This window comes from Condylostylus longicornis, unplaced genomic scaffold (genome assembly GCF_029603195.1).
Source record: "Condylostylus longicornis isolate FDR11 unplaced genomic scaffold, ASM2960319v2 ptg000031l, whole genome shotgun sequence".
NCBI lineage: Eukaryota > Metazoa > Arthropoda > Insecta > Diptera > Dolichopodidae > Condylostylus > Condylostylus longicornis.
The window spans coordinates 204,530-326,425 of NW_026578000.1; the positions used below are offsets into that span (position 1 = coordinate 204,530).

Consider the following 121,896-nt stretch of genomic DNA (forward strand, 5'->3'; position numbering starts at 1 on the left):
ATTGAGCGTTCCTTTAACAATTTGAATTCCACTATATTATATGTTCGTACATAGACTTAATTTATTTTGTCATTGCCAACAAAAATAAAACTGGTGCCCGAGCATACCTTCCAAATTTAATCTATGCTCAGGTGGCTTCATTTATTTATTTATCTTTGCAATTCGATCAGTGTTCATCTAACAAAAAGTTGAAATATTCTTATTTAAAATAAAAAATTAAATGAATAATTACCTTCCTTGTTTAAATTTTGTATTATTATTGTAAATTATAATTATATACAGACTTAAAAAAAAAAAATTCTTTTGAATGTTGTGCGGTACAAATAATTTGAAAAGCAAATATTTTAATTATAAAAGATGTAATTTCGAGTGAAAATTTAACAAAATTTAACAAAAATAATAAAATGTTTTTGACATTTATGCTCTTTTATATAATTTATATTCAGTGCTGTAGTGGAGGGTATACGGGGGGTATACGCCGTATACCCTATGCTTTTAAAATTTAGATAGCGTATACCTAGTGGTTTTACTTAAAAATAGCGTATACCCTATGATTTTGTTCAAATTTTTTAATAAACATTTAATTATTTTCTTTCTTTGTAATAGTAAAAAAAAAATGATGATAAAAATTGTACTAAAAATTGCAAAAAATTTTCAAATTAACAATTCACACAAAATATTTCATTCATTTAGTAAAAATTTCTTGGGAAAAATATATCAACTATATTCAAATTAATAATCAAACAAGCCTCCTTTAACGAAAAACGGAAAACGAATATAACCGAACCTTTAATTTTTGAAAATGGTAATTTTGTTTAAAACCACAATGAAATGAAAACTTTAAACTTTCCTAATATTTAAAAATTATTATGTTTGCTTAATAGAAAATATGTTAAAAAATTAAAGTTTAAATAAAAATAAAGTTATATTTTCTGATGTTAAAATCATTTACAAAAAAAAGTAAAAACGACTTCTTCAAGATAGATGTTCTCTTATTACCAATGCTGTATTTATCCAGCAGTGATGTAAACTAATACATAAACAATTTGGTTTTCGATTTAAAACGATTCTCTTCCAATTCTATACAATTGAAAATATATTTGAATTTTATCAAATACTCTTCTTTAACTAAAGTTGCTATGGTAACCATGCTAAACTACGTTATTGTGGACGTTAATTTTGCATATTCTTTAGTTTATTTGAAGTTAGCAAAAGCTGTTGACAAAATAACACTGATTTTCAAAAAAATATAATTTTGAAAACATCTTTAAGTAAGTTTATTGATACTGGCTTAAAAGCTTATTTAAATTGTTTTTAATTGTTGATGAAAAGTGGGTGTTTGTTTTTTAATAAAAATATAATTAAAAATAACCTTGTTTATTTTTACCAAAAATTTATATTCTCAAGCGTATACCCTATGCTAATTTTACGACTACAGCACTGTTTATATTGAAAACCTCAAAATTTATTTTTCATTTCAACTTTATCATAATTATTTTAGCTTTGGTAATTGAAAAAAAAAATTAAATAAACAATTAAAGGGCTCTGAATTGAAACTAAATGCAAATAAAACTCATTTTCAATTATTAAATTTCAAATAAAAATTTTGTATCAGTTTAATTATTAAATAAAATATTGATACGAAATTTTTCAAATGTTTTTCTTTTATTTTTTTATAATTTAAAATAAACAAATTACCAATAAAATGTTTGTACATACTTATAAAATAAAGTAATCAATTTCATTAAACACGGCGGAAATTTTTAATTTTTTTTTTTTTTGTTTTATAATATCAAATAATATTTGTGTAGGATTGCAAATGAAATAATTTAATACCAAAAATAATATACGGAAAAGATTTATTGAATTTGAAGAATTTTTATTTAATTTTTCAATTAAATTATTGAAAAAAATAAAGTTAATTAAAAATTATTTCCTTATATAATTTTATAATCGTAAATTTATTTCAATTAATTTAATCTAATTTGTTGTTGTTTTTTTATTTGTATGTTTCTTTTGTATTAATTACCTTTTATTTGCATATTCTATATTTAATTCGACAATATTTAATTAAATGAATTTATTTTAGTTTACTATAAATCATACAAAACATAAAAATTGACGATGTCTTGAGCAGAAACTCTACCCAATAAGAAGTCTGGAAGTGATTATGGTTATATACAATAATTAAATGTGGAATTATTTGCAATTTGGAATAGTGTACTTTGTTGCCAATACTGTCAATAACATTAATACGTTCTTGCATTCTGTTTACAATTGCATTGCTGGAAAAAATAAAGAAAAAGGTAAAATATTTTTTTTTTGCTTCGTTAACTGAAAAAAAAAATTAAATTTTAATTTTAGGTTACATATGTAATTAACAATGAAACACAGTTGATGGCATTTAACTAACGTTCTCATATTGCCAGAATTATCTGTTTTTCAGTTTTTAAAAGTTTTGCTAAATAGACCAGATTTCTAATGAAAAATGCCAACTTAAGCTTTAATTTTGCACGTGGCAATCGACAACGGGTTACCATTTACCATTATTATTACAATGAGATTACAAATATTGTGAATGTAGCTGGACGCGGTTATAAGATTAGTGATCTCGAACTGAAAGTGATCTTTTATGCCGACAAGGAAGATAATTTACAATGACTATTGTAATCGTTTGAAAAAACAATATGGTGATATCTACTGATAAAACAAAATCAAAGACAATATTCAAATATATTTTTAGAGTCAAACTTGTAATGAACAATAAGAGCATCGAACAAATGACAGAGTTTAACTATCTCGACTCTTTAATAATATCAGTGAAAGATGTGAGGAAAAACATTAAAATACAATGTGTTAAAGCGTCCTCTATATCAGGAAAACTTTGAGATATTATTTGAAAGAATAATTTTGTGCGAGTCAACAGTGAAGTCCAAATTTACAAGGGTTGTGTGAAATGACCTAAAACATAGAAACCTGACCAGATACTAACAAGACAGAAAATAAAAAAAAAATCAAAGAAATGCAATCGTTAAGGGCTGTCGCTAGCTTCACAAGTTATGAATGACAAATGGAGAAATAAGAGGATTATGTAACATTTAGATTATTAACAAACGGCGGAAATGTAGATGTAAAGAATGTTAGCACGTCAAAATCTGAAATATTTTCCGCAATTTTTAGTACAAATCATACAAAAAATATTATTAAAATTCCATAATCCTAAAGATATGCAATATTTACTTATAACAAAATTTATTTTACATTTAATTTTTTTGTTTAATCAAATTCATTTCAAAATTTTTTTTGTAAATATTTCTTAAAAATTTTCTTGCTTATCTAGTATAGCAATATGCAATACAAAATTCTTCTTTAAATTTTCTATTTAATATTTATAGAGAAAATCAAGATAATTGAAAGTTTATCAAATAAAAATAATAATGATTGGTTATTCATTTTTTATTCATGTTTTGTATATAAAATAAAAAAATATTAAAATATGATAAAAATGATAACAATATATTAAAAAATTCTTAACATAGAATTTTTTTTTTTCAAAAAAAAAAAAAACAAATAATGAAATCAAATGTAAATTATATTGAAATAAAATTAAATTGAATTTGTTTGCCATATTACATCTACATATTATGTACTAAGATAAGGAGTTATAAAAACATATATTTATCTACATGTATATTGTATTTGTATAAAAATTATTATTTTGTTTATTGTTTATTAAATTCAAAATACATACACAATTTACTTAATGTATAAAGTACGGTATATAAGCAAAATTTAAAGAAGAATGTATTCTGAATATTTTTTTTTCTTTATTTCCTATACTTTCTATATTTACCGATCATTCCATAAGGTAAACATATGAATGTCATAAATATATTTAAATATTTTATTATAATATTTTTAAATAAAAAAATAAAATCAAAAAAATTATAATATAAATATGAAAATTTTATAGAAAATATAAAATGGTTTATGTTTACAATAGGGTATATAACAATAAATATAAAAATTCTGTACATTGGATTTTCTCAATTGAATGTATCTAAAACTTAAATCATTTAAGTTTCAAATTAACATTGAATAGTCTAATTCATCCTATAGTGAATATTTGCACGTTTAGGCGTATTTGAAATCCCTAATTGATAATCGGTTTAGGAAATCACAAAACGATAACCAAAACATACATATGTTAGAGTATAAAACATTTAAATTTCCATAAAATTTTTATATTGTAATTTTGTATAGGAAAATATTGTTATTCAATTAAATTTATCTTTCTATCGAACACATTTATGTCATTATACAGAAGTTTTATATGATGTGGTCAATAAGTACATTGGTTATTGTACTGATAGGTTCGTTGTTACCCACCTAGGTAAATCCAATAAAGCAAGAAATTGGTTCATAGTTGTCTATGTTGTCCGATACAATAAACCATTCCTATACACATCTGAGGAGCGAAATTACGAGTATATAATATAGAAGAATTCCAAATGAAAAATTGATATTCGCTGCAAAATTGATATTATATGTGCAGTATTCATTACATCAACATTCAAATAATCAACTGATCGCTTTTAATTTTTTAAAATCAAAAAAATAAAATTCGAAATTTAAATAAATAATATGTACGTATGTATATGTGCATATATACATAAAATCATACTTTTTTTTAAAATTAATATTTTCATTAATATAATACTTAAAAAAATAACAGGATATGAACGCAAACATGTGGTTATTTTAAAATTATTGAAAATTTATAAATATTTTCACATTCAATAAATTAATTTACAAATAAATTTTCAATAAAATAAATTTTTATGGTTAAAACAGAATCAGCTCTAGCTATTAATTTTCAAACAAGAACTTTTTTTTTTTCTTTTTTTGATTTTTCAAAGTTTAATTACATGTTTACTGAAATTATTTATTTTAATTGAAATAAAATTCTATGTGTACTTTGAAATCATATTTGTAAACAAATTACATATTATCAGTGTTATACATAGTCAGTGGTAATCATAGTAATAGAATATTATTAAGCACATCATCTAGTTTTACATTTAATACAAAATATCAAATTATATATGATTAAAACAAAATATGAGTAAATCGTATAATTTTATACTAATAGATGGTAAACAATACTTGGAAAATAATTTATTTTTTTTTTAAATACATAGGTGATAATTAATTTTAATAAAATACAAAATTTTAGTAATTTCAAATTAAGAATTTTTAGGAAAAACATTGATTTTTTTAATTAAATATAAAATGTATAGACTTATAGAACAATTTTGTTTTATAAATACTTTATGATATCTACAATATGTACGTATGCAATAATTTTTCATAATATTCAAATATTTTATTTTCAAACCCCAATTGTTTGTAATGTAAAAACTAGCCATATAAATTTATGAATAGATTTGAATATTGTTTTAAATTTGAAAATTAATCTCAATATTAAAGAGTGCTAACATAATGAAATGCATTGAAGAAGTTCAATATAAGAAAGTGTTTACATAACATGCAAAGTTTGACAATTTTATTTAATTGGATTTATTTTAAATTTGATGAAATTTTGATGTGTAAATGTCCAATTTGTCTAATTCTTATCAAACTATTTTGATAGAAATAAAAAAATAAAACGGCGGGATTAAATTTTTCTTAATATGCGCGCTTTGATTAGTTCTTTTTTGTGATTTTAATAATTATTTTTTATAAAATTAAAAATTTTGAAAAAATAATGCTTATGTGATATTAAATATTAAAATTATAAAAATGTTTATAAAAAACAAAAAGCATATAAGGAGTTGAAGAAGGAATTTGGAATAATAAATGAAGAAGTAAAGAAGAAAATTAATGAATTAAAGACTAATTTATTAATAGATTAAGAGTGGATCAAGGTAAGGAGTAATAATTATAAATAATTATGTATGTATTTGTAAATATTCTTTGATACTATATATAATAATGACTCACTCATACGTAATACTTGTAGATAGTAAGTAACTATTTGATACCACATTTTATCAAATAAAGTTTTAGAAATATTTCCGAGTTTACTCTCGAAATGAATTAAACTTAAAACTTAAAAAAATATGAATTATAAACTTAAAACTTTAAATCAGTTTTATTCTATAATAGAATTAATCTGTATCTCACAGTTCAGACTCAATCAGAAAAAACTTTCTGAATTTATAGTTTTAATAATCTATTTAATTTACAATTATTAATTATGATTTACATTAAATGCTATGTGACACATTTTTTTTCAAGATTCATAAAGATACATTTTAAAGGATGTAGTCGCACCTGACAACGTGTAATATTTACCGCAAGAAAGGGTAAAAATATATATTCAAATTTTGAATTCTGTTATTTATGGAACATCAATTTCTGATGATCTCTTCCAGATTTAAATTTTATCGCAAAATTTTAAACAATATATGTATATCTACATAATATATGTACATAAAAAAAATGGTAATAGTAAAAAAGAAAACAAAAAAAAAAGAAATAAAAAGAAAAATATTTTCCAATTGACTTAGGAATTTACCGTTATTGTCCCCGAAAGGGTTGTTTGTTTAATAAAGAGAATAAGGAAAACAAAATAAAAATAAAAATTGGAATCAAATTGACAACAGAAAAAAAAATTTTTTTTTTTATTTTTCTATTCTTTTTTTCCTTTTATTTTTTTTTCTTTTGTTATTACAACAATTCAAATAATCACAAATTTTTTAAAGGCAAATAATTTCGAAATATAACTTACATACATTCATACTATTTGTTTACCTTTGGTTAACCCAGATATTAAATTTTTTTTTTTTTGTAATCATCGAGAAAATTATTAAAATAATTTTTTTTTTAAATGATTTTTGTATTAATTTATATTAAATATTAATATTTATTGTGGATAGGTCTGTAAAATATTTTTTGAATTCTAATCAAATTTCTGTTAGATTTTATGTACTGTTAAAAAATACCCTTTAAGACCTCAACTGAATATGATGTTCTTAGTGAACCAATTGAAAAAACCAATTAAATCATTAAACTTATGAAGTTGACGTTCATAATGTCAGTTTTTTGACAAGCAAAATTCTAATATACTAAATTTTTTTTTTCAACGACGTAAATCAAAAACGGAAGTGCCGTATATTACAAATGAGTAACAAAAATTTCACCGGCATATATATATATCAAAACGAAATATATAAGGTTAACGTATGTCGAGGGGCAACTGTATATATACACTTATGTATTTAAAAATATTCTTACACCTTAACTCACTTCTTTACAATTCTTATAAAATAAGTTTTTTTTTTTTCAAATTTATGGCAATAAAACTTGTAGTCCTTTTACATTTATTTTAACAACTATATTTTAACAAGGTGATATTTATTCTATTTATTACTATATACTATGCATATATACATATACATAGATATAAATGTCATCATAAATATTACAAACAACCTTAATATGTTATAATATGCATACATATGTATTTTATATTTTCTTTTTCATTATTCTATTATTTTTCGTTTGTAATTTACAAAAATAAAAAATATTATTCACCTTCTCTATACTCTAGTAAATCAACAGTAAAATTATTATCCTAAATGTATGCAACATTTTATTGCTATTAAAATTATTATACGTTGTTATATATTTTATACTGTTATAATCAACAATACATACTATAATTTTTTGTTAAAACAACTTTTCTGTCACAACAGTTTAGTAATAATTCTTTTACACAAGTTCTATAACACACTTTACTGTCACACCAATAATAATAATAATACTGAACACTTTTATTTCTCTTTGTTTTCAAAGTTGAAAAAAATTTTTTTTTTTCTGCTATTTCAACAATAATAAAGTTTTCATCCTAAATCACTGAGGAAATTATTTTATTATTAATGAATTATTTTGAAATTTATCATAGTACCCATATGTTATTATATAACCCAAGTTTTTAGTATATGTAAATATGTATATATATATATATATATAATACAAGTAGCAGTATAGTGCATACTTGTTAAAACAATTGTATATTATATAAAATAGGTACGTACTATAAATGTCACTTAGAATCCTTTAATGTACAAACAATTTTTTACTTTTCTATATATTTTTTTTAAATTTTTTTTCGGATTATTATCCTTTGGGTATAGTTATATAATAATTTTAAGAAGACACAAAAAAGAAATACTTGTGTACAGAATGCTTATATTTTTTGTTTTTTTAGATTTGAACACATTATACTTTGTATACGTTTGTATGTAACTATATATAAAGATTATAGAATATTAGAATCAACATTATGTATACATAATAAAGAAGAAATGTACTTTTTAACTTGCAAAAAAAAATTGAATAGATATTAGAGGGATATTATGAAATATAATCCATGTTATGTTGTTACATGTTAAATGGTACATTAGATTTTCTAAAATACGTAAAAAATAAAACTATTTAGAATAATTTCAATTTTTGTTCAAAATTTTAGAGTGATTTCACTGTATTATAGGGATTTATAGCTTTCTATTAAAGCTGAGGTGTAAAAATAAATTAAATAACAATGACAGAATAATAACACTAATAATATATGATAAAATAATTGATATAATGTTAAAAATAATCTGGAATTTAATATTTTTTAAAAAGATTGTAGGCGTGTATGGATGTTAAAATCACGATCTTCTATATTTCAGTATTTAAAAACTAATTTTCTCTTCCTTTTATCTGCAATACTTTGCTGTGAAAATTTTTGTTATTATATCGTTTTCCATAATGTCTCGATTTCGTGCTGATATTACATAATTATTAACATTCACAAATTATAAATAGTTTTTCATACTGAATCCGAAATGAATATTTTGGAAGAAAAATAGAAAATTCTTGTTATATTTTTAATATAATATATACAATATTTATGAAAAATTAAGATTAATATTAAATATAAGTAATATTGTTGCCCTTTGTTTCGGATATGTGCGATGAAAATCTCGTTGTAAATATAGTCATTGTATATCAAAATCTTTCATTTGTTAAAAAAATCTGGCTAAAATCCTGATAATAATTTTAGATATCAATTATCTAACCACATACGTTCATACATGTCATAAATTTTAAATAATCTAAAATTTTAATCTTACAAAATTATTGTGAATTCCTTGCTTTTTACTTCTGAAACGAAACTATTTCAAACGGATCAGAAAAATTACAAGTGTACACATCAATTTCAACAAAATTTATATAGGATGATATTCTGGAATAACAATACTATGGTTTTCCTGGAAAGTAAATTTAAATTTACTTGTAACCATATAGTTTAACTTTTCTTTTTTTAGAATGCATACTATAGACACGATTTAAATGAAACTATAAAATGAGCATCATAAAATTCATCATTTATTTCTTATTCAACCATTTATCTGTTTATGATATACTCTAAGTATATTGTTGATTATATATGCAAGGGAATTGTATGAAGAGATCTATTTTGCACCCCAGTTTAGTTTTTTTAATTTTCTCAAAACAAAAGAATAAAAAACTTGTGTCCCTTTAAGTTTTCCACTTTAGAATGAAAATAAAAAAAGTGAAAGTTTAAATGTTTTTGTCCAGAAAATTTATTTTAAAAAAAAAAATTTCTTTATAGCGTATACACTCACACAAGTACATACTTTTTTTTTTATTTTATGTGCGATGTGTGCACAGTTGGACTCGAAATTGTAACAATTAAAAAAAAAATTTTTTATGAAAGATTCTTAAAATGTTACATCTGTCATTTATGTGACAGCACATCTGAGGAATTAATTTCAAAGTTATTTTAAAGAAAAACAATAAAAAAAAAAGAAAACAAGCAAACTATAAAATAATCATATTTTTACTATAGCTATTGTAAGATACTTAATTTTTTTTTTTGTAAATTTTTACATAAATAAAGTTGGGTCAAACCAATGTTTCGTAATGTAGCACTTTTCTCTTTAATAAGAGAAAATACTGCTGTCAAAAATAATCTATTCACTACATTAATAAAATTACTGTTATTTATATATCAAAATATTTAAAAGATTGCATATATTTAGGATGAGGAAAGAAAAAAAAATTTAAAGATGCTCGAATAGTATACGAGTAGTAGAGTAACAAAATGTGTGAGTTAAGAAAAATAGTTTAATGGCATAACATTTACAATTAGCTTTCTGCGTTTATTGAAATTTGAGAGCACTTGCAGTTTCGAGAATATATGACGCCAAAAATTAAAGGTGGGGGTAGAATGAAAAAAATTTATTTCTAACGAAATGAATTATTTTACAGATTCCTACAACCTGGGGTCTAGAAGAAAAACGATATTAAATATGTGCATAAAATGGATTTTAGATAACGGTAAATATTAACGGCCATTTTGTTTTTTTAAAGTTCAAATATGATATGTTACGGTAGAAGAAGAATCCTAGTACTACTTACATATTTGTGTTTGCAAAATTTGAAAATGCTTATGGTTTCGCTACGATAAATATTAAAAAAAAATGGCATGTTTAGAGTTTTAGGAGATATAAGTTTAAAGGATTGGGAAACGGGGCAGGGAGATACGTAAAATTTTTTTTTTACGGAAAAAAGTTTCTTGTAAACGATGTATGTTCAAGGATGTAGAAGTTTTGTAAATATTTCCAAAGATGAACGGATGGACAGAGTGAATCTAATAAGCGCTTTTTTAAAAATTTCTTTTTTTTATAAAATATATTTTACAAGCTCTCATATGGAAACTGACATAAAATATGTGAAGTGTAAACCCTCTTTTGTGTAACACCAATTTGAAATATTTTAATGTCAATTTTGTTTATTTTTTTTTTGCATCTAATTCTTTTTGATTTTACAAAAAAGGATAATAGAAGAGCTTAAAATGAAAAAAAAATTTACAATATAAAAATAATCAAAGCTTTCTTCTCCATTTTTGGTTTTTTTTTGTGCCTTGTTAAATGCTTATAGGGATACCACAAACTCACTAATATTGTTGTGTGTCATCGGCTTCATTTGCTTTTGAATTTATAAATTCAGTAATAATGCAATTTGAAAGGGATTATGAAAGTTTTTTAATTGGTAGAAAATTTTACAAAACGAAAATTCAAATTTTTTTTTTTCGTAAAATAAATTGCAAATTTTAAATTTATTTTGTAAAAATTTATATTCTTCAGGTAAGAATGTGTGCATATTCAATTTTTTATGTTTTATTAGAATTCCTATACATTATTAATTAAATATGTATACAAGATGTTTAATTTCTCTTACCTTTATTTTGCTGTTCGGAAAGTTTTTTTTTCCTTACTGTACTTGGGAGCATAATGGCACGTTCCACTTGACTTCAAAAGTCTAACATCAGTTTTACAGGCTATTGCAGAATTAATTATGTAGGCAGTGACCAGTCTGCTGTGTTTTCTCGTCATACAAAATGTCATTTGTGTCTTCCTTCAAAATTTTTACAATGAGTACCGGAATAAATAATAGCAAAAATTATTCACAAATAAAAATCGTTCCTCATCCAGGATTAGATTTAAGAAGTTGTTGATATAGCAAATGATATATGAATGTCGATTGATTTTCATATAAACGATTTAAATTGGAAAGTAATATATTTATTCGCTAATCACTACTATATATATATTTCCTGTTACAGCAACGCATAATACTTCACTGATGTTCGGAATAAAACTACAAAATCTTCAATGAAAATTTTACTTTTATAATAATTATTGTTAACATATATGTGTGTATGTAAATCATATTTTTGAAAATTCAAACATTTATACATAAACTTCAAATTTAACACTTTACGATCTCAATATTGTTATATAAGAATTTGCATTTCATATACAAAAAGGTGAAAATTTTCAATTTCTTACATTGTTTTTCATTCTAGATTTGAAATGTTGAAATGAAAATATTAAATCTTATTCCTTGCATAATATCGTCTGCCTTTGTTATGCACACACACACTCTAAAGCATTGTAATCAAAGAGTTTCTTTTTTTTTGAGTTAAAAATTTTAATTTTACTTTTTATTAAAAACCATTCTTAAAAACTGTAACGCTTTTATTCTTACTTCAAAACATTGTTATTCGCAATTTCAAAAACAAAAACGGGAAAGAAAAAAAGAGGAAAACAAATACAAATAAACAAGGATTAGAAAATTGTAGAAATCACATAAATTTTTTTCTTAAACGCAAATCTGGAATTATTAAAATGGATAAAGAGAAAGAGAACGGGAGTGAGCGGGAGAGAGACAAAGAAAACTCTAATTCTTAATGACGATTATTGAGCGTAATCTATTCTTTCCATTTATAAAAACAGAAGAATAGAAAAAAAAAAATATTTTCTCATTTTCTTTTAAACACCATTTACGTTTATATTATTATTATTATTATTATAAAATATGTATAAGTGAAAATTTTCATTTTAAAAATTTTAAATTTAAATAAAATATTGATATATTATGCAAATTTCTTAAATTAAATTTCACTATCGTTGTACCTACATATACTTTTATAATACTTACTGCTGTGCTGGATGCGGTATTTGATATATACACAAAGGTACAATCACTTAAAAATATTTACTTAAAAACTTTTATACAGAGTATATCGCATAAGGTCGCAGGATTATTCTCTGATTAATTTCCAAAAAAAAAAAATTGTGGGGAGGGAAGGAGGCAGATATATTCTTTTTCGAGCTACAGCTTGTTGAAAGAAAATGATACCAGATTTTTCCTGTATTTCAATAAATGCTTACAACTTCGGAATAAATATGACTTGGAGTAGCTATCGGAGGGTTTGTTTTACAGGTAATTGATTGCTTTTTATTTTTGGTATTACAATCAATTTCATTGGAGCCATAATAGTTTTCGAGATAAAGCTGGTCAAAATCAGAATTTTTGTTTTCGCAATTTCTCGAGAATTTGTGTTATTGAATTTCATCGAATAATTTCACCCAAAATTGGGGCTTACGAAGTTATAAGTATTTACTTATGTATAGGAAAAGCTGATACTTTTTTTTTTGTTGCCAACAGGCTGTAGCTCGAAAATATATTAATCTTCATTGCCATTCGTATACAATTATTTTGAATATTTTCTGGAAATTTATCGAAAAATCTTCTCTGAAATTATTTGCCAAATTACGTGAAACACCTTGTACATACATATTATATATAGTAATATTTATGTATATATATAAATATATACAATTATTTGAATATATTTAAATGTAAAGTGTAAAGGTGGAAAACTTTTTTAACGCGATTAATCTGTTATACTTAAAAAAAAAAAAAAACATTTTTTTTTATATAAAGTAATATAATACTGTTGAAAATGTTATCACTTCATGAAAATGCTTTCAATGAAAATAAAAAAATTTGGTTGATTATAAACAATATATATATATATACGTAGGTATATAATAATGTAAATATTATAATAAGTATATATAGATATAGGGAAGCAGTGATACTTTATTATAATGTTAATTAAAATGTAAATCATAAATTTATCTTAGTTGTATATATACAATATCTTATACGAGTATTCATTTCTTATATATTAAATCTTTGAAAAGGATATCAATATAATAATATTTTTAGAATATATATCTATGTATATATGATTAAAATATTATATAAAGAAAGTAAATTAAGTGCTTACGTAAAACTTATGTATATGCTCAGATTATTTATAGAGTGAAAATTGTACAGGAAATGTATACATATATAATTTCAATATAACAAAATTAAAAGAAGTTTTGAAAGTAATTCCAACAAAATAATAATCCATGTAATTTAAGCTCAATATTCTATATCCTATGTATTGTAAGAAGTTTATATTATGATAAGTGGGTTGTGGTGTTTTCTTTCTTAAAAAAATTTAAACATTTAAGAATATTGAACATTTTTCATTAGTTTACGTTATTTCCAAAAATTTACTATCAGGGTAGATAACCAATTAAAAGCGACTTGTCTTGGATAAAATTCAATTGACATTTTTTGTCGGCAAAATATTATTTTAAATGTATCTCTATATTATATCTCTATTTATATTGTCCTCAATATTAATTTGAGTCAACTCCCAACAAATTCACTCTGAACATTTTTTTTTACAAACCTTGTATCGTACCTCATCAAACTCAATTTTGAATATAGAAAGAGAAAAGCAGCTCCAAATAACGGTCTATTTCAGTGATTATAAAACAATGTTGTAATGGAAGTTCGTTTCGACGTCTTCAATCCATATTGCGTTTCATTTTTTAAATAGCATGTATTTTAGCTCTCTACTTAGGTAAATATATGAAAATAAGTTTTTTTTTCACAATCTTAAAACGAAAATGTATGGTCATGATTTCAAAGGTCTGGAGTGTTCCTAATTGAGCGGAATATCTGTTTTCTTATTGTCTTTGTACTCATGTACCTGACAGACAATTTGAAAAGTTCTTAGTTTTTATGACAATGCATAACAATAAATCGGCAATTAAAAATTCACAATTATTTATATGAAATTTAAAATTAAAATAATTTTAAAATTCTTATGATAAAATTTGTATTTATTTACTTTATTTTAACCTCTTTTTATTATTTTTTTTTTTTTTCTTAAATATCTTCTCTGATTCTGAACTATAAATAATTACTAAATGTACGTATAAATATTTACACAATTACCCACAATTAAATTTGAAGTTCAAAAAAAAAAAAATTAAAAAATTATTTATTTATTTTTTTTTTTTTTACTTTTTTTTCTCTCTTATATATTAATAAAATCATAAAATATATAATAGTTATTAAATTATTAAAAAAAAAAGAAAGAACCTAATTTAATTTTTTCTTATTTAAAATACTAGACCAGCTATACAACGAAAAAGTACATATGCTATACCAGTATAAAATAATATTCTAATAAGTCGATCAGCAAACACCAAAGTTTGATATTTTAATAATCCTTTCTTTGAACATTTTTCGGGTTCCTTTAATAAATTCACTTTTACTCCAGTTATACAATTCTTCATATAACTATGTAAATCAAATATCATATGATCGTAACATCCGAATTCATCACTAAAAATATTAATTAAAAACAAAATGGTGAATTTTAATTAGTGTGGTGAATATAATTTAGTATGGTGAATATAAATTATTTATCATAAAGCATTGAATACAAATAAATATGATGAATACAAATTAATATGGTGATAATAAATGAGTGTGGTGAATATGATTTAGAATGGTGAATAAAATTTAAAAAACAAAATTAAGCTTACATTTCCTTTCTAGGTATCAATGAATCCAAATGTCTTACATTATCAGAACTAACATTCCATTGTGTTTGAAGAAATGGTGCCATAAAACTAAATGATTTGTAAACTCTTTTTTGTAATTTATATAAGCTATAGGACAAAATTATCAAAATTTTAGTATCAATCAACATAGTTTAATTAAAATAATTATTCAACTTACAATGGCTTTTGTCTAAATGTTAATAACATTATATCAACAATTATTGCTGGTATCATTTGAAATAAAAAGAACTGAAATAAAAATTTTTTAAAACAATTACTTAAATTAATAAATTTACTATTAAAGTTCAAAATATTTACCCTAAGATGAAAATAAAATGGAGATGATGTCATTGTATTATCTGGTGCCCATAATGTTTTTTCCATTGGATTTTCTTTAAGTACCTCGAGTCCAACTGATGTAACCTGATAATTTTTATATGGTCTAGAACAGTTATATACTGGAATGTCATCAGATACTCTTTAAATATTTAAAAAAAAAAAATCATCATTATTATCAATGCTGCTGTACAAGGGCACTTGGATATTTTGAAATACATATATTAAAAGAACATATAAAATTAACGCCCAATTTTTTTCCAAATGTTGAACTTTACCTTGCTTGATTAGTACCCATAGCATAAGCTGCTACAATCATACACCGTGCTGAACTATCGACTGGTGTGTATTCAGAATAAATAGATGGATCTGCATAAAATGTACGAACGATTCCAGAACCGATTCCAGCACTGAAGAGAAAATAAATAAATTAAAAATATTTAAAATAGATAATAAAATAAAATTGTTGTCATAGAATTGCATTAAAAATTCAATATAATTACCATATACCAATTGGTCCATTCCAATTATCAACCCAACCAGGTAATGGATCTGTTAAAACTGGTATTACAATTGCTGGTCTAAATATCAAAACTGGTAATATATCTTTATAATCATTGGCACATTGTTCGGCTAAATGTTTACTTATTGTATATGTATTATGTTTATATTTTGTGTTGCTAAAAACGAAATCAAACATATGCAAATTAAAATTCAAACAATTCATTTTTTTTTGGCTTAAAATTAATTTTAGAAATTTGTATTGTATTATTTAGAATGGACCATGGATAAGGATAGAAACCGTTTTTAGTGAGAATAATAAACAATTTCATTAAAAAAAAAAAGAATTTCTTACAGTATTGGAGATAAAAAGTTAAATGTAAAATACACCGACAGAACCAGTAACACTTTATAAGGTAGAAACCTCTGCCAAAATATCGGTGCGATGGAATTACTCTTATCAAGGGTCAACCTGTAATTAACTTTGTTGCAAAAAATTTTATATTCACCTTGAAAACAAATTTTTTAGGGCTTTTTCGTCGTTATCTAAAGCAGCTTTAATCATATCTTTCCAATCAGCATATGGTGAATAAACCTACAAATTTGTATAGAAATTTCATATCAATAAATTAAATAGTTTTTAAAGTATGTGCGTTTGAGCATATCAAACTCTAAATAGTATTAAAAGCTTTGAAATTTATACCTTTTCTTCTAAATACAATCTGTCCAAATTGCAATATGTGGTCGATACATGTACTATTGCTTTAACATATGATAATTTTTGGGCAAATTTCATAACTTCATGGGTTCCTTTTGTATTGATTAAAATCGATTGTCTCATAGTTTCGTTAAATCTGTAAAAGAATAATATGTATGAAAGAGTTTTTGTGAACGCATGAATTTTTCATTTATAATTATAAAAAAATAAAAATTACCTAACAGTTGCGGCAGAATGAAAAATTATTGAAACATTTGACATTAACATTAAATCACTTTCATTTAATCCAAGATCATCTGATGCCACATCACCATTAACTGCTATCACTTTCTTCAATCTATCAGGATATTTATTGCGTAAAATATCAAATAAATTTGTTGAGAGTGTTTCATTTAAACGACATTGTGCTGCTTTATTCTTTTTGGCCCGTACCAATACAAATATTCTATTTAGATCACCACATGAACGCAATAATTTTTCAATCAGAACTTTACCAAGAAATCCTGCAAAAAAAAAAAAAAAGAAAAATGTTATAAAATAAAAATAACAATAATCTTTGTTTATTGTGATAAATTACTTAAAAGATACATTATATATATAGTTCAAGACTTCTGCGAGAACTTGACATATCATGGACTTATTTTAAAGCTTATCGACGATCTTCTTTTGAACCTAGAATGACAAAGATTCAATTTATAAAAAAACTTAACGAGTGAAACCCCAAAAGCTTTTCCATGTTTTCAAACAATATATCGTATTCGGTCCCAGTCAACAATGGGCGGACTACATTTGCTGAACTTACTGTTCGGACTTTAATTGCAAGCCTCTTAAATTTTTCTAACGGTGTTACTTGTTTTTGTAAGCTGATTTTACCCATTTGCAATACTGATTTACTTGCAGTATAAAATTAAGTTCTTATACCTACAATACTAAGTTTCAAATCTCTCGTTTTATTCTTAGATATGCATTTGAATAAGTGTCAGTCAATTAACATAATTAATTTGAAATTAATCTGAACAAGAACTTTGACATAATTTATTGGTCAATTACTGCCAGACTATTTAATAAAAAACTGAATACGCACAATAGCACCTACACCTTTTATACACATTCGTAGATTCTAAGATTCGTAGATTCTAAGGGAACCGAGTGGGACAGGAGTAACCCCCCAAGCCACCGCAGCCATTTTTGACTTATTGTAGCCACCCCACTCTCCCGTCTATAATATCCCCGTCCCAATCACAAAGCCGGAGATATCCCTAAGGGAGTTGGACAACAGTTCCCGAACACTTACGGACCCATGTCCAAGACAATTGCGGCGCAGAACAGCCAGTGCCGGACAGTCGCAGAGAATGTGCACGGCGGTCTCATCGCCACCCCCACAAAATCTGCACAGGGGGGAACCCGACTTCCCCAGCCTATGCAGGTGGTACTTCACTGGGCAGTACAGCGTGAAGAAATTCGCAATAGTGCGAACCCGCCTATTGCTCATCCCCAGCAACTCTGCGGTAAATCCGCTGGAGTACGCCGAAAGATATACACATACATACATGTATAATATTCGTCCGCTAGAAGGCTGATAACTACACTTTTATAAGATATTCATTGATTTTCATAAACAAACTTCTAAATACACACACTTACATCATTATGTACAACACAATATAAATATGTATGTATATACATATATACATACATTTTCATTAATTTGAATAAACAGTTATGTCTTGATACAAATCCAAAAAAAAAATTATTAATGTATACCAACAAATAATATAAGTGCGTATAACAGTAAGTGCATTTTTATCGTAATATCAAACGTCACTTTACATAATTCGATATATACTCGTTATTATATCGTGACAAATTTTTTTTGTTTTTTTTTACGTAATATTAAAGTTTCGGAAGTGATTGCACTGGAAAGTAAATATAATGTTATGTATTAAAATTTTAATATATAATTTTGTATGTATGTACTCTAACAAAGAAGTGTTAATATTTTAGTAAAACTTAACACTAAAACATATTGCAGAATTTAAAAATAAAAATTCCATAAATAAAATTAAAACTAAAAACTTGATTAAAACAAAAGAAGGAAATTAATTCATAATCGTATACATGTGTTAATAGAAGCTAATGAAAAAAAAAGACTTTCCCTTAAGTAGTTATTTTTGTTTTAAACCCAAAACAAATACATACCTACATACATATACAATTTAAAATATTGGCTGATTGACAATATGAACATAAGTATATACACACATATTGGTTATAATTTTCGTAACCGCATATGAAAACGTTAACATAATATTAACATAAAAAATTAAGTAGGCTTTTACAAAGCAATATACTAAAAAAATTAAAACAAATATCAAAAACAATTATTTATTTATGTATACTTTGTTACTTCACGCAAAATTCCAAAATATTTATGTACCTACATAATGTACATAAGAGAAAATACAATAATAGTAAGTTGATTAGTAAATAATAGTAACGAAACACTGTACATTAAATTTAACTGAGGCAGAAGAAAAATATTTTTTAATTATAAGTGAACAGCTGAAACTATTTTGAAATAAGCCTTTGAACTGAAGGTTAATAATGAATCAAACTGATGGAATATAAGTATATGCTGACAAAATATTAAAATAATACCGAAGAATAGCTGGAATCTTCAGAAAAACGGCGGTTTGCATACCAAACAAACTAAAACTATCAATTTTCTATAAATTTTTTCATTCCAATATAACGTATGGTTTACTATTACGGCGAATTTGATCAAAGTCAAAATCTATTCGACATAAGAACACCAATAGAATTCTTATTTACTAATTAAAACATCCAAACAATACAAAATGCCTAAACAGTTCATTAGGGACACTATAAAACACAAAATTAACATAAGGAAGAATGTTACACCAAACATATAGAACAAGAAATGTAAAATTTCTATAGAAAATTGGAACTTAGTGTTTTATCATGCGATTCGGCATTATAATAAATTATCGGAAACTCTTGATAATGGTGATAATGAAAAATTCAAAAATATTATTATTAATACAGAATTAATTCTCTTTTCATAAAATAAGACTAGCTTATTTGAATTTGTGATGCAAAGTTTTTTTTTGTAATATTATGTACATTATTTTATTATTGTCGCTCTATTATTATCTAGTATTTTAATTATTTTTATTGATTATCATTGTATACTGTACTATATTTTTCGTAATACCTTGTTTTTCTATACGAAAATCATCGGCTTTTATTTCTTATATTTTAGAATTTTTTTAAGACCTAATTTCAATTATTATTTTTTAAATAAGCTACATATTACAAATTTCATTTTACATTTTCAAAAAATTTTCGTTATCTAAATGTGAAAATATACACGCTGTACGAGCTATCGTTGTGTTTGATCTTTTGAAATAAATGAATAAAATAGAAGAAGAAAATAAATTATAGCGTGCTTGGTGTTACCTTTATAATATTTAAACATTACACATATTGTAATTATGTATAAAGTATAGAAAAAAATATTAACAGTATTTAAATGCATTATATATTTATAATACATATTTATTTGTAATTAAATACATAAAAATCAGTTAAATTATTTTCAAAGTCCTAATAATTAATATGGATATTGACATATAATCTGTTAAATGACATACATATCTACAATTTCAATTGAATTCAATGCCTTAGTACTGGAAGTATTTATATAAAATTTTATAATATTGCAAATCGAATTTTCTGTCACGAATGATCAAATTATGAATGTGCGACATCCATCCGAATTCATTGCCTGAATTATATTCAAATATCACATATATAGGAAGAAGACGTAATAATATACACATTATATTATAATACATACTCGACTCAGTATTGCACAAATTATAGGAAAGTAATATAAACTAGGTATATAACAAAACCGTTACACCCAATCTTTTAAATACTGCCCCTAGAAATATATACGATTACACCCAATCGGAATAAAACCTTTTCACGAGGTCTTGTACAGTGAATTTATATTTAAGTTTTGAGATTTTCATGGGTATCTTTTCAATGTGGAAGATATAAGGGTATATATAAATATTGTATCAGCACTGCATTAACTACAGCATAATTTTTTTTGTATTAATTATTGCATTAGATCTATTTATTTCATTTATATTCACTCATTCTTACATATTATACATATGTATAAGATTTTTTATTGTTTTAAGAATGATTCAACGAAAATTAGTATTTGAATTTTAATTAGAAGAAGATAATCTTGTAAATATACATTAATCGTTTTAGCTATACGAGTACTTTTATGTTATACTCGTAAGCACAAAAACAAATTTAGTTCAATTTATTATTTTATCTACTTATTTAAATTTTAAATAGAAATCTCAATTATATTTACAATTTTATAGAAATTATATAAAAATCAAATTTTTTACATCTATAAAAAGATTTCTCTAAATACGGGCTTATAGTTTTTGAATTCTGAATCATTAAATACAAAAATAGTGAAAATTTCTCGTTAACAAACGTAATTTTTTTCTTTGTATATGATTTCATGAATGGTATAAATATTCATTTAATACAAATAATTGCATAATATTAAAATCATATAACATTGGAACGGCTATGAAATTAATTTCAGTTCATGTCATAGCCCGATTTCATTCAAAACCTGAGCACATTTACTATTAAATTCAATTGCAATCCTACTTATATATAGTATTTATGTTTATTTTTTATACCTTATAATTATTATAACTTAAATATACACTTATTCTTAAATTCATGTATACCATATTATAATATCATAATTAACAAAATTTAAATTAAATAAATTACAAAAAACTTTTTGCTAGATTTCTTAAAATGAAAACATTCTTCTACTTTTCTTTTTGACCTTGCATTTAAAAATCTATACAGTGACAGATGAAAATTTACTATAACAAAAATACAGTAGTGATACAAATGTATATGTAGTGTATATATATTGACGTATGTTATGTTAAATTTTATAATATGTGCATAATATAATGAAAACAATCTAGTCATGTTGCATTTTAAACCGGTGTCAAACTTCAATGCCAACAATAAAATTTTTACTAGTGCAAACACAATACTTGTATATATGTAAGTATTAATAGTATAAAAATACGTAATGCACGTACAGATTTATGCACATATATATTATGTATGTAAGTACATGGAAAATTTTTTAAGCATTTTAATATTTAGTCCAATAATATTTGTTTTTTTTTTTTTTTTGTACTCTTAAATTCTTCAAAAAAAAAATATTCTGAACTTTTCTAGTAACAATAATGAAGGTCATATTTTAGTAAATTCCAAGGCTATTGATTATTCTTATTTTCTATATATATATATATATATATATATATATATATGTATATATATATATATATACATATACATATATATGAATGGCTAATGTTATTCATATTATTTACCTTAAGAATTTTCCATTGAAATTTATAAATCTTTGTAAAATTTTTGTTTATTTGTGTACATAATATTTTGTTTTTCTAAATAATTCAAGATTTTTATGTCAATTGCAGAAATTAATATTCGGATATCTAGGTCATGAAATTAATAAATGCATAATAATTATTATATTTGTCATAACAAGAATATAGTTCATATAGTAGTATAATAAATATATCGATTAATTCATAATACTTATATGATAGTAGTAATACAAAAATTATATACATATATGTATATATATATACGAGTATATATCTATATGCGTTCTTAATTTGATTATTAGCTAGTTAAAGTATGCCTACTGAATGAAGTAGCGCTTTTTTCTTTTCCGAAAGATGAACACAAAGTAGACAGATCAAAGTTATGATCTTGACTAAATGCATTAAGAACGTCAAATTTTAAGATATATTTTCAGTTACAGCCGGCCGTACGTAAGAAATGGCAAAAAAAAATTAAGGTTGGCCTTTAAGCCGTCTAACATCGCTTTTTAAATCAAGCGATCCATGTGAGAGATGTAAAAAAATTCTAAAAAAATTAAAATATGTGAAATCGTATACAGTTCATACATTATTATGACAATCAACTTCTTGTTCTCGAAATCACTTTACCGTTAAATATTTCTCTTCCGCATTACTTATAATGGGTATGATAACGTTTTCCTTTAGTCATAAACAAGCGCCGGTCGAAGAATCAAGCTCACCAAATGGTTTGCTTTATACATTGTAAAGGTTATTTTAGAGCACTTATCGGGTTAGTAATTACTCCTTATGAGACTACTTTGTTTATTAACAAATCAAAGACTGCAAAGTTTTAGGGTCAATAAATATTTTTTTCTCTCCTTCTTTTATACCCGGTGGGAACATAGGGCTTTAAAAAAATCCTCTAAATTGAACTCTGTTTTGAGCTAGGTACTTAATTACTGACCAGCATTTTACGGGGTCTAAGCACCTTCTTTCCCCTATGCGGATTTCAATTTAATACCTGGCATTACGCGTGCGCAGCCATCTTTATTTTCTTTCTCTTGTAACCACATTTATGAGCTTCTGATTCGTAATCGCCCATAGTTCTTTGTTTGTTTTCGGCCAGAGTATATATAGAATGTAAAAAATAATTAAATTTCCTAAAATTTTATTAAAATATTCAACTGTAACTATACGATATGCACCTTAAAAAAATAATAGTATAAAATAAAAAATATAACATCATAATTGTTTTAACACATAAATTTTCATATTCACTCAGTTTTATATCCTATGATTGGTTTGGCTAATGCTCAACCTAACATAAATATTATCTTGTTAAGTAATAAATTTATACGAGTTAGTAATGAACTTTGATTTTTCTGCAATAATTTTTTAGATATACATATATGTACAATAAGTAGCATTTATTTCTGCATTTTGTATAATAAAATTTCAATAAAGCACCTTTTTATATGCTTTATAAATTTTGTAAAATTAATTGGTATATTAATATAAAATTTCTAACAACATTAATAATAAATTATGTATTTATGTATAGGTATTTATTTTAGATAAAGTATGTTTTCAGGTTGATTAATAAATCATATTATTTATTATATTTGCATACATATTGCACTAGATAATTAAATTATACATTGTATATATTATTGTTACAATAATTAATTACATAATTTAAATTTAATTGTGATTTAATTATTCATATAATTTAACAATATGATATTAAAATTTAAGGAAATTTAATTGAAGATATTTTGGAATATAATAAAGTTAAATTTGTAAATACAGGGTGTTTTTCATAAGGCAAATAACTCCAGGGTTGATTTATTCATCAATTTCCAGAAAAAAAATTGAAGGGGGCGGAAGGTTGTGGTGCAGATACGCTCGTCTTCGAACTGGTTAAGAAAAAAGATACGAGATTTTTCCGGCATATAAATAAATACTTATAATTTCGGAGCCATGTAATATAGAATTACCATTGATGGCTGTTTTACAGGTAATTAAATACGTTTTAATTTTGGGCTTACACTCAATTTGATCTGTGCCACAGTTTTCCAGATAGAACTCGTCAAAGTTAGAATTTTTGCTTTTTTTTGTGTTATTTTTTTTTTTTTTCGCCACAATGAGATCTAAAAGTTACCCCATATAATCATGATAGCTATCTTCTATATCTTTGCCGGTTAAAAAAAGTTAAATGTGCTTAAGAACATGCAAAAAATGTATGTTTCATACATTTGCCAATCACTCTCTATAATATATTAGGATATACAAAATACGAACGTATATATAGAGATATTACGAAAGAAACCTGAAAATTTAAGTTTATTATATTTATTTTGATATATACTTTAAAAGTAAATGAATAATCGTCACATTATTTAGTTTTCGAGATAAATTTTTTCAATTCATATTCTATTTTGCAATTTATTTAATAAATTTCAGTCAATTATTACCCAAATATTGCAAAATATAAGCATATGTATGTAATATATTATGTAATATTGAAAAATGTATCAGGAAATACATTTTTCAATATTACATACTAAGAAAGAACTTATTATTTGCATCAAACACGAGGACATCTTGATTAATATATAAAGCATAATATTCATATTATTTAATTACAATTAAAATTCTGATTAAATTACAAGCAAAATATTGTTGATTTTACAAATTTATGTCCAAAATTCAATTATAAATAATCTTTAAATATAAAATATGTTTAACATTTATAAAAATAAAAAATAATTTGATCTTAATCCGATTAATTAAATAAATATACAGTGGAACCGTTCTAAGTTGACCAATGATGGTTCTAAGCAAAAGTGATCAACATATATGCATATGTATTGAAATATGAAAATATATGAATTTTATATGGAAATATTTTCGTGCAACTAAGTTTCGGTCAACTTAGTTGAGTGATCTACTTAGAAGGGTGGTCAACTTGATAGGTTTCACTGTAATTGGTAAATGATTGTTAAATATATGGGTAAAATTCTCGATTTAAAAAGATAAAATTTCAATTTAATAAATAAATTTGTTGTCCTTCAATTTAATTATACACCCTACAACACACCATCATCCTAAATCGCCAAAGAATATGAATACATTTCATATTAATTTCAAACATATTTTTTAATTTATTCTTTTTTATTAATAGGAATTCAGCATTAATACAAAATTAATACATAAAAATTAGTCAACCAGAAGTTGCAAGTTGTATTTTGTCAATAGATGTCTCAGGATAATATAATATATTATAAGCAGAGAAAACTTCTGGATAATAATAAGCTAGGAACTTATCGGTAGACAAAATTAAGAAGAAGAAAATGGAAATAGATCGGACACACTCTTAGAAAATTCTCAAATAATACTATTAATAAATAATATCAAACAACTTAAGAAAATTTGGTGAAGATCTGTTAAAGTCACAACTAGAAAAATTAGATTTAACATGGGGTGAATTAAAGCAAATAGCAAAAAACAAAATAGGACGAGTTGGAGATGTTGAGTAGTTTTTCTTTTCTCTTATGCTCCCAAGAGGAATATGCAATTTAATATGGATTATTATGTTAATTCTATGAATATCTAAAGGTAAATACATATATGTATTATTAATTTAATTATAATTTTAAATTTTAATTCATTTTTAGCCGCCGAAGTGAAAAAATTTGTGGAATAGAAGAAGAAGCTTAACAATTTACTTCTTCTGTTTACAATATGATTCAAATTCTGGATATTATTCTACACTCAATTTAGAAGTATATTGGGTATACAACAATAAAGTATTCTTTTATACGAGTACAAAGAAAGCATTTTTGATAAATTACTAAACAATTTATTTCAGAATTAAGCTACATTAATTTAATTTAATTAAATAACTATCATATTATACATTAAGGTTTGATTTAGAGATCTGACTTAAAGCTTTTTACACAATTCAAAACATATGTAGTTTGCAAAAAAAAAAAAAAAAATAGGAACATAACCATTATTCAAGATTATATTATATGAAAAAACAAAAAAACAAACGTAATACAAATAAGATAAGGTCATTAGATTTATTATTAATTAGAAATAATGAAATAATTAAGTATGGAACGATAAAAATCCAAAACTAAAATTTAAAATAATTTACAAGGATTATATAAAATTCAGTAACATCAATAATTTAGTATATGTACGAGTATAACAAAATTTCCGTATAACAAACAAAAACATATATGAAATTTACTTGAAAATCATTAAAAAATATTATTGTTACAAAAATGTAATTGGTTTCACTTAAATCATATTAAAATTAATTAATGCTTTATTATTTAATGTTAATATAAATTAAATTAATTAAAAATTTAATTAGCTTTATTAAAATTTTGATTATATGTTTAACAAAAAAGAAAAAAAAAGAAATATTTTAATATTCAAAGTAATTTAATTATATCAATTTAAAATAGATCTATCTCTATAATTGTCTTATTAATTTATTTTGTATATATATAAAAATTTTTCCATTAATTTCAACGTCATGTATATAGTACGTAAATTTACAAGTTATAATATGTATATTGTGCTATATGTATAACATTATCAATATAAAATCAGGGAATTTATATAAAATATCTATTTCTTTAATGTTTTAATAATAAACTCACAATATTAATTATCGAGATTCCCTGTATACTATAATTATTACGTGTTTCAAATATAACAGATTCTATATTATATGACATATTATTTTGTAATAATTTTAAATAAAAATTAGTGTGAATTAATTAATTTTTTAATTCTAATTCTATGTTTCAATTTTCAATAGTTTTTTTCATTATTCACTATAATATTATTAAATAATATAAAGTATTGAAAAAATATTTAATTTCCTATATAAATAGCTACATATCATATAACATTTTATAATTATTGTTAAATTCAGAAGCATTTTTATATTTCATATATGGAATCATTTATATATGCATTTTATAATTAATTAATTAAAAATTTTATTCAAAAAACTAAAAGCATCTATATTTTCTTATGAAAACATTAAACCGGATAAAAGCGATTATCACGAATTTTTGTGATTTGAAATTTAATTGATTTTGATATATATTATGTATAATGCAAAATTTTTTAAAATAGATTCATTGTATAAAATTTAAAATTACGTCAAAGAATTGCATAAATTTCTTGAATTATTTCGTGCCAAATTTTTAATATTTTAATGTATAATTAGCTATTTACAAAAAAAAAAAAATAAATGTATTTTTTATAAAACTTTTCAGTTTAAGCTTGTTAAAACAATAATAATGGCACAAAGATGCTAAATGTTTATTATATAGTATATTATAATAATATGTAACGTAATTATAATGATATGTAACTGTCCTATTTTGATTGATTAAAACAGTCAATATTGTACAATAAATAGCAAAAATTCTTAGAAAATATTATAGGGGATGTTTCAATAATTTTTAGAAATACTTGTCTAATATAATGCTTAATTCGATATTTAACACCATTCCTGAAATATATTCATTATTGTATTTGTTCGTATACGGTACTAGACTAAATTGATATAATTATAAAGGTGTTAGATTTTTGCATAAAATATACAAATAAATTACATTTCTTGCATTATTTTTTGATTTGACGTAATACAAATAAATGAATTAATAATAAATAAATATTTATACACACATAATTCAGATTGACATAATATACGACTGTCATTTATATAAACCACATAATTTAAAGTTATATTAAAAATAGCTTTTATACAAACTTTAATTATTTCGAATATATACAAAATTCTTAACATTGAAATAATATGTTGTTTGTTATACAGGAAAAATTTCACCTAATTAATTTAAAAAAATCTTTGAAAAAAAGAAAACAATTAAATTAAATTTAAACTTTAAATTTTTAATTAAAATAATTAAAGTGAACAAAATAATTTTATATATGACTTACACTTTTAAGATCAATTGATTTTTTCTAATATAATTTCAATTAAATCATATATGTATAATTTAATTAGTGTGCAATTTCTAAATTTAGAATGTAATTTATATATTTAACTTCCTATTATATTGCGTGCCATCATAAAGCATATGGAACACAGCATAATATTATTTATGATTTATTAAACATTTATGCGATAGATACCTACATATATTCATTTATGAGCATCAAAATTTTTATATACTTTTACATACATGTATAACATATGTACATATATATTTTTAGAAAGTAACAATATTGTATAGTAAATTAATCATTCAAGAGAGCTCTAATTAATATTATACAATTTCTTTACAAATATACACATATATGTACATACATACATTATGTAATGTAATAAATTTTTTGATTTTTTAGACATATTAAATTAAAAAAACGATTTAATTAAAAATTGATGTCAAATGCCAAACTATTATTGTAAATTATAAATTTAGAAAGTTATTTAAAATGACATTAGAAGATCAATATCATAAATTTGTTTTTTATTTAGCTAATGTGTTATAATTATAGTACAATATTAAAATGTATTTTAAAATATATCAATAAAACTGATATATAATGTGCACAATATCAAAAACTATTTATGTATGTAATCGTATTTAAAATTTTATTGCAAAATTTATTTATTTTAAATTAAATATATTGTATGTACATAAATATATATGTATAGATTATATATAAATTTAGAAATATGTAAAATTTTACATAAGTACATATACATTATTTAAAGTTAAAATTATGTGTAATAGCTAATGACGGCATGTATGTACTTATAATAATAATATTATGAAAGTAATTTTGAGCATAATAATTGGAAAAGTAAACATAGAAATTAGAATTTCGTTTTAAAGAAGATTCTATTTTTTACGCATTATTTTTGTTTACAAATTGGCATTTGTTTTTTTCTTGTAAATGCTTTACCCTGTTTAACGTGTCATTAAATTTCTTTTAACACCAGTTTTTCCATATATATACTTTTTTACTATATCATTTCAAATTTATTGGAAAAAGCCTATTTTTATAATATGAATGAAGTGTATATAATAGAACACTTGTGCCCTAATATAAAAAACAGAATAACTCGTTATTATCAATATTCCTAAATTAGATTCTAATTAAAAAAAGGTCGATGTGATCGATATATAACGGATCACATTGTGTATTGTTTAGTTTACCAAATGTGTTGCAAATATTTCTTTCCAATTTTAAGGAAGTTAGTAAGCTTTAACTTAAGATATCTACAAAAATGTAAATTTTACTTTTAGTAGAGTTTTGTTTCGTGCCATCAGAATTCTCTGAAAACTGTGCCAGTTAGTTTCGATAACAACCAGAATTCAAATATTAAATTTCAAGGAAGTTGGTTGATTATTTCTTTACACACAATAACAGATAAATCGATAGAAACAGTTTATTTATGCTTCCCTACCATGGAAATGTTTGTTTACACCGAAAATTCGACATCCGAAATTTGGTGACATCACGTAACCTCCTTAATTGTATGCGATCGGTAAAAATTACTATTCACGAAATAAAAAATTGTCGATACACCTAAATTTTAACTAAAATTCAAAATATTAAGCACGTGTTTTTGATTATATAAACGTACAAATTAGGAAATGTTCCATATATGTATATAGTGTACATTTTTATATAAGAGGGTTTTATTCAAGTTTTATTCAAATTGTTAGATAAACGTAGTATCTATATTTGTTATATCAGTTCGTTTGTATTTTATTACTATATATACATATATATTTCTAACAAATTCACATAGAAATCTGTACTGAAAAGCTGGAAGAACAAGTTAAATTGAGTATAAATTTTAAATTTTACAACAAAAAAATAAAGAGTTACCATATTTATACAAAACTCACTATATAATCTCACTATATAAACTCACTATCCTTTAGTTTATTAATATTTTAACAAAGAATAAAATTTATATATAGTAACCCTCTTAATTCTCAATTTTTTTTTAAATATCAAAAGACATATTATTTTAGAATATGATATAAATTATACAACTTAATATAAGACAAAGTATTGAACATGACTTAAATATTAATTACAAAATCTATAAAATTATGTATATACATAAGTATATCTACCTCAATATAACCAAATTTTATGGATATAGAAGAAAAGCTACATACTTAATAGACAATAAAAAATTGAAAAAGAAAAAAAACATAATTTTTTTTATGGCAATACAAAATTAATGATTCAAAACAGAAATATTTTAATTTAAAATACATTTAACTATATTGTATACAATTTTATTTATAATATATTTGAAATTATTTAGAAAAATCACTTGAACTGTTATAAAAAAAAAAAGGTTATTAAAATATTTACAAGATGATCAATTAATTTTATACCAAAAAAATAAAAAAATAATTTTGTACTTTGTATGGGTATCTAGTTGGTTGAAAAATATGACATAATTTTTATATAAACTTGTATATTATATAACAAAATTTTTAGTGATAATGGTTAGAACTTTTTAAAAAATTTTAAAAAATTTACCCTATTTAAATTAAATTTTTGTAATATAAATAATATTTTCATAATAATTTATTGAAAAATTATTAAACTATAATTATTACAAAATAAGGATTGGAACAAAAGAACCAAATTTATTATTTAATTCTCAATTTATATTAAATTTTCATTTTAAATATTGTTATTTTTAATATTTATAAATATTTGATCATATATTTAGCATATATTTAATTATATTTAATAATAATTTATTTAAATTATAATAAACAGAAAAAGGGCAAGTGTTACTGGAAAAATAATGCAATCAAGTATTAACAATAATAATAATTAATAAAATATATTATTGATTGTTAAAAAAAAATCAAGACGAAATTATTACTAAATCAAATCAAAAGGCTTCTAGAAGAGATCAAAAAATTAATTAAAAATTAAATAATAAAATCAAATATAAATCACTAAGAAGGCAACATTAGCAAATTAAGCAAAAATGTATGAGTTTAGTTTGAAACGATTAATATTTTAAATATTTTTGATTTGTTGATTGTTTACATATAAAAATTTTCGACTATATTTGGTAAGCTAATTTTTCTTTTTAAAAAACAATAATAAAAAAATAACTTAAGTGATAAAAAAATCGACTAATCAAATTTGATTTGCAAACACTGTCTACAAGAATTCAATAAAATCATAACGAACAATTCTTTAGAAATATATATCACACATTTGCTTTTAACAATGTTAATATTTGAAAATTAATAGAAATATAATATAACTAATAAAACTTATAAAAGATAAGAAAACTTGAAAAATTCGCAACAGATCAAATATACATGTTTATATGTACTCGTATTTTGTAAGTTATTTAGATGTTCCATAAAACTCTCATTTGTAAAAATTTTACGAAAAATTTCATAGGAACTGTAAATAACTTATTATATACATATTTACAATATCAAATATTTTACTTGATAATGTTCTACTTAAATTAATTATATCTTGCCTATATATAATGTATATATATGTTATAATTTTTATTATTTTTCAATAATAACTTTAAATTTTAATAATATGCGGTAACACTTAAATTAATTTTATATTTCGTCCCTAAATTTAATGCAATTGCTAATTTATTATATAATTATAAAATTTCCTTTAAATAACTGTATCTATGTATGACTATTTATTTTTTGTTAAACTTTTATTTTATTTAAATAATATTTTTCCAAATTAACACTGTTATACTAATTTATTTAAATTTATATTGATATTATTGTTATATAAATGCAATATTTTCTATGAATCTCATTGAAATAATGGCAATTGTAAAAGTATAAAACATATACAAACTTACAAATCCTAAATAATTCTAGTATATAAGCAAAATAACAATGATAAAAACAATAAAATTTTCATAATTGTTTTAATACAAACCTAAGCCACCAGTTATAAAAACGTCCCTTCCTTTATAAAATTCTTTAATTTCAATTTTATCCATTTCTTCTAAAATTTTATTTTAAATTTTCCTTTTTTTTAAATATAAATGACAATTCTAAATCTTTAAAGTTTTTTGCTGTTTTTTTCACTTTATTTATTATTTGCAAATATTTTTATTAAGAATTAAATACTAAAAAATTTAAGAATTTTTTTTTTTCAGAAAAATGTTTAATAATTTTATTTTTTATTTTAACACAATTAATTTTTAAAATTTTTTATTTAAACTTTGATTTTGATTCGAAATCGTGCATTTAACTTAATTAAAAAGAATATTTTCCAATAATTTATTTTTTTTTTAATTTAGAATTTAGAATTCTTTATTGTACACTAAAAAATTTCCCTCTCTTATTTTTTTAATTAATTTTTTTTTTTTTAATTTTTTCTTTATTAAATTAATTAATTTAATTTATTAAACTTAACCCGACTGTTTCTGATCATAAACTGAATGAAAAAATATGATACTTTTTCCGAAATAGATCTAATTGAATCCCCGCATTTTACTTTAAAAAAAAAAAGAGAAACAAAACAATAAAAGAAAATAAATCCAAAATAAAAGAAAAAATGTGTAAATAAATAAAAAGTTCGATCATATGTTCATACATATATAAATGTAAAAATTCTCATTATATACACATGCACATGGATATTTTTATTAAAAACATACATATACTTAATATGTTAAACAAAAAATAGTTAAAAAAATAAAAAGAAAATAGCTTATACACATATTATTAATAGTACAAGTAAAATATAAAAAATTACGATATTAAATGCATTACGATAACAATATTAAAAATATAAACTTAAATATTAATACTATAATGTTAATATATTTTGTATTTATGTCATGACAATAACTAAGAATGTATTAAATTTAAATATTTTCATTTTGTGACAATATAACAATTTAAAATAATTTGTTGAAAAGTATATAGAAAGAGAAAGAGAAAATGAAACAGTATCGTCTCATATTTACGAGAGTTACTATTTTAATAGTAATATAGTTGAGAAAAACGTACGATGGTTTAGAATAATTTAAAAAAAAAATGTTATTTTATTACTTGCTACTATTATAAATGTATTTGAACTACACAAGTGTTGCCATAGTATAAAAAATAAAACAAAGGGTATTAATCAAATTTTATAACATAATTATTTCATTTATTTTAAATTTTATAATAAATTTTAAATAATTTTAAATAGTGTTTATTAACTTTAAAATCCAAATTTTTAACGTTCTACGTGCCAATGAATGACCTCTCTCTAATGCAGTTCTTATTACAATTCCATTTTGACATGACATATTAATCATAAACCTTGTTTGGAAAACAAAGCTCTTGATCAATATTTGAACGTTTATACACCAAATTTTTATTTTAATTAAATAGAATCTCCATAATCGCAATATATAATTTTGTTAGCACTTTGCCTACCATTTTAAACTTGCAATTTAATTTAAATAAAATAATTTTATTTTAACTCGTTATAAAATGGTATATTTAAAATTTTTTGAAGACAAGTATTTTTCCATTAGTGGCAATACCGTGTCGATCAGTTGTTATCTATTCTCATATCAATTTTTGTATACATTATTTTATACATATATTGCTTTTTTTTCATAAATATAAAGATTTACTAACTTGTACTAGTTACATAGCCCTAGGTGTTAATATAATATTTTATTTTTAATTTTTTGACATTTCTGTTACAACAGTAATTGTTATAAAATACCACATACTGTCCAAGAGTGTCTTAATCAGAATAATAATACTTATTGTTGTAAAAAAAAATATTAGAATTTTTACGATATTATTACTTACAAATGGCAATAACTGTCGAAACAATAATTACTTGTACGTACATATCTAACATTCTTTGTTTTAAAATTTATTGTTTAATGTTATCAAACTGTGCACATATTACATGGTAAAATGTTTTTTTTTTGGAAATAAATATAACAGGAAACAATCATATATAAAATATTTGAATCAACTATAAGGTATTTGGGTAGAGGATTTAATGTTATACAATGTATAAATAACTTTATATGCTCTTATTTATTTTCGTACGAAATTAGTTAAACACCAAAGCGGTGAGCGGCAACGACGGACGATTTCCTTTTTAAACCCAGAACAAGAACTGAACGGCAAAATCAATTGCCGACGGTGAAATTTCGCGATGGTAATTTCGCTTAATTCTGCGCAGTCCCGTTTAAGCATGTGTTTTCTATATGAATTCTTACATTTCGCCGCGAAAACTCACTCTTGTTCTGTTTTCAACTTAAGTAGTTTTAATCAATATCAAATCAAATCTTATCGAAAATATTTGAATGAAAAGGTTAGCTTTTACTTTTATAGATCTGAACTTTTTCAGTCACTTCTCAGTTGAAATATTATGATTAGCTTAGTTGTAAAAGTACCATAATCTGTCATACAATTTACTCCTTGCAGAAAACATTCTGAAAGGCAAAATGTCATTTGGAACTTAAGAATTTTTCTATAAAATAAATTTTCCTAAAACGGTTTATCCAAAAATTTTCGAGAAAAATTTCTCATTTCTCATAAAAATTGATTCTTTGCTTCGGATTAGTTTTAAAAAATTATATGTTATCTCGGCTTTCCGATGCATTGACACGCAATTAAACCTTATAGCCTAAAATAATATTTTTTTATCAACATTACAAATGGAAATTTTATTTAGAATGCATTTCAAAATAATTTCCTAGAAATCAACGAAGAGAAGCACTTTTTTTTTTATTTTTTATTTTATTTTAACACATTGGAATTTTAAAGCCTCGGGTATGTTACATATTCAAATAAATATTTACTTACGTAGTTATTGTGGTATAATAAATAACATATTATTGTGATTTATGCTTAAAGAAGTTATTGATTCATCAGATTTCGATTTTTGAATTTTTCTATTACGTATTTTTCATAATTATATGCATTTTTTATAAATAGCTATTGTGAGGAAAAGTTTGAAATTTAATTTTTCGTTTACAATTGGTAATTTTATGCTAAGAGATTTATTTTCTCTAAGATTTTTTACTTGGTTTTTTAGCGTATTTAACAAAATATATTTTTGCGTTAGAGAAAATTTCCTGTTTTCGAAATTTATTCAAAAATTATGGCTGGTAAAATTTAGTTTAATATATAAAAATATCGTTAAACTTTTAAATCTAATTTTAATAATTAAATAAGATGCTTTAAACCCCAAAAATTTGTGCACGATATACATGGCGTATACAAGTATTCGATAAAAATTACGATGCAGATTGTAGTAGATTTAGATTTGTGTAAGCGAGGTAACAATGCAGTGCAACACAGTTAGAAAGTTTAATACCCCTTAACTCTACCGTCGTTAGAGCAAAGTATGCCCCCCCTTTTTCCATTCTTTTGCAAGCTTGAGCATCATATTTAAAAAAGCATAAAAATTACGATATATGAAAATTAATTATAATTTTGAATGTTTAGTTTTTAATAAAACACATTTAAATACTTATTTGTAAATAAATTAAAGAAACCTATGATTAATTGAATCAACAATAATTTTAATAAAATATCTGTAGTCAAATTAAGTGTAACTATTGTAATAACAATTTGTAATTATGTATTTATTTAGAAAAACTAATTACTGTAATGATGTATGTACGTTATAATATTATACAATTTTATTATTTGTGGAAATAAACGTTAAATACATGTATATACATATATGAATAGCGTCGTGTATGTAAATTTCAAATTTCGACTATACGTTGAGTATAACATTCATAAAGTTGAAACGAGTTCAAAAAATTTGTCATACAATTAAAATGTCTAGAAGACAATTTTATTAATTTGGTATATTTATATATATATATATGTGTATAAAATTCTTTTACGCAATAAAAAAAACCTATCTAAACAAAATATACATAAGTTTTTCCTTAGTTTTTGACTGTTAGTTCACTGTCATTACTACTGTTATTATTTTGGCGTAATTATCAAACTCGTTATGGTTATATATAAACCTGGAGTGTATATGTACATAAATTATACTATTCTATCCATAATTTATACAAGTTTTAATGTATGTATGTACATAGTATACCTAAAATATTGATATTCAATTGATGACATCATTTTATTTTATTATGAAATGACATTATTACAACAATTATGGTTTTTGACGCATAAATTTTAAGGCTGTTTTAATAGTGGGTTTTAATTTTGCTATTTTGTGATTTTGTAGTAAGTATTTTGTAATTGTTTTTTTTTTTTTTTTTTTCGGAAGATGCTAATTACTGTCATGCTTTAAGTACTTGTTATGCATTCAAATGTTGTATTTTTAATGAGTTTTGGTTTTTGTTTTTTGTTTTACACTTCGCATTTTTATATAACAGATATATAGGCAAGTTTTATACCTCACCTTACAATATTGTAATTCTGACAACTTTTAAAATACGTGTAGGTTACAATATACACATTGATAATTTCAATATACTACCTATAAGGCAAATTTTATTTGTTTATGTCAAATTTCTATAACAAAAATATAATTATGATTGTTTTGTAAATGTGTTGATGAACGTACGTAAGAATAATGCATTTAAAATTCAAATAAGCAAATACAAGTATTATTGACAATCTGATATTAGAATATAAAAACATTAAATTTAAAATGGACCGATATCTACTTGATAAGTTTTATTGAAAAAGTTTGAATTCAATCAATTTTTAAAATATTTAACATAAATGAGCAAATATGTATGTATATATGTAAGTAAAAGTAAAAATTAAAATTTTTATAAATTCATTTAAAAGGTGGCAAGTTTTCGATAAATTAAGTATGGGGAACTTTCGTTAATTCAAAGAAAATCTTAAATGTAAAGTGTACAACGAGCACTTTCCGAACGATCTATGTATATGTTGTGTAATTTCAGTGTATGCGTACAATTTTCGTATAATTAAGGAAAGTTTTCGAACGTGTTTCTTCACTTGTTAAGAATTATCGAAGATTTTAAAATCGAAAAAAATTTAGTAGTTTTGATTTATCGAACATGCGTTACATCTAAGTTAGAACTGAATTTTTGGAAAATCCCACTACTTTTTTGCTCTGAATTTTTTATTTTTTTATGAATATTTTCAAATACATTCTCATAGTTATTTCCCACAGTTTCAATGCATTTTCAATAAAATTTTTAAGTTAAAGTTTATTTGAAGAAGCAATCTCTTTGCAAATTATTAAACGTTTAAATGTCTCTTATGTCTAATGAATAGTTAGTGTTGATTATAATATTTTCAAAAAAATTTTTTTTAAATCTATTTGAATTTACATGTGTATGTACCTATTTATGTATGTATCCTTTATTAAATTCATGTTAATTCTTAATTTTTGTAAAATCCTAATCTAAATAAGAATGTATTGCTGCTTTATGCATTTGCGATTTAGGGATTGATCGTGCATTTCGTTATTTTACTTGATAAGTGAGTGGAAAATAAGTAACTATCACATATTTGTATACCGTAATTTTCAACTGAGAAGGATTATTCGGTATTGTATTTCTTATTTTATTCTAAAATGTATACAAAATTTCAATCGATATTTTAAGAAAAAATTCAAAAATCCAATTAAAAAAATGAGTAATCTTATAGGAAAAATTAAATATTAAATTAAAAAGTGAGTAAAAAAGCGAGATACACGATTAGCCTCTTATAAAATTCTTTTTATTTTAAGATAAATATCATTAATTCTTATAAGAATATCTTTGTAGCTCTGTAATTAGCAGAGATGATCAGGCCCTAAATATAATAATTGTTGTGTAGCTGCACATCATTTTGTTTATACTTAAAATAATAGCGGAAATTTTGTAATAAAATTTTGCAAAACTTTTCTTATGTAATAAAAATTTATCAATATTTTCTTAATTTTTGCTATTTTCTATTTAAATAAATTAATAAACTCATAATGCAAATATTGGAAAGAAATATCAATAATAAAAATTTTTGATACTTAATTCTTATTATGTTTTTTTTTTTGTAAAGTTTCTCTCATTAGTATGTTATCGTCATATTTTCAACATTTATTATCAGAATGCATTTAATTTGAAAAAAAAGCTTTATACTTTACTCGGAAATATAATCTTAAAATAATATTTGATTTTCATTTAACAAATTTGTAAGTTATTTGAATAATTTTAATAGTAAATATCAAAAAAATATTAAATAATACATCAAAGATATTCTCAATATGGGTATAGACAATACTATGATTATGAAACTCTTTTAAATTTTTAATTGATTATTAAATTTATTTACATTGATTACATATTATACTTATTGATTATAGCTTTAAAGAAAAGAAAAATCTAAAAACTATTGCTTAAGTTTTTCGTTTTTCAATTTTATATACATATGTATGTATACGTAAATATTAACTATTTATTTAAATAAATTTAAAATTTGTTAAGTTGTTTTTTTTTTAATTTTGTTGCAATTCTTAATTCTGAAGATGATGTTTAAGTTCAAGATGTCATACATACATATTTCCGACTAATTACAATTGAAAATTTATAAAAAATATTCTTATTAGTTTATTTACAATTTTAAAGTTCAAGTATTTTTTCCGAAACACTCATTTTTATGCATAGGTACTCGTAAATGAATTTCAATTTTGTATTTAGATAAAATATTTTATATCGTTTCTTATATACAAAGTTCAATCACATTTACATATATCAAGGGTACATTTAGATTTTACGTAATTTTTTATTTTACCTTTAAATTTGCCTTCTTCCTTCAGTTTTCAATTTTTTATTTGCTGTATTTCCGCCTTTCCATGATTTTCTTAATTTTGTTTATATCTTAAAATCTTCATAGCAGTACCTGCATTCAAAATCTCTCCACATTTTGTTAGAATTAAGAACGTTTCTCCACAGTTAAGAACGTTTGAATAACAACCTGTTGCTGCACCGCTGTGCAAGTCCAAGTTCTCAAGACCTGGATTAGTCCCTTGTAATATGAAGTAGTTTTAATTGATTTTTCAAACAATTTTAGCATCCATCTTGCAAAAAGATTTATAATATATGTATGTAAAAGTGGCTGTTCCTATTATGTAGTTTTGTTGATTTGTAAGCTGTCTCCTGTTGTTCGGCTCCTGCCCGGAATTATTTTTATTTACATTTTTGGAAATACATAGGTAATTGCAAATAGAGTGAACAAGAAATATTTGTACTAAATATTATTGATTAAGTTATTTTACAATCTAAAAAAAAATAATTTAAAAGCATATTTTTAATCAGTTATTTACTAGATTTTATACAGCTTAATAAAAGAATTAAAATAAATACCGTTCACAATGTACATGCATATGTTTTTGGAAATGTCCAAATAATTGTTACCATACTCGATAGATTTTAATTTAAAGTTCGTCTTTTCAATGCCAGAAAAAATCCCGTATAAGAAAATTTAGTTACATAAGGAACCATAATTTCCTACTTTAAATTTTCAAAAAACAAAACAAAAAAACAAACGATATTTTATTACAAATGTTAAATAATTAAACCACAGCGACAATTACAGGGACATATTAATTTAACATAAAATTACAAAAAAAAAAAATTTCAAAAACTTTTTTGATTTATTTCCAGTTTAAAAAGAATATAATTTTATATTGTCTCCAAAAAAAAAATTAAAATACATAAATAAATAAATCTTTTTTCAACCCATACAAATTAATAATGAATCAATGCTCACACATGTACGAAATGTACATTCATGTGATATACAAATAACACATTATTCATATATGTATAGTGTACAATAAAAACATTTTCATGCAATAATTTAAAAACTTTTCCAAGTTGAAAGTTGAAATCTACATTTTAATTTTTTTTTTTTTTGAAGTGCAGAAAAATTTTTTGACATTTTAATGAATTATTACTTTTATTATTGTGAATAAATAATTATTGTTTCTGTTATTTGCTTACATTTTTGACATACGCAAATTAAATTATAAGTTTTTACTTTACACAAAAAAAATATTTTAAGATTTATAAAAGTTCTTTTTATTTCATTTATTAATTAATTACACTTTAATTTCTAATTCCAAACTTATTAACTTTATTTTTAAATCTTTATTTTCTAAACGGCAAAACGATTTAATAACTAACGAGCTACTGAATTACCAACCAAGCAAAGTTGCTATTGAATTTACTCTATTTATAAGAAATAACTGTTTAGTAAGCAAAAAATTGTTTAGAATAATTCTCATGGGAAAGTTTTAATATTGTAATTTGAATATTTGGAACTTTGCTTTAGTTTTGTCTGTAAAAGTTCAATCACGTTGCAATTAAATGATTTCATATAGGAGTTTAATTGCAACGTTGAATTTTAATTTTAATTTAAAATAAATATTTTGTTTTTGTCAAATCACGTTGCGATTAAATGATTTAGAATAGGTTTAAGTAATAAAGTATGGAAATTTGATCGCAACGTTCGATTTAATTTTAGTTATAGTTAAATTTTATTTTTTGGTGTTCCGGGCGTAAGCGAATATATAACTCCCCCCTCGTTAAGCTGGAAGCTCTCCTGAGCTCCAGAGATTATATTTCCTTTACTATTATTTTCATTTGTATCGTTTGGCCGTTTTTTACATTTATAAAATTTTTTCATATAGTATTTTGTAATAAAAATTATTAAAAGCAATATAATAGAGATATTTGACAGTATTAAAATATAATGGTTTTTAATTTCAAATTTTACAAATTCTATTTCATTGTAATTTTCAATTTGCTTCAAATTAATATTTTCTAAATTTGGTATATAACTAACATTATAAGGTTCTAAATAGTTTGGTATTATTATGTGGTTGTTAATTTTTTCTCTATGTTTTTGAATATTACGTCATCTATTTTTATAGTGCAATTATAATATGTAATTAAGTTAGTTTTAATTAGTTTGTATTGTATGTTATTACAAGTATTTTCTAACATTACATTATTTGCATTTTTTACTAAGATAATATTAGATGAAACTTCCACAATCTCAAAATTAATATTTTTTCTTTTTGTACAATTCTTAAAATTATTATTCATTAAATTTTTTATACAACCATTTATTACTTTTAGTTTATTTTCACAATTCTGTTTATTATTAAAGTAAATTTCATTTTTAAATTTCAATATATTAGTAGATTCAATGTTTATTTCCTCGAAATTTTTGTTAGGTACTGGAATAATTTTATATCCAACTGCAAGTTCCTTTGCAATGTTAGGAATCAAAATGGCAAAAATAATATTATTATCTAGACTAATAAGTGAACTTTTTATTTCTTTATATTTAAAAACATCGATTTCAAATTCATCAATTTCTTCATTGGATAAAATGGAGTGAGTCATGATACCGTGTTTAGCGAAAAGAATGTTTTGTTGGACTTTGTCTATTTCTGAATTTAGTAAGTTAATATTTGTGTAACTAGAAAGAAACTGTAAACTTTTTATGCTTTTGCTAAAGGTGTTGTTTTGTTCTCTCAGTGTAATATTTAAAATTTCTTGGTTTTCGTTAATTCGTTTCTGTAGAATATTTAGGTTTTTCTGAAATTGGTCGTTTATTTTAATCTGTTTATTTATGGTCTGAATGGAGTTGTAATTTCCCTGTTCAATAAGTTTTATGTTTTCTACAATTTCAGTTTTGTCATCATCGTCTAAGTTTCCAAATAACCATTTTAAAATTTTGCCACCTAAATTAATGAGTCCTCGTTTTTGTCTGTGTGGTAGTAATGTTTTAATGTTATGTCGAGTTTTTTCGATTTGAATTTGTAATTGTTTTAATGTGGTATTGTCTTGGTTAAAAGTGTTGTAAATATTATTTTCAATTTGTGCTAAAGTATTTTCTAGTTCGCTAATATTTATAAAGTAAAGAATTTTAGAATAGTTTTGAATTATAGGAATTTCTTCCCGTTTGATTAGTTGGAATCCACCCTGATTTTCCAATACCCGAACGTCAATATTTGCAGAACAAGTATTTGAAGTGAGGAGTAAAATTAGTAGTGCTAATTCAAGTTTGTTGTGGTAGTGGTTGAGTGGAGTTTGTTTCTGGGTTACCTGAGGAAAATTTAAAATTTCTTTTTAATCTACTTGGGTGAATATTTCTATTCTGGTTATCTTTTAATTTACCGTTAATTAATTTAGATTTAATATACGTATATTTCTTTTTATGTTTATATCTTAGAGCTTCGGGATTTTTTACAAGAACTTTGTCTCCTTCTTTATAGTCAGGGTCTATCCTATCTTTGTTTAGTTTTTCAATCGTTTTAAGTTTATTTTCATCAATTAATTTTCTAATTTTTTCAATATCGGTTATTTCGTTATTTACAAAGTTTATAGGCTTAACTTTAGTTACAGAGTGAATGGAATTATTATATTTTTCGACTGCGAATAATATTTTTTCATACGGTGTTAAATGTGATTTTTGTGTATCTAAGATACGAAGGTGTTCGCTTAAAGTTCCGTGAGCTCGTTCGATTGTAGAATTTCCGGTATGGCTTCTGGGTGACGTAAAGTGAGCGTTTATATTTTCTGTTCTAAAGAAGTTTTTGATATTAAGACTATCGAACTCATTGTCGACAACGATTTTATCTGGCCTACCGAATAGTGCAAACCTGTTGCGAAGTGCTTGTATAATAGTAGTTGCATTTCGGTCATTGAGACGTTGGACCATTAAATGCTTTGAGAATTTGTCAATTATTGTAAGAAATATTTCCTTATAACAGAAAAATAAATCGACGTGTATTATTTTATTAGGAGAGCTCGGGGTTTCGGAAATTTCGAATCTATATTTATTTGGTTTGCGATCATATTTTGATTGATTACATATGTCGCAATTGTTTATATACTTATGAAATAGTTCCTTAAGTTTAGGGAAGAAAAACTCATCTTTCACTTCTGTATAATTTTCAACGATACCTCGATGGTTTGATTCTTTATGAATTTTTTCTATTAATTTTAAGGCCTCTTCTTCATTTTCTATGTCTATTGCTTTTTTAGTACATTTTATGAATTTCATTTTATTATTATTAGAAAAGAGTTCCGTGAGTTTCTGTTTTACTATATCAAATTTTTCATCATTTAATTCGGAATAGATAGCAGTTATTCCATTTCTAATGAATCGTCTAAGTATGTCATTTAAATAATGGCTATTATTGATTTCATTTTCACTAATAAAGATTTGTCTAAATTTTTTATATTTTATAATTATTTCCCTTTCTTTTTCTTTTGTCAAATAAAGCTGCGTCAAATATTTATTAATTATTATATCGGATGTTGGGAATTGATTTTCATGGCGACTATGGTTTGTTGTTATAACTGAATTATTAGAAGGTGTTTCGTTAGGGTCATCTATATGATTAATTTCATTATTTGTAGAATCCATTCTACTTAAAAAATCAGCAACACGATTTTCTTTTCCTTTTACATAGTCTATTTCGAAGTCGTATTCGTTTAATCTGATTCGCCATCTTTGTAGTTTGGCGTTTGGTTCTTTTAGTGAATGCAACCATTTTAAGGGTTGGTGGTCTGTTCTTATTAAAAATTTTGTACCATATAAGTATGGCCGAAAATATTTAGTGGCCCATACTATGGCAAGAAGTTCCTTCTCTATAGTAGAGTAATTGCATTCATGATTATTAAGGGTTCTGCTAGCGAAGCAGACCGGGTGGTTTTCTTGTGATAGGACTGCTCCAATTGCAAAGTTGGACGCGTCCGTTGTTAATACAAATTTCTTTTTAAAATCAGGGTAACGAAGTATAGGATAAGTTGTAATCAATTCTTTTAATTTTTGAAAGGAGTCTTTATATTGTATATCATTTTCATTGATTTTATTTCCCTTTTTCAAATATTTAGTCATAGGCTGAGCTACTTTCGCATAGTCCTTGATGAATTTGCGATAGTACCCCGTAATGCCTAGGAAACTTTTTATCTGCTTGGGAGTCTTAGGCAGTTTGATTTGTTTAATTACATTAATTTTATCTTCGTTTGGCTTTATTCCCTCTGGTGTTAATATGTGTCCTAAATACTCTGTCTCTTTAGAGAAAAATTTGCACTTATCCACTTGGATTTTTAGATTGAACTCTCTTAATTTTGAAAATATTTTATTAATAGCTGAGAGGTGTTCTTGTAGTGATGTAGAGAAAATAAGGATGTCATCTAGATAGACAACGCAAATTCGCCCGATAAAGTCCTTTAAAACGTAATTGATCATCCTTTGAAAAGTTGCCGGAGCATTCTTTAGTCCGAATGGCATCCGTACAAACTCAAAGTGACCTTGCGGTGTAGAAAACGCGGTCTTTAGACGATCTTTTTCATCCACTAATATCTGGTGAAACCCCTTTGCGAGGTCCAGAGTGGTGAAATATTGAGCGCGACCCAATTTATCAAATATAGAATCTATATTCGGTATCGGGAATTTGTCATCAACCGTAATTTCATTTAATTTACGGTAGTCGATGACAATGCGCCATTTTTGTTTCCCTGAGTAGTCCAATTTTTTGGGTACTACCCATATAGGGCTATTATAAGGGCTACTGGATGGTTGAATAATATTTTGCTCTAACATTTCCTGAACTTGCTTATTTACTTCCTCTTCATGTATTTTTGGAAACCGATACATTTTACTATAAATCGGTTGGGAAGTAGTTGTAATTATTTGATGTTTTACACTTTTGACACATGTTAATCGATCTCCTTCTTTATAGAAAAGATCCTTATTAGAGTTTAAAATATATTTTAATGATTTAGTTTCTTCTCTATTCATATTTTTATTTAATAATTTTTCAAATAATTCATTATGGTTGATTTGTAAAGGTTCTATTTGACGAGTGTTTTCAAAAGGACAAGCTGAATTAAATTTAATATTACGGTTGTTAATTTCTAACCGCTCCTTTGAAAGGTTAATATTTGCTCCTATTGGTCTTAAAATATTTTGGCCTAAGAGAGCGTCAAAGTTTTTATTGCTAAGATCCATTACTTTCCAGGACATAGTTGAATTTTCATTGAACTCGTCAGGTACTTTTGTAGTTATTTCGTATTTAATGGCTTGGTTTCCTGCGAGTGTTTTTAATTGAATTGGATTTTCTAATTTGTTTTGTTTAGATCGATCAAAAATATTGCCGTTTATAATTGAAGTAACTGATCCTGTGTCGATCAGACAGGTCAGCTTTTTGCCTTCTATTGTTAAGTCTACTAAGGGTAATGTCGGATAGGGGGACCACAGTGAAAATTTTCTGTGGAACCTGAATCTACATCCATTGGAACTGGACTTGACCGATTTTCGTTATAAGATGGTCCTGGTAGATTATTACCTGTACCACCAAATTGTTGGTTGGGCCTAAAATTCCTAAACTTTTCGTTAGTAGTGTAGTTTCTGTCCATTGGTCTATTTGTGTAAGTGTTTCTTATGTTGTTATTGTAATTGTTATTGTTGAAAGTTCTATTTGCGTTTCTATAGTTATTTCTGGAATTTGTATTATTACTACTATGTCTAGAATTTATGTTATGGTTATTTCTGTAATTTGTATGATTATTGTTCCTATACTGAGAGTTGGTGTTTGGAACCTTGCTGTCGGATATATTGGTTTCTAATAAGCTTCTATAAGCGTCTTCTAATGTTGTTACATTTTTAGTTCTAAGGTACATTGAGTCTACTCTATTTAATTTATTCAAAAATTTTTCTAATATTGAATTTTCATTATTAATTGGATTAAATTCTGAAGATTTATTGTCATCCAAATCATATTTTAAATTTAACAAATTTAATATGGAATTTAATTTAACATAAAGATCACTTACATTTCTAAAAATTATACAGTCTGCTTCTTCTTTTAATTTCAAATAAGATTTCTGTACTCCGAAGGTAGCTTTCAGTTGTTGTTTTACTTCGTCCCAAGTTTTTTCCTGAATTCTCCGGATTGCTGCCGCTGCAGGACCCTGGATCTTGCTGTACAAAATTCTGTATAGATAGTTTTTTGCATCGGCATCCGCTGCTAAGGCAATTAAACTTTCGACTTCTTCGATGAAGGATTTTAGACTGTAGGCGTCTTGTCCAGTAAAAATTGGTACTGAACGAGCTTCGCCTATCAAGTCTTTTAATGTAATTGCAGCAAGTGACATGTTAAAATTTTTTTGTATATTTTTTAGATTATCAAAGTATTTTTCTTTTTCACTTTTCTTCATAAATGTTAAAAAAAAAATATTTTGGTTTTTTTTTTTTCTCTTTTTATAATTTTTGTTTTATCAATTTAATTAGTTGTAAAATTTGATTTGATTAAAGATCTTTTAATAGATATTTTATTTGTGTTTTACTTATAATTTTTGTTCGTTTATTTACCGAATTAACTTTTTGAAAAAAGTTCTCCGCCTTTACACAACTAAACTTTTATCACTCAGTTCACCACAAAATTTTTTTTTTATTATTATTATTTAATTTTGCTTAATGGTTTGAGCATTACACTATTTTATTTTCTAGTTTTTTGTTCATTTAAATTGACTTAAGAAAAATATTAGTGTTTTCTTTTTTTTTTGTTTAGATTTTTTTTTTTTGTTTTTATAGACGGAGTCGGTATCCTACCGACTGCGCCAATTAAATTATAAGTTTTTACTTTACACAAAAAAAATATTTTAAGATTTATAAAAGTTCTTTTTATTTCATTTATTAATTAATTACACTTTAATTTCTAATTCCAAACTTATTAACTTTATTTTTAAATCTTTATTTTCTAAACGGCAAAACGATTTAATAACTAACGAGCTACTGAATTACCAACCAAGCAAAGTTGCTATTGAATTTACTCTATTTATAAGAAATAACTGTTTAGTAAGCAAAAAATTGTTTAGAATAATTCTCATGGGAAAGTTTTAATATTGTAATTTGAATATTTGGAACTTTGCTTTAGTTTTGTCTGTAAAAGTTCAATCACGTTGCAATTAAATGATTTCATATAGGAGTTTAATTGCAACGTTGAATTTTAATTTTAATTTAAAATAAATATTTTGTTTTTGTCAAATCACGTTGCGATTAAATGATTTAGAATAGGTTTAAGTAATAAAGTATGGAAATTTGATCGCAACGTTCGATTTAATTTTAGTTATAGTTAAATTTTATTTTTTGGTGTTCCGGGCGTAAGCGAATATATAACTCGCATACATTTTCTTTCATAAATTTTATTTTAATTAAACTTTTATATGAAAATGTTTTATCTACAGCATATTGTTTTAATAAAAATAAATATAAATTAATTAAGAAATAATTTGTTTTAAGTTCAAAGTTTGAATCTATTGATTAGATTTATACTAATTCACGAATTTTAAAATTTATAAAGCATCCAGATTTGAATTAACGATGAAATTGTTAACACTGTGACAATAAAAATTTTCAGTGTTAAATTTTTGTGAAAATCTGGCATATTGGCTGAAATATGATGCTTAAAAACAGGAAAATCAATACCTTTATTTTCTGAAACCTATTGTGAATGCGAAATTTCCAAAATATGTAAAACTTATGTATGTTTGTATTTGATAAATTCGCTGCCCTCTTTATTATTTTTTTCAAAATTTTTGCCATCAGATCGAAAAGCATGAAAAAATTTTAAAATTTTTATAATTTATTTAGGTATTGTTATGTTTTATTTGTTCTTCATGATTTCTTCATTATTTTTGTACTAAAAAAAACAATATCCTAATTTTTAATATTTCAAAAATTTATTTAAATTTCTTTCACGAATTTATTATTCCATTTTTAGGAATTTTCCAATTCTATTCTTGAAAATCGTTCCTGTAAATTCCCATACAAGGGTAAATTTTCGTGGAGTTTTTTCCAGGTGAGTATTGTTGCCTCAAAAAATTATGACATCATTACTTTTTAGAAAAGAAATCAATACTTGAAAATCGCCTTGTGTCTTTTTTTCACATATTATTTTTTTTATTATTACACCCTGCAAAATTTAACAAAGATATTATTTTGTATTATATATTGTAAGTGTATATTCAGATGTATTTACATATATAAATAATAAATTTGTTATAAATTTGTTAAAAACTGAATAAACCGCCAAATAAGAAGCTAAAACATACCCTACTACTATAAATAGTAGATGATATTATATATGAATGTATACTGACCTGGAACAATGACTGTGTCATTCTTCATCCAATAGTTAATCGATTTGGGATTTGCTTTTGATTCACATTCTAATGTTATTGTTTGACCAACAGCAGCTTCAACTAATTGATTTTGTATTCAAATCATTGGTGGAACTTTTCAAATTGAGAAAAAAAAAGAGAATTAAATTGAATATTTTTTTTGATTTAGTTTTATTGTTACATATAGGTATTAGTATATATTAGAAAATATAATGTAAAAATAAGTAATAGTAATTTGCTTTATTCAAGATTATTGTAAGAAAAGATTATGCAATGTATTCCAAGTATATATATGTATATACATATACATATATAATTAATGCGATTCTATTTACTTGTTCTTGTTTGTATTAACCGAAATGCTAAAAAAAAGTAATCGATTATTTTCACAGATACAATATTAATCAATAATACCGATACAAAATTTATAATTAAAAAAAAAAATCGAAAAAAAAAAATATTGGATTTAAATTAGTTTGATAATAGAATGTAATAGAAATTATTTACATTTCATACTTGTACACGCACATAAAACATACAGGAATTGTTAGTGTACATGTTCATACGAGTACATGTTGTTAAATATTATTATTAATGCTTATTTTAATTTTCGATTCAGTCTTTTTTTTTTTGATATTGTTGTGCATAAATTGATCAAAATGATTGAACCATAACAAAAAAAAAAATCAAACATATGTATATAAATTTTGATAGCTTTTCAATTGATTCCTTCCAATGAAATATTTTAAAAGAAGATTAAAGGTATTGAAGTTCGTGAGAATTCCATTTTCAGAATAGAATACATTCATTCATTTTTAGATTCAATGAAATTTGTAATTTTTTCAAATACGGGTACAATGTAAAAAAAATTTTCAAATAAATATGTATGTATTTAAAAAAATTTAAGAAATAATTGGAATAATACTTACATACTATCATTACATAGAAATCGCACAGCGGATCTGATTCCTCTCCCTCGTGGTAACATCGAAGCTGTGATAGAGGTTACCTATCACGCTCCGGACACTGTTCGATTGGTTGATAGGGGCTACCTATTGTTATAACTGGATATACTGTTTGATTTGCGAGCAAGTCAGAAGGATGAGACGACTCGCAAACGATTTCTGTGAGACGAGAGTTGCTGTAACGGGCAGAAGGAGGAAACGGTAAATCACCCTCTGTACTCATGTTCTCTTTTCGTTCGGGAAAGAAAGAGGTTTCCAGGGTTGCATTTCTTTCTACATGCATACAGATTTGGCATACATATGTACATATAAAAAAAATAAATTAATGTCACTATAGCAAGTAATACATCCCTATAAAGTCAAATATATAATATAGATTAAGATTAAAGTTGCATTAAATCAATCATTTTTCTGCTATTAAAAATAAAATCTGCCATTGTAATCCTAAAAAAAGATTCGTCCACAATTTTAAACAAACTTTTATAAAAATAATAATTTTTTTTTTTGACTAGTAAAAAAAACTTCTCTTCCTAGTATAGGAAGTATAGGAAATTGGAATTAGATACATATTCTATTGTGCGCGTAAAAATATGATCAATCAATTAGCATACTAAGGAATTAATCAGTTAATTTCTAATTATGATTACATATAATTTTAATTCAACTCTTCATGAAAATATAAACTTTATAGATTCTTAATTGAGCAAATTCTCGCTGATGTTATGTAATCAAAGTATTCGAGTATAAAAAACAAAAATATTTCTTATAAAATGTTAGGCGTCTATGTTGTAAATTGAATAAAGTTTATCTTCACAAAATCTTCTGCGAAATTTAATATTTTATTTTCCTATATAATCCATCAGAGGGTGTATTAAACAATTTCAAAGTCACATGAAGTAAATAAGCACATATGTATAAGCTTATACATATGTGTGTGTATATTAAAATTTTTTAAAAAATTTTTGATAAATGTACTTTTTACTAAAATTTCGAACGATATTTAAAATTTCAGATATACATACATATATTGTTACATTGGAACAAAATATTAATAGATTGATACTTTCTTTCATGAGTACTGGAAATTTAATCTACGTGACAAATATTTCATCGGGAATTGAATGAGGAATTGGTGATTATTAAATCAAGAGTTCAAAATCTCATATCAGTAATATTTTTTACATAATTTAATTATCTATGGAAAATCGAAGGTATAAAATATTAATCATAACGTGATTATAAAAACTAAAAATTTATTCTAGAACAAAAAGAATTTTAGGTATTATCAATCAATTTGAAATTTTTAAATATGATTAAAATTCCAACTTTTGTATATAGGTACATTCCAATGATGAAAGAAGTAAAAACCAATGATTTAAATACAAAACACGTAAAAATGTCGTTTGCTTTGTTTGCGTTTAATTTTTGTATTTTTTTTTTGCCAAACAAAACAAAAAATCTAAAGAACTTTCAATTTTTTTTATTTTAATTTTTTATTTTGTTTTTGTATTTTTTTGTTTTTTAATTCATCAAAAGAGGAAAAATACGCATTTAGAGCGCTCTAATCGTGTTTAGCATTTTTAATTGCATTATTTTATAAATATAATTGTCGAAAAACTAAAGAAAACAAAAGAAAAAAAACAATTTTATACTTTGTACACTTTTTATCTTGTAATAATATCGAAAAAGAAATCTGATGTGATCAGCACATAACCGAACATAGTATGTATTGTTAACTTTACGGTAAATGTAGCACAAAAATTTCCTTTAAACATTTCTTTCAACTTTTAGCATACATACCCCAGAAAATAGTAAATTATAAGCGTCTAGTAGAAGTTCCCTTTAGGCTGTCTGAATTCTTTATAATGTTCGTCAGCTTCTTCCGATAGCAAACAGAATAATCGACTGAATTCAAATATTAACTTTAAAGCAAATTTGATGGTTATAGTTTCCTTTACATTCGCAAAAGTTCGGCCTGTAGTAAAAGTTCATATGCTGGCACTTGATTTCTTTCAAAAATGATGTGGTTTTTCGTATACTGCCAAAATAAAACTTAAGTATAAATTTTCGAGAAAATTCGCTGATTGTTTTCTGATCAGCAGTTTCCAAGATCTGACATATAACAAAAGTTTAACAATCCACGACATACAAAAAATAAACTCATATATGTATATGTATATAAGTTTTCATCAAAATCTGTTTGGTCCAACTTGGGATACACGTATATGCAGACATAGACCGACAGCCCAATATCTCACCAAAAATAGTGTATTTATACTTTCTTACCATAGAGAAGTTCGTTTCAACTGAAAGCTCAATATGCTAAATTTGGAGCCATCACTTAACCTTCCATATATTGAAATGCGGTCGGTAAAAATATCTATACATATAAGTAGATTGTACGTATGTATGTGCATAAAACATTAGTATACAGGGTGTTTGCTTTCTGAAGGATTTGTTGTAATACATGTACATATACTCTCTTTAAGAGATCTTCAGCATGGGGAAAATATTCACAACTCAACAGTTTTTCATAAACACATATTTATGTGAATGTTTTTTGTACTTTTTAAAATTTTATGTACATATATCATTAACTTTTTTATGCCAGATAGAGGTACATGATAAAATACAATTTAGAAAGCTTTTATTCAGAGCTTATATAACTAGGTTGAAGTTCGAAAAATCATAATTTTTAATATTATATTTTTAAAAGGCATTAGTTGTTGTTTTAAAACTCTGCCTAACAAGGCTTCTTTGTATAACTTTAGCACATCTGACTTGCATATTTGATCTGACTTTGCACAGCTGACTTAAAACACTTATCTCCATACTATAAGGTTATATCTACCACCTTTACTCATGAAAGTTTTGAGGTAATAGGATACCCATACTGAGAAAACGAAAACCCTGTTTATAGTTATTCTATATAATACAAGCATAAGTACATGAACATTTCTATTTTATCTGGAAAATATTTATAAGACCCTAGAAACAAATAAATAATGAAAATATTTAAAAAATTTTTGCTTTAAATATCTGAAGATATGATAAAATATGAAAGGAATGAAATATTAAAATCTAAATACAACTTTGAACGTGATGAGTTTACATATTAAAATCTCAATATAACAGAATAGAAATAAGGTTATAAAAATTATTATAATATAAAAATCTCATAAATAATATTATTGTCATAATTAAATATAATATGGACTTATTAAATATTTGTAATTGATTATTTAAATAATATAAATGAAGTGATATATATGTATGTATGTATATATATATATGTATGTACATATAACAATTATAATTTTTTTGTTACTAAGTCCGTATGATTCAAAAATCATTTAAAGATTTATTGCCGCTTAAATTTTTTTTTTTTATTAATTTTCATTATTAGAGGTAATATATTAATTAATAAGATATGAAATTATTGAAGCAAAAAATAAAATAATTTCATTAATTATAATAATTACAATGTTGTAATAAATATTTTTTTTTTTGAAATTTAAGTTTAATTGTTTTTATTTTGAAAATATTTAATGCAATCATATTAAATTCTTTTTAAGGTCAAATGTCAACAGCAAAAAAAAAAAAATTAAAAGTAATCGTTTATTAAAGAGGGTTACCCGATATTATAAAGTGTCACATGTCATACCATCCATATGTACATATGTGAATGCAGATAAAGTCATTCGACATTTCAACTTTTAAAATATTTTATTATAAATTTAAACTGTTTGAAATTTATATTATTTAATTTATTTTATTTCTATATTTTTTTAAAACAAAATTACGGTTTTAATTTTGCATTCTATCTTACAGGTTCCCGCGGCTCATGAATGGGTGGCCTTTATGATATTCCATTTTTAATATAACAGAAGCGTCAGTCAAATCAATCAGAATTCCACCAAAACAGGTTAGCTTTTATAACTAACTCAAAAAATCTTTAGCTTTTATATATAACTAAGTCCGGCAATAGAACGAGATCCAAAAGACAACCTATTTTCAAGGTAATCACTTCCTTCTCTCTTCTTTATCGTCACAGCAGCTACAGCAAAATTCAATTACACGTGACTTATTTTCTTATACGAGTACCAATATCCGTCCTATACTTTAAAAAATATACCAAATTCTCGAAACATGCACAACTACAATTGTTTTGTCGTATTGGTACCTTGAGTATGGGAAATATTATTAGGCATATCACTTAGTTTAACTTTACAACAGTACAGAATTTTGAAGACAGTACATAAATTTGAAGGGAGTGTATAGTATAATAAAATGTTATTACTAGAATTTACACACGCATTTCCAATACAAAATATTCAACCACTTTAAATTTGCAGTGATGGTGGATACACACAAAAACACCTTACAAGTTGTACAACATCGTTGTACAGGCTGTAAACCATATATGTTTTATTTTTTAAACGAGAAAAAAACACAAATTTTGTATACTTTCCACTTAGCTTTCGAGTTCAAATTTAGATTTTGAGTTCAGTTATCCATCAAATTTTGACAATAAATTTTTTGGCATCTCAAATTCTCTGCTGTAGATTCCCAACTCTATATTGTGAGGTTTTCTAAATAAAACCCAACCTATCTGAATTTTAATAAATCGATATATATATAGTGCAAATAGTAAATTAGAACAATATGGCAACATTGATTATATGCCATATTAAAAAGTTTATGTAAAAAATATTATGTTATTTGATTCTTTATTTTTATACTTTAATAAATAATTTTAAAAAGTATTTTTAATTGTGTTTGCGATTTTAGTGTAATACTTGTCGACGAAAGGGAAAAGTGCAATCAAAAAATGCAAGGTAAAAGTATTAAAAGTAACAAGTCTATGAACTTTAATTTTATCAGATTTCATAATTCTTTTTTTTCGATTTTAATTTTCATTTAAAATTTTAAACTTTTATTAATGATATTATATTGGTTGCTTGATAATTTTGAAACATAAAAATACTTATAATATTATAATTAAGTTAATAACTACTGTTATAATTTCTTGATATACATGTATACTACATGTAAAAATGTAATTTAATTATAATTTTTTATGTTCGCAATTTTTTTTTCAAGGTATAGTATTACCTTCGAGATATTATGAAATCAGAAAAAGAAAAGAACTAATAATTGTTATATTTATTATTATTACCTATAAACACATGTAGATTAATGCTACCAGTATAGATGATGTATATTAACTCCATTCATATTCCATAATTATTCTATTTATAATATGATTTATGATTTTTTACATACCGGCTGTTAATTTTGCGGTAGTTTGTTACTGAAAAAAGTTCTGATAAAAAATTGTTTAATTACAAATGCAAGTTAATTATGGTCATTAATATAACAGATTCAGTACAAAATTTAAGATGAATTTTTGGAAAGTTAAAACATGTTCTTTTTTAATTTAAGAAAAATTAATTTAATAATGAATTTAAAATTGTTCTTTGTTGCATGTGTTTGTTCCAATTGCATAGATTTCTCGCTAATTTTTATAAATATGCATAATTATTATTAATAAATATAATAAATAAATAAAAATAAAATTTAATAATATTTAATAATTATTGATTCATGTAAAGTAAACTTTTAAAAAATTAAAATTTTTATTACAATAGTATATTGTCATAAATAAATATACACTCTACGTTTCATAACCAAAATGTAAATATGTACTTATTATACTTATAACTTATTGTATTGGGAGGTTATGTGATTCCAATAAAATTCGGATGTCGAATTTTCGTTTGGAACGCGTTTCTTCGTAGTAGTGAAGTGTAAATAAGCTGTTGTTAGAGGGATGCCGGTCTGTGGATTTTCGGTCCGTTTGTCTGTCAGTCGATGTATGCATGCGTATATCTCAAGGTTTACTGAAACGATTTTGTTGAAATTTTATGTATGAGTTAATTTCGGCTATGTGTATTGATCTACTTTTTTTTTGCGTGCCAATTTTACATTTTTGCACATATAAAGAAAAATAATCAATCGATTCCCTTAAAATTGATTATTTAAATTGGGAACTGGTTTTATATTTTCTACCATATCTATACGGAACAAATTGATAGAATTTTTCGACAGATTGAATTTACTGACAGATGACAGGTGACTGGCGATAGGCGACAGATGACAGGTGACAGATGACAGGTGACAGATGACAGGTGACAGGGGATAGGTGACAGGGGATAGGTGACTAGTGACAGATAATTAAACAATTTTGCAATTAAATTTGCATTTAATTGCAATTAAACAATATTGCAATTCTGATAGTTACTAAAACTAACTGGCGAAATGAGTCCAGGAATTGAAATAGCACAAAGCAAAACTTTACTAACAACTATTATTGACTAAAAACTTACCTTGAAATCAGAAAGACGATAAGATGCCAAAATTACATCAAAGACATTTAAAAAGCTTTTTCTTAATTTTTTGTAACACTTTCATTAAACTAGACAATATAGAAATTGCGGTCGGTTATATGCTGATCACATCAGATTTTTCTTTTTTTGTTATTTCCCTCTTAAATATTTACTTTTAAAAAAATTAATAACTTTTATACAAATATTCAATCATTTTACAAAAAAAATTAAAATAAATTAAACAATTCATTTAGAATTAATGGTAAAATTAATAGTGAATGTAAATATAAAACAAATGAAAAATATTACTATGATGAAGTCAGATGTGTGCTAAGTAACAAATTTTCCAAAATGAGCTTTCTTTTTATACACCAATACTAAATTGGGACGGTCCTCTTTTTGTGATATGGATTTCATTGCTGTACCTGTTGCGAGATTGGTGTAGTTGAAATAGATTAAGTTCAAAGTTGAAGTAGCAAAAAAAAAGTGCTTATTTAGGACGTTTATATTACAAAAACTGATATATTGATAAAACACAAAGATGCTAAGCATATCAGTAATTTTTGACATTATTATAGCCATTTTATTCTAAATATGCACGATTTTTTGTACAAAAACTCAAATTTTATTGAAAAAACGTAGCGCTTGTGTCAAAAACAAAATTTGCAATCTTCATCGCCGCACTCCCCTGTAAAATTTTAAATTTTCTACTTAGCATATTTGTGTGCTTCACCATCGAATTACAATTAAATGCACTGTTTAGGTATACATATGCATACAAGAAAAATGTATGTAAATATAATATATACATTACATACTGCACATTATAGCTAATTAAATTAAAATAAAATATATACATTTTTTTTTGCATACACTATAAATAATTAACACTTTAAAGTCAAATAAGTCAAATATATAAGTATATGTGAATATAGTAACAATCAAATATGTAATTGAAAAATGCTTTTACATCATATGTACATTATATATACACATATATAATATATATTTTAAATACCAACTTAACATTAATCTAGTAAAACAACATCTAATTTTATAAATAAGTACAAATTTTAACTATTATAATAGTACTGTTATAATATTGTACATTTATGATATAAAAAAATATTTGTGACTTCAAGTTCAACAGGAAAAAATTTCAACATATCTACGAGTACTAGCTTTTGAATAATACTTTCTATGTATACATAAATACGTATGTACCGGCATAATATTGTGAAAATGAATAGAATTGTTATTTAAACAATATTTTTTTGTGTTCTAATCCCATTCAAAATGCATATTATTACATATATAGGTACCAACTTTTATAAAATGTAGGTTGAATCAAAATTTTCTAGAATTTCTAATATATACAAGCATACGCACTTGCTATAATATGTACACAATTGCACTGTGTACATATTATATAGAAAATTGGAAACTAATTTAAAAATTTTTATGAAAATTCAAATTATGTTAATCAAATAGGCATACGTTCGGTTATACAATATTATGCTATAATGTACTATTCTACGTTTGCTGTATGTATTTGCAAGTGATTCACATTTTACTTTCTATATTTTAAATTTATTTAAATATGTACATATACAGATCATTATTTAATCTTTCAAACAAGAACTATATATAGGTTGTTTCGCATAAAGTGGCAAATATTTTCAGGCATGATTCTTTGATCAATTTCCAGCAAAAAATTAAATGATAGTCAGGGGAAAGGGGGGGGGGGGGGGTTGCAGAAATACTTGTTTTTAGCCACTGTTATCAGATTTCAAAAAATGTTATTAATTTTTTCTGTATATAAATTATTTAAGAACCATACGACCATAGAGTAACCATCCGAGAATTGTTGTACAGGTGATTGATTGTTCTTTACTTTTGGCCCTTATTTAATTTGAATAGAGCCATAGTTTTCGAGATGGACCTAGTCAAAGTCAGAATTTTCATTTTTTTTAAAATTTTTTTTTTTTTTTACAAAACTCAAATTTCTCCAAAGAACAATCAATTTTATATTTTAAAATCTCAAATCTTCAACCAAATTTGTTGGCATAAATGGAATTCAAATTATGTAGCTATAATAAAAGCCAGGAACCAGTAGCAATTTCGGTTAAATTTCGATAAATTAGCATAATTATTAGCTGCTTGCAAGTAATTAAACGTATTAGTAAAAGAACAGAAGTAAGTTGTTTCAAATAATTTGGTTACATTCACGTTTATATTATATTAATATTACTTTTACAATATCCTTTCAAATATATATATATGTAATATATATGTATAGCAAAACATTTTATATACGCTATATATTATAATAAAAAATATTATTGCAATAAGAAACAAGTTACGTATAATATGTCATTTAATGGTGCAATATACACAAGTACACATTATAATTTGAATTTCATATTTGTAAATAAAATTGTAATTATACAATCAAGGTTTTCTTGCGGAAACATTGTTCTGTTATATGTTGTATAATAAATGTTGTATATCTATATATACAAATATAACTTTCCCTTTAGCAAAAAATCATAATATAATTAGTATATTTCCGAAATTATTACAAATCTATGTATTTTAATTTTAAAACTTGTAAATGTGAATAATTATAGATATTATATACAATATTGTTGTTATAATATTATTTAACAAATAAAAAACATCATCATATTTACAGGAAAATAATTTATTATATATATATAAAGTGATAAATGCGAGTTGAAGGTCTATGTTAACTATTGTTAAACAGAATATACACGTGGATTTTAAAAGATATAATTCAGTTCAATTGAACACAATTCTACAATATGGATTAAGCTTTTAAAGGTAAAAAATTTATTCAAACCTTATAAATTTTATGAAATCAAAAATTATATGCATGCATATAACAAAGGGGTAACATAAATTTAAATTAAGTTATCCATACTAAACGAATTAGGCTGTTAAACAGCCCATATGAACATTTTTTCTAATATTATACAATATGCTATACACATGCAGCACGGATTATCAAACAAAATTATCTTTTAATTTATTTTATTCTAATATTAAATAACTAATTATAATAATCTTTATTTCCTTAATGTATTATTTAGGTATATTTCCTTAAATAATAATAAATATAGTCCTGCACTATATGCTCAAAAAAAAAATTTAAATTGGAATAGGAAATCAGTAATAATCGCAACATATTTAATTGCATATTTAAAATATATTACTTTTGTTTTAAATAATAAAAAATGTTTTTAAATTTTAATAATTTTGTTAGTGACAATATGGCACCAAGGGTAAGGCTCAAAATAAATGTCAATAAAATTTAATCACTCCGTATAAATACAATAAATTTAGTCCCGTTCAAAGATCAGTGAAAAACCAGTAGAAAATGTGACAAGTTTTATGCAGTTTTTAAAAGAGAAAAGACAAAGAAAGTTGGCAATATTCGACGCCTGCATAAAGTCTATCCTCATATATATTATCATAAATAATAAATTGCAGTTTTTTTTTTAAACAATTGTTTAAGGGTTATTTGCAAAACATACTGGCTCAAACGGCAATTTATTGGCCCTAACTTAACAAAAAAAAAAAAATATTTGTAAAAAAGCCTTAAAAAGAAGAAAATAAAGTTGGATTGCGAATATAATGAGCCATTCATCAGAAACATTTGCCAGATACGAACCACAAGATGGTTGCTCAAGGAAAATGAGGTATTGGTGCGCCAAAAATAAATGGCACAGACCTATCTTCAAAAATGTTATACTTGCACATGGATAAAAAACAAAAATATGGTCCACAACAGAGAGCAATAGCGAAGGTTTGTAACGACCCAGGAGAAGCAGAGAACGTTTATATATTCATACACTAAGTAGGTATATGAATACACCGATAGCCTTGACAACCTTCAAATATTCTATTTTATTCTATTTCAATCAGCTTTATAAACTAATAATAAATTAAGTCTTCATAATACTTAGAATCGTTATAACCTGTTTTTGGAACTGTATGTATGTAGGTATTCTTATAATCAAAGTATATGTACTAATAAGTAATTCGACTCGTTCCATTCCGTTAGTTTTCATTTGCATCTTGCTTCCAAATTCTTAAAATATTCCATTTTTTTTTAGAAATAGATGGTAATAAGAGTTGTGTAGGCAAGAAAGAAACAAAATATTGTAAACAAACGAGTGTATCAAAAACATTGAACTGAAATAAAATTAAATTAAGTTAAGTAAAAATTTTGTTATTTTTGTTTTGATAATAACAAAATTTATTTTTCATTTTTTAAAGTTAGGTAAAAAATTCGAATGTATGAAAGCAAAAGAATTTGAAATTTCATGTATGAATGTACACATGCATAAAATAAAGTAATTTATAACGAAATAAAGTAATTTATAAAGAAAAAAAGGTGATATGCATACTGATTACTTTATGAAATATTGTTATTACAGATTCATTTAAAATAACAAAGCTCTCCACATCTCTTGGCAACAAATGAAATTTTCGTGTCGGCTTTTTTGCCTCACACACAATATTACATCCCAAATATTTCAAATAAAGTTTACCCATTATTATAAAAAAAAATTTTGTTTTTCATAAATACTTAAAATTTTTTTTAATATTATACGTCTTTTTAAAATTTATTTTTATTATTTTTCATATAAATTATAATAATTTTTTTTAAATACTTTTTTCCGCTTTGCTTTTTATAATATGAATACACCTTTTTTGCCACCTTGAACTGGAATGAATTACAGAAAATATTGTGTCGCTCTTAAAATTCTAAATATTTTTCCCTATACTTTATATACATACGTCAAATAATAAAATGTCGCCTTTCAAAATACATTATAAAAAAAAGGTTGACATCTATTGCGTACTCTTTCCCTCTCCCAAAAATTCTTATGTGTATAAAAATGAAAATAACAAGGTATACTGCTTAACTCTTTTAACTAAGCGAATTTTTTGTATACAAAAATTGGTGAGTGATTGCATTAGTGTGATGTAAACGGAGAGTCGAACTACTTGTTAGTAGATATACTTTGCTTACAATATACAATTAGTATATTTGAAAAATGTGATATTTTTTTTTTATAAATATAACACAGTTATTTATAAACCTATAAACTATATTCTACAAAAATTAAAGACTTCACCATTTAAAATTTTACTTTAATTAATTTAAGAAACAAGTCTCTAAAATAATTTCTTTATTTGGATTTTATTAAGTAGAAACACATAATCTTCTTAAATTTACATATCTTCCTGATCAATTCATTTAGAATTCTTAAATGAATTTATTTGGTTATATAGAAAATATGTATAATTTGACTAGACTTTTCTTTATAAATCATAAAGAGTAATTAATAAAAATTTTTTAAAAATATTTGTATATACATACATATGTATGTATATCAATGTATGAGTTCTTTTTGTATTTATATTTTATTTTTCTCAGATTTTTTCATTCAAGGTGGACAGCACATAACCGATAACATTTCGAAAGTTTTAATTAGCAGATTTTAAATGTAAAATTTTGAGTAAATTGGTTGATTATTTTCCTGTATAAGTATGCATGAGCCATTTAATCATCTATATCAAATAACTTCTTTTATTGTATTTATAATTCGACAAAATTTGATTGAATTCGGAAAATTTTAAAATTTAAAAACTATACTCGTACAGTTTGGTCCTTCAATATACTAAAACAAGAAATTCTTTGCATGAAAACCAAAAAACAGATTTTATATTTTAAGCAAAAAATTTACATAGTATACAATAAATAAATTCTTTCTATTAAATTTTTAAATTTTTAAACTGAATTTCATCGAAATCACCAATTTTGACTTATTCATAGTTTTGTTTTGTTGTCGCATATTTTATAATATTTTAAATTAAATGATAATATTTTCTAAAATTTTCTTTTATACACAAGAAGAAGAATTTCAAATGTAAAGATTCAAAAAGAATTATTGGAAATTCAAGCAATTAATTAAATAAAAAACAAAAATTTAATAATATTTAGAAAATTGATTAAGACAAAATACCGTATAAAATTTTAAATCAAAAATTAATAAAATATTCTGAAATAATTTAATTTAGGAATTAATTAAATTAAAAATAAAATTCAAAATTTAATCAAAATTATCAAAACAAATTCATTTAACTGACACAATGCAATAAAATTTTTGACAAATTTTTAGCAATATACCGAAATTTTTAGTAATATAGCTAACCCGTCGAAATACGACATCTTCTGATACTATATTTCAAGTTACGATATGATATTTAAAAATTTGGACTATTTTTATTCGGCTTGCGACATTGGGCCTGGTACGGCATTAAAATTTAATTATTTTTTTTTTTTTGACAGATGTCTGATTCACTTTTTGTTTCCATACATTATATTTCCTCCTTAAGTGACAATTCGAGATACGACATGAATTTCTGGTACCAAAAAGTGGATTTAGTGTATTATGTAAGTGCTATGTTTTTTAAAATTTAAAACAATAAATAAATTACCATTCATTTTTTTGAAATTTTAAAAATGTTTCTAAGAACAAAAATTAAAGCTGTCACGCAACTTCAGATTAACTGTTAACTCACAAAAACAAAAACGTCTCAATTAAATTTTGATAATTCAAATGAAAAGATTTTCAGTAAAGGTTTGAAATATTGGAAATCTCCTTTTCAAAGATGCGTTGCGAAGGGAATTCAAAGTTTTTTTTTTCTTAAAGATTGCTTCAAAAATACTGTATTTGTAGTTTATTGCTTTTCTCTATATCGTTGTGTAGCACATTAGGGTTCGGAAATAAATTGCCTTTGTCCTGACAAATATAATTTATTATATGATTTGTCGGTTTGATATACATGGGTACCTATGCCCATCACATATACATATATATGTATACATAAATGAGTTTAAGTAAAATATTTTTATTAAATTCGTGCGTAGGTAAATTTTGAGTTTTTTTTTTGATTAAATTTTTTTGTGTCTTTTTATTTTAAAAATTACTTACATGTAGTGTATATGACATACAAAATTAATGCAATTATTCATAAAAAATATATAAGCATGTGCATCTTATCTAAAAATTAAAATATATTATTGTCTGTCTCAAATACTATTTAGTATTTCCATTAAATAAATTCGGAGAAAAAAATATTTACATGCGTAAATAAACGTGTATGAAAAAAATATGTGATGCAAATTTGTGGTATTCATATTTCATATTACGTCAATATACATAGGAACTGGCTCATATTAGAAGTTGCAGCAATCATTATAATTATAACTTCAAGTTTTAAATATTTAGAATGGAAAATCCAAATTTAAAATTAAGAGTAATATTAATTTATTAATAAAGTAAATAAGTAGATATTTAAAGTACACGGTGCGGTTTTTCCAAAAAAAATATCATTAATTAAGTGATAAGTACTTAATAAAGAACAATCAATTTTCTCAGAAAAATTATATACATATAAAAGTTCGCAATTCATCTAAATTATAAGAGATAATGAAAAACGAGAAAAAAATCGAGTTCATGTCAACCATGTGTTGTGATACCCGTACGAACTTTAGTTGTCATCCTATTAACGAATTTATAATACTCTTCAAAAATACGTTCATAACAGTTCAAATAACAGTTACCATATTATCATTAATTTATCAAAAATTTCAGCATTGTAATTTCAATTGACTTCCAAGATATGACTAGAAGAATTCAAATAATTTCAATGATTTTTATTTTACGTAACAGCCCTAATAGTATATTTGCTTGTGTGAAATTTTAATATTATATTATCACTTTACGGAATATTATATTAGCATTTGAACGGGAAGAACTTTCTCAATCACATCTAAATTAAATAGGGTTTCGGAATTTACTATTGTAAATGAATTGTGAAAATTTGGTGAGTTATGCTTAATTTGTTTTTGCTTTGTCATTGCCGCGTACGGTCGAAGAAATTTACAAACGGGCAGACATAAATCGATACAAAATTCGACGCTGATCAAAAACATACACTTATGTCTATATCCGACACCATTATTTACAAACGGTATAGCAAATTTATAATATTCTTCGAACATACGTTCTAACCCTAGATGAATGCATTTAAATATAGCTATTATTCTTGTAAATAAAATAATAAAACAAAATTTAAGTAAAATGTTGTAAGGTATTAAATCTTTATAACATATTTACTTTAATACTATACTGTATGTTTATGAAATTTGAGAGTTCCTAAATGTAAATATTTATACATATCTACATTTTTTGTGTAACCTAATACATAATGTATAATAAGTTATTTAATTTGCGCAAATTTTGCAAAATATCACTATATGTAAGCATTTGAATAAACAATTCTGCGGAAGTTCTTATAAAAAAGTAGGCAAAGTATTCACGAAATATGAATATTGTGTAATATGATGATAACGAAAACAAGATTATTGTTTAATTATATGCATTTAATTTAAACACTGCAACTAAATAGTAACGAGAATTTGAAAAAAGAAAAAAATTTTTTTAATATCTTTTTACCTTAAAAATTATTTTCAATTAACGCATATTATACTTAAGCCAATAATTAAGAATTGCTCATTGTTTCTATTTTTACGAAAATATTTAAAATTTTTTTTTTATTTCTTGATAAGCGTGCTGTTATTTAAATTTTATTATTATTTGTTTTTTATACATATATGTAGTTTAAAAAGTCACGTAACATCACGTTTAAAATTTTGTAGAAGAATTTTTTAAATACTTGTTTAAAAAATTAAACAAGTAAATAAAATTCTGATTTTACGAAAATAAAAGAAGAAGAAACAATAGTTGAAAAAAAATTTTTTTTTAATTTTTAATTTTAATAGCTGGTTTCCGGTTCTATGCTTGATAATAGCGCATTCATTTGACAAATTATTCGAATTGTTTACATAATTTGATGTGCGACGTAACAGTTTAAAATTTCTATGGACTATTAATTGAAAAGAAGTTGTTATTCAAGGAATAATAACAAATTTCATTGATGAATTATAACTAAATATTCCAGCCTTATAATTATAAATAAAATACAAGCCTAATTTTAAGTAAAAATTATTTTATCTGTTTCCTAACGGGAAATATGTACGGTTATTTAAAATTTAATTTAGCTTTAAGAATCAAACCTAATAAGTTCGTATATTTTTATGTTCACACTAAATTTATAGATTTTTTTAAATATATTGTTTATGAAGAGAGTATTTATTCTAAATACTCGTAAAGCCTCATCAGTTGTCAAATATGACTAATAAGAACAATATTGTTGTTATTTAAATACATGCAAATTACTAAATATTAATAATAAAATAATAATATATAATCATTGTTATATGATTCACATTTATATATATAATTACGTGCTTATATTAAAGATTTTTTACCAATATGTTATTGAACTCAGTCGTAAGAAAATTATTAAATATTATCAAAATTAAAACAGGCTTTTTAAAATAAATTTTAGAACAAGTTTTTAATTTAATATTTTCTAAGTTTACTAATATGGATTTGTATATGAATAAATATATTGCCTAAACAGAATCGATTTTGCCTATGCAAGGTATACATTTGATTGTGTTCCATTGAATTAAAGCGTGTGTATACGTAAAAATTTTGGACAATGAACGCATTTACAGTATTAAAAAATTCAAATTTACTATTAAAATTATTTTTGTAAAAATTTTCTATTTTTAAATTTTAAATAAGATTATGTTAATTTTTTTGTCATGATATTCTTATTATTTTAAGTGGTCTACGTGGTTAAAGGAATGTCCTCTAGAATTCTTTTATAATAAAGCAATACGCATTACTTTCTAGCTAGTCGCCTTGTTGCTTGAAGTTCGAGCAGGTCTAGAATATTTTTCATCCTATCTATCATCAGATAAAAAAAACAATAAAAAAAAAATATAAAGCACGTTTAATAAGTTTAAACTGCATGTCTGCAAAATCTTTTGCAATTTGGATTATTTTATAATAATCCTTTATATTTAAGACGAATCAGCTTATGAACAGAAATCAAGAAAACAATTTTTGTGAAACATAAACTTTGTTTATGTCCCTGAAATCATATACAATACATATCTTAAAATAAAATAAAGACATTAAAATATCTAACAAACACCAAAATTCCTGAAAACTTTTTGCATAACTTTTGAAAGTCTTTAAAACAAAATACTACCACAAAATGAAAATTGTCCACCAAGCAAGTGTTCATTATATATATAGTGCGTTGTTGTTCATCTGTAATATGTACATATTATATCAAGAGATTCCACTTGATATAATATGTAAAATCTAATCTAGATTATAAGCGCACAATGCGAAGTACAGATTTTTAATTATATTCTAAAAATAATAATTTGATTTCCTTTCATCAGAATAGCTACATAAATATTTAATAAACGCATATTAATTTTTTTTGTTATTATTATGTTTTAGATGTTTCAACATAAATTATTTTATTAAAATATCTTTACATTTCTTTTTTCATTTTTTTTTTTCGCAAATTTTTCCATACAAATTCTTTTTTTTTTTTTTTTTGTTTCTTGTAATAATTATTATTGATAAATTTAATATTATATTTTATTTTTTCCACTATATAAAAATGTATCAGAATCTTTATATTCTAAATATTTGGAAATTCTTATATAATGCTATTCAATATTGTAATAATTAACTACATATATAAATTTGAAAAATTGAAAATATACATTTTTGTATATACATATAATTCATTTTTTCAATAAGGTATTTAATTTATATAATTTTGATTTATGTATAAACACATTATTTGTTTTTTTGTTTTTTTTTAGTTTAAATTATTTAAATAATGAAAATAAGTTGGAAAATACACTATAGAGATTAATTTTAAATATGCAATTGAAAATTAAATGAAAAAAAAAAATTATAATAATAAAATATAAAATTTTGCTATAAACATAATAGACATTATTTTGAAATAAATTAATAGAAAAATTAAAATTGAAATAATAAACAAAAATGTTTTAAATTTTATTGATAAAATAATTTTTAATATTTTCAATAATTATTTTTTTTTCCTATTTTTGATTTTTTTTTTTAATTTATATAACATACACATTGATAATAAATATATATTTTTTATTTGATAAAATACGTGTGTATCAATTTGAAATTAAATTTTATATAATTTTAAATTTTTTTTTAATATGGTATTTATGAATTTAACTAATATAAACACAAAATATATACTTATATAATTATGTGAACAATTTTTTTTTTTTCATTTTTTTTTGAAATTTTGTTTTATAGAATTCCGTTTAAATCAGGTCCATGGTCATGTCCAGCTTTTTCAAGAGATTTCAGCATTATTAAATTCATATTTATCATTATAATTTTTTTTTTTGTTTTGTATCAGAAAATAAAATATTTGATAATCGTCCATCACTAAAACAAATTTTCCATTATTTTCCTTGATGATTTATTCATCTTCCATGCCATCAGCATCTTCAATATTCTTTATACCCTTAACAGGCTAAAAATATAAAGTAAAATAACAAAAAAAAAACATTATTTTTTTATTATACAAAAAAACAAAAAAAAAAAAATATTTTTATTTTGATTTTTATTCATTTACTAAAATGAAATTGAGAAATGTATAATAATTGTTGAACAATTTTCCAATATTGTCATCAAAAAATATCATAATACTCATAATAAAGATATATGTATAAAAGAATAGAAAAAACTGCGATAATTGTTATATATTATTTAAATTGATTTATTAATTTTTTTTTGGTATTTTGTAAACCAGTGTCGTATCTTTATTGTATCCTACTCCCAAATATAGTTAGGCTTTTATTCTAATTGTACAAATTTCAATACACTATTTATTATCCTACTAAACAATGAGAATATTATAAAGATATTAATATAGCAAATTTACAATTTCGACTATCAATTTTTAGAGGCACTCCTTTGGAAAATTGAAGCATTTATAATATTAAATGGATACTCGTACTATGAAAATTGTTGTTTAAGTATATTGAATATTTGAAATAAAAATTTATTCTTTAATATAATTTGCTTTCCAAATTTTAAATTTATCTTTTATTTTAAATTAAAATGTATTTACGAAAATTGTTTTTGGAAATTCGAAAACCCTTAAATATGAAACCTTTATTAAAGACAAAAAAAAAATCTACATTTATACTACAATGAGTCTTGAAATTTTAGAAAATAGTACAATTTCATTTAAAGAAAAATAGAACAGTGTTTAAATAATACAATATTATCTACATGGGAGAATATATATACACAAATGTAAATGTATTTAATATAAAAAATTCCTAACAATAAAATAATATACTTTCATTTTTGTTTTTCTTTATTAAAAAAATATTTTATATCACTTTTAGATTTGATGTTAATTTCTTTTGCTGATTTCAGCATTATGTCCTTTACTATACTTATTCTATTGTAAATATTAAAAAAGAACAATAAATAAAGGAAAAAAATTATATATATTTTACCTTTGGGTGCATTAAAATAAATGGAAGCTCAGCACACAATTCACCGCCTAAAGCACCAAGTAAAAGCTTAACTTTAACAGCATAAGAAACAACAATACCAAAAGCATCACGATTTTCTGGTGATGATAATCTAAAAAAAAAAAAAATTAATTTCAATATATTATTATTAAATGTTAATAATAAAAGATATGAGACAATAAAATATAGTTGATGTTTTTCAAATAGGTTAAAAATTTACTAGAGCGACATTTATAAGATACTTCTAATATATGTGGTTTTTCATAAACCTTGATTTTGCATTTATGTGCACTTGTGGGAACATTGTAAAGGCTTTACACTTTTTAATATGCTTTCAAAACATTGGGAAATGCCTAGGTAATTTCACTTTTTAATTATATTCAATATTAAGCTAACATAAGTACGATACATCGTATTACTAAATCAATAGAAGAACCTGTACTGTACCTATGCCTTCTTCTCAATATTATATGAGCGAAAAAACAGATTCATTATACCTTTCAGACTATTCATTCTTTTTCATAAAAATTATGAATTAAAATAAACAAAATATTAAGGAAAAAAATATGAACTGAAAAAATTATTCCCTATTGGCTTCTTATTGCTTTAAACATATTTTGGAAATAAAAAGTTTTTCCAATTTTTCGTGTATGTATATGTACATCTACATACCATCATATTCTATAGATAGACTTAAAAAATGTATGTATTGATTTTTTCTTTTCTTTTTTTTTATTTTCTTGTACTTCAAATTTTTTAATTTGTCCCCAAATAATTTTCATGGATATACTGAATGTAAAGATCAAAATAACCGGAAGATACAAATATTAGGTACATGTACATGAAATGTATACATTATATTCCCAAAAGTATGAAATTTAAAACATAAAACTTTTCAACGTTATAGGAAAACTAAAAGTACAACATTTTTTTAAAAAATTGTATACCGTTTAAGAAAATATTGGTTAAATTTTGATAGAATTTTTTTTAGCAAAATAAAAAAATATCTTTTTTTATTTAATAGGGATAGAAATACGTTAAATATACCAATTCGTACTGACATTTTAATTATATATCACATACTAGAACTTATTATTATGTTAAACTTTAGAAATATATGAAAATACTTACAATGTAGTTGAAGCTAAATAAGTTTCACGTTTTTTAATTTGACCTTCAACAGCGATACCAAAACGATTTTGATTTGAAATCAAAGTCGGTACCAAATACATTACTTTTTGTACACTTGATCCTGGTTGTATTGGACAACCTTCAGTTGTTTCTGACGATGCTATAGTATTCCTAAATTGACCATTTTGAAATAGTACAACATCAACACCCTGTTGTACCATTACCTTAATTTTTTTCACCACCTAAAAACCACGAATATAATAAAATTTCCTCTATTTATTTTTCCTTTATTTATTTATGTACCTTATTCGAATTATTCCGTACACATAAATTAATTGCAATTTTTTCACCATGATGATACAATTGTTTATCTAAAGTTACTTCCAATTCTAATTCACCAGGTGATAATAAAAAGTCTTTACGTACAACTGTACATGGTTGTATACCTTGTTTTGTTGGTGCATATTGCACTTTACGTATTGCCAAAGAAACAGTACTACGTTTATGGGAACGATCAACTTCATTATCACCAGCAAATATTTTAACATAATATTGCACACCACATGGTTCACTTGTATCATCAGCTTTCTGTTGTAATGTTATTGAAGCTGGACAATTTGGTGACATTTTCAATATAAATGGGAATGCATTTTGACCCAATTTTTTTAATAAACGATCTTGAGTTTTTGTTAAATTTATATCAACTTTTTGCTGTGGATGAATTTGTACTGAATCTAATGTTAATTCTTTTTGGAAATTTAATCCCATAACTTCATCTTCTTCACGTCCATAACGAAAATTACAAATTAATTGCGCATAAACTTTTCTATTATATTTAACATATTCATCATCCAATACAACGATGCCATCTGAAATAATAGATGTATAAAAAAACAGCTTTTAAATTATAATATTAAATGTTTTGTTATTTATTTTTTCACAATTTTTCTAATTTAGAAATAAAAAACAAAATTTTGTTAACATTATAAATTTAAAATAATGAAAATGAAATATTCAAAATAATATTCCACAAAAATGACATTAGATATAATTTTATTCCTAACATCGTTATTGCCATCTATGAAACAAAAGTATAAAAACTGTTTAATTAAAACAAAATATTAAAATTTCACAATAGATAGAGCGGCAAGTATTATTCTTAAGTCAAAATAATTTTCAATAATTATAAATAGATAATCTTTTGTAATTTTAAGTAGACAATTTTAAAATATTAAAATATTTAAATAGAGTTATTATTGAGAATATTTGAATATTAGATTTGAAAAATTGCCTAAATCCATTTGAAACAATATATTTTACTACGGACATAGATCTTAATATTTTTGAATGTATCCGAACTGTAATTAACCTTCCCGTTATGTTTTCTCTCCATATACATATATTGAAATACAATTATTTAACTCATGTATGCAGCTGTTACGAATTGTATACGTGATGAGTGCATAAAAAATTATAATTTAACACTGTAAACATCCACGAATTTTCAAAACAATTAATTTTTTTTTTCGAAACCATCACAATTTTTCAGTTTAATTTATTTTACATCAGCTGAAGTGTAAAATAAAATATGAAGACAATTTGGAAATAAAATTGATAAATATAAAATATAAAAATATTTTCATAATATTAAAATTTATTTAATATATAAAAAAGAAATTATTAATTGATCTCAAAAGAGAAATTTAGAAAAGTGTACAAGCGAAAACGAAAAAAATAAAACAATAAAAACTTATAAAAAATTCTGGAAATGGGAAAACAGCTAAGAGACATTTTCGCCCATTAAAAAAAATTTGTATATCTACGTATAGCTATCGTATAGCTTTTTTTATATGAATGTGTATTTAGTATCCTTTCCTTTTAAAAATATCCTTTTTAATAATTTAGGGAATAATGTTTTTTCTTATTGCTTTTATTTTGCAATTTCCTTCTCACACGAGCTTAAGTATAAAGAAAAAGTTTTTAGTTTTAAATTTTAAATTATGAAAATTTTAATAATAACATATAAGAACGTTGAAACAAAAGTGCCATCTATAAAGTGAAATATCTAAAATATTTTAATTCCTATACCCTATCAAATAACAGTGACTTATTTAACAATGACATAAAGTGGAGGAATTTTAATTTGTATACACCTCATTTATACAAATCTACTCACCAATTGGTTCAACTGCAGATACAGAATCCACAAATTCTCGTTTTGCCATATAAAGGGTTAGGCGATTATTTGGCGAACATTTTTTGAAAACTTTGAAATTAACAACCATTTTGAATTATTTTTTTTTTTTCGTTTCTTAATTGATAATTGAATAACTGTAAAATAATAAGTTTTTTTTTTTTAAATTTTTAATTTAATATATTCACACTTTATTTAAAATATTATAAAAATTTTCAATTAATTAAATTAAATGAAATTTTAAAATAAATTAATTTTTATTTTCACTATAATTGCTTATTCCTAAAAAATAAATTAAATGCACATTTTAAAAATAAAAATTAATTTTTAAATTTTATATAATTATAAAATAAAAAATATATTTACTAATAATGTGTTATACTATATATTTTTTTTTTGTTTTGTAAAATAGTTGGTTTTAATTTCTCGGAACAACTTTAAGTTTGCAAATAATGTTTGGGAATGAAAAAAAAAAAATTAAAAATTTTTTTATGTATTTTGAAAAAAAAATCGTCAAAACAGCCGTAAATGATACGTTTTAACGTCGGAAATTAATTTGAATATATTTTTTTAAATGACCTTCCCTTTATAGTCTTTTCTTTTATTCAATTAGTAGTGATTATTTTCATAGTATATATAGTCATCATTGTAAAACAATATATTTTTTTTTTATATATTTGATATAAATAGATAATAATTTATATATTTTTTTCAATATTTATTGATAAATATATAGGATGACTTTTATACAGTAAATTCTCGATATATAATTAGTTTTACTATAAATACAGTTTCTCTAAGAAAATAAATGCGCTGTCGCACGTTCATGTTGTCACTGTAGTATGCTATCACTTTCAAACGCTCACCGTGAAGTTTAAAATTGTGTTCTATAACATGCTGCGTTGCCAGTTCGCAGTCGCAAGCGGTATGGCGTTTTTAATAACGACATCTGTATATATATATATATAGGAATTGCAACGCACTAGAAATTTTATTTACTACAAAATTATAGTATGTTTGTAAAATTGTAAGAGTTTTTTTATAAAATTATTTTTTTGCTTATTTTATGTTACTTTTTAATTCTCATAAAAATTTATAATGCAAAAATTCAAATAAATAATAAAATATTGACAATTAGCCAAAAAATTCGCCAAAATATTGACAACTACGTTCTTTGTCCAATCTTTTTCTGACTAGCCAATATATAACATATATGCATTTATATACGTAAAGTAACAAAGAAATTTTCAAATTTAATTTGATCAAAAATTTCTTGATCAAATAAAGGGCCTTTTCATCTCCTTTTTAATGTTAATAAATTCTCGTATATCTCTTGTACAATATATAGGGAATTCACTGTATTAAAAATATGTACTTAGTTTACTTATACCAGCTTATACATTTTAGTTACACTTGGAAACATCAACCTGTTGTAAGGTTTCATCAGCAGTTCCGTCATTTGCTTAATATTTGTTTTTCCAATTTTTTCTTCTTTTTTTTACCTTGCTAACACTGGCTTTGACATTTTTTGCTTTTTTTTCCTTTTTATATTTTTAGGTATTCTCAGTAAATGATAGAATTGTAAAGGACAAAATAAGAGAGAGGAAGAAAAAAATTAATTTTAGCGTGATTGGTTTTTTGTTCTTTTATTTATTGGTTCTATTTTATTTTGTATTTCCGATTTTTAATTTATTCTTCAGAATTATTTCCTTTTATTATACAAATAATAAGTTTTACCTTCTTACTTAAATTTCTTATAATCCTTCTTAAATGTTTGTATTTTCCGTTTATCTATCAAAATATAAGATATTTTCTTATTGTGGCTGTTCTATTCTTGTTTTCTTATATTAGGGTATATTTGGTATAGAATTATTGGTCTTCTTATAATAGTCTTGTTATTTTATTTGTAGATTTCTAGGTCATCTCAATTGGTTACGATTTTAGGTTATTGTACCTACATATTTATTTACATAATATAACAATTGTTTAGAAAATAACAAGAATTCTTGGAAAAATAAAAAAAATATTTACATGGACTTTATAAATGGGAACATTCAAATTTATGTAAAAAGCAAAAAAAAAAGAAAAAAAGAACTATTATGCAGAAATATTATTATTTTTTTATTATTATTTCCAATATTTATTTATTGATTTTATTTATTATTAAATTGTAAATTTTTACTTTTTTTAATAAAATGCGTAAAATATAAATTTTTTTATAGTTTTTATCAGTTTTGATTATTTAAATCAAATCCGCCTCTAATAAATTGATTCAATATCTTGCTCTATTATGGAAGATGATTTCTCCAACCAAGTCGACTATCAAAATCAAATATATATCACTGCTGTGATATATACCTATTTGACTTTGATATTAAAAGCTAGACAAAAGGGACTTTCCGTGTCGAAATGCCAAAATTAATATAAAATACACTAAATAGCCTGAAATCTTATTTTACCGCTTGCGGTTTTTTTAATATCATCATATGTGTGAGCCTTTATATGCAAAATATTTAATAGTCCATTTTACCATCACACTGTCGTTCTTGGTTAACAACGGATAACGTCCGCCGTTGCCGTTCACCGCTTTTGTTCTGTTTTCACAATAAGAGATTATCGCCATTACTCACTTAAATCGATATTAACAAGTATAAAATCGATTCTGAATCTTCTATTGTTTTCTAAAAATTTAAATATTTTTGATGTTCTAATTCAATATAATCTTGTGAATTCTCTTAAATTTTTTTTTTAATACTCGTACAAATTTAATGGCAATTTTTTGTTTTTTTTTTTTTTTAATTGAATTTATATATTTTATAACTTATTTTAATTAATTAAATTAATATTTTATACAATAGAATTTTAAATTAAAAAAGAAAATTGCGATAATTCAATATATGTATATATGTATGTATATAATAGTAAGAAAGACAACAATATACATTCAATTTATGTGATTAAAATATATATATATTTACAGTATTATAAAACATTATGTATATAGTTTATTTAATTTAGTTATACAGCCAATATGCATGCAATCAGTTTTTTATATATGGTAGATAGCTTACATGTTCAACTGTTTAAGTTAACCTTTAACGACTCCTTTAAATTATATGCATACATTACATGTATGTATATATTTGAAAGAAGTATGCACATACAGTTCTATATACATCACACATAATTAAATGCTATTAATGCAATGACTGCATATAATATTTGCATAGTTTCGTATATGTAATAAAATTTGGTTTGTGGAATCTATCGATTTTATTATACAATTATATTGTTACAATTAAAAAAGAATTTAAAATAATCACTATAAAATTTAAAAAAAAATGTAATTAGTAAAATTGCAAAATCTGTACATTTTTCATTTTTTTTATAGAAGAGATGAACTATGAATCACAGGAAATGCTATTTGATAAAGTACTAAGTATAAAGCCTCATTTATGAACACGTTCACTTATGTAAGTATGGCTGAATTTTTATGTTTAATAATAATAATATTGAAATTAAATTCTAATTTATCAATTTTTCCCAAAAATATAACTTATAATTTAATTTAAAATTAATTTATAAAAATATTCCCCGAAATTTTCAACAAATTTAGTGATAATTACAAATATCCTTTATTAAAAAGATGTTTCCTAATTTTAATTATTTAATAATTTGTTTTTCCTGCTCTACTCCCTTAGGAAGCATAGGATTTCTCCACAATTTCTCTATCTAACTCATATTCCACAATTCTCTTCTATTTCTTTCTTAACTACTTCATTTTTCGTTTACTTTGAGAATTGCATTCTAGAAACTTCCTTTACATATTATTTTCTGCTTTTCTGAGAGTATGACCGATCCATTTTCAGTAATACATGCAGTAGTTTTTGAATTGATCTTGCTGAAGCACCTTTAGTTCCGTATCAATATAGACATAGTGAGTTTCTTATATTAATTATTATGTATAGAATGTCTTTGTTTGTTAAGGATTGTCATATCGCCTCTCGGTTGTAATTGGTTAATACTGAACTTATTTTATTATTTGTTAAATATTGTATGTATTGTATGAACATATTGTTGTTGCATTCTAAATGTTATTGAATTTGTGTTATTGTAAATATTTGTAATATATATTATATTGTTAATTACATACTCATTGTATGAATTATTGAGCTAATATGAAACTGGTATTTCTTAAATAAACAAATAAATGTTGTGATAAGTCAATTTTTTTTTAAATTTTTGGAGTCAGTGTCACTGTAATAACTTTTAATTTATTCAACTTTCGTTTGTATAGGTAATTATAATTAATTTAAACTTGTTTTGAAAGTCAATTTTACTCTCATGGTCTCTTATCAATTAATGAACAATTAATGCAACTCAGGAATTAATTAAGCAACGACTTAAAAATTTTACATAATATTTCTTGTAAATCTTGTAGAACTATAAAATATTGGTAGAGTATGGTTCTTAATGCAAGCCTTACCAATTCAAAAAATTTCTTTATAAAAATCACAAATATTTATAAAAATTGCTTATAAATTTTATACATTTTATTCAAATGATGTTATATAAAACCATTATATGTGTATAGAATGTAAAAATAACAATAATTCTATGTTAAATTAATCTACATATATAAATTGAAATAAAAATTTTTTTAAATTTAAAAAAAAACTTTATATAGACATTATGTAATACTTGTAAGTAAAATTTACAATTTGCTCCTGAAAAAATTTTACTCATATCACAAAACAAAAAATATTTTAAAAAATTATTACAAAATGTTAAGTTTAATTCTTCCTATTATTAATATTTAAGACTGAAAAATTAAATCAAATCCTTTTTGTCATAAAAAATTACAATACTTTCATTGTTTTACCACAATAAGTGCAATTCCTGCTATTAAAATAACAAAACCAACAGCAGCTAAACTATATCCAATTGAAATAATTATAATAGGGGGTGCTAGATTGAGCTAAAACAATAATTGAAATTAAATATTTTAGCATCATTCAAAACATTTTATTTTTAATATCTATATAAAGATTACTTTAATTTTAGATGCAGTTTCCTTATCTAATTCAGATCTTCGATTAAACCAATACATTGGCATCAGTACATCTTTTTTAATATCTTTATAAATACTAAAAAAAAAAAAAATAAATAGAATTAAAATAGTTTATTTTTTTAATTTTATTCTAAATTACTCAATTCCTTGCACATGCTGTAATTTCATATTAATTTGAAATTTCATATTTCTGACAATTGGTATACCAGCTGATTTTTCTAATGCTATATAAAATTCATGTTTTTTCTTATCAGGTTTAATACCTTCAATTGCTTCAATATAACTTGAATCGGCTAAGTAAAAATGTGGAAATGAAATTGAAATTGGTGCACCCCAAAAACATTTTGATGCATCAACAACACCATATTTATGACATTCTTTAATATTACTATTTGGACAAAAACATAAATTATTTTTTTCTATTTGACCGCTATCTAATGTTAATTGTGTTGCTTTCCAAATAGTACCACTAACTCCATATAATAATATATCAACATCTGGATAAATATTAACAGAACGACAAATATCACGTATAAAAATTGATAAAAATTTATTTGTATCAATTAATGGTGGCCATAAATCTCCTTCTGTACCATTAATCATACTACAATGTTCATCATAAAAATCAGTTTTACGTGAATAATTCCAATATGTTATATAACCTAATTTATGAATTTCATCAGTGCCTGTATTAATTTCAAAATGACCTTCATATGTTTTTGACATATTTCTGTCAACTAACCATCCAAACTTCTCAAGTGGAATATCAATTAAAAATGAATTAAATTGTTTTAAGAATGATAAGAGTTTATCATCAAAACCTTCAAATATCCATTGACCAGCTGGTTTAGTCCATGTTAAACTACCAGTATTATTAAGCATATAATTTACAAGTTCTTTTACTATATCATTTTGACTTTTCATTATATTTGCTACAATCTAAAACAAAAAAAATCAACACAATTAATTAAATATTAAAACTATCCTAAATAATATTTCTACCGCAGTTATAACGTTGGCATGTGTTATTGGTTCATCTAAAGTACCATTTGATAAAATTGGTTCAAAATTCCATTGTTTAATTTCATGAAATGAAACGGTATGATTTGGATTCCAATTAATATCAACAATTATACGTTTTTCACTAAAAACAAGTGGCCCATATTCAACAAAATGTGGCTTAAAATTTGGTTCCTGTAATTTGTGGGGATTGGTCCAATTAAATAGATACACATCAAAATATGTTGGTACAGATCTATTGATCCATTGGTAATATGCTGCTGATCCATTTCGTAATTGTAATTGCTGTAAATTATAACATATTTTCTAAGTTTCTAATTTAAATACAAAAATTGAAAATTTTTTTGTATAACTATTTTATTATTACTTTATGGAATATTGTTTTAGATAATGTTGGCCATAGAATTCCCAAACATAATCCAATTACTAAAACTAATAAACCAGTGAAAAATGTCCAAAGTTTTTTTTGAGCACCGCTACAATGTTTACGAGACATATTTTTAATAGTAAATTTAATTAGGTACTTATGCAAAATATAGAACTAAGATAATTGCAATAAAAAATTGATAAATTTGCTGCGTGAAGTTTTTATCATTCAACTATTAAAGTCATACAAGCACTGATAAAAAATTTATTTTAGAAGAAATTGAGAAAATATTTGATTTTTTTTTTTTGTTAAAAAAATATTTTACGTTATCTGACAATGTAATAATTGGTATCATTTTATTCTAAATGTAAACTTGTTTTAAGTAGGTACTGATAGGTGACGGAATAATGTATGAAAGTTCAAATGATTTACAATAAATTTCTGGCTCGTGACGAAAAGTATTTTCCCAACAACAAACATTTTATGACAAAAGAAAAAACAGGTCCAAATTCATAAATAAAAAGTACTTTAAATAATGCAATAAAGTCAAAAAGTGTAGTATCAGATCTAGTTTTCCAATTAACACTCAATTCTATCAGGCAAATCAGGTAAATCAGATGCCCAGTATAAGAAAAGAATGTACTATATGAACTAAAATTAAAATGAATGAGAAATGAAAACATTATCAGGAAATTAAACATAAATTCAAAATTAATTTTAAATACTTACACTAAAAAATATTCACGTCCGGGCATTATTTATGTCCTTAATACGTTACTGTTAAGCACATTTATGTTGTTTAATAAATTGATGAATAAATAATAGAAGAAAATTTATTAGCTTGCTCAATACAAAAATTTAATTATGCATTTCTTTTAATAGAACAACATTTGTTCAATAACAATAAAATAAATTTTTGCAGCATTATTCGTTTTATAAATTTCTTGCTGACATAATAATATAATGTATAGATTGATACTGATATACTAAAGTCAATCACGAACAAATTATTTTAAAAGCTTTAAGGCTAAATTAAAAATTACAAACCTCTCGAATAATTCGCGTGTATGTCGGAAGAATCGGAATTTTTGCAGTAAAAAAAAGGCAAAAAAGTATAGAAAGCAAAGTATTTAAAAGTATGTATTAAGGTGCGGCAGAGCTTTAAATATAAAGTATATAATATACATATTTCCTTAGAAAGTGCAAGATCCTCTTTGATGGCTCAAAACACCTAAAAAACTTAATTACCATGAAAAATGCTAATATTTACTCAAGAAAATTGACTCCAACCCTTTTAAAAACCACCTATACCTTTTATTAGACTCAAATTAAGCAAAATATTTTTGAAATCACTATATTATGAAGTTAAATTATGTAGCTCAAGGCAATAAAATGTATCATAAATGGAATCATTAAAAAAAATTATATTATCCTAATTAAAATTTCTTATAAATTATATTATTTTTTAGTAGTTATTTAACCTTCTCAAATCCTGCATCAAAATACGAGTATATCGAAAATAAAAAAAAAATATTAATAAAACTTTCATTACTTTCCCTTATCTAAAATATTTATTTAAGTTTAGATTTACATAATTTATTTAGAATTGTTTATTTTTATTATTGAGTTTTACCCTCAAGGATCATCATGATGTTACGATAATAAGGCAGAATGCAATGAATAATTAAGTGACTTCATCAAACTACAATCTTATGAATAAGGAACTATAAAATGGTTGATAATCCAACCTTTTGTATTAAAATGATACAGTGAAGAAAAATTTAAAGTGAATAATATGTTTTGTACTTTTAAACATTTTCATTAAGCTTGCATTAAAAATTATAAAAAATTAATACAATAATTGGCCAAAAAAATGATGAGTGATCTCAATTCCAAGAACAAATTCTCGTTAAATATGAAGTGTGTAAATTGTTAAAAGGTAAATTTACTAGCTGCAATTTTTGAATATGTATATATCAAATAAATTTCAATAAAAAAAAAACATATACTTTTGCTTAATTTTATAAAAAATATTTTTTTTCGTATATTTTTTTTCTTCTTTTTTGTTTCGAATATTTTTTTTTTTTTTTTTGTATAACAATATCATTTTGATTAAGTATAAACTTTTCATAATAACAATTTTAATTAGTACTTACAATTATTTCAAAGATATACATATTCTAGTTTTTTTTTTTTTTTAAGTGGCCGAAGGAAAAGCAAAAACAAATTAAACTTATTTAACAAATTTTTAATTGTTGTGGTGTTTAAACTTCTTTAAATCAGCCTTATAATTAATTACGTATGAAATTAAATTAGGAAACTTAATAAGAATCAATATTAAAAAAAAAAAAAAACAAAATCAACCCTTTGCAAAACAAAATAAGAAAGTTGTAATTCAATAATTAATGTTATGAAAAAATACAAAAGAAAATAAAATTTTTTCAAATTTAAAGTAAACTTCCTAATAAATTAAATTATTTTTTTTTTTTTTGGCAATATTTAAGTTAAAAAAGAAATTAATGAACTATTACATTTATTAAGAATAACTTAGCTTATTTAATTTATTATTATTTAATATTTTCTGAAATCTAACTTAATATTATTAAATTAATTTGAACCTTTTACAAATTTCATATATATATATATCTATTTAAGTTAATTATAAAAGCGTTATAAATAACTAAAGACAATATTACATGCTTCCCTTATTTGTTTTAAAGAATCAGATGCAAAGTTTAATATAATAAAGCTTTGGTTTACATAATGTACAAATTCCAAAAAAAAAAAAATTTATATCCTCGTTTTCATAAAATTCAAAAATTATTCGCTTTGACTATATTTAATATACTATTCGTATACAATATAAAATATGATCTAAAACGAGGTAAACTTAATAATACTATGTACAATAAATATTTAATAAAAATGAAATAAAAAAAAAAAAATATTTTTGGCACTTTTACTTTTAATTCGGTTCCTAATTTGTTCTTTCTTAAAACTATTACTATGATTAGAATGTTACTTTATCACCCTATTTATAAATATGCCCTACGTAATAATTTAGTAATTAAAAAAATTATTTAAGAAAGTGTAAAATTCTAAATTTATAGTTTAAATTTACTTTTAAAAAATAAAATGTAAGTATCGAGTGCAAAATTTAAGGGAACTTTAATGCAAAAGAATATTATCCATGAAATAAATGTTTTCTATAGTTGTAGTTATTGACGTTAGAAGATTTAATAACATAGCGTATTTAGTGAAAGATAAGAAGATATTATTACAACCCTCAATAATATTGATCTTGATTTGTGCTTTTATGGATATTTAAAACTATTATTGTTTTCACTAAATCTACTTTCTTAATTAATTTACTAAATTATTTATGTATAAAGCAGATTAAAATAGAAAAAAAAATCTATTTTTTTTTTTTTAATTTTTTTTTCTATTTTGGAAGGCATAATATTTAACATGTGTACGTTATTTTACTAAAAAAAAAAAAAAGCTTGTAAAATATCATAATTAATCAAGTATAAAAAGAGGTTTAAATTAAAAACTTAAGCATTTAAAGTAGCATCTATTAAATTTTTGGTCAGTTTTGATTTCCGAATTCATCATTCAGTGGTTGTCTATCATCATGATATGATCCCCCCCACTTTTTTAAAATAGATAAAGTAATTCCAACAATTATTATAATTGCTCCAACACCAGCTACACTGTAACCAACAGCTACACCAATAATTGGAAGAGCAAGAGCCAACTAAAATCAAAATAAAACATACAATCAAATCAAATTTTTTAAAAATATGTTATGAAATATTTTACTTTCGCTTTTGAAGCTGTGTCTTCATCTAATTCAGCTCTTTGAGCAAACCAAAACATAGGCATTTCTACGTCTTCTTGAACATGTTTATAAATACTTGAAATCGAAAATAGATTATTAAAAAAATTTCATTCACATATTAAATAAAAACTTACTCGATTTCTTCGTCACGCTGTAATTTCATATTAATTTGAAATTTGGCACTAACTGATATTGGTATACCAGCAGTTGGTTCTAAAGCCATATAAAATTCATGTTTCTCTTTTTCTGGTTTAATACCTTCAACAGCTTCAACATACGATGGATCTGCTAAATAAAAATGTGGAAACGAAAATGATACAGGTGCATTCCAACGACATTTTGAAACATCAATGACACCACTTTTAGGACATTTGTTTGGATCTCCATCTGGACAAAAGCAAACATTATTTGGATCAATTTGACCGTTATCTAAAGTACGATTTGTAGCTTTCCAAATAGTTCCAGTAACTCCATGAAGTGTATAACTATCTTGGGGGTAAATATCAATTGAACGGCATATATCACTTGCGAAAACGGAAACAAAACTATTTGTATCAATCGATGGAGGCCATAATTCACCACTTGTACCGTTAACCATGGCACATGTCCCTTCATAAAATTTAGTTTTATTCGAATAATTCCACTCGGTTAAATAACCCAATTTATTAATTTCATCAGTTCCAGTAAACATGCCATATCGACCATCATATGTTTTTGACATATTTCTATCAACTAACCATCCAAACTTCTCAAATGGTATATCAATAGCTGGTGAATTAAATTTCTTCAAAAATGTTAAAAGTTTATCATCAAATCCATCAAAAAGCCATTCACCAGCCGGTTTTGTCCATGTGAGATCTCCACCTTTATGATTTAGAAGATAATTTATAGCTTTTTTTACCAATTTACTTTGATTTCTCATCAAATGTGCTACAGTCTTTAATTAATGGGAGAACAATAAAAAAGTATAAAAATTAAATTTGAAAAAATATAGATTCATGTTTATATAATACATATATACATATATATAAGTTATTTATTCTTACCGCAGTAATCACATTTGCATGAGTAATTGGCTCTTTTAAAGTACCATTTGATAATTCTGGCATAAAATGCCATTCTCTAACTTGATAATATGATACTGTATTATTTTTATTCCAATCTACATCAACACGCGTATGTTTTTCAGTAAAAACTAATGGACCATATTCAGTAAATTTTGGTTTAAAACCAGGTTCCGCTAATTCATGAGGATTAGTCCAATTAAATAAATACAAATCGAAATACATTGGTATCGGTGTTTCAATCCAATTATGATAGTTCATAGAACCATTTCTCAATTCCAATTGCTACAAAAATAAATTAAATAATTATTATAAAAATTTAATATTATAAATTGGTTATAATAATTTTTTTATTTTTACCTGATTTAATATTTTTTCAGATAATGGTGGCCATATTAATCCTATAATTAAACCTAATATTAATAAAAATGTACCAGTACCAAAAACCCAAAGTTTTCTCTGCACTTGACTGCAACATTTACAACACATATTTAATTATTTTATTTGGCAGTTTTCATAAAATAGAAAACAGATATCAAAAATAATATGCGTAGATTTTTTTAAGTAATAGAATTTTTTTTTTTTTTACGAGTCTATATAAATACTTATTATTTATTATTGTTATTAAGCTGTTTTGAAACAATTGATTTTAAAACAAAAAAAAAAAAACGAATCCCTTTTTTAAAGGGCAGATTTCGGACATCAAAAATATTTTTGATTTTATGTTTTTATGTTTTATATTTTATATTTATATGAGTCACGCTATCTTATTGTTGCTATATCTAGTATTTTCATCTGTAAAGAGAAAATAAAATTTTAATATTATTTTAAAATATAAATATTTAAATAAGTATAATACATGTACATATATACATATATCGTTTATTTGCTGCATTGAGTGACATAAGTCAAAAAATACATTGAATGGAAAAACATCATATCTCTAATTTGAAAATTTTCGAAAATATACAATTTCAGAGTTATGTCAGTGTGGCAGCAAGATCATAAATTTTTTAAAATTAATAAAATTATCTATTATTTAGTAAAATAACTAGTAGGTCTATTGAAAATGTAAGATATAATCACTTTAAACAAAATTTAAATTAAGAATTGAAAGATTTAAGAAAGAAACTTTAGAATAAAAGTCACTTTATTAAAAATTATACATTTATTAAAATATAACCTTTGTTTATAAATTTTATAAAATCTGTATGCTATCAAATATTAATTATAAAATTAATTATATTATTATAATTATCATATATTAATTATATAATTATAAAATTATTGAATAGATAATTAATAATTTCACATATATTAAAGTTTTTTTTTTTTTATCAAAACTATCAATGAAATTCTAGAAGTTTTCGCATTTTTTATATAAGTACAATACATAATCATATGCATTTACCACTAAACGTTTATCTGATTAGATTAAAATTTAATGTATATATAAATATATATATATATATATATATATATATATATATATATATATATTTTAAATGTATTTCAGTTGGCATTTAATCCGTGTGAAAACCCCGGTTCCCAGATATGAAAATTTCTAATATTGTAAGAAAATTGATTTAAACAACGTTTAAGTAGAAAGTAAATCGTAAACTTTTAATTTAATATTTATTAAGAGAACCATTTAAAATAATGAAAATCATTTAAAATATTTCAATATCTCTAAAATTTACTTCTTATAATTAATTATTTTTAAAGTGTTCCTGATTTCAAAATCAAACAAAAAAAAAACAATAGATTTTTAAAAAATATTAAATAAATGCAACCTTGAATTAATTTTTTTTTTGTTATTTTATAACAAGTTAATAAATTTTCTAAAGTAATTTTAAATAGATTTAAACCAGATATATATAAAGATAGATTCAAGTAATCGTTCACCACTTAATACAAACTACATTCATATAACAAGTATGTTTATTAATGAGTTAGCGTTTATACATCAAATATTGTTCGTTAATTTGGTTTGATCTGATAAAAATTTATTAAATGTTTGTTTATTAATTAAAAGTCTCTATATATTAGGTTGAAAGTAATGATTTTGTTTGATTTCATATATATACTTATTTAAAAATATAGAATTTTGAGGAAATTTTAGTGAAACTATTGTGAAAACATAAAAATTTTATTTCCGTAGTCATTTTTACTAAACATGTCTTTCAAACGTTAAAATCATACATTTTTATTTTAACATTCATTTAAAATTTTTAAATATTTAAGGAATCATTCAGACATGTAATTTTTAGTTTTGAAATTGCTATTTGGTTTTAAAATCGTTGAACGTACATTTAAGCAACTAAAAATTACAAAATGTTTGATTGTTTAATTGTTTGCGGTCATACAGTTACATGTATACGTGCTTGAATAACATCCTAAGAAATACAAATAAGCAATCAAACAGTTGTATAACTTAAAATTACATGTTTGTCTGAGCCCTAAGTTATCATATTAAGTTAAGTTTTTGTAGTGGTGATTAATATATCAAACTAAATTCTTTAAAAATCAAGCATTGTCTAAACACTACTTAGAATATGTAATTTAATTTATATCTAATTCATAATAATATATTCACATTTAATAAATATTTATGAGTTTAAATAGTAGCTTAAAAAAAAAATTTAAAGTACATAAATGCGACTGATAACGCCATAAAAAAATTTTAAAATATATTTTTGTTTATAATTAAGTTTTAACCCGTTTAGTACCGAACCCCTTAAAATGACAGTTTTTCTATAGTTTTTTTATTTACTTATATATTAAGTCATACATTGAATATCAAAAAATATATTCCATCCTCAGTTGAACTTGTAATGGAATAAAATTATTTTATAGCAGTATACAATGATTTTAATGTTTAAGTGTTGTACAAATGCCATTAACTACACTATTTTGATAAAACAATTAATTTATAATTGAAAAATTGAATTTTAAAAAATAAAAATTTGATCAGTTTTGCAAAAAGGAATTAGAGGAGAAAAAAATTTTGAAGAGAAACAATGGTTGTCAAAATAATATTCCCTTAAAGAAATCCCGGTACGAAAACAGTTAATAAGTTTTAGTATATATAAATATGTATACATCAAAATATGAGATAGTATTTACATAGGTACCCTAAGTACAATCGTAAAAGATAAGATAAAAAAAATAAAGTTTACAAAAAAACTTATGTTTTTTTTTTAAAAACAATTTTTATGTATTTGAATATTTTTAATAATTTTCATAAATCATTTCAAATTGTTGAACTAATTTAAGAAATATTTATTAAGTAAAAATTCAATCATCATCAGATAAATCCGTCGCTTGATTTTTTAAATATTCAAAGTAATTTAACGTGAAATTGCACTTAAGCAATTGACGCAGTAAAACGAAAAAGTAAGCTTTCCAATATGTCAAAAATTTGACTAATAATCGCATAATTCACTTAATTTTGCAAATGACAATTATTTGCAATATTTAATCAAAATTCAAAAATCACATTTTTCAAATTGAAAATTCACTTATTCCGTCAACCGTTAAAGGAATGCAAAAAAAAAATTAAAATATGTTAAGTTGTCATCACATATGACGCGTTAACATTATTCATGACATTCCGTAACGTCAGTTGCACGCATTTGATATATGTACTGGGAAACGAACACAAATTAAAATCGTTTTAATTTTACCATATAATATAGATTACTTTAAATCTTAATATCTTAGTTTATCAATTATTCGGAAAAATTTGCATATATTTTTGATTTAGAGTATACTAGAATTTTGAGGCAATAAAATGAAAAAAACGTTCAAGATGGGACGCTTAAATTAAATGAAAAATCTTATATCTTCTTTAAATATGGATAAAAATTTGTTCTGCGCTTCATAGTATTAAAAATGGGCAACGCATCTAAGCATAGTCATAGTGAATATATGTATGTATATCAGTTGATGACTGCATTTCATTTTTGTAAGTCATACGTATATACGTTTGTAAATTCGTAGAAACTCAAATTATTAAATGTTTTAAAATTATATAAACAACAAAAAATTAATTACTTAATATAAATTGATTTTTCAATTATATTAAATAACAAAATACTTAACTGTTATACAAATATAAACTAAATATATACAATGCAGATATACATCGGTATATATAAAAACATTAACATTTAAAACATACTTATATGTGCTTTACTTATTAATAATTAATTAAAATTAACATTAAAAATAAGTGCTAAAATTCATCTTTTGTATTCAAATGATCTAGAAATATTAAAATAATTTACAAAGAATACTATAATAAAGAAAACTATTATACATATAACTTATTCATAAAAATCGACAATACAAAATGCTATACAGGTAAAATATGTATATTTCATTGACAAAATAAAAATTATCTTACCAGATTTATATAAAAAAAAAAAAGGTTCTTTTTTCTATATACCAAAAAATATTTAATAAAATAATTGCAAATTTAACATAATCCGATCAAAACACTTATTTGTTGCGTACACTTATTTGTATATTTGATTATTGATCGGTTGATCCTGAACTAATCCAAACGACTAACTTTAAATAAATACCTACTTTGTTAACCATCGAATAATTTTAATTATCGCGAAAAAAAAAAAAAAACTGAAGCTTTGATATCAAAAAATTTTTATGAACCAACTTTGATGTGATAACAAAATTAATATTTTTTTTTTTATTCAAATTTTATAATATTAAAAAAAATTTTTTAATTGCATGCATTATGTAAGTATAAAAATTCCATACAGAGGTTGTTAAAGGTTTTTTTATTTTTACTATAAGGCTTAATTCAATGTCCAAGCAAAGATATGGCTTTATTTATTGTGAACACAAAAAAAACAAAATAAAACAAAAATTAAATGATAATAAAATACAGTGGGTAATTTTATTCTTATCATCCCATATGAACAATTATATATTGGTATATGTATATGTATTTGCAGTAATATCGAATAAAGACAACCATTCATATAATATTTCGGGGGAAACTTATTGGAAACTAAAAAAAGAAAAGAAAAAAAAAAATGAATGATTTAAAATTGTTTACATTTTTGATAAGGCGTATATCGAACTTTTATCCGAACTGTTCCATGAAAATTTGCCATATTTAATCCAAAATATCCAAAATTATACAATTTACGAATCACGGGATATGCAAAATTTTCGAAAACTTTTCTATATTTTAAAGTTCTTATATATAATTTTCTATTATAATGAGAAAGTTATTTCAAGTTTATCTCAACGGATTTTGATCTTATATTTCCATTATTAAATAAAATTTTATTGAAAAATTAGATTTCAGAATTTTGGTAAATTTTTACAGATTTATAAATTTCAATTGTATATAACTATATCACAATGGAATATTACGATATAATTTTCAACCGCTGTGAATCATATACATACATAATATACGATTTAGGTGACCTTATTATTATCACTCATCTTTTTAATAATCAAAATATTCTTGAAAAATTTTATTGTATTTTCAATCTTCTATACAATTTTCAATTTATAAATGAAAATTTTGAATACTCATGTATTTGAAATAATATTGCGAAATATGCTTGAAAATATATACTATGCCCGTAACATTAATAAAATCAATTTTAGATTTATAGAAAAAAGTTGTTATTATCATATGTATTACATATATAGAGTGTATATAAATACCCATTGAATTAATTTAATCCTTATCACAAATAATATAAACTACGATATAAAACTTATAATACAAAACAAAAGTATAAAAAAAAATGGATAAAAAAAAAAAACATGTTATTTTTACATTACCACAAGGAGTGTGTATAACAGTATAACAATAAGGTAATAAAATAATTTTCTATTATCAAACATTTATATAGAGATTTAATATTGAAATACCACGCAAATATTTCAAAATATTTATATATATACATTTATATAGATAATTTGTGATAAAACACTATGTATAATTAAAATCATAAAACAAATAAATTATTTTTGAAATTGTATGAATAGTAAAAAATGCAATTATCAAGACAGTAAAAATATTATTAAAACTATGACAGTAAAACTAATCACATGAAAAAATTTTACTAAAGTACCATTAATTATAGGTTTTAGAAGCGTTAAAGTGTTTACTTGCGGATTTAATTAATTAATTATTGAGTGTAATTCCAAGTAATATGTAAATGCTTTTGAATACAAAATATTTAAGAAACTTTTAACTTGAGAAAACGTACAAAAGACTCTAATTTCCGTATTTAATTTATATAATTTTATAATATAAATAATATTGTTGTATATAATCGACCCTATTGATGTCGTATACCAAACAAGAATATTTCTAAAAAAATATCAACTATCTCTGAACTCAGAATTGTAATAAAATTGTATTTATACACAATTCAGCAATAATTAGCATTCTTTAGCTAAATTCTGTATTAATACAGTATTATTACAATTTCGATCTCAGGGTTATGTTAATAGATTTCCCGAAAAACAAATTTTTCTTTATTAATAGCATATATACTGTATTCTGTTTAATGCGCTCAAATTAATTGATTTGTACAATTTGGGACATAATCAATTCAAATTAATGTGATATAATCAAATGATAAAACATCGTTTGGGAGTTGTTTTGAAAATAGTGTTTTAAAATCACAAAATTCTCAACAAAGATCACATATATGCATGTATATTTTACTTTCAATTTTAAACAAATATAGTTGATATTTAAATTTCATAAATAATAAGCAATTAATAAATATACTAATTATTAATAACTTAATTTTTTTTTTCCTTATTCACTCCTAGAAGGAGCATAGGGCTAGTGCATGATTTCTCATGCACTAGTTTCATAGCACTAGTTTCATAGCGTCATAGAGTTTAACTAGGTAGGTGACTAGCCTGCCGTAGTTTTATTTATATTAATTATTTGAGGTTATTAATATTTACTGTTTATATTTCTTAGTTTTTTAATATCGAATTATTTATATAATATTTATTAGTATTGTATATTAAGTTATAATAATATTGAATATAATTTTTATAGTGACCTGACCGGGGTTTGAACCCGAGACCCTTCGGTTAAAGGATCGGTGCCATAACCACTGCACCAATGGGCAGATAATAACTTAACTTTAATTTAAATTATTAAAATATTTAATTTTTAAAATTTTGTAAAAGAAAATTTCAGAAAATAACTTTAAGCTACTTTTAATAATTTAATCAAAACCTAAAAAATTAATTAATACTTTTATACGGCTATACGTTTCACATATATGTATACTAAATTTAATATTAAAATGCTGATAAGATTTTCAATATTTAATTATTTTAATTTTATTTTTATCAAAGTTCTTAATTAGCTCAGTTGTATAGTTACTTTAGCAACTCTTCAACTGAATTCAATATATTATTGTGAAATTACAATTTGGCACTATTCAAAATTAAAAATGATAAAGGAAAAAATTTTAATCCATTTTACACATTTAATAAAAAAAAACAAAAAAAAGTTAAAAATACTTTTTATTTTTAATTATATGCAATTATAATTTCATTATATTGTTATTACCTTTAATATAATAATAAAAAAAAAATTAAATATAAAAAACCAAATGTACGCAACCAAGTTGTCAAAATCGAATTATAAATGAAATGACGTGCGAAAATCATTTAGTATGGGCATTCAAATTTTTCTATATTATAATTACAAAGATAAGATAAACATTTTAAAGATTAAAAAATATTGTGAAGTTCAAAAATTAAATTAAAAATTTTTTACTTAATAATTTTATTTATTGAAATTTATGCATAATTATTTAAAATTTCAGTGTTTTAGTGATTTCAAATTGATGTTAATAAAAATATTGAAAAAAAAAATAGAGTTATTCAATTCAATTCTGTGATACCCGTATAATTTTGTTACCCTATTAGCGAATCATAGCAGACTATGCAACAGACTAAAACTTTGTTTAATTAAATACGCTGATTTTTTTTTTATAAACGGTTACAAAGGGGTGTCCAATTTATGATACCGTTCAAACATACCATGAAATATATTTTTATACAATTTGCATGGAAATAATAGTTGCGGTAATAAAATATTAATTTATGCAAAATTTTAGTACTCTGATTTATGACTGTAAGATTCTGAAATGTGACAAACAATTATAGAAGTTATATGGCAGCTACCTTAAACACACATAACATACCCAATATAAATTGTACGGCAATTACCTGAACCACTGGCTCAATCACTATATATTTACACCAATTTTTATAGCCTTTCCATTTCAATTGGTTAGTAAAAATTTACTAACTATTATAAAAATTTACTTTTTACTATTATAAAAATCATTTGTAAAATTTTTTTGGTGAGCTTAGCTCAATTAGTTTTTGAGTTATCGTTGAGACAGACGATGATCAAATATATACGCTTATGTCTATATCTTACACAATTATTTCTTAGTGTTATAAACTGTAAGGCAAAATTATAAAATTTTTAAGGGTATAATTAATAAATACGAGAATAAATCAATTTCGACAATATCGCAGTTTATTGAAATTTTGAACGATTCTTCGAAACTATGTAAGTATATACACAAAAACAAACAAATAAATTTAAACAACGTTCACTTAATTTCCGTAAAAAATTGTACTTAGGAAATTTTTTCTTTAAACTTCGTTCCGCAAGACTTAAGTAAAATTCCATTAAAGAATATAATTTTAAATGATAAATTTTAAAAAATATTAATATTTAAGCTTCTTATACGAGTATGAAATTAGATATTAAATTTAATTTTGTTTTTTTCTATAAAACATTTTGTTATGCAATTATTTTAAATTGGTTTAAAATAAAATACTTAAACTGGTAACTCAAATTTCAAAAAATTTTTTAGACTATTACAAATTAAATAGAGAATTCTGAAGAACAATCTATTATACATGTACATACAAAAATACTAATTAAAAGAAAATATAAACAAAAAAAACACATTCACGCACACATTTATGACAAACAATCATAAATAATAAAACTTTTAAGTATTTAAAACAAAACATTTTCGTTTTTGTTGAAATTTGCCTTAATTAAAATAAAAAATCGGAAGCATTTGTGAAAGAAAAAAAAAACTTTTAAAAACAGAAACTGGAATTATTAATAGTGAAATATTATGAAATATAATATTGGCAAATTAATACAAAAAAAAAATAATCTTAAAACACTCTGCCATTAGAGGAACAAATAATTTTTTTATTGAAAAATAACCCGTATTTTCTTAATATTTTATTGCTATTATAAAATTATTAATATAAATTGACATATTTAATAAGGTTCAAAGTTTATAAGTAACTATATATAATTTTAGATAATTTTAAAAATTTCTTTAACTCTTTCCAACCTGATGTCACTATAAAGAATTAAAATTTTATTCAATTTTAAACATAGCAATATTTCAGCAATAATTGCAATATTTAACACTTTGTTTTTATAATTTAGAATGTACTCTTTAGAAACAATTAAATAGCTATCAAACAAAAATGCAGAAGATAAAAATTTATTGTCCAATTGAAATTTTAATTTTGAACATTTTTTTTATTATACTTTCATATACACATACATATATAAAAAATCACGAGCAAATAAAGCACGACAGTAAAGTAAGTTAGTCATAAATACTATCGCATCAGAAGATCATTTAATCAGTGTATATAGACATATTATATCATACCGGTGAAAATATTGATTAGCGCCTATATACGAGTATAAACTAATTCATTTAATATACATCGGTACTTCAATTTTAATCTTAAATGATTTTAATCTTTTTATATTTCTTTTATCAATTTATTATGTACTTATATTATTTAAATCTCATACTTATAAACAAAAAAAAATATTATCGTCAAGTAATTAGTAAAATTAAACATGCATTGCTTAACAAAATTTTATTTAAATGGTAAAATTTTTCATTCAGTTCGACTTTAATCTAATTAGAATATTAAATTTAAAAAAAAAAATTGAAAATTCTAAGTTAATATTCACAAATTTCTTATATTAAACTATACAACTCATAATTTTTTATTTTTCTTATTTTGCAAATAAATATTCCATAACCAAAATAATTAAAATAATTTTGTAACGAGAAGTAGTCACGTTACATTTCCCGGTTAATTAGTAATTAATTATATATGAAGGAAAAAGAAATATGAAAATCAAGTAAATCAATTTGTTATTACTTAATACTTACTTAAAATCTATTATTAGTCATTTAATTTCAACTTAAAATATTGATAATCTAAATTTTTTTGCTTTATTCATCCTATTTTTTATATTAATGACTCTTATTAGTCATTCTAAAACTCTAGATTTTGTTTTTTTTTGTTAATTTCTCATTGACATAATTTTGTGATTTTTGTGACAATAAAATTCTAAATTTATCAATAATAATTCTAAAAACATTTCTAAAATTATAACACGGTTTCATTTTTAAAAATTTTATTTAAATTTTTAACTTATTTAAATAAAATAACACCTGTTATTTTTATAAGAATAATTAATACGGGTCAATATAATTTATATAAACACTGAAAAAAAATTTATTATTATACAATATTATATAATCGTTATTAGACATTGTTACTTACTGAAGAAAATTTGATCTTTTCATAAAAATTTTATCTTTAATTGAAAAATTTGAATTTTTTTTTTCCCCTATCAAAAGCTTTACATTTTATATTACTTGAACTTTGATATGAAGTTCATATGGATAAGAATTTAAAATTAGAATAATTAAATCAGGTTTTAAAAAATAAAAAGATTTGAAAAAATAAATAAAATAATAAAATCCATTGACGAAAACAAAAACTTAAAAATTTGAAAACTATGCAAAAAAAATAACAAACACGTGATTTTATTTACATTTCATTAATAATATTGACCTCTTCGAGTTATTCTGCGGTTATAAAAAACTTTACTGTTATAACTAATTATCTTATTTATAACATTATTGTGGAATCACTTAAATAATTATCACTAGTGAGTAATTTGTTTTACAATACCATTTTAGTTTTTGGTTTTGAAAACTTGGCTTTATAATGAAATTTGTATATTATGAACAAAAATAAAAGGGGTTATGTACAAATGTTCGTTTTATAGAGATTCCATTCAATATAATTTAAACAAAATTCCAATTTTTTTTATATTAACAAAATATTTCCAAACTTAATTGTTAATTATGTAATCCAAAATTCCAAATTCATTTTTCTTCCTATCACAACTATAGTGAAAAAAAATCCTAATTTTAATCATATTATAAATACTCATTATAGTATACACAATTATACCGTTATTGAATTACGGAATCTCTAATATCTTCAAGAAGATAAAACTAAAAAAGAAATTTGAAAGAGAAATAAAATAAACGAAATTTTAAAAAATTTAAGGTCAAGGTTAATACCATTAAAAATCAAAAGTGTAATAAAAACACACAAAAAAAAAATAAAAATAACGTTGAATGAAAGCGAATAAGTGCAAAATTTGGATTAGTAGCTATTAAGTATGTGTTCCTGTTCGTAAAGTTTGAAAAAAAAAAGTAGATTTTTTCAATTTCAAATTATCTTTGATATGGCAAAAATTTATGTAAAATTTTACTACAAATCAAGTGGTGTTTGAATCAGATATGATTTATCGTTTGTTTTTTTTTTCAAAAAAGTTAATAAAAATAAATTGAAAAAGTTTTGAAATTAATAATGCTCAAATTCAAATACTGGCTAAATACTCAAATTCAAATACTGATATACTCAAACATAGTATATAATGTTACAAACTAATATTTACAATTTCCAAGAATATTGAAGTAGGCTGCACATACTAACAAAAATATTTAAAATTTTTCTCTTTCCATTTTAATAAAAGCATCAGTATAAACCAGTTTTTTCTATTATTAAATTATTTATAAAATTATTATTATTAGAAAATATATAAAATCGTTAAGGTCATATTAAAAATTTGTTATAATATTAAAACGCGCTTTTTTGATCGTTTCTTCATAAAAGAGTGGTAGTACCAGATCGCAAAATTTTTCATAATTCTCAAGGTTTTGTCTAAAAAAAAAAAATAAATTAATAAATTAAAATTAAATTAATTTTGTTTAAAGAAAAAAAATTAAAATCTTGTTTTAAGAAAAAAAAAAAAACTTCTTTGTTCTTCGGAATTCATAATGTTACAATTTGCATCAGTAAATATTTTTATTCAAGATTCAACCATTTAAGAAGGTAGGCATACCATCAATTAAAAAAATTCAATTGAATATTGAGCTAAACTTCTACAACGTATGTTTCAAATTCTGGTAAAAGTGGAAAAGATATTGGAAATAAATATTTCGATTTCGAGAAATTTCAGAATTGCCAAAAGTTAATTATATAACAATTCTCCTTGACTCAATATCTCTACAATATTGGATATTGCCTAAATATCTGCCTATTTATCATTCTAAAACTGTGTCTTTCAATTCAATAAAGTTGTTTATTATACAAATTTACTTACATAAACAAAATAGTAAAAACATTCCATTAGCAAATTAATATTTATAAAATGTTAAAAATTTTGTATTCGCATTTAAATAGTAGTTACATTTACTCAAAAAAAAAAACATATTAAAAACTTTCGAGGTCAGTTCTAAATTTAAAAAAAAAAATTAATAAAATCAATAATAATCACATGTTATTTTGCCTAGGTATCTACCTAATAATCTTATTGAAATTTGATAATTTAAAATTGCACGTTTGCGAAGCTACTCGTAAAAACAATAAAACTTAGTAAAAAAAACGAAGTATGTACTTGCGCATTCATTCAATTAAATAAACTTAAAAACTATACTAGACTAACTATATAACAATATTAAAATATAAAAGAATATTTATCAAGAATTTCAGTACTACATACTTGTAAAAGAGAGTTGAATGTTTCCTCTAAGAAGTTTTTTTTAAGAATGTACGATACAAAACAGGAAGTAAAAGAGTTTGTATACTGAAATTTTAAAAGATAAGAGCAAAAATTATCTTTAATACAGGAATTCTTGACTCTAAATGTGAATACTTAAAATATTTATAAATAAGTTTTGATTACACATTATTTGCTAATATGAAGATATTCATTGAAACTGAACATCTTACCCTTTATTTTGATTTTAAAAAAGAAGAGCTAAATCAAAATAAGATTTGAAAGGTTCTAAATTAATGAACGATTCATTTTTATTCCCTTTTGTATAAATAGGTAAGTATACCTAGACAAAGTATCTGGTGTTTACTTAAGTAGTCTAGTAACTTTAATTACCTAACGACATCTCCGATATTTTTTATCCATTAACAATGGTGACGCATCTAGTTACATGTTAATAACAATATTATTAACATTTTTTTAATTTTAAAATTCAAATTTATAATATTTTTTCGTATAAATTAGATACCTAACTTAATCCTAAATAAAGCATTAATTTTAATATTGGAAAAAAACATTTTTATTTAAAAATTAAAATAAATATGTATAGGCAAACTAGTTATTTTAGTAAACAATCATGTTACATAACAAATGCGGTGGGTATGTTGTTGGGTACGTACCCATTGCAATATAAAACCTCACAAGAATACAAAATCAATTGAAAAAGTTAAAATGAATGTATTGTTAGTTAGCAAATGCTTATCAAAACAATTATTTTGGTAATCATTTTCAGATATTGTGAATACTATATTTGCTTCATTATAATCAATTCAATAATTTTGTTTTCTTCAATCATAATAACCAAGGACATAACATTACCACGTTCTCCTATATTATCGATTAATTTAATTTTGTACAAGGTCTTAAAGTGTACTAAGCATTTCCTTATTACTTTTAGTGTTTTTATCAACCTAATACACATATATGAAGTTATTTACTAAATATGTACACTTTTCCATTAAACATTTTCTTTAAAGTAAAATATTAAAGCGCAGCAAAATAAAATAATGCAAGATAAATTCTAGAGATCCTGTTAAATTTTTACATTTTTTAGAATTCAATTTAATGTTACATCATAGTACATGAAACTGGAAGAGTACATAGTTTTGAGTTATTCAAGTAATCATTCATTTTTTCCCATTATAATTAATAGCATACACGTTTGCTTAATGAAATAATTGAATTAAATAACATTTGATGAAAATCATGTAATTAATGTTAGCTATTTTTGAAAAACAAATCCCCTAATAATTAATTTTATTATGTATGTACCAACCTAGAATAGAAAATATTTTAAGATTCTTTTATAAAATTCTTACTTACATTTAAGATTCGATTTTTTAGCAGCTTTTTGTAAAAAATCGTAAAATCACAGAAGATCACGCTTATCATAAAAAATTTATTGCTTTGTTATATTATTTTTGTGTTTTATTTTTATCTCAAAATTAATCATTTAACTATACAAATTTTTCAATTTTTTTTTTGTAAACTTTAGCATTCCAATAATGCGAAATATTAACGAAAATTTTAAATATCAAAACGAATACAAAATATTCCAATGATTCTGTTTTTTTTTTTACGAGACTATTATCTTTTGTTTTATTGTTTAAAATGCAAAAATTATAAACAAAACATTTTACTGCGAATTATTTTTATTTTACTATTATTCTGCTCGCAGAAACAAAATACAACACAATACTACCTAAATCAATATCCCAATACAGACTAATTAGAGATTTTTTTTGGCACATCTTTACGCTACGCCTACAGAAAACAACCACTTCATTGATCAGCTGACTATTGACATTATGCAGTAAAAACTAGTTTAAATAATAAAGATGAAAAGTAGTGTTGACGCCGGCTATTTAAAAAGGTGCCAAAAAATATCGTTGTAAATATATTTAAGTGTCAAATTATATTTTAAATTTCGTTTTGACAGCAACTTAAAAAATATTAAAATTTTTTGCTGCATACAATATTAATGCAATCTAATAATGTAAACTTAATTAAGTGGAGTAAAAATTCAATAAAATATCTAATATTAAGTGTAAGAATAATTACATAAGAGTTTAGAAGGTAAAAAAATCTACTTTAAATTTCAGAATCTACATGTTTTGCACATCTACCAATATTAACATAAAAAAATAAGCGGAAACTACAATAAGTTTTCAAGATATCTTGCAAAAACGAAATTTGTAATAAAAACCAATTAAAAAGTACAACTTTTGTGTCATTTCTCATTTTGATATAGGATTACAAAAACCGAGTAGAAAATTCTTTAAATGTTGAAAAATGTACATAATGTTTTGATAAAAAATAAAAAAGAGAAGCATATCGTCTGGTCATATTCAAATACTATTTTTTGGCAACGAAGCCATTTGTCGCTAAAATATTTCTTGCATAATTATGTAAGTCAAATGTCGAAACCATTTAAAATAGCTTATTATCTATCAAGTTCATTTAATCTACTTTTCAATTTATATTTCTGTAAATTGTAAATTTTTACTATACAATTTTAAAACATTTCAAAACTTAAAATTAAAACTTAATATTAAAATATTTTAAAGCAACAGCTCTATCTATATTTGATTTTTTTAAGCAAAAAATAATACATTCAAATGACAATTCTTTATATGGAAACATGAACTGATGGACAGGTGTCAATTTCAATAAATGTCAGTGTTAAAAGTGATAAATTTGTAGAAATATAAGAAATAAATTATTTAGCTAATTTTTTTCATTACTATTCGAATATTCACTTTACAATAATTAAATGTATGCTAAGTACTTTAAAAATATTGAAAAACTTTTAAACAGCTGAGAAGTTCTTATAGGAAAATTTTCGTAGTAAAGTTTATGAAAACTTTGCGATTCGATTTTTACTTTAAAGGCTAAGGCAGAATAAAAATTTTTGTATTTAAAAAAAATTCCTTTACATATTGATAGAACTGAAAAGTTTTAAAATAATTATTTTTAAAATGGAAGAAGTTACTTTGAATGAAGCAGAATCTCGTTATTTTAGCGATTTATTTGTTTGTTGTGATGTTGAAAAAACTGGAAAAATTCCAGTTTTAAAAGCGACCGAATTATTTCGATCAGCTAATTTATCAAATGATGCAATACGGCAGGTATGGGTTTACTATTCTTTACATGTAAATTATATTTCTTTTTGCATAAATCCATTTGATTATTATAGATAACATCAATTGCTGGTATACCACAGACGGCCATTCATATTTCAAGGTCACAATTTTATTCGTGTTTGAAATTGATAGCTGCGTACCAAGCCTCTATTACACCTTTGCGTTCTGAGATAATTTCGTCATCAATTAGTTTACCTTTGCCAAGATTTAGCTGGAAAGAAGATCTGCCTTCACTTTTACCGCCGAGAAGACAATCATCAGCCGAAATATCCAGCGGAATTTCGAATTCAAATGCAACTCTTAATAAATTAGCTAGTTCTTCAAATTCATCAGTTTCTGGTGCTAGTGGTGGTGCTGGAGGTTCAACATCATCGTTAATTATGGACTCAAATGGCCTAGTAACAATAAATAATGAAACAAGAGCAAAACAACGCGATAACCGAAGTCCAAGTTTAGTTGGGCTTAATAGAGCAACTGTGATAACTGCACCTGGAGGTGAAAAAGCTAGCATACCTTCGGCATCTGAACTATTAAGTACCGATTCTGAAGTAGAACATAACGATTCCGGTGGAAGAGTAAATGTAATTTAAAATGATTGCAAAATGAACAAAAAAAAATATTCACTTTGTAACTTGTATTGTGTTGTTATTCTTATTACTTTCCACTTTTTACATGTTTTTTTATATATGCTTATACGAAATCCATATTGATTAGAAAATGTTTCAGCATCGACACCGAGGAGGCTCCCCTGAAGCTTGGAGTACAAACAGTGACAGTCCAACTCCAACGAATAGCGTAGCGGAAAGACCTTGGGCAAAAGAAACTTTGTGGCAGGGTTTATTAGGAGATGAACATAGGCAATTACTTGGAACTGAAGAAGAGTCTTCGGACCGACATAGTTCTGATGAGGATAATGAAACTGATTTAGAAACTATATTTCAAATAAGTAATGAACAGAAGGAATATTATCATAAACAGTTTAAAGTTATTCAACCAGATCCGAATGGTTTGGTATCAGGTCATATCGCCAGGTATAGTTATTTATAAAGTGTAATTTTCATGGACTAATCTCCTTACCATTCTATAATTTAGGGTATTTTTTGAAAAATCTCGGATCCCTGTTGAAGAATTGCGTCATATTTGGCAATTATGTGATGTAACGCGAGATGGTGCTTTAAGTTTAGCAGAATTTACATCTGCAATGCATCTTGTAGTTTTAAGAAGAAATAATATTCCATTACCAAATATTTTACCACAATGCTTACATCCAACAATTTTATCATCTACTAGTATGCATACACAACAAAATGAACCCCCGGAAGCTGACTTATTGCATTTGGATGATGATGATTCCAGTAGTGCCAAAACTTCAGTTGTAGACGGATCAGTTGTGGCAAAATCAAATATGGAAAACAAAGAAACTGTTAGAAAAGTCTCAATTGATAAGGGCAACTCAAAAACTGCAACAATATCCAATGTAACGCAGGTAAAGCATCAACATATCAAAATTTTATTGTAAACTTTGGTTTTAAATTTGTTTGGTTTTTCTTTTAAAGTCTGCAAGTAAAATTCATGATAAATCAAAAGCAAAAAGTCCCACACAACCTAATAAAAATAGAAGCAGCTCCAACACCCCCCCAGCTGAACCTGTTTCTCCGATTCGTTTAAGAATAAAGGAGTTAGCGAAAGAATGGACAAATCAAAATAAAGTAATTTCGATAAAAATAATACATGAGATTTTTATTAAAAACATAAAAACAATTATAGGAGTGGACTAAATTTACTGAATCTCCAACTTCTAATGTCTCTAGTCCGGGTCCAAAACCAGTTAATTTTGATATGCAAAGAACTGCACAAGCTGTTGTTTCTGACCCACAAATTTTACATCCAGTACCACTTCGAGTAACCCCTGTTGGTAATTAAATAACATAAAACTTTTTGTAATAATTACTGAAGTAATTATTAATAAATTTTTTTTTTAGTTGGTCCTGAAGCTAATGATGATGAATTAGTATCTAGTCGTGCAATACGTAAGTCTGAAAATTTTGTTTATGATCCAGCTTCTGGAACAATCCGTGAAAATGAATCAAGTCCGAAACAACAGCAACAGCAACAACATCATCATCACAGTTCAGGAGTAACTCATCACCGAGAGTCATTACAAGGAAATGATCTCCGAGCTATACAGAGACCTCAAGCCAAGAAACTGCCTAGTAAAAATATTGGTGCGATTCCACCTCCTCCACAGCGTGAACCAAGCATAGGGAGTGGAAGTGGTGGTGATTCAAATGTTTTTGACGGAAGTTTACCCTCAACCGCAGGGACAACTATTACTGCGTCAGGCTCTGGTATTGCAAATGTTAATAATTTGCCGCTACCAAATAAAAAAGAACCACCACCATTACCACCACCCAGACCACGTCACGCTCGCAGTAGCAGTTTAGATTTGAATAAGTTGAAACTTACTGGAAATCATCCAACTCAACCCGAAGTAAGTTAATTTTTAATTTTGATTATACAAATGTATTTTGATTTTCCCCATATGTACTTTAATCTTAATATCTAGATTATTCAACAAACAAGTTTCGATATGCAAATAGATTCAAATTTAACTGGATTTGCTGATTTTACTCATTTTCCTGACACAAATAAAACGGTAAGGAATTTTAACCTTGCTCCTTTTTTAAATAATACTAAATTATATCTATAACGATTGAATCAGAAAAATTAACATAAAACTTTGCGTAAACGTTTTATGCAACCAAAAATATTTGCATTCATTATTTTTTATTTAAATCTTTGAATTTATTTCATTTTTTGCACAATAATAATTATGTTCAATAGTAACTTCCACAAGAGAAAACTTGATTTGAATTTTAATTAATTTAACAATTTTGTATACTTTTGTCCATTTTGTTTTTTATTGATATAAAGATGATTTCTGATAAACTTTCTACTTCGTATATTGGTTATGAATCATCGCAAACAAATGCTTCATCAACATCTTTTATACAATCAATACCAACATCAATCCCACCACCACCGCGTCCCACCATATCTTCATTACAAACAAGTCAGCGAGCAAGTGCTTTTGAAGTATATCGTAAACCAAATACTCCAAGAAACTCTCAATCACCACCAGATCCCCAATCATCATCGTCACAATATCATCAACAACATTTTCAATCTTTACCTCCATCTGTTGCCTCTTCATTACAGCAGCAAATATCCGTTAGTGGAAATTGTTCTAGTGGTATTACCATACCAAATGCTAATATTGGACCTGGTTCTACTTTATCGATATCTGGTAATACAATGCCGTCAACGAATAGTAGTAATTCATCAGTATCAATAAATACAGCAGCACTGAATACAAATTCAATAGATTACGAAAAACGTGTTATGGCTATAAGTGAACAATTACGTCACGTTTCATTAGCAAACAATAATAGTAATAGTAATAACAGTATAAATAATAAATTGGATAAAAATGTTGTTGATATATTACGGCATCTTAGGGAGCAAAATATTTTATTATTAAGATTATGCAATGATTTAAGTCAAGAATTATTGCAAATTCAAGAACGTAAAGAAGAAGCACGATGTAAATTAGATAGTTTAAGTAATGTTGGCAGTAATTTAACTTCAAATACTAATTTAACTAATACTGGTACTGGAACTGTTTCTAATATTCAAACTGGTGGAATCAGTGGTAGTGGAAATATTTCAACAAATGTTACTGGTGGTTCCGCTAATAGCGTTGGAACTCATTCAAATGTATAAAATAAAATTTGGAAAAATTATATAAAACAATTATTTAAATAGCAAGAAAACTTTTTTTTAGTCCTATACCTAGCTATTATTACTACACACTATTAGGTAAATCAGTAAATAAAATTAAAATAAAAAATACACTTGTATATATATATATATATATATATATATGTATATTATAATTAAAATAAAATATAAATTATACATAAAATACAAGCTTACTTTGAAAAATAATTATTTTTTTTTATTTTAAAACTAATAAATATTAATAAAACGCATACGTATATAAAATTCAGAAAATAAAATTAAAAAAACAATTTATTAAAAAATGTTAAAATTAAATGAATATATATATATATATATACATACATATAAATCTGTATATAAATATTTATTTTTAATTTACTACTATTAATTCAAATATGAGTACGAATTTATTAAATATTTAAAAAATAAAAACAAAACTAATTTAAATACATTTGGAATCATTTGGAAAATAATCTACATATTTGTCTTCTACGTTATTCATATCATATTTAAAAGTTTTTTAATTAAATAAAACTCTTTTTTTGTTATATAATTTCATATTGGAATTTTAAAATCAAATTTCTAGTTCTTTTTAAAAATAAAAATTTTTATAATTGTTTCTCTTTGCATTTTTTACTTTAATTAATTATACAACAATTATGTTAGCCTAAAAATCATAATAGTTTTTGATTGAACAAATTACTTAATTAATATCATATCACCGAGAAGTATCGTATCACATAAAAAATAACTAATCCAATGAAATTTTTTTTGAAATCTGTTAAAAATGTAATATAAATATGTATTTGATACTGCACTATTTTGTAAGTTTTTCCCATTTCTTTGATTTACCTGTTAGCTTTTAAATAACTTGAGAGGAAAAACGAAGAAATGAGGAAGGGAATGTAAAATGAATTGTATGTAGCGATATCACGGTAAATAATACCTGTTTGTTATTCAAAAACAAATATATTTCCTATAAAACAGATATTTAAATATGATAAAATTCATGTTTAAATATACTGTAAATGTTGTTTCTAAAATAAAAAATTTTATATCTAAGATTTTTAAATCTAATTTTAAAATGAAATCACTATTAGTTCAGTTAATGTTTTTATAATATTTTAAAAAAATTCATATTTATATAATATACTGAAGAACAAAGTTATTGTAATTAATTGATAATTTTACTTTATATATTAATTATTATTGTTATAATAGAAAAACTTATTTTAAGGATCAAATTTTTACAACCAGGAAACAGTTTTCTTATATATTTACATTGTTTTTTTTTTGACTAATTCTAAATTTTAAGTAAAATTTTTTAATCTTTATTGTTTTAATAAGTATTTTATTATTAAATATTATCAAATAATGTCAAACAATGAGAATTGGATTTTTTTCTTCAAAAAAATATCCAATTCTCTTTGTTTGACATTGATACAAATAGTATCAATTGAATTAATATTGAATTAGGCTTTTTACATTTATTTTTATATTTTTTTAATACAGATCTAAATATAAAATTTATATATGTTTTTAATTGAGAAAAATAGAGTTTTTAAACCATAAAAATTGAATCTTATTAAAATACATATTATATTTACATAACCCTAAATGCTAATACGGTTTTTTAATCATAATTTGAGCTTGGTAGTTTTTGAAGTTCGTATTGCATTGTATTAATTCATAAAAATTAACTTCAAGTAAAGTATTTTTTTGGTACTAAAATCGCTATTATTAAAAAAAATCTCTTGTTGAAAAAACATAAATCCATAAAGGAAAAAAAAAAAATTAAATATAATTTATTTCAAGTTCCAATTTTACCTTAATTTTTCAATCTCTCATTATAAATAAAAATATTGTAAGTAGCTAATTAACAGGTATTTTTAAAATACAAAAATCTCCTTTCTCGTAATTTAAAATCGAATCACAAGAATCTCGAATATCAAATTATTTCAAATCCAATATTTATAAGAATTGAGAAAATATAATATTCTGTACATGCATATTTATTTTATATATTTTATAATAATTTTTACATTCCTTCGCAAAAAAAAAAAAAAAAACCAAAATTCAAAAAGTATTTTAGTTTTAAAAATTTTAAAAATTAAATGTATAACTAATTCGAAATAAACTTTATTCTATAAATATTTTAATATTCTTATTTTTAATTTTAGAAAAATAGAAATAAACCAAGCTCGAATTTGTTTAATATAATAAACATTTTTTGCTTCAAAGATAAAATATTTGCAAAAAATTTTATTTTTGGAGGTTTATAGTGCATGCAAATCAATTAGCCGAAACTACATTCTTGGTTGTATTGTTTTAAGAGACAAAATAAAACTTATAAATAGTGATATTTTTCTAGTTTTAACATATGAAAATATTTTATTAATAAAATTACAAAAAATAATATAAATTACAATATTCATTTCAATGAACAAATAACTTTTTCGGAAAGAATAAATTATCTTGCAAATTTACATTTATTTAAAATTTTCATTTTGAATTATTGTCATTAAAAAGTTTAAAATAGTAGATAAAATAGTAAAAATTTCTTTAACGAAATGAATTACAATTAATTGAATTTCAAAATATACAAAAATTATATAATTTTACGAATAAGTAAAACTTTTCATATACAGAAGAATGTGTTATTATATAAACCTACCTGTTTAAATTGCAATGCCTCTGACAAAGAAAAAAATTATTTCTACAGTAAATGGAATAAAATTATATATAAAATTATAAATTATCGCTTGTATACGAATTAATAAAATTTTATTTTAAATCCAATTTTTTAAGACAAGATTTTCATATGATATTGAAATCTATTAATTTGAAGGGTAACTATAACGATCTTATATATTTACAAGCATATCCTTTGGGATTTTAGAAACTCGCGATATATATATATATGTACATATTGGTTTACTAATTTAACAATATTATATGTTTTGATTAATTTATGTCTTACTGTCAACAATTAAATATAACTTAATAAAATAACACATTTATCAAAACCGTCTACTGTTAATACTCAACCAACATACTATTGTTGCTTTGTTGGTATTATATGTTTTTTTTATTTTTTAAATATACATACAATTTAAATAAATATTTGATAAAATGTTTTTGATATTTTACAATAATATTAAAATATTTAATAGTGCATGATCTAAACCTAAATATTATAAATAATTTATAAAAGTAAATTTTGTTCAAATTTTTTTTTTTTAAATTGAGAAAGATTATTAATTTATTTTTATTGATATTATTTCTTATTAAATTTTTCAAATTTTAATTCAATTGAAAATAGAAAACAAGGTTTCAATAATTTTTCAAATTACTAATTATACTATATCAATAGAAACCATTTTAACAAATAATTACAAAAACTTCTAAATCACAATTTTAAACAAAAAATATATATTGTTATATAAATATATTTTTTACATTGATATGTAACATACTTTAATATAAAAATATATAAATATTAATTTTTATGTAAATACATATTATTAATAAAATATTAGCATTAAAATGTTTTATCATTATTGCAAGAACAAAGAATTTTATAAATTGAACAAACAGATTATAAGAATAGGCAATAATTTCGTCTTTTTTAAATTTTTAAAGAAAAAAAAAAGAACAAATGCTTTGTAATATTATTATACGAGTACTAATTAAAAAACGTGAATAATTAAAATACAACTGATTTATACTTATAATTGGAAATATTAGTCTGCCGTCAAATAATTTATTTAAAAAATATGTTAGCACGGAAAGAGTATAAAGAACACAGTTTAATACTTTAATATTATATTAATTTTTCATGTCTTTTTCTATAAAAAAAAAAAAACGCTATCGTTCTGCTCTTCATCAATTTTCGAAAAGCATATGATAATTTAACTATTTTTTTACTATTTTTATTATATAAACAATATATTCCATATTTTATTATGTCTCAAATTTACTATTTCATTGGAATAATAAAGTACGATATGTTAAAAATTTTATTAAATAAATAATTTATAATTAATAATATTATGCTGAGAAACATGTTTTCTATAGTTTCCATTTTTTTTCATATACAATATTAATGTTGTGCAGCTTTAACGTATTAGTATGTAAATTAGATTAAGTCTGTGATTTAGAAAAATCTAGCCAGATAAAAGAAAAGCAAAAATTTGATATAGAAGGAAAATTAAAAAAGACATTTAAAAGAATATTTAAAGTAATAAACAACAAACCATATTCTATTGATGAAATATGAGAAATATGAGGGGCACAGAAATATATGTAGTATATGCTATATAGAATCAATAAATAAGTTTAATCTGCATTGTGGTTTAATATTATTTAAATGTGAGTTTTTTTTCGTCTTCTTCTTCTTCTAAAACAATTGTCTGAAAATATTAAATGCTGTATTAAATCGTATAGATTTTTATGTAACAATAATTAATTGTTAATTTTAAAAAAATTGTTATAATTTAATTATAATTATAATATATATAAAAATAAATTTGATTTTCATTTATTTTACCATATATAAGTATTTTAAAAACTTCATTACTTTCCTATGCCTGTATTATTCTAATTTAGTTTAAAAATTGAATTGAATTTTATAGCCTGATTTTGTAATTGGAAAATTTATTTTTATTTCTTAATTTTAAAACATAATTATAAAACATATCTTAAAAAATTATTATTAAAATATTATAATTTGTATTAAAAAAATATATTTTATTTTTTTTGTTGTTATGAAAAACTCAATGGAAAGTTCAAAAAACAATATAAGTGAAATATCGTCGAATATTATAATTTTTTTTTTTTAAATTTGAAACAGAATATATTATTATAAATTTTATAAATCGAAAATTAATAAATATTATTATTATTTTTTTTAAATGTCTATAATTATTTCTATACAACAAATATAAAAATCTAAAAGAATACTAAATTTCTGATATAAAAGTAATAATTTAGCAGTACATACACTTGTTTTATACATAATATATATATATTTAATTTTATATATATATTTTGTATATTTCTCGAACTCAAAACATTTGAATTCTCAAAAGATAATGAATTTTATAAATAATATAATGTTTAATTATAATGCAAGTATATAAAAATGTTTTTTTTAATGTAATTATAAATAATGTACATAATTATTAATTATTAATTTTAAACTATAAATTTGTAAATTTTGAAAAATTATACAAACATTATTATTGTAATATTTTGAATTTTATTTTATATATTAAAAACAAAAAAAGAGAAAAAACGAAAACATTTTTAATTATAAATATAGTAATATAAATAATATATTTATAAATGTTTAATATATATATAAAGACAAATTAAAAATAAATAAAAAAAAAATATAATACGGTAAATGTATAAAAAATAATAAACAAAAATGTTCTTCATTTTTTTTTTTTTTGTACATTTTACAATTTAAATTTAAATTTTGTGTTGTTATTTTAGCCTAATAGTTTATATAATTATTATATAGTATATTTACAAAATAGCATTCTTAAAAATTTGAACAAAAACTATAAATATATATATATGTATATATATATATACATAAAAATAATTGTTAATATTTGTATTTAATATAGACTATTACAATATTATTAAAAAAAAATAAATAAATTGAAAAATAAAATTAAACTCGGTAATGTGAAGTAGAAAAAAAAACAAAAAAAAAAAAAAAATAATAAAAAAAATATGACTAAAAGTAATAAAATAAAAGCTATTTCAATATTGAGCTTTGAATTATGAAAATTACTTAAGAAATTATGTCATTTTTTTGTCATTAACTATAATAAAATAATAACAATTTTACAATAAATAAATAATGTTATATTCTAATAATTACTTATTTTTAATTCTCAATTTTTTTTCTATTAAATCTAAAAATATTGCGTTTTTTTTTTCTCCCACCCAGATTAATTTATTTTTAAGAATGTATAATATAATTATAGTAAATAAATAGTTATTATATAAAGTATTGAACAAAATCCTATAATTTAAATTAAAAAAAAAGAAGAAAAAAAAAAATAAAGGAAACTAAAATTAAATATTTACAATATTTAAATTTTTTTTTTATTTTCACATTTCACTTAAATTTTGTAATTTGATATTGCAATGTTGAAAATAACAATTTAATAAAATCAATAAAAAATATATATTTATATTTATATATATATGTATATATATATAAAATTCCTTAAGTTAATAACATGAAATTGTAATTGTGTCCTTAGCTTGAATTACCTGATTAACAATAGATTTTCTCATATTATTGTTTTTTTTTTTGTTTTTGTTTCTTATTCAAATTTCTATTAAAAAATAATAAAATTATTATATTATTAGAACTGAAATAAATAAAAATGTCAATATATTTAAATATGTATGTATGTGCGAGACATCTTGAAAAACTTACTTATGAAAATTTTTGCACAATTATTTGTTTTTTTTTTTTTGAAATTAATGAAAATGCTTACAATAAAATTAAAATAATTTTGAAACAATTTTACTTTATTTTTAAAATAAAAATACATTAGACATGAATAATATTCAATTTATAATCAAATAAGCCTTTGTATGGCATTCATAAATTTTAAAAATATTACAAATATTTTTTCATTGTTTTTTTTATATTACAAAAAAAATTACATCATACAAAAAATAAAATAAAATTAAATATTTACAACAAATTTAATAAATAAATTTAACTTATTTATATAATATGAATATGGTGGGATATAAAAACAAAAAAAAAAAAAAAAACGCTTAGAATGACTGAAAAATAAAATAAAAATATCAATTCAATTAATTGTATTCTAACATACATATTTAAACAAAATGGAAAAAAAAAAAAATAAATTTATAAAATAAAACTTATTCAATAATTGACTAAATTTTAATACATTTTATTTTAATTTTTATTATATAAAAGAAAAAAAAAGAACTATAATGAAAATAGCCAGTGAATAAATATTCTTTTTTTTTTTTGTTTTTGTATTTTATATAATAAATAATAATAACTCAAAATTTATTATTCAAATATAAAATTTAATAATATTGTATTTTAATTTTTCATTGCTTGTTTTTTTTTTTTTTTTAATTGTTCACATTATATTTATAAAATAATATCTTAATTTTTTATGTTATTTTATTCAATTTCATTGAAAAATTGAAATAGATATGATTAAATAACAAAATTATAAAATAAATTATTAACTATGTAATTTATTTTTGTATTAATGTTTTATAGTATATTTAAAAACTTGTAAATTTATATTATTTCTATAATAAAGTAATAAATTGCTGTTGCCAAAAATTGTTGATGTTTGATTATTATTACAAGTGTTATAAATACAATATAATTTTCAAAATCTGTTATTTTTTTTTTTTTTGCTTCTTCAAATTAGAAGTTAATAATTTATTTTATGTTAGCCCACCAAAATTGTCTGTAACTTTGAGCAAACATCAATGAATTTATTGAGGCCTAACATAAAATTTAATTTGATATAAAAATAAATTAGAGAAGAAATGGAACTACATACGTTATATAATTCCAATTAATTAAAATAGACACCGAGTTAATAATAAACTACAATAAAATAAATAGTATATGAAAAAAAAAACGCTAAATTATGAAAAGAATGGAAAAAAATTGGACTTTTTTTTCGTTTTCGTTTAGTAAAGTCTTTTCAAATACAATCAACTTAAACATGAGGCTTAAAGGCATTTATATAACAATTTCGTTGCCTTTAAAATTAGTTCACCAAGTTCATCTACCTAACATAATATTTTTTCAATTATAAAATATAAAAAAGAAAAATGAATTCTTTCAGAAAATAACACAGCTTTGACACCCACTGATTTAGGAAGTAGGGCGAAAAATTATTTTTCATTTTATTGGATCTGTCCTGTCACTTTGTTTCGGTAGTCCTTTTGAGTGTTGTTTTTTAAAAATATTAAATACAATTAAAAAATTTGATTTTAAATTAGAAAAATGTTAAGTTAACATAAAAATGTAAATCTATCGTTAATGTGACTTATTCAGCAAATAGAATTTCTGAAATGTATTGCTGAATAATTCTAGATAATTTTAATTCCGTAAGTTGGACAGCCATTTGCCACAATTTTTTTAATTGCATTCTTAATGAGAATGAGTGAAATCTGTGATTAGAGTTTTATATAAAAGCATAAGATATAAAATTTATAATTTTACACACAGTACATTATTTCTGTAAAAATTTTTATTTTGTAAATTGCAGTTTTTGGTGTCTATCGATTATGAATGAGTTATGAAAGTGTGTTAATATTATAAATTAATGTACGTCTCACTTAATAATGATAATGGTTGATCTAACAAATTTTGTCCGTGTGACATATGATAATGCAATCACATATTGTGCACATATGTTGCACTTACATATTTCAAATTTGATTTATTCTATTTTTAACTACATATATGTATAAATAAAAACTGCAATAATATGCAATTAAACAATTACGATATTTGCATGTCTTTAGATTTTTTTACTAAAGCATAGGTATGGGTTTTGTATAAATTTTTATTTATAGATCATAACATACAAAAGCATATTTTCTTAAATACTCTACGGAAGAAATAACATAGAAATTAAGAAAATAATTTTCATTAAGGTTCACTCACAGTACAAAAGTGTTATTTTCTTGAATTTTTTTGTTTTTTATTCTAAAATAAAATTGTTTGATAAAATAATAAAATTGTATTGAAATTTATAATTAATATTTTTAGATTTTAGTATTATTTTTTCTTTATAAAATTCAAGTTTACTTAAAAAAATTATTAAGTTACATAATATTTTCAGGTTTGAAATAAATATCACAACAATAATGGCTTTACCAGAAAAATTACAAGCAAATTATACAAAATTTCAAGTAAGTAAATAAATTTAAAGGAAACTAATTAAAAAATTAACTGTAAATGTTAATGTATGTATGAAATGCATATAAATATAGGTATTAGAGGAAATCTGATAACATTTTAAATTTAAATTTCAGGCTAAGAATGACTTACCTGTTTTTCTAAAGGGTGGCCCATTAGATAGAGGATTATTTGGATTAACTGTAGCTTTATGTGGTGTTGGAATCGTAGGAATTGTTCATATGGTTTATACAATGGGTTTCAAGAAGAAGAGCGGTTAGAAGAATAAAACAAAATTGTTATATAATAAATCTGTACATAAAAAATTGGATAAGTAAACGTAAATGAAATAGAAAATTATTCGAAAGTTGAAGTATTATTAATAAAAAAAATTGTACTTGTTCAAATAGTGCAGAAAATAAAAAACCAATGTGTATCTAATGTTATGTATACATACATAATTTTGTACATATGGGTAATTTATATGGGTAATTATAGTACGAATCTTATAATAATACCGTTTTATGAATTAATCAACATAAGAAATTCTTTTAAGTAAAAAAAATTATGAATATTTCAATTAATATGACTGCAATTAATATGTTATATTTTAATATGCATACATGATCCATTCTCTCGATAAGATCAGCAGAGAACTTTATAACATTCTAGGCTAGGTGTTCGAAACATATTACGAATTTTTCAAAATGTACGAACTTTCATAGAAAAATTCATTAAGTATGTATAATATAATTTTATTGGTGATTAGAGTATAATTTTAATGGTAGTTAATTTGCCAAAAGGAATAAGACACAATGTGGAAACACACTCCAATATGAAATTTGTATGTGCTGACGTATTCATTGTTAAGACATGTCGAGAACAGAATATTTTCGAAATCCAATTAATTACAAAATTCGAATAAATATGTATTTTTCCATTTCAATAAGATATGTATATATTAAAATTAATGAAAATAAGGTAGGTTGAATCACTTTTAAAACAAAATCAAATTCTTAATAGTCCACAAAAGTAAAACTTTCTTCATTTATGTAAATGTAAAATAAATTGCTATTCTTTTATTTTATTCTGAATGTTTTATTTTGCAGCTGCGATCTTAAATTTAAGAGTACATTTTGATAATAAAAATTCTGAAACGTTATTAATTTTAAGGTAAGTATTTCAATTTTCAAAATGAAATGTCAGAAAAAGTGCCATTTCTACTACCATTTTTAGCGTTTCTAAACGTACCCTAATCAAATTAACATTTTGACATTAACAGTTTTTTTTACATTTATTTAAATGTCATATGTCAAGTCCACAGCTAATTTCTGTGTTCATAAATAATCATTAAAATTAATATTAATTAATTGATATTTTTTTTTTGTATTTCAAAACGAAAATAATTAATTATCGATAAAATGATATAAGCTTAAGAGTATTATGGAATCTAATGATGAAGATCTTGTTGAGAGAGAGAAACTTGTGAACGATGGGGAAACAGAAGAAGAACCAAATAGCCAAAATGTGAATAATTCACATCCAAAATCACCACCACCAATTCCAGTTTCTCCAGTTATTATTAAAAAGGTACGTACAAAAAAAAACAAATAATATAAACAATATAGATTTTAACAATTTTTTTGTAGATAAAAAGTGAATCTAGTAATGATGAAACAACTCATACAACAAGAAGTCCTAATTCTGCTTCAGCTTCCTGTTCTATTGAACAAACAACTTCAGAGAAAGGACAAACTACAGCTAGAGTTACATATGTTAATGAGAGACGGCTGAGAAATGATGAATCAAGATTTGATTTCAAATTACCACCGAGGAAATTTCTTAAAGGTTTGTATACTAGTATACTTTTATAATTTTGTATCTACTTCAATACTGATAATTACTTATGGAAACCATAGGTATTTTTGGATTATTAATTGTAATTTAAATAAATTTTGTGTTTTTTTTATGTAAAATACTTTATTTATGTAATAATATCATTTTATTGTTAGTTTTTTTTATGTGTACAGAATGTATATTTTAATAGGTACTTATATAATTAATTTTTTTTTTATTTTGTACGATTTTGTTTAATTTAATTTTTTTTTTGTTTTATTTTTTATTTGTTGTTTATGTTCTTCAAATTTTTGTTCATTTATTTGATTAAAAAAAAAAAAAATAAAAGAAAACACAAATAATGTAAAAGGCAAATCAAATAGTAGCGTATTATCAAAAAATCACAATTCTGATGATCGAACAATTAAACATCATTCTTTTATCTCAGAAGAACCTGATGTTAAACATATGGAACAAGCTCTATTAGGATTACTTGATGATTTTCATTCAGGGAAACTTAAAGCGTTTGGTATGTGTGCATACAATATAGAAATAATTCTCATTGATTAAATGCATACATTTTAATTCAATATATATTTTAGGTTCAGGTAATACAATGGAACAAATGAATAAAATTCGTGAGCAACAAGAAAGTCTAGCAAAATTACATTTTGAATTAGCAACTGCAGAAGAAGAATCTTTGGAAAATGGTAGCGATTTAAACTCAGCTGCGGCTAGAGCTCAAGAAAATATGATGCAATTAGTTCAACGTCTTGAAATGTTATCCGTATCAATAGAACAATTACAGACAAGTCATTCTGATGGGCTGTGAAAATAATTTGAATAAGTTTAGGGAAAAATCAACTAAAAAATTAAATTCTTAATTTTTTTATACATCAATTAGCAATTTTATTTAGGTTTTTTTTTTTTTTATTAATATGTGAATACATATATTGTATATTATGGTAAAAAAATTTGTCAAGGTAAGACAAATTTGCTCCTTTTAATTTATTTTAAAATTTAGTTCTTTTTATAGTTAGGTTACGTACCTTCTTGTTTTGTTTTTATTTTTTTTTAGTTTTGATATTCTGAATTTAAAACAAGTGTATGAATATGAATATTCACTTAAAAAGGATTGAAATAATGCTCATTAACTTTTCTTATAAATCGTTTATCAAAAACAAAAATTATTTCGGAAATATAGTGAAACTAAGCCAATTTTTTTTATTGTACATGGTAATTATTATAGGGTTAAATATAGAAGTTTAATATTATTAATATAGTAAAAAAAATTATATTATATAAACAACAGTGGATATGTGTTTGGTTGCTTCATATTTGACCTTTTTATAATATATGTATATGTTAGTAAACTAGTAATACTTAAATAAATATTGAAAAAGTAAAATATTATGAGTGTAATGTAGATTTATGTAATAAAACATCGAAATTTTAACTATTGTATTTTATATTACAAATTTTTAAATTTTTAGGTTGAAATTTTTAAGGACAGATTATTTAATCATTGGTCGGTATACTTAAGGGGTACGTTCTTGAGTTTGGTGCTTTGCAATTTTTCTTACAAGAATCGTATATTGAATATTGAAATAAATTATTCGAATTACTATATTAGAATAGTAGCTTAATTATCATAATTCTAATATATATACCTTCTTTATATAAAATTCCCGAAATGATACGTACGTGAACAATAACTTCTTAGAACATAATTTTTGTCATCTATAATTCTCAATAATTAATTTATTAAATTTTCATCATGATAATTATGATTCTTGTTATTTTCTATCACATTGTTTTAATAATGATATTTTTCAAATAAATACTTACCATAAAGCAAAATATTAAGATCTTATCTTACTTGATATGCTTAATCGTGAGGGCTTTAATTATTGAATTAAATTGTAATTTTAATTATAGTGTCAAAAAATTATTATCATTCTCATTTATTTTCAAATAATTATTGGATAAAATTATGAGGAAACATGACTACAACTGAAAGAAAAAAATTATTTTACAAAACTTTAAGGGTCTTTTACAAAAATGTAAATGCTCAGTTCAGCCAAGACTTTTTCAATAATACAGTTTTAACAATTGTTGAGTAAGTCGAATATTATTGAAATTTAGTTCTAGAATTAAAATGTGAGCGACAAAGAACAAATTTGCACTGTACATAATTATTTAACATTCCCATATTTTAACAATTGGTATAAAAGGGATAATTAAGGCAAAAATAAAAAAAAAAAATGCATATATTTTTTTTTTTTGTTTATTTTTGTTTTTAATATATATATTTTATACGTATATATAACATCGATTTAGTTTTTCTTTTGTTTTTAATTATTTATATTAATAATAATATTAATAATCATAATAATAATAATTAAAATAATAATAATAATAATCTAAATATATATATATATGTGTATATATACATATATGTATGAACAAATACGTATACATATATATGTACATATATATTTTTTTTAAATTTTGATTTTTATACGATTTTTTTTTTATTTATTTTTTTTTTTTTTTTTAATTTTTTTTTTTATATTTTATATATATTTTGTTATTATTACATTTTTGTCTTACATTTTCTTTATGTATATATATATATATTTATTTATAGTTTTTCTTATTTTTTTTGGAAATTGTACATGTATACATATATATATATATATATATACTTATATATACATATATATATATATATGTGTATATATATATATATATAAATGATTATTAAAAAAATATATATTTATATATAAGTTTTTGTATTTATTTATTTAAATTTTTAGTTTGAATTTATTTTATTTAGTTTTATTTTTCATTTTTATAATAAATTTCTTCTTTTGAATTAAACTTTTATTTCTTATAATTTCTGTTTTAATTTTTGTATCCTTTTTTTTTTTTTATTTTTTTTTTATTTTGTTTAATACATAATAAATAATTTATTTACATACAGAGATAATAAGAACTCAAAAGTATGAACTATGCAAAATAAATGGTTTTTTTTTTTTTTGTGTTTTTATTTTCAATTCTGTTAAATACATTTTAGTAAATATTTTATTTTGTAAATTTATATAAAAAGCATATTATTGTACATACATTTTAATATTAAAAAATAACAATTGAATTTATATGTTTGAGCAAATATTATATAAGTAAGCTTGAATATTTTTTTTTTCAATAGAATTTGTCAAATTTCGAATTCACGCTAAATATATTGATCTCACACTTAACATATTTTATCATTTAGCATGAGAATTGCAAAATTTGGAAACTTTGCTAAATAATTTGGAAGTTTGGAATTTCCAAAACTTTGAAATTATTGAAAAGCTTACATTTATTATATATTTTAAAAGCATAACTGTGTTTAGAGGATTTTAAAAATATAAAATGAAAAAATTCAAATTAATAAATTTTTATGATACCAATTATAATTTTTATTTATTTATTTATATTATAATTTTATTTTAATTTTTTTTTTTTTCAATTTAGTTACAAAAAATTTTTAATTTTTGTCTTAATTTCATTTTGTTTTTGCAAATATAAATTATTGTTGTATGAAACAGAATTTAGAATACCATCATATTATTACATAAGTTGGAATGTTCAGAGAGTAGCTTTATTTTATATTTATTTTCATTTTAATTTTTTTTTTTTTTGGAACCTATATCTTTTTAGTGTATATATCTTTTTTTCTTTTATATTTCTTAAGTTGTATAATATAATAATAATTATTACATATATATATATATATATATATATATATAGCTTTTGCATAGAATTTTTAATAAAATTTTTATTATATATAAAAAAAAAATTAATTATATATATATATTTTTTCTCAATTCATTCATATTTTTTTTTAATTTGTTTTTATTTTTTATGTACATTTATATTGGTTGTAATACATAATTGAATATTATTTCTATATTATAATTATAAAATATGAAATATATAATGTATATATATATGTGTATAATATTATTCATATTATAAATATTAAATATTATGTACATATTTGTTGAATAGCTAAATTTCAAATATTAATTATTAAAGATCTTTTTTTTTTTTATAAATTCAAATAAATTTTGTTCTTTTCAAATGTTTTATTTTAAACATTATTTTATATTTATATTATTTTTTTTTATTATAAATATTATTTTGATATTATATGATTGTTGTTTATTTTTAGTTATTTTATATTTTTTAATATAAAATCTCGTATGTTTATTTTTATTTGTTTTATTTTTTAGGCATTGTATGTTATATAATATTTTTTTTGCTTATTTATTTTGTAAAATTTAATTAATTTTATTTTTAATTTTATTTAGTACTTTTATTTATATATATATATTTTTATATTGTTTTTTTTTTTTTTTATTACAAATTTATTTCAGATACTTTCGTTATTTCTTTTTTTTTTTTATTATTTTACTAATTTTTGCATGTAAATATTTTTCGTTTTTTTTGTTTTGTTTTGTTTTATATATATCAAAGAAATACACATTTTTTTGTTGTAAAAGCTTAAAAATTTTGTTTTTATATATTTATATTAATTTATTATAATGTAATTATTAGTTTATATATTTTTGTGTTTATTTTTTTCGTTTTTAATAATTAAAAGTTTTATATAATTCAATATTTTTATTTTAATAATGTAAGTATATTTTAATGCACAAAAAAATAATTAAAATATATTTAAAAATATTTTATTAAATTTATATTTTATATTATATTTAAATCACAATATCTAATGTCAAAGTAAAAAAAAAAAAATAAAATAATATTAAAAAGAAAATTAAATTAAAAAAATATAGAAAGAAATATATATTTTATGTATGTATGTATGTACGTTTAGTACATATTTCTTTATAAAATGGAAATATTATTTTTTTTTTTTTGAATTATTTTCTTTTTTTTTAGTATTAATTTAAATATAGAATAGAAAAATCTATACAATAACAAAATTTTGTTTTTTTTTTTTTTGGAATGGTTTGAGTTTATCTTTCATTTATTTGATAAATTAAAGAAATAAAAAAAAATGTACATATATATATATATATATATATGTACATATATTTTTTAAATAATACTTAGAATTTGTATATTGCATTATACATAATCATATATATAATGTATGCATATAAATGTAATCGATAATATCAAAAATGCCAGTCGACAAAAATTATTTGCATATATGATCTGTTCACCAATCAGATACTTTTGTTTGTAAAAAACTTCCACATAATCCGATTGACAATGGGCTTTACTAACAAAATTATTTTTGATTTTTGAAAATTTCTAGGAAAAAAAAAAATCCATTAAATTACATTATTCTTTATGAATTTTACTAATACAACATCATAGTTGCGGAATTGATAAGAATGTGCTTATTACACTACTAATTTATCTTAATGGAAATTTCTTCATGCAACTGCAGAACAGATGGATGACGTAATCAAAGGAACTGCCTTAAACTCGTTCCTTTGATTACGTCATCCATCTGTTCTGCAGTTGCATAAAGAAATTTCCATTAAGATAAATTATTCTTATTCTTTTTCAAAAATTTTTAATTTTAAACAAAAAATATAACCAAATTAAGCAGTTGAAATTATTACAGAAATGCCAAAAACAAAAATTTAACAATATTAATTGAAATTTCATTGCTATTTCATTAATGAATTTTAACAATAAATCGGCAATTGAAATTATATTAATTACGTGACATTTGGATTTTTTGAGATTATAGATTACGGTACAGCTGTAGACATATTGACAACATCAAAAAATTACAATGCTTTTATTTACTGTAATATCGATTAAGACATTATCGATTACACTATATTATATAAAATTTATTTGCATTATTATTTTTTATTTGCAATTTGTTTTGTTCTTAATAAAATAATAATAAATTTTTGTTTACAATAAAATACATACATAATAATATTTTAATTGATTTATTTTTGAACCATTATGTGTGTTTGTGTTTTTTTGTATTTATTTTTCTTTTTCACTTTTTAAGTGTTATTAATTAAATATTTTAATCTGTTTATTAATTTATGCATATAGTTTTATTGTTTGTTTTTAAAAATATTAAATATTTTTGTTCATTTTTTTTTTTTGTTTATTGTACAACATTTAGTTATAATTTATAAATATATTAAATCAGTTTATTTATTTTTTATTAATTAAAGTATATAATAGACAATGTATTACAAATTGTACATTATATTATTTATATAATAAATGACTTGTTGTAATTAGAATAATTTTTTATTATAGAAATTGGTTTTATTTTCAATTATAATTTTGATTCACATTAATTGTATTTAGTTATTCTCAAATTTTTTCAATATTAATTTTATTTTATTTATTTATTTGGAATTTATGTATTTTGAAATAAAGATAATTGAAGAATAATAATGCAAATATGATTGAAAATAAAAAATTTAATTTGATTCACTACACTGGAATATTGTAATTGTAATTGTTGATTGAATCAAATTATTGTTAGATTTCGTGTTAGATGTTATTTTTTACTTTTTCAGTATAAAAAGTAAAGATGAAAAGAATATTTAATAAAAAAAATTACATTTTTTAATAAAATGAGGTAAAAATATGTTTTTTTGTTTCAATACATAATTATTTTGCATTATAATATTAATAAAAAATTCATAAAAACAGTGTTCTTTTGTTTAAAATTTTTAAAATGTAAAACATTTATATAGCATTAATAATTGTTGAATCAGATGTAGGCACATATTCTGATTATTTTAAAAATTTTAAAAATTATTATTTATAGAATTATTTTAATAGTTAATTTTATTGTTTTTTGTACAATATTGGCAGAAAAATTAATGAAAATTCAATTAAAAAATTAAGCTATGTTAGTGTAATTAATAAAATGCTGTAAAATGCAATTTTAGGTACTATATAAAGAAATATGTAAAAAAAAAAATAACGTGGCAAAAAAAAATATTTTTTTTTTAATGAAAATATTTTATATATGTTAGATTTTCGGTTGTATTTCAATGATTCTTATACGTTCTGTTCTGAAATTCTGTTTTTTCACAGCATATTGTAGGTTAAAAAGTGAAGTAAGACATAAAAGAATTCTTACTTTTGTGTCTATTGCTCTACTTTTTCTCTCATATAATCATATTGCATAATATATAAAATTTCTAAATTGTGGTCTTTTTAATAATCTAAAATGCTAACATCAAAAATTTTTGATATTTTGTGATATAATTGTGTTTTTGAGATAATGATCTCAGTTTCCATTAATAGTTTTTGGAATACACATATTACAAAAACCTCTTTACATTTTCGATTATAATTCTTTAACAGCACGTATAGTATTTTGATTATAATTATAGATTTCAAAATCTGAACTGAATTATTAAAAATATTCATATTGTATTGAAAATTTAATTGAAAATTTAATTAAAAATAATATTTTAAATGTGAAATTTTATATGTATAATATCATTTTTATATTTTATTACAATTAACAACTATTTTGATTTTTTTTTATTGTAATAACTCTTAAATAAATATTAATTGTATAGGAAGAAAATATTATAATATTAAATTATATAACAATTTTAAATTATATATAATTCATTAATATAGTAAATTAAATAACAACATTTGTATAGCATTTTAAAATATAAATATTGTATGAACTAAATTTTAAAAAGCAGGTTTAAAGAATATTATTTAATTTTGATTCATTTTCTCAAATTTTTCAATATTAATTAATTTTAATATTATTTTTATTTATAAATCATGTTTTCATGCTGAATAAATGTTATAATATGATTTTATAGAATGGAAGCATTAAAAAAATTTTTTGAACAACGTTAACAACATTTAAAATTAAACAAAAAAAAAAAATATGTCCCATAAACATTG

General features: G+C 22.7%; 7 protein-coding genes across 12 annotated transcripts; 3 read left to right on the forward strand and 4 right to left on the reverse strand.

Moving 5' to 3' along the window:
* Positions 1-14,583: 14,583 nt before the first annotated feature.
* Positions 14,584-32,849, reverse strand: LOC129608409 (putative fatty acyl-CoA reductase CG5065). Its single transcript, XM_055519897.1, has 10 exons — positions 32,349-32,849; positions 17,114-17,399; positions 16,882-17,032; positions 16,688-16,773; positions 16,181-16,357; positions 15,956-16,087; positions 15,660-15,819; positions 15,520-15,590; positions 15,324-15,449; positions 14,584-15,120 (listed from the first exon to the last, which is right to left on the reverse strand). The coding sequence occupies exons 1-10, from the start codon at positions 32,410-32,412 to the stop codon at positions 14,895-14,897; spliced, it is 1,479 nt and encodes a 492-aa protein (XP_055375872.1). The 5' UTR covers positions 32,413-32,849; the 3' UTR covers positions 14,584-14,894.
* Positions 32,850-39,313: 6,464 nt separating this feature from the next.
* LOC129608367 (uncharacterized protein DDB_G0292186-like) lies at positions 39,314-46,086 on the reverse strand. The gene is made up of 6 exons (XM_055519851.1): positions 45,684-46,086; positions 45,310-45,495; positions 44,702-45,138; positions 42,849-43,120; positions 42,076-42,295; positions 39,314-39,406 (listed from the first exon to the last, which is right to left on the reverse strand). Exons 1-6 carry the CDS (start codon positions 46,084-46,086, stop codon positions 39,314-39,316), a joined length of 1,611 nt encoding a protein of 536 aa, XP_055375826.1.
* A 21,182-nt stretch (positions 46,087-67,268) lies between these two features.
* Positions 67,269-72,381, reverse strand: LOC129608247 (phosrestin-2). Its single transcript, XM_055519625.1, has 6 exons — positions 72,211-72,381; positions 71,827-71,981; positions 69,954-70,519; positions 69,651-69,892; positions 68,502-68,631; positions 67,269-67,504 (listed from the first exon to the last, which is right to left on the reverse strand). The coding sequence occupies exons 2-6, from the start codon at positions 71,933-71,935 to the stop codon at positions 67,451-67,453; spliced, it is 1,101 nt and encodes a 366-aa protein (XP_055375600.1). The 5' UTR covers positions 71,936-71,981; positions 72,211-72,381; the 3' UTR covers positions 67,269-67,450.
* Positions 72,382-76,699: 4,318 nt separating this feature from the next.
* Positions 76,700-97,981, reverse strand: LOC129608368 (uncharacterized). Its single transcript, XM_055519852.1, has 11 exons — positions 97,552-97,981; positions 83,568-84,002; positions 83,190-83,492; positions 82,278-83,080; positions 82,125-82,218; positions 81,895-82,059; positions 78,303-78,476; positions 77,918-78,220; positions 77,055-77,854; positions 76,898-76,991; positions 76,700-76,822 (listed from the first exon to the last, which is right to left on the reverse strand). The coding sequence occupies exons 2-11, from the start codon at positions 83,694-83,696 to the stop codon at positions 76,715-76,717; spliced, it is 2,973 nt and encodes a 990-aa protein (XP_055375827.1). The 5' UTR covers positions 83,697-84,002; positions 97,552-97,981; the 3' UTR covers positions 76,700-76,714.
* A 1,204-nt stretch (positions 97,982-99,185) lies between these two features.
* On the forward strand, positions 99,186-103,273 carry LOC129608339 (ralBP1-associated Eps domain-containing protein 1). Of its 2 annotated transcripts, none has more exons than XM_055519800.1 (9): positions 99,186-99,356; positions 99,425-99,952; positions 100,098-100,402; positions 100,464-100,857; positions 100,928-101,080; positions 101,139-101,286; positions 101,354-101,862; positions 101,938-102,027; positions 102,306-103,273. In XM_055519800.1, the coding sequence occupies exons 1-9, from the start codon at positions 99,207-99,209 to the stop codon at positions 103,152-103,154; spliced, it is 3,126 nt and encodes a 1,041-aa protein (XP_055375775.1). In that variant the 5' UTR covers positions 99,186-99,206; the 3' UTR covers positions 103,155-103,273. The 2 variants fall into 2 exon arrangements, with proteins under 2 accessions (XP_055375775.1, XP_055375776.1); XM_055519801.1 differs by having other exon boundaries at positions 102,450-103,273.
* An 8,405-nt stretch (positions 103,274-111,678) lies between these two features.
* Positions 111,679-112,605, forward strand: LOC129608511 (cytochrome c oxidase subunit 7A1, mitochondrial). 3 transcript variants are annotated; one of them, XM_055520043.1, is made up of 3 exons: positions 111,679-111,757; positions 112,058-112,127; positions 112,251-112,605. In XM_055520043.1, exons 2-3 carry the CDS (start codon positions 112,083-112,085, stop codon positions 112,392-112,394), a joined length of 189 nt encoding a protein of 62 aa, XP_055376018.1. In that variant the 5' UTR covers positions 111,679-111,757; positions 112,058-112,082; the 3' UTR covers positions 112,395-112,605. The 3 variants fall into 3 exon arrangements, with proteins under 3 accessions (XP_055376018.1, XP_055376017.1, XP_055376019.1); XM_055520042.1 differs by lacking the exon at positions 111,679-111,757 and adding an exon at positions 111,779-111,869; XM_055520044.1 differs by lacking the exon at positions 111,679-111,757 and adding an exon at positions 111,812-111,880.
* An 824-nt stretch (positions 112,606-113,429) lies between these two features.
* On the forward strand, positions 113,430-115,493 carry LOC129608417 (coiled-coil domain-containing protein 28A). 3 transcript variants are annotated; one of them, XM_055519906.1, is made up of 4 exons: positions 113,430-113,703; positions 113,763-113,961; positions 114,398-114,478; positions 114,552-115,493. In XM_055519906.1, the coding sequence occupies exons 1-4, from the start codon at positions 113,557-113,559 to the stop codon at positions 114,779-114,781; spliced, it is 657 nt and encodes a 218-aa protein (XP_055375881.1). In that variant the 5' UTR covers positions 113,430-113,556; the 3' UTR covers positions 114,782-115,493. The 3 variants fall into 3 exon arrangements, with proteins under 3 accessions (XP_055375881.1, XP_055375882.1, XP_055375880.1); XM_055519907.1 differs by having other exon boundaries at positions 114,401-114,478; XM_055519905.1 differs by having other exon boundaries at positions 114,299-114,478; positions 114,552-115,491.
* Positions 115,494-121,896: the final 6,403 nt, after the last annotated feature.

Excerpts from the sequence above, each read along its gene's own strand:
- LOC129608417 (XM_055519905.1), top strand. The coding sequence starts at position 113,557 with ATGGAATCTAATGATGAAGATCTTGTTGAGAGAGAGAAACTTGTGAAC. Across the intron at positions 113,704-113,762 it reads CTCCAGTTATTATTAAAAAG|ATAAAAAGTGAATCTAGTAA; the intron begins GTACGTACAAAA and ends ATTTTTTTGTAG. Across the intron at positions 114,479-114,551 it reads AGGGAAACTTAAAGCGTTTG|GTTCAGGTAATACAATGGAA; the intron begins GTATGTGTGCAT and ends TATATATTTTAG.
- LOC129608339 (XM_055519800.1), top strand. The coding sequence starts at position 99,207 with ATGGAAGAAGTTACTTTGAATGAAGCAGAATCTCGTTATTTTAGCGAT. Across the intron at positions 99,953-100,097 it reads ATTCCGGTGGAAGAGTAAAT|CATCGACACCGAGGAGGCTC; the intron begins GTAATTTAAAAT and ends AAAATGTTTCAG. Across the intron at positions 101,081-101,138 it reads AATGGACAAATCAAAATAAA|GAGTGGACTAAATTTACTGA; the intron begins GTAATTTCGATA and ends AAACAATTATAG.
- LOC129608409 (XM_055519897.1), bottom strand. The coding sequence starts at position 32,412 with ATGGATAAAATTGAAATTAAAGAATTTTATAAAGGAAGGGACGTTTTT. Across the intron at positions 15,820-15,955 it reads ATGGGTACTAATCAAGCAAG|AGTATCTGATGACATTCCAG; the intron begins GTAAAGTTCAAC and ends AAATATTTAAAG. Across the intron at positions 15,450-15,519 it reads ACATTTAGACAAAAGCCATT|CTTATATAAATTACAAAAAA; the intron begins GTAAGTTGAATA and ends TTTGTCCTATAG.
- LOC129608247 (XM_055519625.1), bottom strand. The coding sequence starts at position 71,935 with ATGGTTGTTAATTTCAAAGTTTTCAAAAAATGTTCGCCAAATAATCGC. Across the intron at positions 68,632-69,650 it reads TATTTAGCTTCAACTACATT|ATTATCATCACCAGAAAATC; the intron begins GTAAGTATTTTC and ends TTTTTTTTTTAG. Across the intron at positions 67,505-68,501 it reads TTATTTTAATGCACCCAAAG|CCTGTTAAGGGTATAAAGAA; the intron begins GTAAAATATATA and ends TTATATTTTTAG.
- LOC129608367 (XM_055519851.1), bottom strand. The coding sequence starts at position 46,086 with ATGTACCTTAGAACTAAAAATGTAACAACATTAGAAGACGCTTATAGA. Across the intron at positions 45,139-45,309 it reads GCGGTTAGAAATTAACAACC|AAGGAGATCGATTAACATGT; the intron begins GTAATATTAAAT and ends TTTTCTATAAAG. Across the intron at positions 42,296-42,848 it reads CAAAAATCACATTTAACACC|CGAACTAGAAAATACTTTAG; the intron begins GTATGAAAAAAT and ends TATAAATATTAG.
- LOC129608368 (XM_055519852.1), bottom strand. The coding sequence starts at position 83,696 with ATGTGTTGTAAATGTTGCAGTCAAGTGCAGAGAAAACTTTGGGTTTTT. Across the intron at positions 83,493-83,567 it reads CTGAAAAAATATTAAATCAG|CAATTGGAATTGAGAAATGG; the intron begins GTAAAAATAAAA and ends TTATTTTTGTAG. Across the intron at positions 76,823-76,897 it reads AAACTGCATCTAAAATTAAA|CTCAATCTAGCACCCCCTAT; the intron begins GTAATCTTTATA and ends TTATTGTTTTAG.
- LOC129608511 (XM_055520043.1), top strand. The coding sequence starts at position 112,083 with ATGGCTTTACCAGAAAAATTACAAGCAAATTATACAAAATTTCAA. Across the intron at positions 112,128-112,250 it reads CAAATTATACAAAATTTCAA|GCTAAGAATGACTTACCTGT; the intron begins GTAAGTAAATAA and ends TTTAAATTTCAG.